General features: G+C 43.4%; 1 protein-coding gene and 1 long non-coding RNA gene across 2 annotated transcripts; both read left to right on the top strand.

Annotated features, from left to right (window-relative positions):
* The first annotated feature begins 30,824 nt into the window (after positions 1–30,824).
* On the top strand, positions 30,825–126,589 carry LOC135546748 (transcriptional coactivator YAP1-like). Its single transcript, XM_064975400.1, has 8 exons — positions 30,825–31,528; positions 33,261–33,490; positions 64,517–64,635; positions 78,587–78,700; positions 100,506–100,684; positions 101,492–101,625; positions 121,464–121,660; positions 126,351–126,589. Exons 1-8 carry the CDS (start codon positions 31,328–31,330, stop codon positions 126,584–126,586), a joined length of 1,410 nt encoding a protein of 469 aa, XP_064831472.1. The 5' UTR covers positions 30,825–31,327; the 3' UTR covers positions 126,587–126,589.
* LOC135546749 (uncharacterized) lies at positions 49,302–50,234 on the top strand. Its single transcript, XR_010456613.1, has 2 exons — positions 49,302–49,810; positions 49,907–50,234. It is a non-coding gene; the product is annotated as an uncharacterized LOC135546749 (long non-coding RNA).
* Positions 126,590–144,179: the final 17,590 nt, after the last annotated feature.

Here is a 144,179-nt window from a genome sequence, read left to right as displayed (position 1 = left end):
AAGCATCCCTTACCGTGGGCAGTAAATATTCAGCCATAAATATCTATTCACAACGTTTGTTTTCAATTAAGAGAGCTCGCAGGTTTTAGTTTACGCCAAGGTTTAGCTAGTAAGAGCAAGATGGAAAGCGAGCAGCAACGTATCTCTACAAGTGTATTCATGTTTGATTGTTGGGATTGTTGTTCTAGTCTGACAATCGGGGTGGGATTTTTATTTTTTTCTTCCTTTTTTCTATGTTTATTGTTTCCTTCCTAAAGAGACACACAGGTCACTTTTGTGCTCAAACCAAAGTTGAAACATTTCCTAATTATCTGCATATGATAGATTTCTATTCAGTTACATATTTGAAACCCAGCCTATGCTTAACCCACTAAAATATGTCACATTCAACGTAAAAGGTCTTAACAGCCCGATTAAAAGGAAAAGTCTATACATACCTTAAGAAATTAAAGGCTGACATTGTGTTTTTACAAGAAACACATCTTACAGCCAGTGAACACAAGAAATTGAAGAGGGACAGGGTAGGACAAATTTTTGCATTCTCTTTTAACTCCAAAGCAAGAGGAACTGCAATTTTGATAAGTAGACATATCCCCTTCTGCGTCAACAACACCATCTCTGATCCCTCTGGCAGGTTTGTTTTGGTGCAGGGGCATATGTTTTCAGAGTCTTGGACCCTATTGAATATTTATGCTCCTAACTTTGATGACCATATGTTTATTCAGAATGTCTTCCTTCAGGTTGCTCAAGCACCACCAGGATGGCTACTGGTTGGAGGAGATTTTTAATTTTTGCTTAGATACAGTTCTTGATAGGTTTTCTGATAAACCCTCACTTCTTACCAAAGCCGGCAAGCTCACCATGTCATTCATGAAAGATCTCAATTTACTAGACATCTGGAGACAGTTGCACCCACAGGATAGGGACTACTCTTTTTATTCACACCCACACAAGACACACACGCATAGATAACTTTTTACTTTAGACACAACTGTTTCATAGAGTGTTAGATGTCGAGTATCTCCCCAGATTGCTTAGTGACCATTCTCCTCTGGTATTATCAATCTCCATTCCTACCAAGGTAAATGGAGCATATAGATGGAGACTAAATCATACACTTCTAAAGCAACCTGAATTTTGTGCATTCATCAAAGAGCAGATCAATATTTTTACATTGACAAACAAACCCTCTGCTCCTGACAGCTTCATTCTTTGGGACACATTGAAAGCCTATCTGAGGGGACAGATTATTTCCTATACTAAAGGGCTGAAGAAAAAAACACGGTGCGGAACTGATTGCCCTTGAATCTGAAATCTCCGAGCTAGAGAAAACCTACCAAAGAGGCCCGACTAAAGATCTATACAGGCTTTTGGTAAATAAACTTAAATATAATATTCTGAACACATATCAAGCTGAGAGGGCCATCACTAAATCAAAACAGCGTTATTATGAGCTTGGAGAGAAAGCTCACAAAGTATTGGCATGGCAACTGAAAGCAGAGGAAAGTAAGAGGACAATTAATGCCATAGAAACTCTTACTAAAGAGATATCCTTCGACCCTACTGAAATTAATAATACTTTCAAGAAATACTATGAAGACCTCTACACTTCCCAATCAAGCGATGATCTATCAGAGATAGACTCCTTTCTCTCCTCTCTCAACCTCCAATGCCTGTCAGGGGAAGACAGCGAGCGCCTGAGTGAACACTTCTCAGTTCCTGAATTGTTGGAGGCCATTAAATCCCTACCTTCTAATAAATCTCCTGGGGAGGATGGCTTCCCTCCAGAGTTCTATAAAGAATTTAGGGAGCTGTTGGTCCCCTACCTTATGGAGGTACCTAAAAAAGCCAGAGAAGACAACTGCTTTCCAGAGTCCTTCTCTCAAGCAGTGATTACTGTGATCAACAAGAAAGGGAAAAACCCGCTAAAGTGCGCCTCCTATAGACCAATCTCTCTCCTTAACACAGATTGTAAACTGGTCACCAATATGCTATCTAAGAGACTGGATTCATGTCTTCCCCTGTTGGTCAACCCAGATCAGACTGGCTTCATAATTAATAGATTGTCCTCCAATAATCTCAGAAGGTTCTTTGATATAATTCACCTTGCTAACAAAAACAAAATACCTAGTGTCGCAATGGGATTACTTCCTCCTCTTTCCCTCTTTATAGGAGGAACAGACAAGGTTGCCCAATTAGCCCCCACCTGTTTGCCCTCGCCATCGAACCGTTGACTGAGGCTATTAGAACGTGCCCTGAAATACATGGCTTTGAGGTGGGCCCCCATACCCATAAATTATCACTCTCTGCGGACGACCTTGTCTTATTTCTAACAAACCCAGAACACTCCCTCTCTCACTTGCAGATCCTACTACAGTGTTATAGTTCTTTCTCTGGATATAAGGTCAATCTTGATAAAAGCGAAATCTTACCGTTGTCTGTCTTTGACCATCATACCATCAAGCACAAGTTTCCTTTCAGATGGTCGCCTATGGGCTTCACATATTTGGGCATAATGGTGGATGGTAATCTGAACAACCTCTATAAACTCAATCTGGCCAGTTTGTTGCAAAAGGTGGAGGTTGACCTTTGTAAATGGATGGACTTACCTCTCACTCTACTGGGTAGAATCAATGTAATTAAAATGAATGTCCTGCCCAGGTTTCTATATCTGTTTCAATCTCTCCCTATCCCTGTTCCCGCAGCATTTTTTTCCTCTCTCGACATGCTGACCAGACGGTTTATCTGGCACGGCAAAACCCCTAGGGTTGGCCTGGATAAACTGACCCTTGATTACAGTCAAGGGGGCTTAAACCTCCCCAATTTTAGAATGTACTACTGGGCTGCACAGTCTAGGTTTCTGGCTCAGAGGTTTGAAAAGGGTCCCTCTCCCTCATGGTTGAACATTGAAAAGCTTGAGGTAAATGATGACACTGGGGCAGATTTGTTTTACAAATGGGACAGAAAATCTATAAAAACCATCACAGACAACCCTTTAATCATACATTCTGTCCTGGCATGGTGCAAACAGCATGAGCTGTTCGGACGAGGGGGATTCCTTTCCCCTAAAACCCCTTTATGGAACAATAGGTTGATCCCTATGTTTTTCCAGAATAGTAACTTTAGACCATGGTCTGATAAGGGGATCACTCTTCTGGAACATTGTTATGAGTTCTTATGTCTTTTGATCAGCTGAAACAGAAATACCACTTGCCTAACAGGGACTTCTTTAGCTACCTACAACTACAAAACTTTATTAGGGTGACTCAAGGGACAATGGAACCTACCTAAGATGTCACCTATTGAACAACTCTGCCACGCAGACCAACCACTGTTCAAGACCATTTCCCATGTATATGATGGTCTTATGTCAGGACTAACACTGCCTGGGCTAGATAAACCCCGACTTAGATGTGAGAAAGATCTGGGTATTGATCTTGATGAGGATCTATGGAGTGACCTATGCAGGGATGGGGTTACATCCACATTGAACTCCAGATACAGACTGATCCAGTTTAATTTCCTCCATCAGCTCTATATCACCCCATCTAGACTGCACAAGTTCAACCCAGATATCTCCTCCCTATGTTTTAGATGTGGCTCAGATGAAGGAACATTCCTCAATTCCACTTGGCAGTGTTCAAAACTACACGGTATCTGGCAGGGGGTATGTGATACCATATCCTCAATTCACGGGGTTGCATTCCCTTTAGACCCGGAGGTCTGTCTACTGGGTAACTTTACTAACACCAATCTTAGGCAAAGCCATACTATAAAGCTAACAGAAATATTGCTAGCGATTGCCAAGAAATGTATTGCCTTGAAATGGAAATTGGATTCCTCCCTGCCAGTTGCAATGTGGCTTTCGGAAGTTAATAGTTGTATCCCTTTGGAGAAAATTACTTACTGCTTGAGGAATAAGTTAAAGACATTTCACAGAATTTGGCAACCTTTTATTGACTATATGGAGAATCTCCCCCCACATCTCATTGATTGAATCTATATATAATCCTCACATAATGTTTCACACGTAATGTATAATATGTAGCCTACGGCAGGTGATCCAATGTCTCGTTATTTTTTATTTTTTTTATTATTTTTTATTATTGTATGTTTGTTTATATAATTATAGTTAGAATTTATTTTTGTTACGTTCGTCTGTTACTGTCACTTTGTCCTATCGTTGTCTAATATCTTTTCACTTTTGTTTTGAATGTTCTTAATTGGAAAATGCAAAAATAAAATATATATAAAAAAAAGAAATAGAGGAAGGACTAAAAACAAACAAAGAATAACTATTGTAAAATAGACTATGAATGTAAAATGTGTATTAAGATGTGTAAATTGAAGGTAGAAGCCAAAGTGTTTATTAGTTTACTTCAATTGGGGGATTGGCGGTAGGGTTTGGGGAATAATAATAAAGGTATATTCTTTTAAAAAGTATGTATGTATATATAGGTATGTGTATATATAGGTATGTGTATGTGTGTGTATGTATGTGTATGTGTATATGTATGTCTATATAGGTATGTGTATATGTATGTGTATGTATATGTGTGTATGTGTATGTATATGTGTGTATGTCTATATATGTATGTGTATGTATGTATATATGTGTATACATATGTCAATATAGGTATGTGTGTATATATATGTGTATACGTATGTCTATATAGGTATGTGTATGTCTATATAGGTATGTATATATGTGTATGTCTATATGTGTATATGTATGTCTATATAGGTATGTGTGTATGTCTATATATGTGTATGTATGTATATATGTGTGTATATATGTCTATATAGGTATCTGTATGTATATACAGTGCCTTGCGAAAGTATTCGGCCCCCTTGAACTTTGCGACCTTTTGCCACATTTCAGGCTTCAAACATAAAGATATAAAATTTTATTTTTTTGTGAAGAATCAACAATAAGTGGGACACAATCATGAAGTGGAACGACATTTATTGGATATTTCAAACGTTTTTAAGAAATCAAAAACTGAAAAATTGGGCGTGCAAAATTATTCAGCCCCCTTAAGTTAATACTTTGTAGCGCCACCTTTTGCTGCGATTACAGCTGTAAGTCGCTTGGGGTATGTCTCTATCAGTTTTGCACATCGAGAGACTGACATTTTTTCCCATTCCTCCTTGCAAAACAGCTCGAGCTCAGTGAGGTTGGATGGAGAGCATTTGTGAACAGCAGTTTTCAGTTCTTTCCACAGATTCTCGATTGGATTCAGGTCTGGACTTTGACTTGGCCATTCTAACACCTGGATATGTTTATTTTTGAACCATTCCATTGTAGATTTTGCTTTATGTTTTGGATCATTGTGTTGTTGGAAGACAAATCTCCGTCCCAGTCTCAGGTCTTTTGCAGACTCCATCAGGTTTTCTTCCAGAATGGTCCTGTATTTGGCTCCATCCATCTTCCCATCAATTTTAACCATCTTCCCTGTCCCTGCTGAAGAAAAGCAGGCCCAAACCATGATGCTGCCACCACCATGTTTGACAGTGGGTATGGTGTGTTCAGGGTGATGAGCTGTGTTGCTTTTACGCCAAACATAACGTTTTGCATTGTTGCCAAAAAGTTCAATTTTGGTTTCATCTGACCAGAGCACCTTCTTCCACATGTTTGGTGTGTCTCCCAGGTGGCTTGTGGCAAACTTTAAACAACACTTTTTATGGATATCTTTAAGAAATGGCTTTCCTCTTGCCACTCTTCCATAAAGGCCAGATTTGTGCAATATACGACTGATTGTTGTCCTATGGACAGAGTCTCCCACCTCAGCTGTAGATCTCTGCAGTTCATCCAAAGTGATCATGGGCCTCTTGGCTGCATCTCTGATCAGTCTTCTCCTTGTATGAGCTGAAAGTTTAGAGGGACGGCCAGGTCTTGGTAGATTTGCAGTGGTCTGATACTCCTTCCATTTCAATAGTATTGCTTGCACAGTGCTCCTTGGGATGTTTAAAACTTGGGAAATCTTTTTGTATCCAAATCCGGCTTTAAACTTCTTCACAACAGTATCTCGGACCTGCCTGGTGTGTTCCTTGTTCTTCATGATGCTCTTTGCACTTTTAACGGACCTCTGAGACTATCACAGTGCAGGTGCATTTATACGGAGACTAGATTACACACAGGTGGATTGTATTTATCATCATTAGTCATTTAGGTCAACATTGGATCATTCAGAGATCCTCACTGAACTTCTGGAGAGAGTTTGCTGCACTGAAAGTAAAGGGGCTGAATAATTTTGCACGCCCAATTTTTCAGTTTTTGATTTGTTAAAAAAGTTTGAAATATCCAATAAATGTCTTTCCACTTCATGATTGTGTCCCACTTGTTGTTGATTCTTCACAAAAAAATACAGTTTTATATCTTAATGTTTGAAGCCTGAAATGTGGCAAAAGGTCGCAAAGTTCAAGGGGGCCGAATACTTTCGCAAGGCACTGTATGTGTATGGCTATATAGGTATGTGTATGTATATATAGGTATGTATATATAGGTATGTATATATAGGTATGTGTATATAGGTATGTGTATTTATATGTCTATATAGGTATGTGTATATATGTGTATACGTATATCTATATAGGTATATATGTGTATACGTATATCTATATAGGTATATATGTGTATACGTATATCTATATAGGTATGTATATATGTGTATGTCTATATAGGTGTGTGTATGTATATAGGTATGTATATATAGGTATTTGTATATAGGTGTGTGTATGTATGTATATATGTGTATGTATTTATAGGTATGTGTATGTATATATGTAACAGTGTCAGATCAGCTGTCTTAACACCGTAACAGTGTCAGATCAGCTGTCTTAACGCCGTAACAGCATCAGATCAGCTGTCTTAACACCGTAACAGTGTCAGATCAGCTGTCTTAACACCGTAACAGTGTCAGATCAGCTGTCTTAACACCGTAACAGTGTCAGATCAGCTGTCTTAACAGTGTCAGATCAGCTGTCTTTAGACCGTAACAGTGTCAGATCAGCTGTCTTAACAGCATCAGATCAGCTGTCTTAACACCGTAACAGTGTCAAATCAGCTGTCCTAACACCGTAACACTGTCAGATCAGCTGTCTTAACACCGTAACAGCGTCAGATTAGCTGTCTTAACAGTGTCAGATTCGCTGTCTTAACACCGTAACAGCATAAGATCAGCTGTCTTAACACCGTAACAGCATCAGATCAGCTGTATTAACACCGTAACAGCATCAGATCAGCTGTATTAACAATGTAACAGCATCAGATCAGCTGTCCTAACACTGTAACAGCATCAGATCAGCTGTGTTAATTAACACCGTAACAGCGTCAGATCAGCTGTCTTAACACCGTAACAGCGTCAGATTAGCTGTCTTAACACCGTAACAGTGTCAGATCAGCTGTATTAACAATGTAACAGCATCAGATCAGCTGTCCTAACACCTTAACAGCATCAGAACAGCTGTGTTAATTAACAGCGTCAGATCAGCTGTCTTAACACCGTAACAGTGTCAGATTAGCTGTCTTAACACCGTAACAGTGTCAGATCAGCTGTATTAACAATGTAACAGCATCAGATCAGCTGTCTTAACGCCGTAACAGCATCAGATCAGCTGTATTAACAATGTAACAGCATCAGATCAGCTGTCCTAACACCGTAACAGCGTCAGATCAGCTGTCTTAACACCGTAACAGCGTCAGATTAGCTGTCTTAACACCGTAACAGCGTCAGATTAGCTGTTTTAACACCGTAACAGTGTCAGATCAGCTGTCTTAACAGTGTCAGATCAGCTGTCTTAACAGTGTCAGATCAGCTGTCTTAACAGCGTCAGATCAGCTGTCTTAAAACCGTAACAGCGTCAGATCAGCTGTCTTAACACCGTCAGATCAGCTGTCTTAACACCGTAACAGCGTCAGATCAGCTGTCTTAACACCGTAACAGTGTCAGATCAGCTGTCTTAACACCGTAACAGCGCCAGATCAGCTTTCTTAACACCGTAACAGCGCCAGATCAGCTGTCTTAACACCGTAACAGCGTCATATGAGCTGGTTTACTTGATTTGTTCGCAGTTTTTTCATTGCAATGAAGCTTAGTTTAGTTTAAACAATCTTAGTTCATCCCACAGGTGGGATACCATCCCTGTCTCAGGTATAGGCTATCTAGGGCCCCTAACTAGAGCTGTTATCCAGGGCCCCAATCTAGAGCTGTTACAGCATTTGTCTAGGGCCACTAACTAGAGCTGTATCTAGGGCTCTTAACTAGAGATTTTATCCAGGACCCCTAGCGCGAGCTGTTACTGCCAGTGTCTAGGACCCCTAACTAGAGCTGTTATTTAGGGCCCCTGAGAGCTGTTATCTAAGGCCCCTAACAAGAGATGTTATATAGGGCCCCGAACTAGAGCTGTTATCTTGGTCCCCTAAACAAGAGCTGTTACTGCCAGTGTCTAGGACCCCTAACTAGATATGTTTTCTAGTGCACCGAACGAGAGAAACTTCCGGCGCCGACAGAGATGGCCGCCTCGCTTCGCGTTCCTAGGAAACTATGCAGTTTTTTGTTTTTTTTACGTGTTATTTCTTACATTAGTACCTCAGGTCATCTTAGGTTTCATTACATACAGCCGAGAAGAACTACTGTATATAAGATCAGCGTCAACTCACCATCAGTACGACCAAGAATATGTTTTTCACGACGCGGATCCTGTGTTCTGCCTTACAAACAGGACAACGGAATGGATCGCATGCAGCGACCCCAAAATCGTGCCACACTTCCTAGCATTCTTCTTGCCAATGTCCAGTCTCTTGACAACAAGGTTGATGAAATCCGAGCAAGGGTAGCATTCCAGAGGGACATTAGAGACTGTAACGTTCTGTGCTTCACGGAAACATGGCTCACTGGAGAGACGCTATCCGATGCGGTGCAGCCAACGGGTTTCTCCACGCATCGCGCCGACAGAAACAAACACCTTTCTGGTAAGAAGAGGGGTGGGGGTGTATGCCTTATGGCTAACGAGGCATGGTGCGATGAAAGAAACATACTGGAACTCAAATCCTTCTGTTCACCTGATTTAGAATTCCTCACAATCAAATGTAGACCGCATTACCTACCAAGAGAATTCTCTTCGATTATAATCACAGCCGTATATATCCCCCCCCAAGCAGACACATTGATGGCTCTGAACGAACTTTATTTAACTCTTTGCAAACTGGAAACCATTTATCCGGAGGCTGCATTCATCGTTGCTGGGGATTTTAACAAGGCTAATCTGAAAACAAGACTCCCTAAATTTTATCAGCATATCGATTGTGCAACCAGGGGCGGAAAAACCTTGGATCACTGTTACTCTAACTTCCGCGACGCATATAAGGCCCTGCCCCGCACCCCTTTCGGAAAAGCTGACCACAACTCCATTTTGCTGATACCTGCCTACAGACAAAAGCTAAAAAAAGAAGCTCCCACGCTGAGGTCTGTCCAACGCTGGTCCGACCAAGCTGACTCCACACTCCAAGACTGCTTCCATCACGTGGACTGGGACATGTTTCGTATCGCGTCAAATAACAACATTGACGAATACGCTGATTCGGTGTGAGAGTTCATTAAGAACGTGCGTTGAAGATGTCGTTCCAATAGCAACGATTAAAACATTCCCTAACCAGAAACCTTGGATTGATGGCAGCATTCGTGTGAAACTGAAAGCGCGAACCACTGCTTTCAATCAGGGCAAGGTGTCTGGTAACATGACTGAATACAAACAATGCAGCTATTCCCTCCGTAAGGCTATCAAACAAGCTAAGCGTCAGTACAGAGACAAAGTAGAATCCCAATTCAACGGCTCAGACACAAGAGGCATGTGGCAGGGTCTACAGTCAATCACGGACTACAGGAAGAAATCCAGCCCAGTCACGGACCAGGATGTCTTGCTCCCAGGCAGACTAAATAACTTTTTTGCCCGCTTTGAGGACAATACAGTGCCACTGACACGGCCTGCAACGGAAAAATGCGGTCTCTCCTTCACTGCAGCCGAGGTGAGTAAAACATTTAAACGTGTTAACCCTCGCAAGGCTGCAGGCCCAGACGGCATCCCCAGCCGCGCCCTCAGAGCATGCGCAGACCAGCTGGCTGGTGTGTTTACGGACATATTCAATCAATCCCTATACCAGTCTGCTGTTCCCACATGCTTCAAGAGGGCCACCATCGTTCCTGTTCCCAAGAAAGCTAAGGTAACTGAGCTAAACGACTACCGCCCCGTAGCACTCACTTCCGTCATCATGAAGTGCTTTGAGAGACTAGTCAAGGACCATATCACCTCTACCCTACCTAACTCCCTAGACCCACTCCAATTTGCTTACCGCTCAAATGAGTCCACAGACGATGCAATCTCAACCACACTGCACACTGCCCTAACCCATCTGGACAAGAGGAATACCTATGTGAGAATGTTGTTCTGCAGCCCGACTACAGCTCGGCATTCAACACCATAGTACCCTCCAAGCTCGTCATCAAGCTCGAGACCCTGGGTCTCGACCCCGCCCTGTGCAACTGGGTACTGGACTTCCTGACGGGCCGCCCCCAGGTGGTGAGGGTAGGTAACAACATCTCCTCCCCTCTGATCCTCAACACTGGGGCCCCACAAGGGTGCGTTCTGAGCCCTCTCCTGTACTCCCTGTTCACCCACGACTGCGTGGCCACGCACGCCTCCAACTCAATCATCAAGTTTGCGGACGACACAACAGTGGTAGGCTTGATTACCAACAACGACGAGACGGCCTACAGGGAGGAGGTGAGGGCCCTCGGAGTGTGGTGTCAGGAAAACAACCTCACACTCAACGTCAACAAAACTAAGGAGATGATTGTGGACTTCAGGAAACAGCAGAGGGAACACCCCCCTATCCACATCGATGGAACAGTAGTGGAGAGAGTAGCAAGTTTTAAGTTCCTCGGCATACACATCACAGACAAACTGAATTGGTCCACTCACACAGACAGCATCGTGAAGAAGGCGCAGCAGCGCCTCTTCAACCTCAGGAGGCTGAAGAAATTTGGCTTGTCACCAAAAGCACTCACAAACTTCTACAGAGGCACAATCGAGAGCATCCTGGCGGGCTGTATCACCGCCTGGTACGGCAACTGCTCCGCCCTCAACCATAAGGCTCTCCAGAGGGTAGTGAGGTCTGCACAACGCATCATCGGGGGCAAACTACCTGCCCTCCAGGACACCTACACCACCCGATGTTACAGGAAGGCCATAAAGATCATCAAGGACATCTACCACCCGAGCCACTGCCTGTTCACCCCGCTATCATCCAGAAGGCGAGGTCAGTACAGGTGCATCAAAGCTGGGACCGAGAGACTGAAAAACAGCTTCTATCTCAAGGCCATCAGACTGTTAAACAGCCACCACTAACATTGAGTGGCTGCTGCCTACACACTGACACTGACTCAACTCCAGCCACTTTAATAATGGGAATTGATGGGAAATGTTGTAAATATATCACTAGCCACTTTAAACAATGCTACCTTATATAATGTTACTTACCCTACATTATTCATCTCATATGCATACCTATATACTGTACTCTATATCATCGACTGCATCCTTATGTAATACATGTATCACTAGCCACTTTAACTATGCCACTTTGTTTACATACTCATCTCACATGTATATACTGTACTCGATACCCTCTACTGTATCTTGCCTATGCTGCTCTGTACCATCACTCATTCATATATCCTTATGTACATATTCTTTATCCCCTTACACTGTGTATAAGACAGTAGATTAGGAATTGTTAGTTAGATTACTTGTTGGTTATTACTGCATTGTCGGAACTAGAAGCACAAGCATTTCGCTACACTCGCATTAACATCTGCTAACCATGTGTATGTGACAAATCAATTTTGATTTGATTTAGTGCACCGAACTTGACCTGTTATCTAGGGCCCCTAACTAGAGCTTTTTCCTAGGGCCCCTATCTAGAGATGTGTTCCAGGACCCCTAATGAGGGATGTTATCTAAGGCCTCGAACTAGAGCTCTTTCTGCCAGTATCTCATGCCCCTTCATAGAGCTGTTATCTAGGTGACTAACTAGAGCTATTATCTAGGTCCCCTAACTAGAGATGTTATCTAGGTCCCCAAACTAGAGCTCTTTCTGCCAGTATCTCGTGCCCCTTCATAGAGCTGTTATCTAGGTGACTAACTAGAGCTGTTATCTAGATCCCCTAACTAGAGATGTCATCTAGGTCCCCGAACTAGAGCTCTTTCTGCAAGTATCTCGTGCCCCTTCATAGAGCTGTTATCTAGGTGACTAACTAGAGCTGTTATCTAGGGCTCAAAACACCAGCTTTTATAAAGGGCCCCTAACTAGAGATTTTATCTTGAGCCCAAATTAGAGCTGTTGTCTTACGACACTAACTAGAGTGGTTATCCAGGGCCCCTAATGAGAGCTGTTATCTAGGTCCCCTAACTTGAACTGTTTATTTAGGGTCAATAACTAGACCTGTTATCTAGGTCCCCGAACTAGAGCTGTTACTGCCAGTTTCTAGGGCCCCGAATTAGAGGTGTTACTGCCAGTGTCTAGGGTCCCTAACTACAGCTGTTATTTAGGGCGCCTAACTAGAGCTGTTATCTTCCCTAACCAGAGATGTTATCTTGGGCACCTAAATATAGATGTTATTTAGGGCCCCTAACTAGAGCTATTATCTAGGGCCTCGAACTACAGTTTTAATTTAGGGCCCCTGAGTAGAGCTGCTACTACCAGTGTCTAGGGCCCCTAACCTAGCTTTTTTTTAGGGCCACTAACTTGACATGTTACCTAGGGTCCCTAAGCTGTTATTTAGGGCCCATAACTAGAGATGTTATCTAGGGCCCCTATCCAGAGCTTTAATTTAGGGGCCTCTAACTAGAGCTGTTACAGCCAGTGTCTAGGGCCCCTAAATAAAGCTTTTATTTAGGGCCCCTAACTAGAAATATTTTCTAGGCTCCCTAACTAGAGCTGTTATCTTGTTCCCCTATCTATAGATGTTATTTAGGGTCACTATCTACAGCTTTATCTAAGGCCCCTAATTAGAGATCTTATCTAAGGCCCCGAATTAGAGATGTTATCCCGGGCCCCTAACTAGAGCTGTTATTCCGGGCCCCTAACTAGAGCTGTTATCCCGGGCCCCTAACTAGAGCTGTTATCCCGGGCCCCTAACTAGAGCTGTTATCCCGGGCCCCTAACTAGAGCTGTTATCCCGGGCCCCTAACTCGAGCTGTTATCCCGGGCCCCTAACTAGAGCTGTTATCCCGGGCTCCTAACTAGAGCTGTTATCCCGGGCCCCTAACTAGAGCTGTTATCCCGGGCCCCTAACTAGAGCTGTTATCCCGGGCCCCTAACTAGAGCTGTTATCCCGGGCCCCTAACTAGAGCTGTTATCCCGGGCCCCTAACTAGAGCTGTTATCCCGGGCCCCTAACTAGAGCTGTAATTTGGGGGCCTCACTAGAGCGGTTATCTAGGGCCCCTAACCAGAGATCTTATCGCCCCGTAGAAATCACTTCCGTCATCATGAAGTGCTTTGAGAGACTAGTCAAGGACCATATCACCTCCACCCTACCTGACACCCTAGACCCACTCCAATTTGCTTACCTCCCAAATAGGTCCACAGAAGATGCAATCTCAACCACACTGCACACTGCCGTAACCCATCTGGACAAGCGGTATACCTATGTGAGAATGCTGTTCATCGACTACAGCTCGGCATTCAACACCATAGTGCCCTCCAAGCTCGTCATCAAGCTCGAGACTCTGGGTCTCGACCCCACCCTGTGCAACTGGGTACTGGACATCCTGACTGGCCGCCCCCAGGTGGTGAGGGTAGGCAACAACATCTCCATCCCGCTGATCCTCAACACTGGGGCCCCACAAGGGTGCGTTCTGAGCCCTCTCCTGTACTCCCTGTTCACCCACGACTGCGTGGCCACGCACGCCTCCAACTCAATCAACATTGAGTGGCTGCTGCCAACACACTGACTCAACTCCAGCCACTTTAATAATGGGAATTGATGGGAAATGATGTAAAATATATCACTAGCCACTTTAAACAATGCTACCTAATATAATGTTTACATACCCTACATTATTCATCTCATATGTATACATATATACTGTACTCTATATCATCTACTGCGTCTTTATGTAATACATGTATCACTAGCCACTTCAACTATGCCACTTTGTTTACATACTCATCTCATATGTATATACTGTACTCGATACCATCTACTGTATCTTGCCTATGCCGCTCTGTACCATCACTCATTCATATATATTTATGTACATATACTTTATCCCCTTACACTTGTGTCTATAAGGTAGTAGTTTTGGAATTGTTAGCTAGATTACTTGTTGGTTAGTTCCAACAATGCAGTAATAGAAGCACAAGCATTTCGCTACATTCGCATTAACATCTTGTCAGGGTTGTCCTGTGGTGAAGTAGAGGAGGACCAAAATGCAGCGTGGTTCGTTAGATAAATCTTTAATGATGAAGAAAACACGAACAAGACAAAACAACAAACGTCGAAAACCGAAACAGCCCTGACTGGTGCAACAAACACAGAGACAGGAACAATCACCCACAAACACACAGTGAAACCCAAGCTACCTAAGTATGATTCTCAATCAGAGACAACTAATGACACCTGCCTCTGAGAACCGTACTAGGCCGAAACATAGAAATACCCCAAAACATAGAAAAACAAACATAGACTACCCACCCAACTCACGCCCTGACCATACTAAATAAATACAAAGGTCAGAACGTGACACATCTGCTAACCATGTGTATGTGACAAATCAAGATCCCTAACTAGAGCTGTTACAGACAGTGTCTAGGCCCCGAACTAGAGCTGTTATTAAGGGCCCCTAATTAGAGCTGTTATTTAGGGCCACTAACTAGAGATGTTATCTAAGTTCCCCAAACTAGAACTGTTATCTAGGGCCCCTATCCAGAGCTTTAATTTAGGGGCCTCTAACTAGAGCTGTTACAGCCAGTGTCTAGGGCCCCTAAATAAAGCTGTTATCTAAGGTCCCTAACTAGAGATGTTATTTAGGGTCACTATCTACAGCTGTTATGTAAGGCCCCTAATTAGAAATGTTATCTAGGGCCCCTAATTAGAAATGTTATCTAGGGCCCCTAACTAGAGCTGTTATCTTGGGCCCCTCACTAGAGATCTTATCTAAGGCCCCTAACTAGAGCTGTTATTTAGGTCCCCTAATTAGAGATTTTATCTAAGGCCCCTAACTAGAACTGTTATCTAGAGCCCAGAGCTTTTATCCAGAGCTTTAATTTAGGGGCCTCTAACTAGAGCTGTTACAGCCAGTGTCTAGGGCCCCTAACTAAAGCTTTTATTTAGGGCCCCTAACTAGAAATATTATGTATGTTTCCTAACTAGAGCTGTTATCTTGTTACCCTAACTAGAGATGTTATTTAGGGTCACTATCTACAGCTGTTATCTAGGGCCCCTAACTAGAGCTGTTACAGACAGTGTCTAGGGTCTCTAACTAGAGCTGTTATTTAGGGCCCCTAATTAGAACTGTTATCTAGTGCCCCTATCCAGAACTTTAATTTAGGGGCCTCTAACTTGAGCTGTTACAGCCAGTGTCTAGGGCCTGTAACTAAAGCTTTTATTTAGGGCCCCTAACTAGAAATATTATCTACGTTCCCTAACTAGAGCTGTTATCTTGTTCCCCTAACTAGAGATGTTATTTAGGGTCACTATCTACAGCTGTTATTTAAGGCCCCTAACTAGAGCTGTTATCTAAGGCCCCTAACTAGAGCTGTTATCTAAGGCCCCTAACTAGAGCTGTTATCTAAGGCCCCTAACTAGAGCTGTTTTCTAGGGCCCCTAACTAGAGGCTGTCTCAGCCTCCGGTAATTATTCTGCAGTAGTTTGTGTCAGTGGGGGGCTCGGGTCAGTTTGTTATATCTGGAGTACTTCTCAGGTCTTATCTGATGTCCTGTGTGAATTTAAGTATGCTCTCTCTAATTCTCTTTCTCTCTTTTTTTCTCTCTCTCGGAGGACCTGAGCCCTAGGACCATGCCTCAGGACTACCTGGCATGATGACTCCTTGCTGTCCCCAGTCCACCTGGCCGTGATACTGCTCCAGTTTCAACTGTTCTGCCTGTGATTATTACTATTTGACCATGCTGGTAATTTATGAACATTTGAACATCTTGGCCATGTTCTGTTATAATCTCCACCCGGCATAGCCAGAAGAGGACTGGCCACCCCTCGTAGCCTGGTTCCTCTCTAGGTTTCTTCCTAGGTTTGTGCCTTTCTAGGGAGTTTTTCCTAGCCACCGTGCTTCTACATCTGCATTGCTTGCTGTTTGGGGTTTTAGGCTGGGTTTCTGTACAGCACTTTGAGATATCAGCTGATGTACGAAGGGCTATTTAAATATATTTGATTTGATGTTATCTAGGGCCCCTAACTAGAGATGTTATCTTAGGCCCCTAACTAGAGATGTTATCTTAGTCCACTAACTAGAGGTCCGTTTCTCCTGGTCACACCTCCACCATCTATACCACTCACTTCCTGACATGTGACTTTGATGCATTGCAGATGTGCAGGGATTTGTATGAGGCAGCCCTGCAGCTAGAAACAATGTTCTTTTCCCCCTCCTCTCTCTCCTTCATTCTTTTATCTACAGAATATCTCACCGCTGTGCGTTTCCACCTCCTCTCTCTCCTTCATTACTTTCTTGAGCAAGCAGTGAGAGGGGCTGTCAACAGTTTGATGTAATATGTTTTGTTGTGAAAACATGTTGGTATTGATGGACTTGTAAGCATAAGCCGATCTTGTCAGCTAAATTAACTAGCCTACAGCCTATGGCATGGAGCATAGCCAGATAACAATAGGACAACTTCTATTCTGTTCTTCTGAAATACGTTATCATATTTATTTAGACCTAAAATTAATAATGGATTTATGGTGGTGGTGTATTCAATTAATTTCTTAGACTTTTTTAAATGTAGATGTTCCAACAATGATCATATGTGTGTTCTGGGTGGCAGACACACTCTACTGGCCCAACAATGTCAACAAGGGGTTAAACAGTAACAACAACCCCCATTCCTTCGTGGTCATTAGAAAAGGGCTGAACTTCATTACTATAAAATGGAAATGCAGTTTCTAAACTATTACTACTAATGTAGAATGTCTAAACAATTTCAACCAATGGATTATTCCTGATTTATAAATTATATCTAAAAACTTTTAGCTTATAACTATAAAATCAGTGATTTATATGTCTTGTAATGAACAGTATTTATATATATGTCAAAAGTCTATAAGTGAAAATTCATCAGCAGTCTATATATGAAGAGTCAGGGCAGTCTATATAGGAAGCGTCAACAGTCTATATAGGAAGCGTCAACAGTCTATATAGGAAGCGTCAACAGTCTATATATGAAGCGTCAACAGTCTATATATGAAGCGTCAACAGTCTATATATGAAGAGTCATCAACAGTCTGTATATGAAGAGTCAGGGCAGTCTATATATGAAGTCATCAACAGTCTATATATGAAGAGTCAGGGCAGTCTATATATGGAGCGCCAACAGTCTGTATATGAAGGGTCATCAACAGTCTGTATATGAAGAGTCATCAACAGTCTGTATATGAAGAGCCATCAACAGTCTGTATATGAAGAGTCATCAACAGTCTGTATATGAAGAGTCATCAACAGTCTGTATATGAAGAGTCATCAACAGTCTGTATATGAAGAGTCATCAACAGTCTGTATATGAAGAGTCATCAACAGTCTGTATATGAAGAGTCATCAACAGTCTGTATATGAAGAGTCATCAACAGTCTGTATATGAAGAGTCATCAACAGTCTATATATATACATATATATTTTTTTTTTCACCTTTATTTAATCAGGTAGGCAAGTTGAGAACAAGTTCTCATTTACAATTGCGACCTGGCCAAGATAAAGCAAAGCAGTTCGACACATACAACGACACAGAGTTACACATGGAGTAAAACAAACATACAGTCAATAATACAGTATAAACAAGTCTATATACGATGTGAGCAAATGAGGTGAGATAAGGGAGGTAAAGGCAAAAAAGGCCATGGTGGCAAAGTAAATACAATATAGCAAGTAAAACACTGGAATGGTAGATTTGTAATGGAAGAATGTGCAAAGTAGAAATAAAAATAATGGGGTGCAAAGGAGCAAAATAAATAAATGAAATACAGTAGGGAAAGAGGTAGTTGTTTGGGCTAAAATATAGGTGGGCTATGTACAGGTGCAGTCATCTGTGAGCTGCTCTGACAGTTGGTGCTTAAAGCTAGTGAGGGAGATAAGTGTTTCCAGTTTCAGTGCTTTTTGTAGTTCGTTCCAGTCATTGGCAGCAGAGAACTGGAAGGAGAGGCGGCCAAAGAAAGAATTGGTTTTGGGGGTGACTAGAGAGATATACCTGCTGGAGCGTGTGCTACAGGTGGGAGATGCTATGGTGACCAGCGAGCTGAGATAAGGGCGGACTTTACCTAGCAGGGTCTTGTAGATGACATGGAGCCAGTGGGTTTGGCGACGAGTATGAAGCGAGGGCCAGCCAACGAGAGCGTACAGGTCGCAATGGTGGGTAGTATATGGTGCTTTGGTGACAAAACGGATTGCACTGTGATAGACTGCATCCAATTTGTTGAGTAGGGTATTGGAGGCTATTTTGTAAATGACATTGCCAAAGTCGAGGATTGGTAGGATGGTCAGTTTTACAAGGGTATGTTTGGCAGCATGAGTGAAGGATGCTTTGTTGCGAAATAGGAAGTCAATTCTAGATTTATCTTTGGATTGGAGATATTTGATATGGGTCTGGAAGGAGAGTTTACAGTCTAACCAGACACCTAAGTATTTGTAGTTGTCCACGTATACTAAATCAGAGCCGTCCAGAGTAGTGATGTTGGAAAGGCGGGTAGGTGCGGGTAGCGATCGGTTGAAGAGCATGCATTTAGTTTTACTTGTATTTAAGAGCAATTGGAGGCCACGGAAGGAGAGTTGTATGGCATTGAAGCTTGCCTGAGGGTTGTTAACACAGTGTCCAATGAAGGGCCAGAAGTATACAGAATGGTGTCGTCTGCGTAGAGGTGAATCAGAGACTCACCAGCAGCAAGAGCGACCTCAATGATGTATACAGAGAAGAGAGTCGGTCCAAGAATTGAACCCTGTGGCACGCCCATAGAGACTGCCAGAGGTCCGGACAGCAGACCCTCCGATTTGACACACTGAACTCTATCAGAGAAGTAGTTGGTGAACCAGGTGAGGCAATCATTTGAGAAACCAAGGCTGTCGAGTCTGCCAATGAGGATGTGGTGATTGACAGAGTCGGAAGCCTTGGCCAGATCAATGAACACGGCTGCACAGTAATGTTTCTTATCGATGGCGGTTAAGATATCGTTTAGGACCTTGAGTGTGGCTGAGGTGCACCCATGACCAGCTCTGAAACCAGATTGCATAGCAGAGAAGGTATGGTGAGATTCAAAATGGTCGGTAAACTGTTGGTTGACTTGACTTTTGAAGACCTTAGAAAAGCATGGTAGGATAGATATAGGTCTGTAGCAGTTTGGGTCAAGAGTGTCCCCCCCTTTGAAGAGGGGGATGACCACAGCTGCTTTCCAATCTTTGGGAATCTCAGACGACACGAAAGAGGTTGAACAGGCTAGTAATAGGGGTGGCAATAATTTCGCAGATAATTTTAGAAAGAAAGGGTCCAGATTGTCAAGCCCGGCTGATTTGTAGGGGTCCAGATTTTGCAGCTCTTTCAGAACATCAGCTAAACGGATTTGGGAGAAGGAGAAATGGGGAAGGCTTGGGCGAGTTGCTGTGGGGGGTGCAGTGCTGTTGACCGGGGTAGGAGTAGCCAGGTGGAAAGCATGGATTTATCAGTGGTGACAGTGTTTCCTATCTTCAGTGCAGTGGGCAGCTGGGAGGAGGTGTTCTTATTCTCCATGGACTTTGCAGTGTCCCAGAACTTTTTTGAGTTAGTGTTGCAGGAAGCAAATTTCTGCTTGAAAAAGCTAGCCTTGGCTTTTCTAACTGCCTGTGTATAATGGTTTCTAGCTTCCCTGAACAGCTGCATATCACGTGGGCTGTTCGATGCTAATGAAGAATGCCATAGGATGTTTTTGTGTTGGTTAAGGGCAGTCAGGTCTGGGGAGAACCAAGGGCTATATCTGTTCTTGGTTCTAAATTTCTTGAATGGGGCATGTTTATTTAAGATGGTTAGGAAGGCATTTAAAAAAAATATCCAGGCATCCTCTACTGACGGGATGAGATCAATATCCTTCCAGGATACCCCGGCCAGGTTGATTAGAAAGGCCTGCTCATTGAAGTGTTTCAGGGAGCGTTTTACAGTGATGCGTGGGAGGTCGTTTGACCGCTGACCCATTACGGATGCAGGCAATGAGGCAGTGATCGCTGAGATCTTGGTTGAAGACAGCAGAGGTGTATTTAGAGGGCAAGTTGGTTAGGATGATATCTATGAGGGTGCCCGTGTTTAAGGCTTTGGGGAGGTACCTGGTAGGTTCATTGATAATTTGTGTGAGATTGAGGGCATCAAGTTTAGATTGTAGGATGGCTGGGGTGTTAAGCATGTTCCATTTTAGGTCGCCTAGCAGCACAAGCTCTGAAGATAGATGGGGGGCAATCAGTTCACTTATGGTGTCCAGAGCACAACTGGGGGCCGAGGGTGGTCTATAGCAGACTGCAACGGTGAGAGACTTGTTTTTAGAGAGGTGGATTTTTAAAAGTAGAAGTTCCAATTGTTTGGGTACAGACCTGGATAGTAGGACAGAACTCTGCAGGCTATCTTTGCAGTAGATTGCAACACCGCCCCCTTTGGCAGTTCTATCTTGTCTGAAAAGGTTGTAGTTTGTAATTAACATTTCAGAATTTTTGGTAGTCTTCCTAAGCCAGGATTCAGACACAGCTAGAACATCCGGGTTGGCAGAGTGTGCTAAAGCAGTGAATAGAACAAACTTAGGGAGGAGGCTTCTAATGTTAACATGCATGAAACCAAGGCTATTGCGGTTACAGAAGTCGTCAAAAGAGAGCGCCTGGGGAATAGGAGTGGAGCTAGGCACTGTAGGGCCTGGATTCACCTCTACATCGCCAGAGGAACATAGGAGGAGTAGAATAAGGGTGCGGCTGAAAGCAATAAGAATTGGTCGTCTAGAACGTCTGGAACAGAGAGTAAAAGGAGGTTTCTGGGGGCGATAAAATAGCATCAATGTATAATGTACAGACCAAGGTATGGTAGGATGTGAATACAGTGGAGGTAAACCTAGATATTGAGTGATGAAGAGAGATATTGTTTCTAGAAATATCATTGAAACCAGGAGATGTCATTGCATGTGTGGGTGGTGCAACTAATGGGTTGGATAAGGTATGGTGAGCAGGACTAGAGGCTCTACAGTGAAATAAGCCAATAAACACTAACCAGAACAGCAATGGACAAGGCATATTGACATTAAGGAGAGGCATGCTTTGTCGAGTGATCAAAAGGGTCCAGAGAGTGGAGAGGTTGGTTGGGTGTCACGGCGATCCAGACAGCCAGCCAGGCCATCGGTAGCAAGCTGGCATAGGATGGACGTCTGTTATTAGCCACCTCTTGCGCTCCGTCAGTAGATTAGTGGGGTTCCGTGTGGTAGAGGGGACCAAATCACACAACAACAACAAAAATAAAAACAATAGATATAGCTAGAGGCCCAAGAAGAAGAAAAAAATAACAATAAAAATACATAAATAAATTGTCCGATTATCTATTCAGATAGCAGCCGATAAGACAGCTAATGGCTAGCAGGCCGCAGATGGGCGCCCAGGCAACGTCGCGACGGAGGAACCAGACGGATAACTCCCTCGGGTAGACAACGTCGGCAGTTCAGCCGTGAAGGCCCGGTGGGGCTCCGCGTAGGCAGCAAAACGGGTCCGGATAGGTGACCGCAGCCTAGGAGTGATTGATGGAACTCCTCAGCTGGCTAGCTCCGGAACAACTGATGTTCGCTCTGGAATCGACCAAAGCTTTAACTAGCTTCTGATTAGCTTCTCGATTAGCTCCTGGCTAGCTTCTGGCTAGTTTCTGGCTAGCTTCTGACCTGGCTTGTGACTAGCTTCTGGATTAGCTCCTGGCTAGCTTCTGGCTAGCTCCTGGCTAGCTTCGGCTAGTTTCTGGCTAGCTTCTTGGAGTTTGGAGCTTCTTGGATGATTACAGATTTGAGGTAAATAATACTTTTTTATACTAATAAATTGGTGAGGCGGGTTGCATGAGAGTGTTTTGAGGATGAGTTTATGGAAAATTTAAATAAAATAAAAAAATGTATGAAAAAAAGTTGTGTGTGTGTGTGTGTGTGTGTGTGTGTGTGTGTGTGTGTGTGTGTGTATATATGGGACACGACATATATATGAAGAGTCATCAACAGTCTATATATAAAGAGTCATCAACAGTGTGCATACAGTATGAAGAGTCATCAACAGTCTGTATATGAAGAGTCATGGCAGTCTATATATAAAGAGTCATCAACAGTGTGCATACAGTATGAAGAGTCATGGCAGTCTATATATAAAGAGTCATCAACAGTGTGCATACAGTATGAAGAGCTATGGCAGTCTATATATAAAGAGTCATCAACAGTGTGCATACAGTATGAAGAGTCATGGCAGTCTATATATAAAGAGTCATCAACAGTGTGCATACAGTATGAAGAGTCATGGCAGTCTATATATAAAGAGTCATCAACAGTGTGCATACAGTATGAAGAGTCATGGCAGTCGATATGTGAAGAGTCATGGCAGTCTATATATGAAGAGTTAAGAACAAAATAAAATAAGTTTCCTATACACAACAAAGTCATTACTTCCTAATATGTGTTGCAAACACCTATTAAGGTGGTTTTGAAAATGTTACACGTTTTCATTATACCTGGTAAACAAATATATTCTGTCAGTGCCTGCAAAACAAAAATATACCTTCATAATCATTCATTCGGCTGGATGTATGGGAAAAGGACCGAAACAGAGGCTCTATGTCCAGATACTGGGTCTTGACAAAATTATTTCTTAATGGAGCGGGGATGCTCATTTGCATAACAATTATGGGAACTGCATGGGATTACTTTTTCTATCAGCACTAGAGAAAGAGAGAGAGCGAGAGAGGGGGAGAGAGAGAGAATAAGCTAAGCAATGTTTAAAAATAGCATAGCCTACATTTGCAACAGTGCAATCTAATTTGAGAGGGGGAGAGAGAGAGAGGGAGAAAGGGAGAGTGAGAGAGAGCAAGAGAGAGAGAGGGAAACAAGAGAGAGAAGAAAGAAGGAAAGAAAGAAAAAGAAAGAGAGAGAATAATTAAAGAGAGCAGAGAGAGAAAGAGGGAGAGAGAGAGCAGAGAGAGAAAGAGGGAGAGAGAGAGCAGAGAGAGAAAGGAACAAACACAGCTCATCACAGCACAGCACTGGCCACTGCTCTAGGGTCAGGCAGAACACTGTCCTTCAGAGAAGTACACCACATGATGCAGTCCACACCATGTATCATTCAGATCATCAGCCTACATATGCAGAGGTAACTTATGTTTGTTCCTTATATAATGACAAACCGGGGCGTAGGTTTAACTACTTTTAATGAACATATACTTCAGCTAGAAAACTCCATGTTTAGCCATGCAAGGCATTCTTCAACCATCCGCCTAGCCCGCATAGCCTGCTGGTTAACGCAGTCTAAATGTTATTAACACATAACAACACAGCAACTTTTGGCAAAGGACACCGAGAACTATCAATGATTGGACAGGTGCACCAGCAACTGCATCTAAAATGCAGACTACTTGGCTCGACAGACCCTTTAAATGAATTAAATGTTAATTCATAAACACACACACACACACGAAACACACCCTAAACACACACATACAAGGGGTTGCAGATTGTATTGTACTTATTTTTAGTTCAACCTTATTGCCTTCTTATGGATTTGTTGACAACTATTCTTTATTTTGTTGTCATTGGTATTATCGCTCCTCTTCCACCCCAGCTGCCAAACGAACTATGATTCAGATGACCATCCTACCCATGACAGATTACGGAGACATAATTTATAGATCGACAGGTAAGGGTGCCTCGAGCGGCTGGATGTTCTTTACCATTCAGTCATCAGATTTTCCACCAATGCTCCTTATAGGACACATCACTGCACTCTATCCTCTTCCGTAAACTGGTCATCAGATACCTACTACAGCCCTCATCCTCCACATACAACACCCGTTCTGCCAGTCAAATTCTGTCACATTCTGTTAAAGGTCCCCAAAGCACACACATCCCTGGGTCTTCCTCTTTTCAGTTCACTGCAGCTAGCGACTGGAACGAACTGCAACAAACACTCAAACTGGACAGTTTTATCTCAATCTCTTCATTCAAAGAATCAATCATGGACAATCTTACTGACAGTTGTGGCTGCTTTGCTTGATGTATTGTTGTCTTTACCTTCTTGCTCTTTGTGCTGTTGTCTGTGCCAAATGATGTTTGTACCATGTCTTGTGCTGCTACCATATTGCGTTGCTACCATGTTGTTGTCATGTTGTGTTGCTACCATGCTGTGTTGCTATGTGTTGCTGCCTTGCTATGTTGTTGTCTTAGGTCTCTTTTTATGTAGTGCATAGAAGGCCAGTATCCCAGAGTCGCCTCTTCTCTGTTGACGTTGAGACTGGTGTTTTGTGGGTACTATTCAATGAAGCTGCCATTTGAGGACTTGTGAGGCATCTGTTTCTCAAACTAGACACTCTAATGAGCATCTCCTCTTGCTCAGTTGTGCACCGGGGCCTCCCACTCCTCTTTCTATTCTGGTTAGAGACAGTGTGTGCTGTTCTGTGAAGGGAGATAGGTTTGGGTCATGCTGATGATTTGGTTCTTCTATCACCAACCAAAGAAGGTCTCCAACAGAACCTTAATATTCTAGAGCAATATTGCCATAATTGGGCCATGGCAGTAAGAAGAAAAGAAATGAACCCAGATGTCAGAAACTCAAATATAAATTCACACTAACCCTAACCCTAGCCCTAGCCCTAACCCTAAACCTAAAACTAACCATAGCCCTAACCCTACCCCTAACCCTTTCCAGTGGTAATGAAAATACAGAAAAAATCATTATAATTTAATGCACTTTAAACCCAAGAGCTGAGCCCAGAAACAAGCCCTCAGTCAGCTGGTGTTGGACCTAACCAACCAACAACCAAACTGACACCAGCACTGCTTCTGAAAAAAATAAAAAAAAATAAACAAAATCATGAACCAATCAAATGACTCATATTTACAAAATTGGAAAAATGAAACAAAATCGCAAAGCCGAATAAATTGCCATCTGGCCCTAAACAGGGAATATGAATTGGCTGATTATCTGTAACGGTTGTCTTCTTCCTCTGAGGAGGAGTAGGAGGAGGACCAAAATGCACCGTGGTATGTATCCATGATGTAATTTAATGGAAAAATGAAGACAAAATACAAAAGAACAAGAGAATCAAAATAAAAACCGAAACAGTCCCAAATGGCGCAAACACTGAAACAGAAAAATAATCACCCACAAATCAAAATTGAAACCAGGTTACCTAAGTATGGTTCTCAATCAGGGACAATGATTGACAGCTGCCTCTGAGAACCATACCAGGTCAAACACAGAATTCCCAAATTATAGAAAGAGGAACATATACTGCCTACCCCAACTCACGCCCTGACCATATGAAAACAAAGACAAAACAAAGGTACTAAGGTCAGAACGTGACATTATCTCTATATGAAGCAGAGACAGATCCAATTACAGGCTGAGTGACCACCACTAACCCTAACCCTAACCTTAAAAGGCCTGTGAGGTTGATGGTATCCTCAATTAAATTATAAAATGTACAGACCACAAATTCCATCTGGCTGTACTTAAACTATTTAACATCATCCTCAGCTCTGGCATCTTCCCCAATATTTGGAACCAAGGACTGATCACCCCAATCCACAAAAGTGGAGACAAATTTGACCCAATAACTACCGTGGGAGATGTGTCAACAGCAACCTTGGGGAAATCCTCTGTATTATAATTAAAAGCAGACTTGTACAATTCCTCAGCAACAAAAATGTACTGAGCAAATGTAAAATTAGATTTTTCCAAATTACCGTAAGACAGACCACATATTCACCCTGCACATCCTAATTGACAAACAAAGGCAAAGTCTTCTCATGTTTGTTGATTTCAAATAAGCTTTCGACTCAATTTGGCATGAATGCAGAATCAAATCAAATCAAATGTATTTATATAGCCCTTCTTACATCAGCTGATATCTCAAAGTGCTGTACAGAAACCCAGCCTAAAATCCCAAACAGCAAGCTTTGCAGGTGTGGAAGCACGGTGGCTTGGAAAAACTCCCTAGAAAGGCCAGAACCGAGGAAGAAACCTAGAGAGGAACCAGGCTATTTTTATTTTATTTTATTTTTTATTTTTTTTTGCCTTTATTTAACCAGGCAAGTCAGTAAAGAACAACTTCTTATTTTCAATGATGGCCTAGGAACAGTGGGTTAACTGCCTGTTCAGGGGCAGAACGACAGATTTGTACCGTGTCATCTCGGGTGTTTGAACTTGCAACCTTTCGGTTACTAGTCCAACGCTCTAACCACTAGGCTACCCTGAGGGGTGGCCTGTCATCTTGACCAGCATGGTCAAATAATAATAATCACAGTAGTTGTTGAGGGTGCAGCAAGTCAGCACCTCAGGAGTAAATGTCAGTTGGCTTTTCATAGCCGATCATTAAGAGTATCTCTTCCGCTCCTGCTGTCTCTAGAGAGTTGAAAACAGCAGGTCTGGGACAGGTAGCACATCCGGTGAACAGGTCAGGGTTCCAAAGCCACAGGCAGAACCGTTGAAACTGGAGCAGCAGCACGGCCAAGTGGACTGGGGACAGCAAGGAGTCATCATGCCAGGTAGTCCTGTAGTCCTGAGGCATGGTCCTATACAAATTGATGGTAAGTGGTGTTGGGGGAAAAACATAGAACATTATAAAATCCATGTACACAAACAACAAGTGTGCGATTAAAATTGGCAAAAAACACACATTGCTTTCCACAGGGCCGTGCAGTGAGACGGGATAACGCATACACTCCAGCCTCTTCAACATATACAGTGCCTTGCGAAAGTATTCGGCCCCCTTGAACTTTGCGACCTTTTGCCACATTTCAGGCTTCAAACATAAAGATATAAAACTGTACTTTTTTGTGAAGAATCAACAACAAGTGGGACACAATCATGAAGTGGAACGACATTTATTGGATATTTCAAACTTTTTTAACAAATCAAAAACTGAAAAATTGGGCATGCAAAATTATTCAGCCCCTTTACTTTCAGTGCAGCAAACTCTCTCCAGAAGTTCAGTGAGGATCTCTGAATGATCCAATGTTGACCTAAATGACTAATGATGATAAATACAATCCACCTGTGTGTAATCAATTCTCCGTATAAATGCACCTGCACTGTGATAGTCTCAGAGGTCCGTTAAAAGCGCAGAGAGCATCATGAAGAACAAGGAACACACCAGGCAGGTCCGAGATACTGTTGTGAAGAAGTTTAAAGCCGGATTTGGATACAAAAAGATTTCCCTAGCTTTAAACATCCCAAGGAGCACTGTGCAAGCAATAATATTGAAATGGAAGGAGTATCAGACCACTGCAAATCTACCAAGACCTGGCCGTCCATCTAAACTTTCAGCTCATACAAGGAGAAAACTGATCAGAGATGCAGCCAAGAGGCCCATGATCACTCTGGATGAACTGCAGAGATCTACAGCTGAGGTGGGAGACTCTGTCCATAGGACAACAATCAGTCGTATATTGCACAAATCTGGCCTTTATGGAAGAGTGGCAAGAAGAAAGCCATTTCTTAAAGATATCCATAAAAAGTGTTGTTTAAAGTTTGCCACAAGCCACCTGGGAGACACACCAAACATGTGGAAGAAGGTGCTCTGGTCAGATGAAACCAAAATTGAACTTTTTGGCAACAATGCAAAACGTTATGTTTGGCGTAAAAGCAACACACCTCATCACCCTGAACACACCATACCCACTGTCAAACAGGTGGTGGCAGCATCATGGTTTGGGCCTGCTTTTCTTCAGCAGGGACAGGGAAGATGGTTAAAATTGATGGGAAGATGGATGGAGCCAAATACAGGACCATTCTGGAATAAAATCTGATGGAGTCTGCAAAAGACCTGAGACTGGGACGGAGATTTGTCTTCCAACAAGACAATGATCCAAAACATAAAGCAAAATCTACAATGGAATGGTTCAAAAATAAACATATCCAGGTGTTAGAATGGCCAAGTCAAAGTCCAGACCTGAATCGAATTGAGAATCTGTAGAAAGAACTGAAAACTGCTGTTCACAAATGCTCTCCATCCAACCTCACTGAGCTTGAGCTGTTTTGCAAGGAGGAATGGGAAAACATTTCAGTCTCTCGATGTGCAAAACTGATAGAGACATACCCCAAGGGACTTACAGCTGTAATCGCAGCAAAAGGTGGCGCTACAAAGTATTAACTTAAGGGGGCTGAATAATTTTGCACGCCCAATTTTTCAGTTTTTGATTTGTTAAAAAAGTTTGAAATATCCAATAAATGTCGTTCCACTTCATGATTGTGTCCCACTTGTTGTTGATTCTTCACAAAAAAACTACAGTTTTATATCTTTATGTTTGAAGCCTGAAATGTGGCAAAAGGTCGCAAAGTCCAAGGGGGCCGAATACTTTCGCAAGGCACTGTATATCAACGAATTGGCGCGGGCACTAGAACAGTCTGCAGCACCCGGCCTTCTAGAATCTGAAGTCAAATGTCTACTGTTTTCTAAAGATCTGGTACTTCTGTCCCCAACCAAAGAGGGCCTATAGCAGCACCTAGATCTTCTGCACAGATTCTGTCAGACCTGGGCCCTGACAGTAAATCTCAGTAAGACAAAAATAATGGTCTTCCAAAAAATGTCCAGTTCCCAGGACCATGACACCATGACATCTAAACACCGTTGCCCGAGAAAACTATATGTTGCACAGAAAACTATACATATCTCGGCCTAAGGTCACTTCCACAAAGCTGTGAACGATCTGAGAGACAAGGCAAGAAGAGCCTTCTATGCCATCAAAAGGAACATAACATTCAACATACCAATTAGGATCTGGCTAAAAATACTTTAATCAGTTATAGAACCCATTGCCCTTCATGGTTGTGAGGTCTGGGGTCCGCTCATCAACCAAGAATTCGCAAAATGGGACAAACACCAAATTGAGACTCCGCATGCAGAATTCTGCAAAAATGTCCTCAGTGTACAACGTAAAACACCAAGTAATGCATGCAGAGCAGAATTAGGCCGATACCCCATAATTATTGAAATACAGAAAAGAGACGTTAAATTCTACAACAACCTAATTTGAAGTGATTCCCAAACCTTCCATAACAAAGCCATCACCTACAGAGAGATGAACCTGGAGAAGAGTCCCCTAAGCAAGCTGGTCCTGGGGGTCTGTTCACAAACAGACCCAACAGAGCCCCAGTACAGCAACACAATTAGATCCAAACAAATCATGAGAAAAACTAAAAGATAATTACTTGACACATTGGAAAGAATTAACAAAAGAACAGAGCAAACTAGAATGCTATTTGGCCCTACACAGAGAGTACACAGTGGCAGAATACCTGACAACTGTGACTGACCCAAACTTAAGGAAAGCTTTGACTATGTACAGACTCAGTGAGCACAGCCTTGCTATTGAGAAAGGCCGCCGTAGGCAGACATGGCTCTCAAGAGAAGACAGGCTGTGTGCACACTGCCCACAAAATGAGGTGGAAACTGAGCTGTACTTCCTAACCTCCTGCCAAATGTATGACCATATTAGAGACACATATTTCCCTCAGATTACACGGATCCACAAAGAATTCAAAAAAACAAACCTGATTTTGACACACTCCCATATCTACTGGGTGAAATACCACAGACCACGGTGTGCCATCACAGCAGCAAGATTTGTGACCTGTTGCCAAAAGAAAAGGTCAACCAGTGAAGAACAAACACCATAGTAAATACAACTCAAATTCGTGTTTATTTATTTTCCCTTTTGTACTTTAACCATTTGTACATCGTTACAACACTGTACATATATATAATATGACATTTTAAATGTCTTTATTATTTTGGAACTTCTGTCAGTGTAATATTTACTATTTTTTTTGTTTACTTCACTTTTGTTTGTGATCTACTTCACTTGCTTTGGCAATGTTAACAAATGTTTTCCATGCCATTAAAGCCCTTAAATTGATATTATTTACTAAGGCATGACTATAGAGTATTCATAATGTATGAAGGCTTAAATAGTTGATTCATCATTTATTAAGGAATAACTATAGTTTATTCATAATTTGTTCATTTATTAAGGCATAACTATAGTTTATTCATAATTTATTAAGGCATAACTATAGTTTATTCATTTCCCAAGACATGACTATAGTTTATTAATCATTTACTAAGGCATAACAATACAAAGACATTTCAATTGCTATAACAATAAAACAGAACAAGTTTCCCGACACAAAAACACTCCAGATTAGTCTCAAATCTAAATCACAGTCGTAAGAATAGTTGATTAAACGTTGCTGTAGAGAAAGTTGTCCCCACTAGAGAAGAGGGATGTGGTCTCTGTAAAGGCTCTCTGTCCCAGTGAATGATCCCAAGCCCTGCCCATTCCGAGGTTCAGATCACATGAGTCAGAGTCGGATGTCCTGCCTGGAGTGTAGAACCAAGTCAGCTTCAACTTTACAACAGTGAGAAGGCAATGATTTACAATGCGCGCTGTCACTCCTGTTTCATGGCAAAATCGGTCAACTCTCGAAAGTTAATCTGTGCAGTTATTTGAGTTTCGCTCAAGATAAGTTTTTAGCTGTTCTCTTTGTGTTTCTTTTTGGAAAAGTTACAGATACAGTTCGGTAGATATGCACGTTGTTATATTCGCTAGTGTGTCTTTCCGAAACAGCAGAAAGAAGAGTACACTTTTCGGAGATTACAATAGTTAGCCCGTAGCCATATTGTTGGGAGAAAATACATTCACAATAATTTAACAACTTCATCGAATTTACTTTTGGAAGAATTTACTTTTGGAAGTTGGATGATTTGAAGTTTCAAGTTTCGTTCTGAAGAAACATTTGCATTGATTTTGGCTCTTTGAATCTTTTATAGACATTTTTTCTCGAGCAAATACGTTTTGTATTGTTTTTGGAATAACCATGGATCCCAGCCAGCACAACCCTCCAGCCGGTCACCAGATAGTCCATGTCCGGGGAGACTCGGAGACTGATCTGGAGGCCCTTTTCAACGCTGTTATGAACCCGAAAAACACAATCGTCCCCGCCTCCGTTCCCATGAGGATGAGAAAGCTACCCGATTCCTTCTTCAAACCGCCTGAGCCAAAGTCCCACTCCAGACAAGTAAGACGTTAGAGACCACCCTCACACACACAACCCACCTACTAGGCCCCCGACACTCTGCTGACTAGTAGAGGAGAACCTTTTGTGTCGTTTTACTCTTACGCACACATGTTACTACTCGGGAGTGTCCTACAACTCCAGACAAAAGCGGGAGGTTTAAAACATATTTAATAGTCGCCAAAGTTCAGGAGCATGTCTTTAACTAATTCAACTGATTGAGAAGTTATCTTCTATTTCCTAAATACAGACCAATCAACAACTGAGCACGGTAACCTTTGAGGGAGTTGTTGATTAACGTTTAAAGTGTTATTACTATAGTAGTGCGTGCTGTGTGCATGGATTACATTATTATACTTTTACAAATAGTTATTTGAAGTTAGTACACAAGTTCTGGTTGCATCAAATTGTAGTTGCAAAAGTGATATGGGTTATTTTATAATAAATCTGTATTTTTTTGTGTTGCCTAAATAAGCTTATTTATATACAGTACCACTATAAAATATACATTATTCATTGTAAGGTTGATTAAAGGTGTAACGTTTGATGTTTGTATATTTGAACAAAATGTCTGTGATCAAAAAATGGACTGCAGGCTTATATTTACTTCAATAGCAACAGATACGTTTGTGTAGAAGTGGATGCTGCCAGCGCGGTTTGTGAAACAATGTAGCGGTTACAAAATCATATGCTGGTTTTTGAATCACTCAATCCTATTCACAATTTCTTCTTTTTCGTTTCTGATCTTTGGTAAAAGAGTTAGCTAACAGTGTGCATTCGCGGTTTCACCTGCAGACATTTTCGGGGAATGGCTGTCGGGACTCCACAGTTGTTTCCCCTGATTCACTGTAGCAGCATGCGGCAGCACCCCTCTCCTCCTATGCCTTTATGAGCAGCACCATCAAACGTCTCCTACTTGTTATTCATGTTTATTCAAGCTCATGACCTAACATGTTTATTCTTATTGCATGGAACAACTGCTTCTTTATTAAACTATTTTCTATGTAGAAAACTTGGCTATAATTCATTAAAATAATGACTTTGAAGTGAGTTGTGAACTACATGTAGTTTAACTATAAATGTAACTACATTTCGCAGTAGCTTGGTGGTAGTTCACTAGTTAATAGCCTTTTTTTTGCCATGGAGTGGTAGAGCTAACTACTGGAACTACAAACCACTTTTTCTTCTCCAAAAATATAAAAAAATATGGTTGAAGTAGGCAGTCATTTCCTTTATTATTTGTCATCAGACCTGCCTAATTCTCACTTTAAACATTCTTGTTGTGTTTAATAGACTACATTATACATTCTGTTAAAATATAACCCCAAAAGTTATCTCTTCTTTTAATTTTTTGTCTGTGACATGTTAGATTTATATATGATAATTTTTCACAAAGTAGTTTGGATGTAGTGGACTACTTTTTCAAAGTAACTATAGTTCAGTAAACTGTATTTTTGTAATTGGCTTTACCCCACTCCCTGTGGATGTCTCAGGGGGAGTTGGGATATGCAAGAAACACATTTCCATTACACACTGTGTGTAACAAGACAATATTAAAGTATATTTATAGTAACTTCTTCCAGTGTGAAGGAACTGGTAGCTTGGTAAACTGTATTCTCCTCTCTCCCCCTCCGGTCCTCTCTTCCTCTCCTCTCTCCCCCTCCTCTCTCACCTCTTCCCCTCCTCTCCCCCCTCCTCATCCCCCTCATCTCCTCTCCTTCCTACCTCCACCCAGGCTAGCACAGATGCAGTTACGGCTGGTGCCCTCGCCCCCCACCATGTGCGTGCCCACTCATCTCCGGCCTCTCTACAGCTAGGGGCAGTGTCACCCCTTTTGGGCATGGTCCCCGCTGGCGCGCCTCCATCAAACCTCCGACAGTCGTCCTATGAGATCCCAGATGACATGCCCCTGCCCCCAGGTTGGGAGGTGGCTCAGACCCCCTCTGGACAGAGATACTTCCTCAAGTAAGTTTAAAAACAACACTTTAATAACACACTATGTAGGCTGCATCCTTTCTGGTTGTATCACCTCCTGGTGCGGCAACTACACTGCCCACAACCACAGGGCTCTCCACTAGTTGGTGTGGTCTGCCCAACGCATCACTGGGAGCACATTGCATTTACATTTACATTTAAGTCATTTAGCAGACGCTCTTATCCAGAGCGACTTACAAATTGGTGAATTCACCTTCTGACATCCAGTGGAACAGCCACTTTACAATAGTGCATCTAAATCATTTAAGGGGGGGTGAGAAGGATTACTTATCCTATCCTAGGTATTCCTTGAAGAGGTGGGGTTTCAGGTGTCTCCGGAAGGTGGTGATTGACTCCGCTGTCCTGGCGTCGTGAGGGAGTTTGTTCCACCATTGGGGGCCAGAGCGGCGAACAGTTTTGACTGGGCTGAGCGGGAACTGTACTTCCTCAGTGGTAGGGAGGCGAGCAGGCCAGAGGTGGATGAACGCAGTGCCCTTGTTTGGGTGTAGGGCCTGATCAGAGCCTGGAGGTACTGCGGTGCCGTTCCCCTCACAGCTCCGTAGGCAAGCACCATGGTCTTGTAGCGGATGCGAGCTTCAACTGGAAGCCAGTGGAGAGAGCGGAGGAGCGGGGTGACGTGAGAGAACTTGGGAAGGTTGAACACCAGACGGGCTGCGGCGTTCTGGATGAGTTGTAGGGGTTTAATGGCACAGGCAGGGAGCCCAGCCAACAGCGAGTTGCAGTAATCCAGACGGGAGATGACAAGTGCCTGGATTAGGACCTGCGCCGCTTCCTGTGTGAGGCAGGGTCTCCGTGATACAGAGAAGAGCAGTCTCAGTTGAATGACTAGTCTTGAAACCAGACTGATTTGGATCAAGAAGGTCATTCTGAGAGAGATAGCGGGAGAGCTGGCCAAGGACGGCACGTTCAAGAGTTTTGGAGAGAAAAGAAAGAAGGGATACTGGTCTGTAGTTGTTGACATCGGAGGGATCGAGTGTAGGTTTTTTCAGAAGGGGTGCAACTCTCGCTCTCTTGAAGACGGAAGGGACGTAGCCAGCGGTCAGGGATGAGTTGATGAGCGAGGTGAGGTAAGGGAGAAGGTCTCCGGAAATGGTCTGGAGAAGAGAGGAGGGGATAGGGTCAAGCGGGCAGGTTGTTGGGCGGCCGGCCGTCACAAGAAGCGAGATTTCATCTGGAGAGAGAGGGAGAAAGAGGTCAGAGCACAGGGTAGGGCAGTGTGAGCAGAACCAGCGGTGTCGTTTGACTTAGCAAACGAGGATCGGATGTCGTCGACCTTCTTTTCAAAATGGTTGACGAAGTCATCTGTAGAGAGGGAGGAGGGGGGGGGAGGAGGATTCAGGAGGGAGGAGAAGGTGGCAAAGAGCTTCCTAGGGTTAGAGGCAGATGCTTGGAATTTAGAGTGGTAGAAAGTGGCTTTAGCAGCAGAGACAGAGGAGGAAAATGTAGAGAGGAGGGAGTGAAAGGATGCCAGGTCCGCAGGGAGGCGAGTTTTCCTCCATTTCCGCTCGGCTGCCCGGAGCTCTGTTCTGTGAGCTCGCAATGAGTCGTCTAGCCACGGAGCGGGAGGGGAGGACCGAGCCGGCCTGGAGGATAGGGGACATAGAGAGTCAAAGGATGCAGAAAGGGAAGAGAGGAGGGTTGAGGAGGCAGAATCAGGAGATAGGTTGGAGAAGGTATGAGCAGAGGGAAGAGATGATAGGATGGAAGAGGAGAGAGTAGCGGGGGAGAGAGAGCGAAGGTTGGGACGGCGCGATACCATCCGAGTAGGGGCAGTGTGGGAAGTGTTGGATGAGAGCGAGAGGGAAAAGGATACAAGGTAGTGGTCGGAGACTTGGAGGGGAGTTGCAATGAGGTTAGTGCCCGCCCTGCAGGACACCCATAGCACCTGATGTCACAGGAAGGCAAAAAGATCATCAAGGACAACAACCACCCAAGCCACTGCCTGTTCACCCTGCTATACATTTACATTTAAGTCATTTAGCAGACGCTCTTATCCAGAGCGACTTACAAATTGGTATCTATCATCCAGAAGGCGAGGTCAGTACAGGTGCATCAAAGCTGGGACCGAGAGACTGATAAACAGCATCTATCTCAAGTCCATCAGACTGTTAATTAGCTATCACGAGCTGGCCTCCACCTGGTTACTCAACCCTGCACCTTAGAGGCTGCTGCCCCATATACATAGACATGGAATCACTGGTCACTTTAATAAAGTTTATATTCTGCTTTGCTTATCTCATATGTATATACTGTATTCTGTTCAACTGTATTTAGTCAATGCCACACCAACATTGCTCGTCATAATATTTACATTTCTTAACTCCATTATTTGACTTTACATTTGTGTGTATTGTTGTGAATTGTTAGATATTACTGCACTGTTGGAGCTAGAAGCACAAGCATTTAGTTAGATACTACTGTACTGTTGGAGCTAGGAACACAAGCATTAAGTTAGATATTACTGTTGGAGCTAGGAACACAATCATTTAGTTAGATATTACTGTTGGAGCTAAGAACACAAGCATTTACTTAGATATTACTGTTGGAGCTAGGAACACAAGCATTTAGTTAGATATTACTGTTGGAGCTAGGAACACCAGCATTTAGTTAGATATTACTGTACTGTTGGAGCTAGGGACACAAGCATTTAGTTAGATATTACTGTACTGTTGGAGCTAGGAACACAAGCATTTAGTTAGATATTACTGTTGGAGCTAGGAACAAAAGCATTTAGTTAGATATTACTGTACTGTTGGAGCTAGAAGCACAAGCATTTAGTTACATACTACTGTACTGTTGGAGCTAGGAACACAAGCATTAAGTTAGATATTACTGTTGGAGCTAGGAACACAAACATTTAGTTAGATATTACTGTACTGTTGGAGCTAGGAACACAAGCATTAAGTTAGATATTACTGTTGGAGCTAGGAACACAAACATTTAGTTAGATATTACTGTACTGTTGGAGCTAGGAACACAAGCATTTAGTTAGATATTACTGTTGGAGCTAGGAACACAAGCATTTAGTTAGATATTACTGTTGGAGCTAGGAACACAAGCATTTAGTTAGATATTACTGTTGGAGCTAGGAACACCAGCATTTAGTTAGATATTACTGTTGGAGCTAGGAACACCAGCATTTAGTTAGATATTACTGTACTGTTGGAGCTAGGGACACAAGCATTTAGTTAGATATTACTGTACTGTTGGAGCTAGGAACACAAGCATTTAGTTAGATATTACTGTTGGAGCTAGGAACACACGTATTTAGTTAGATATTACTGTACTGTTGGAGCTAGGAACACAAGCATTAAGTTAGATATTACTGTACTGTTGGAGCTAGGAACACAAGCATTTAGCTAGATATTACTGCACTGTTGGAGCTAGGAACACAAGCATTTAGTTAGATATTACTTTACTGTTGGAGCTAGGAACACAAACATTAAGTTAGATATTACTGTTGGAGCTAGGAACACAAGCATTTAGTTAGATATTACTGTTGGAGCTAGGAACACAAGCATTTAGTTAGATATTACTGTTGGAGCTAGAAACACAAACATTTAGTTAGATATTACTGTTGGAGCTAGAAACACAAGCACGTAGTTAGATATTACTGTTGGAGCTAGGAACACAAACATTTAGTTAGATATTACTGTACTGTTGGAGCTAGGACACAAGCATCCAGTTAGATATTACTGTACTGTTGGAGCTAGAAGCACAAGCATTTAGTTAGATATTACTGTTGGAGCTGGGAACACAAGCATTTAGTTAGATATTACTGTACTGTTGGAGCTAGGAACACAAGCATTTAGTTAGATATTACTGTTGGAGCTGGGAACACAAGCATTTAGTTAGATATTACTGTACTGTTGGAGCTAGGAACACACGTATTTAGTTAGATATTACTGTACTGTTGGAGCTAGGAACACAAGCATTAAGTTAGATATTACTGTACTGTTGGAGCTAGGAACACAAGCATTTAGCTAGATATTACTGCACTGTTGGAGCTAGGAACACAAGCATTTAGTTAGATATTACTGTACTGTTAGAGCTAGGAACACAAACATTAAGTTAGATATTACTGTTGGAGCTAGGAACACAAGCATTTAGTTAGATATTACTGTTGGAGCTAGGAACACAAGCATTTAGTTAGATATTACTGTTGGAGCTAGAAACACAAACATTTAGTTAGATATTACTGTTGGAGCTAGGAACAAAAGCATTTAGTTAGATATTACTGTACTGTTGGAGCTAGAAGCACAAGCATTTAGTTACATACTACTGTACTGTTGGAGCTAGGAACACAAGCATTAAGTTAGATATTACTGTTGGAGCTAGGAACACAAACATTTAGTTAGATATTACTGTACTGTTGGAGCTAGGAACACAAGCATTAAGTTAGATATTACTGTTGGAGCTAGGAACACAAACATTTAGTTAGATATTACTGTACTGTTGGAGCTAGGAACACAAGCATTTAGTTAGATATTACTGTTGGAGCTAGGAACACAAGCATTTAGTTAGATATTACTGTTGGAGCTAGGAACACAAGCATTTAGTTAGATATTACTGTTGGAGCTAGGAACACCAGCATTTAGTTAGATATTACTGTTGGAGCTAGGAACACCAGCATTTAGTTAGATATTACTGTACTGTTGGAGCTAGGGACACAAGCATTTAGTTAGATATTACTGTACTGTTGGAGCTAGGAACACAAGCATTTAGTTAGATATTACTGTTGGAGCTAGGAACACACGTATTTAGTTAGATATTACTGTACTGTTGGAGCTAGGAACACAAGCATTAAGTTAGATATTACTGTACTGTTGGAGCTAGGAACACAAGCATTTAGCTAGATATTACTGCACTGTTGGAGCTAGGAACACAAGCATTTAGTTAGATATTACTTTACTGTTGGAGCTAGGAACACAAACATTAAGTTAGATATTACTGTTGGAGCTAGGAACACAAGCATTTAGTTAGATATTACTGTTGGAGCTAGGAACACAAGCATTTAGTTAGATATTACTGTTGGAGCTAGAAACACAAACATTTAGTTAGATATTACTGTTGGAGCTAGAAACACAAGCACGTAGTTAGATATTACTGTTGGAGCTAGGAACACAAACATTTAGTTAGATATTACTGTACTGTTGGAGCTAGGACACAAGCATCCAGTTAGATATTACTGTACTGTTGGAGCTAGAAGCACAAGCATTTAGTTAGATATTACTGTTGGAGCTGGGAACACAAGCATTTAGTTAGATATTACTGTACTGTTGGAGCTAGGAACACAATCATTTAGTTAGATATTACTGTTGGAGCTAGGAACACACGTATTTAGTTCGATATTACTGTACTGTTGGAGCTAGGAACACAAGCATTAAGTTAGATATTACTGTACTGTTGGAGCTAGGAACACAAGCATTTAGCTAGATATTACTGCACTGTTGGAGCTAGGAACACAAGCATTTAGTTAGATATTACTGTACTGTTAGAGCTAGGAACACAAACATTAAGTTAGATATTACTGTTGGAGCTAGGAACACAAGCATTTAGTTAGATATTACTGTTGGAGCTAGGAACACAAGCATTTAGTTAGATATTACTGTTGGAGCTAGAAAAACAAACATTTAGTTAGATATTACTGTTGGAGCTAGAAACACAAGCACGTAGTTAGATATTACTGTTGGAGCTAGGACACAAGCATCCAGTTAGATATTACTGTACTGTTGGAGCTAGAAGCACAAGCATTTAGTTAGATATTACTGTTGGAGCTGGGAACACAAGCATTTAGTTAGATATTACTGTTGGAGCTAGGAACACAAGCATTTAGTTAGATACTACTGTTGGAGCTAGGAACACAAGCATTTTGTTAGATACTACTGTTGGAGCTAGGAACACAAGAATTTAGTTAGATACTACTGTTGGAGCTAGGAACACAAGCATTTAGTTAGATACTACTGTTGGAGCTAGGAACACAAGCATTTAGTTAGATATTACTGTTGGAGCTAGGAACACAAGAATTTAGTTAGATATTACTGTTGGAGCTAGGAACACAAGCATTTAGTTAGATATTACTGTTGGAGCTAGGAACACAAGCATTTAGTTAGATATTACTGTACTGTTGGAGCTAGGAACACAAGCATTTAGTTAGATATGACTGTACTGTTGGAGCTAGGAACACAAGGATTTAGTTAGATATTACTGCACTGTTGGAGCTAGGAACACAAGCATTTAGTTAGATATTACTGCACTGTTGGAGCTAGGAACACAAGCATTTTTGTTAGATATTACTGTTGGAGCTAGGAAAACAAGCATTTAGTTAGATATTACTGTTGGAGCTAGGAACACAAGCATTTAGTTAGTTATTACTGTTGGAGCTAGGAACACAAGCATTTTTGTTAGATATTACAGTTGGAGCTAGGAACACAAGCATTTAGTTAGTTATTACTGTTGGAGCTAGGAACACAAGCATTTAGTTAGATATTACTGTTGGAGCTAGGAACACAAGCATTTAGTTAGTTATTACTGTTGGAGCTAGGAACACAAGGATTTAGTTAGATATTACTGTACTGTTGGAGCTAGGAACACAAGCATTTAGTTAGATATTACTGTACTGTTGGAGCTAGGAACACAAGCATTTAGTTAGATATTACTGTTGGAGCTAGGAACACAAGCATTTAGTTAGATGTTACTGTTGGAGCTAGGAACACAAGCATTTAGTTAGTTATTACTGTCTGAGCTAGGAACACAAGCATTTAGTTAGATATTACTGTTGGAGCTAGGAACACAAGCATTTAGTTAGTTATTACTGTTGGAGCTAGGAACACAAGCATTTAGTTAGATATTACTGTTGGAGCTAGGAACACAAGCATTTAGTTAGATATTACTGTTGGAGCTAGGAACACAAGCATTTAGTTAGATATTACTGTACTGTTGGAGCTAGGAACACAAGCATTTAGTTAGATATGACTGTACTGTTGGAGCTAGGAACACAAGGATTTAGTTAGATATTACTGCACTGTTGGAGCTAGGAACACAAGCATTTAGTTAGATATTACTGCACTGTTGGAGCTAGGAACACACGCATTTTTGTTAGATATTACTGTTGGAGCTAGGAAAACAAGCATTTAGTTAGATATTACTGTTGGAGCTAGAAACACAAACATTTAGTTAGATATTACTGTTGGAGCTAGAAACACAAGCACGTAGTTAGATATTACTGTTGGAGCTGGGAACACAAGCATTTAGTTAGATATTACTGTACTGTTGGAGCTAGGAACACAAGCATTTAGTTAGATATTACTGTTGGAGCTAGGAACACACGTATTTAGTTAGATATTACTGTACTGTTGGAGCTAGGAACACAAGCATTAAGTTAGATATTACTGTACTGTTGGAGCTAGGAACACAAGCATTTAGCTAGATATTACTGCACTGTTGGAGCTAGGAACACAAGCATTTAGTTAGATATTACTGTACTGTTAGAGCTAGGAACACAAACATTAAGTTAGATATTACTGTTGGAGCTAGGAACACAAGCATTTAGTTAGATATTACTGTTGGAGCTAGGAACACAAGCATTTAGTTAGATATTACTGTTGGAGCTAGAAACACAAACATTTAGTTAGATATTACTGTTGGAGCTAGGAACAAAAGCATTTAGTTAGATATTACTGTACTGTTGGAGCTAGAAGCACAAGCATTTAGTTACATACTACTGTACTGTTGGAGCTAGGAACACAAGCATTAAGTTAGATATTACTGTTGGAGCTAGGAACACAAACATTTAGTTAGATATTACTGTAATGTTGGAGCTAGGAACACAAGCATTAAGTTAGATATTACTGTTGGAGCTAGGAACACAAACATTTAGTTAGATATTACTGTACTGTTGGAGCTAGGAACACAAGCATTTAGTTAGATATTACTGTTGGAGCTAGGAACACAAGCATTTAGTTAGATATTACTGTTGGAGCTAGGAACACAAGCATTTAGTTAGATATTACTGTTGGAGCTAGGAACACCAGCATTTAGTTAGATATTACTGTTGGAGCTAGGAACACCAGCATTTAGTTAGATATTACTGTACTGTTGGAGCTAGGGACACAAGCATTTAGTTAGATATTACTGTACTGTTGGAGCTAGGAACACAAGCATTTAGTTAGATATTACTGTTGGAGCTAGGAACACACGTATTTAGTTAGATATTACTGTACTGTTGGAGCTAGGAACACAAGCATTAAGTTAGATATTACTGTACTGTTGGAGCTAGGAACACAAGCATTTAGCTAGATATTACTGCACTGTTGGAGCTAGGAACACAAGCATTTAGTTAGATATTACTTTACTGTTGGAGCTAGGAACACAAACATTAAGTTAGATATTACTGTTGGAGCTAGGAACACAAGCATTTAGTTAGATATTACTGTTGGAGCTAGGAACACAAGCATTTAGTTAGATATTACTGTTGGAGCTAGAAACACAAACATTTAGTTAGATATTACTGTTGGAGCTAGAAACACAAGCACGTAGTTAGATATTACTGTTGGAGCTAGGAACACAAACATTTAGTTAGATATTACTGTACTGTTGGAGCTAGGACACAAGCATCCAGTTAGATATTACTGTACTGTTGGAGCTAGAAGCACAAGCATTTAGTTAGATATTACTGTTGGAGCTAGGAACACAAGCATTTAGTTAGATATTACTGTACTGTTGGAGCTAGGAACACAAGCATCCAGTTAGATATTACTGTTGGAGCTAGGAACACACGTATTTAGTTAGATATTACTGTACTGTTGGAGCTAGGGACACAAGCATTTAGTTAGATATTACTGTACTGTTGGAGCTAGGAACACAAGCATTTAGTTAGATATTACTGTACTGTTGGAGCTAGGAACACAAGCATTTAGTTAGATATTACTGTACTGTTAGAGCTAGGAACACAAACATTAAGTTAGATATTACTGTTGGAGCTAGGAACACAAGCATTTAGTTAGATATTACTGTTGGAGCTAGGAACACAAGCATTTAGTTAGATATTACTGTTGGAGCTAGAAACACAAACATTTAGTTAGATATTACTGTTGGAGCTAGAAACACAAGCACGTAGTTAGATATTACTGTTGGAGCTAGGACACAAGCATCCAGTTAGATATTACTGTACTGTTGGAGCTAGAAGCACAAGCATTTAGTTAGATATTACTGTTGGAGCTGGGAACACAAGCATTTAGTTAGATATTACTGTACTGTTGGAGCTAGGAACACAAGCATTTAGTTAGATATTACTGTTGGAGCTAGGAACACAAGCATTTAGTTAGATACTACTGTTGGAGCTAGGAACACAAGCATTTAGTTAGATACTACTGTTGGAGCTAGGAACACAAGCATTTAGTTAGATATTACTGTTGGAGCTAGGAACACAAGAATTTAGTTAGATATTACTGTTGGAGCTAGGAACACAAGCATTTAGTTAGATATTACAGTTGGAGCTAGGAACACAAGCATTTAGTTAGATATTACTGTTGGAGCTAGGAACACAAGCATTTAGTTAGTTATTACTGTTGGAGCTAGGAACACAAGCATTTTTGTTAGATATTACTGTTGGAGCTTGGAACACAAGCATTTTTGTTAGATATTACTGTTGGAGCTAGGAACACAAGCATTTAGTTAGATATTACTGTTGGAGCTAGGAACACAAGCATTTAGTTAGATATTACTGTTGGAGCTAGGAACACAAGCATTTAGTTAGATATTACTGTTGGAGCTAGGAACACAAGCATTTAGTTAGATATTACTGTTGGAGCTAGGAACACAAGCATTTAGTTAGTTATTACTGTTGGAGCTAGGAACACAAGCATTTAGTTAGATATTACTGTACTGTTGGAGCTAGGAACACAAGCATTTAGTTAGATATTACTGTACTGTTGGAGCTAGGAACACAATCATTTAGTTAGATATTACTGTACTGTTGGAGCTAGGAACACAATCATTTAGTTAGATATTACTGTACTGTTGGAGCTAGGAACACAATCATTTAGTTAGATATTACTGTACTGTTGGAGCTAGGAACACAATCATTTAGTTAGATATTACTGTACTGTTGGAGCTAGGAACACAATCATTTAGTTAGATATTACTGTACTGTTGGAGCTAGGAACACAATCATTTAGTTCGATACTACTGTACTGTTGGAGCTAGGAACACAAGCATTTACTTAGATATTACTGTACTGTTGGAGCTAGGAACACAATCATTTAGTTCGATACTACTGTACTGTCGGAGCTAGGAACACTAGCATTTACTTAGATATTACTGTACTGTTGGAGCTAGGAACACAAGCATTTAGTTAGATATTACTGCACCGTTGGAGCTAGGAACACAAGCATCCAGTTAGATATTACTGTACTGTCGGAGCTAGGAACACAAGCATTTAGTTAGATATTACTGTTGGAGCTAGGAACACAAGCATTTAGTTAGTTATTACTGTTGGAGCTAGGAACACAAGCATTTAGTTAGATATTACTGTACTGTTGGAGCTAGGAACACTAGCATTTTTATTAGATATTACTGTTGGAGCTTGGAACACAAGCATTTTTGTTAGATATTACTGTTGGAGCTAGAAACACAAACATTTAGTTAGATATTACTGTTGGAGCTAGGAACACAAGCATTAAGTTAGATATTACTGCACTGTAGGAGCTAGGAACACAAGCATTTAGTTAGATATTACTGCACTGTAGGAGCTAGGAACACAAACATTAAGTTAGATATTACTGTTGGAGCTAGGACACAAGCATTAAGTTAGATATTACTGTTGGAGCTAGGACACAAGCATTAAGTTAGATATTACTGCACTGTAGGAGCTAGGAACACAAGCATTAAGTTAGATATTACTGTTGGAGCTAGGAACACAAGCATTAAGTTAGATATTACTGTTGGAGCTAGGACACAAGCATTAAGTTAGATATTACTGCACTGTAGGAGCTAGGAACACAAGCATTAAGTTAGATGTTACTGTTGGAGCTAGGAACACAAGCATTAAGTTAGATATTACTGTTGGAGCTAGGAACACAAGCATTTTTGTTAGATATTACTGTTGGAGCTAGGAACACAAGCATTTAGTTAGATATTACTGTTGGAGCTAGGAACACAAGCATTTAGTTAGTTATTACTGTTGGAGCTAGGAACACAAGCATTTAGTTAGTTATTACTGATGGAGCTAGGAACACAAGCATTTTTGTTAGATATTACTGTTGGAGCTAGGAACACAAGCATTTTTGTTAGATATTACTGTTGGAGCTAGGAACACAAGCATTTAGTTAGTTATTACTGTTGGAGCTAGGAACACAAGCATTTAGTTAGATATTACTGTACTGTTGGAGCTAGGAACACAAGCATTTAGTTAGATATTACTGTACTGTTGGAGCTAGGAACACAAGCATTTAGTTAGATATTACTGTACTGTTGGAGCTAGGAACACAAGCATTTTGTTCGATATTACTGTTGGAGCTAGGAACACAAGCATTTAGTTAGATATTACTGTTGGAGCTAGGAACACAAGCATTTAGTTAGATATGACTGTACTGTTGGAGCTAGGAACTGTCACGGTTCATGAATCCACTGCCTCTCTCTCTCTCTCTCTCTCTCTCTCTCTCTCTCTCTCTCTCTCTCTCTCCAGTGTTTGTGTGGGCGTGGTTTCCCAATCTCGGCCTGATTGTCTGCGCCAGCTGGAACCACTTATCTTCCCTTTATATGTTCTGTTACCAGTGTTTCTTGTTGTCAGATCGTTGTTTCTTCTCTGAGGTTGTGTCGTGTGTCCGTGCTCTTCTCTTGTGTGGATTATCTGCTGTGCTCCTTCCTACTCATCCGGACACACTCCCCTGGTTTTCTCAGCACGTTATGATCGGAAGATGCACCCGAGTTCCTGGGTCGGATTCCTTCTGAGTACAGTCTGTCTGTCATGTTGCTGCTGTGAACTACATTCATTAAAACCATCGTTGCTTGCATCTTGCATCCGCCTCTGTGTTGTAACAGAACGATCTGACCAGACCATGGATGCAGCGAGTTCAACGAGTCTGACCGAATTCCTTTCCCGCAGTATCACGAGAATGGATCAACAAGAGGAGAACATCTCCAGCACAGGTCGGGCAGTACAAGCCATTTCGACGCAGGTATCCCAGCTGACCCAACAATTGCAACATCAGAGGGGTTCCGCTGCGCCACCTACACCGGCAGTTCAACCCGCCCCGCCAGAGCCGGATTCCCAGCTAGAGCCACGGCTACCGACACCAGAGGGTTATTCAGGTGATCCTGACTATTGCAGAGCCTTTCTTACGAGATGTTCCATGCATTTCTCGTTGCAGCCACGGACCTTCAACCGTGAACAGTCTAAGGTAGCATTCGTACTCACACTGCTATCAGGCAAAGCGTCTCTCTGGGGAACGGCGGTGTGGGCGAACCAGGACCCATGCTGCACCTCTTTCCAGACACTCTCCGAGGAGATGAGAAGGGTCTTCGATCGGGCCGTGGCGGGTAGGGAGACGGCCAGACTACTCGCTGACCTTCGCCAAGGAGACCATTCAGTATCGGAATACTCCATCCAATTCCGCACTCTGGCCGCTGAGTGTCAGTGGAACGAGGAGGCGCAGTGGGACATGTTCCTGCATGGGCTGGAGGACCGGATCCAGAAGGAGATTTATGTTCTGGACCTTCCCAGGAGTTTAAATGGACTAGTGGAACTAGCCCTGAGGGTCGACGCTCGTCTGAGTCGTATTGGCCGCCGAGCATGCCCTAACAGACCGTATAACGACACGGAGGGCTGGCATGCCAGCGTCGGGAACACGGCCAGTTCAGCTTCCGCTCACGAACCCATGCAGCTGGGGAGAGCTCGCCTCTCCCGGGAAGAGAGGGAGAGGCGGAGATCCCAAGGACTCTGTCTCTACTGTGGTAGAGCGGGCCACTTTATCCACTCCTGCCCGGTAAAAGATCAGGCCCGGTAGTAAACATGAGGCTACTATCGGGTGGTGTCACCACAGAGAAGACCTCATCATCTACTCTCCTCCCGGTAAGACTAAGATGGGCCACCCACACGCACGACACCCAAGCCTTACTGGACTCAGGAGCAGAGGGTAATTTCATGGACTTCAAGCTCGCTCACAAACTCCAGATCCCTATCACCTCACTCACGCACAAGATATCCGTCAACGCTCTCAATGGTCAAGAACTCCCCAACATTTCTCACACCACTGAACCTATCACACTCATCACTTCTGGCAATCACACTGAGACACTATCATTCCTACTCATGGACTCACCCCTTGCACCATTAGTTCTCGGCCACCCTTGGCTCACCCAACACAACCCCAGAGTTGACTGGGGTCATAACTCTATATCCATGTGGAGTAACAAGTGTCTTGAGTCCTGTTTAGTGTCTGCTTGTTCGTCTGTGTCTGATTCTGTGTTTCTAGAGGAGGCAGTGGATTTGTCTAACGTGCCCGTTGAATACCTCGACCTGAAGGAGGTGTTCAGTAAGTCCCGTGCTGCTTCCCTTCCTCCGCATCGTCCCTATGACTGTGCAATAGAATTATTGCCAGGTGAGTCTCCGCCTAAAGGCAAGTTATATTCACTTTCTGTTCCTGAGAGGGAGGCTATGGAGAGATACATCTCTGGTTCTCTGGCATCTAAATTCATTCGTCCTTCCTCTTCTCCAGCGGGGGCGGGGTTCTTCTTTGTGGGGAAGAAGGACGGATCTCTGCGTCCTTGCATTGATTACCGTGGGTTGAATAACATCACAGTGAAGAATACCTATCCCTTACCGTTGATGTCCTCCGCCTTTGAAAGGTTACAGGGAGCATCCGTGTTCACTAAGTTGGATTTACGTAATGCATATCATTTGGTTCGCATAAGGGAGGGGGACGAATGGAAGACCGCGTTTAACACCCCCAGAGGGCACTTCGAATATTTGGTCATGCCTTTTGGGCTATCCAACTCCCCAGCGGTTTTCCAGGCACTCGTCAATGACGTGCTGAGAGATATGATTGATCAGTTCATATATGTTTACCTGGATGACATACTGATTTTTTCTTCTTCTCTCCAGGAACACGCTCAACACGTCAGACGAGTGCTTCAGAGGTTGTTGGAGAATGGACTTTTTGTCAAGGCGGAGAAATGCATTTTTCATGCACAATCCGTTCCATTCCTAGGTTACATCGTCTCGACTGAAGGTATTCGCATGGATCCCGACAAGGTTAAGGCTGTGGTGGATTGGCCAAGCCCAGATTCCCGTAAGGCCCTACAGAGGTTTCTGGGATTCGCCCATTTCTACCGGCGTTTCGTTCGCAACTTTAGCCAGATAGTCGCTCCTCTTACCGCCTTAACCTCTCCCAGAGTGACGTTCAGGTGGTCCGATACAGCCGAGGCTGCATTCGCCAAACTCAAGAGCCGCTTTGTTTCGGCTCCTATCCTCATAGCTCCCGATCCCTCGCGTCAGTTCGTGGTGGAGGTGGACGCTTCAGAGGTGGGGGTAGGTGCGGTACTTTCCCAACGTTCCTCTTCTGACGACAAGATGCACCCTTGCGCGTTCCTTTCCCATCGGTTATCACCTGCGGAACGCAACTACGACATTGGCAACAGAGAGTTGTTGGCAGTGAAGTTAGCACTGGAGGAGTGGCGCCATTGGTTAGAGGGTTCGGGGTACCTTTTATAGTTTGGACCGATCACAAGAATTTGGAGTATATCAGAACCGCCAAGCGACTCAACTCCAGGCAGGCGCGGTGGGCACTCTTTTTCGGACGTTTTGACTTCTCTCTCTCGTATCGCCCGGGTTCCAAGAATGTCAAACCCAATTCCCTTTCTCGCATTTTTGACCATTCCGAACGCCCATCCACTCCCGAGTGCATCCTACCCGGGACCCTAGTGGTCTCCACACTCACATGGGAGGTTGAATCGAGGGTCAAAACGGCCTTAGAGGGGGTCACGCCTCCGCCCGGTTGCCCGCCTAATCGGTTGTTTGTGCCGGAGGGGTGTCGGTCCGATGTTATTCGGTGGGGGCACTGCTCCAACGTAGCGTGTCATCCAGGAGTCAGCCGCACTAGCTTTTTGGTTAAGCAACGCTTTTGGTGTCCACTGATGGCTCGTGACATTCACAGTTTTGTCTTGGCCTGCTCGGTTTGTGCCACTGGGAAGACTTCTAATCGACCCCCAGATGGGTTACTCCAACCGCTGTCGGTCCCTTCGAGACCCTGGTCCCACATCGCGCTAGATTTTGTTACCGGCCTCCCGCCCTCCCAGGGCAAGACGGTTGTTTTGACCGTGGTGGACCGGTTCTCGAAGGCGGCTCATTTTCTTCCCTTGCCTAAATTACCATCTGCCAAGGAGACAGCGGTAACTGTCGTGGATCACGTCTTTCGCTTACATGGCCTGCCGATGGACGTAGTTTCTGACCGGGGGCCCCAATTTGTGTCCAAGTTTTGGCAAGAGTTTTGTAGGTTACTGGGAGCGAGTGTCAGCCTGTCTTCAGGGTTTCATCCCCAGAGCAACGGTCAAACGGAGAGGGCCAACCAAGATTTGGAGAGAGTGTTGCGATGTTTGGTTTCTAAGAATCCCTCTTCCTGGAGTCAACAACTCTCTATGGTTGAGTACGCTCACAATTCGTTGCCAGTGGCAGCCACGGGTCTCTCTCCGTTTGAGTGTAGTTTAGGTTACCAGCCACCTATCTTTCCCAGTACGGAGTCCGAGGTCACTGTTCCCTCCGCTCACGCTTTCATCCAGAGGTGCCGTCACGCATGGAGCAGAGCCCGTGAGACTCTTCTCCGGGTGGGGGCGCGCACCAAGGCTAAGGCCGATCGCCACCGGTCGAAGCCTCCGGTATACGTCGTTGGCCAAAGAGTGTGGCTTTCTACTAAGAACATTCCACTCCGATCCGTTTCGAACAAGCTTGCCCCCAAATTTATCGGCCCGTTCAGAGTCACCAGGATCATTAGTCCGGTGGCGGTCCGGCTCAAGCTTCCTCTGGCGTATAGGAGAATTCATCCTACCTTTCATGTGTCTAAAATAAAACCTGTGTTTCAGGCACGCATTAACCCGCCGGTCCCGGTTCCCCCGCCGCCACGACTTGTTGATGGGGAAACCACCTTTTCTGTCAATCGTATTTTGGACTCTAGAAGGAGGGGACGCGGATTCCAGTACCTGGTGGACTGGGAGGGTTACGGCCCGGAGGAGAGAAGTTGGGTACCTGCTAGGGACATTCTGGATCACTCCCTTATCGATGATTTCAATCGACAGGTAAATTTGCCTGGGAACGCCAAGAGGCATTCCTAGGGGGGGGGGTATTGTCACGGTTCATGAATCCACTGCCTCTCTCTCTCTCTCTCTCTCCAGTGTTTGTGTGGGCGTGGTTTCCCAATCTCGGCCTGATTGTCTGCGCCAGCTGGAACCACTTATCTTCCCTTTATATGTTCTGTTACCAGTGTTTCTTGTTGTCAGATCGTTGTTTCTTCTCTGAGGTTGTGTCGTGTGTCCGTGCTCTTCTCTTGTGTGGATTATCTGCTGTGCTCCTTCCTACTCATCCGGACACACTCCCCTGGTTTTCTCAGCACGTTATGATCGGAAGATGCACCCGAGTTCCTGGGTCGGATTCCTTCTGAGTACAGTCTGTCTGTCATGTTGCTGCTGTGAACTACATTCATTAAAACCATCGTTGCTTGCATCTTGCACCCGCCTCTGTGTTGTAACAGGAACACAAGCATTTAGTTAGTTATTACTGTTGGAGCTAGGAACACAAGCATTTAGTTCGATATTACTGCACTGTTGGAGCTAGGAACACAAGCATTTAGTTAGATACTACTGTACTGTTGGAGCTAGGAACACAAGCATTTAGTTAGATATTACTGTTGGAGCTAGGAACACAAGCATTTAGTTAGATACTACTGTACTTTTGGAGCTAGGAACACAAGCATTTAGCTTGATACTACTGTACTGTTGGAGCTGGGAACACAAGCATGTAGTTAGATATTACTGTTGGAGCAAGAAACATAAGCATTTAGTTAGATATTACTGTTGGAGCAAGAAACATAAGCATTTAGTTAGATATTACTGTTGGAGCAAGAAACATAAGAATTTAGTTAGATATTACTTTTGGAGCTAGGAACACACGCATTTAGCTAGATATTACTGCTCTGTTGGAGCTAGGAACACAAACAATTAGTTACATATTACTGTACTGTTGGAGCTAGAAACACAAGCATTTCGCTAGACCCGCAAAACACCAGTCGCAACGTAAACAGTGAAGAGGCGACTCCGGGATGCTGACCTTCTAGGCAGAGGTGCAAAGAAAAAGCCATATCTCAGACTGGCCAATAAAAAGTTTTTTATTTTTATTGGCCAGTCTGAGATATGCAAAAGAACACAGAAGCTAGACAGAAGAACTCTGCCTAGAAGGTCAGCATCCCGGAGTCACCTCTTCACTGTTTACGTTGCGACTGGTGTTTTGCGGGTACTATTTCATGACGCTGCCAGTTGAGGACTTGTGAGACGTCTGGTTCTCAAACTATACACTAATGTACTGGTCCTCTTGCTCAGTTGTGCACCTCCCACTCTTTCTATTCTGGTTAGAGCCAGTTTGCATTGTTTTGTGAAGGGAGTAGTACACAGCGTTGTACAAGATCTTCAGTTTCTTGCCAATTACTCCGCCTTCATTTCTGAGAACAAGAATAGACTGAAGAGTTTCAGAAGAAAGGTCTTTGTTTCTGGCCATTTTGAGCCTGTAATCGAACCCACAAATGCTGATGCTCCAGATACTCAACTAGTCTAAAGAAGGCCAGTTTTATTGCTTCTTTAATCAGGACAACATTTTTCAGCTATGCTAACATAATTGCAAAAAAGGGTTTTCTAATAATCAGTTAGTCCTTTAAAATGATAAACTTGGATTAGCTAACACAACCTGCCATTGGAACACAGGAGTGATGGTTGCTGATAATGGGTCTCTGTACGCCTATGTAGATATTCCGTTAAACAAATCTGCCATTTCCAGCTATAATAGTCATTTACAACATTAACATTGTCTACACTGAAATTCTGACCAATTTTATGCTTTTCTTTCAAAAACAAGGACATTTCTATGTGACCCTAAACTTTAGAATTTTTGTGTAAATGGGGATAGGAATAACATGTCTTTATACATGGGGATAGGAATAACTTGTCTTTATACATAGGGATAGGAATAGCTTGTCTTTATACATGGGGATAGGAATAACATGTCGTTATAAATGGGGATAGGAATAACATGTCGTTTTAAATGGTCAGTCCCCTATCCCCTCACTAGACCAGCCAGTCAGTCAGTCCCCTATCCCCTCACTAGTCCAGCCAGTCAGTCAGTCCCCAGGAAGGGAGGAGCAGGCAAGAAGGGAGGAGCAGGCAGGAAGGGAGGAGCAGGCAGGAAGGGAGCAGCAGGCAGGAAGGTAGTAGAAGGTAGTAGAAGGCAGGAAGGGAGGAGCAGGCAGGCAGGAAGGGAGGAGCAGGCAGGAAGGGAGGAGCAGGCAGGCAGGAAGGGAGGAGCAGGCAGGAAGGGAGGAGAAGGGAGCTGTATTGTGATCCTGTCTCTACTCTATAAAAGCTCAGACACACCTTTAGGATTGTCAAATGTTTGCCTGCCAACAGTACTTTGCACCTCTGAACAGTGTCGGCATTCAACCAATCTTTTTTGTGTTCACACAGCAAAGACCTTGAAGTAGTCAGCTTTGTTAAAATACTCCAAACAAGATGGTGAAAGTAGCATTGATTGGCAGTGTTGACCATGTGTGTTGCTTAGTCATGCTATTTTAAAGAAGGCCTTAGTTGATACTAGCCAGATGGCTACAGCTAGATAACTACCTAGCAAAATGACGAAGAAACGATTTAATTCACTTTCTATAATCCCATACTGCCAGTGCCAGACCATAGACAAATGTTTAGCTAGCTAGCTAACATTACCATATTCACCAGCTAGCACAGCATCCTAGCTAGCTAAGTATGGTGCTCGGCAACTAACACAGGAAGCTGTTTCATGGAAACTAATCCATTGTGATTTAATTATGTCAATACTAGCTACAGTGGTTTGCTAGCTTGGAGGACGTATTTAGTGTTGTGTGCATAGCCTACATTGAATATGAATTGACTCATGACATTTAGCCAAAGACAGTACAGTTTGTTAGATAGGTAGAAACTGATCACACTTGTAGGCAATGTCATGGCGACGTTCGCTAGCTAAGCTAATGCCCGGAAACGGAAATGCCCGCTTTAATGTTTGCTATGTTCCCCAAAACGTTCTTGTGTGTTCTTGAACAGGGGGTCTGTTTGCTACCGTTTGGTGTGGCGAGGTGTGACTTGATGCAATGAGTGACATATTTAAAGGGATTGGCCATGCTGACAGCGTTCCCCAACCCACAACCCAACTCCTCCCAGTTTTTCATCTGGTCATTCATTCCAGAATAAAATAAAGTACTGAACGCATCCCTGATCTAACGGTTGTCTCGCGCTGTTCAATCAAAGGCACTCCTTTGATAAGAAGTTGTTTTGACGAAAACGTGTCAGTTTGTCATCTTCAAGAGGTTGGATTACTAAGATGTTCAACTAGATAATGACTCCAATCTATAGTCGATTGTATTTAACAACTAAGGAAGACCTTTTCCCTTCTCTCATTGACTCCCCAAACCTCGGCCTGGTCCGCCTGGTTCGCCTGGTCCGCCTGGCCCGCTTGGTCCGCTTGGTCTGCCTGGTCCGCCTGGCCCGCTTGGTCCGCCTGGCCCGCTTGGTCAGCCTGGTCCGCTTGGTCTGCTTGATCCGCCTGGTCCGCTTGGTCCGCTTTGACGCGTTCCTAGAAGTCTGGTGATGTTGTGCCTCTGGGCTTAGAAACTCTGTGATTTAACCTTAGATTAGTGGAGAAAATGCCCTCTTTTTCCTTTTTGTTGTCACTCCTGTTGGTTCCCCATGTCGGGGTTCATGCTCTCTGATTGGCTCAAAGTCATTGTGGAGACTCCTGTTTACCAGCAGACTATTTAGATTGGTCACTATGGAGACCTCTGTTTACCAGTAGACTATTTAGATTGGTCATTATGGAGACTCCTGTTTACCAGTAGACTATTTAGATTGGTCACTATGGAGACTTCTGTTTACCAGTAGACTATTTAGATTGGTCATTATGGAGACTTCTGTTTACCAGTAGACTATTTAGATTGGTCACTATGGAGACCTCTGTTTACCAGTAGACTATTTAGATTGGTCATTATGGAGACTCCTGTTTACCAGTAGACTATTTAGATTGGTCACTATGGACACTTCTGTTAACCAGTTGTTGGTAGACTATTTAGATTGGTCACTATGGACACTTCTGTTAACCAGTTGTTGGTAGATTATTTAGATTGGTCATTATGGAGACTCCTGTTTACCACTAGACTATTTAGATTGGTCACTATGGAGACTCCTGTTTACCAGTAGACTATTTAGATTGGTCATTATGGAGACCTCTGTTTACCAGTAGACTATTTAGATTGGTCATTATGGAGACTTCTGTTTACCAGTAGACTATTTAGATTGGTCATTATGGAGACTCCTGTTTACCAGTAGACTATTTAGATTGGTCACTATGGAGACCCCTGTTTACCAGTACACTATATAGATTGGTCATTATGGAGACTGCTGTTTACCAGTAGACTATTTAGATTGGTCACTATGGAGACTCCTATTTACCAGTTGTTGGTAGACTATTTAGATTGGTCATTATGGAGACTCCTGTTTACCACTAGACTATTTAGATTGGTCATTATGGAGACCTCTGTTTACCAGTAGACTATTTAGATTGGTCATTATGGAGACTCCTGTTTACCAGTAGACTATTTAGATTGGTCACTATGGAGACCCCTGTTTACCAGTACACTATATAGATTGGTCATTATGGAGACTGCTGTTTACCAGTAGACTATTTAGATTGGTCACTATGGAGACTCCTATTTACCAGTTGTTGGTAGACTATTTAGATTGGTCACTATGGAGACTCCTAATTACCAGTTGTTGGTAGACTATTTAGATTGGTCACTATGGAGACTCCTATTTACCAGTTGTTGGTAGACTATTTAGATTGGTCACTATGGAGACTCCTATTTACCAGTTGTAGGTAGACTATTTAGATTGGTCATTATGGAGACCTCTGTTTACCAGTAGACTATTTAGATTGGTCATTATGGAGACTGCTGTTTACCAGTAGACTATTTAGATTGGTCACTATGGAGACTCCTATTTACCAGTTGTTGGTAGACTATTTAGATTGGTCATTATGGAGACTCCTGTTTACCAGTTGTAGGTAGACTATTTAGATTGGTCATTATGGAGACTCCTGTTTACCAGTAGACTATTTAGATTGGTCATTATGGAGACTTCTGTTTACCAGTAGACTATTTAGATTGGTCACTATGGAGACTCCTGTTTACCAGTTGTAGGTAGACTATTTAGATTGGTCATTATGGAGACTTCTGTTTACCAGTAGACTATTTAGATTGGTCACTATGGAGACTCCTGTTTACCAGTAGACTATTTAGATTGGTCACTATGGAGACTCCTGTTTACCAGTAGACTATTTAGATTGGTCACTATGGAGACTCCTGTTTACCAGTGGACTATTTAGATTGGTCACTATGGAGACCCCTGTTTACCAGTAGACTATTTAGATTGGTCACTATGGAGACTCCTGTTTACCAGTAGACTATTTAGATTGGTTATTATGGAGACTTCTGTTTACCAGTTGTAGGTAGACTATTTAGATTGGTCATTATGGAGACTTCTGTTTACCAGTAGACTATTTAGATTGGTCATTATGGAGACTTCTGTTTACCAGTAGACTATTTAGATTGGTCATTATGGAGACCTCTGTTTACCAGTAGACTATTTAGATTGGTCATTATGGAGACTCCTGTTTACCAGTAGACTATTTAGATTGGTCACTATGGAGACCCCTGTTTACCAGTACACTATATAGATTGGTCATTATGGAGACTGCTGTTTACCAGTAGACTATTTAGATTGGTCACTATGGAGACTCCTATTTACCAGTTGTTGGTAGACTATTTAGATTGGTCACTATGGAGACTCCTAATTACCAGTTGTTGGTAGACTATTTAGATTGGTCACTATGGAGACTCCTATTTACCAGTTGTTGGTAGACTATTTAGATTGGTCATTATGGAGACTCCTGTTTACCAGTTGTAGGTAGACTATTTAGATTGGTCATTATGGAGACTCCTGTTTACCAGTAGACTATTTAGATTGGTCATTATGGAGACTTCTGTTTACCAGTAGACTATTTAGATTGGTCACTATGGAGACTCCTGTTTACCAGTTGTAGGTAGACTATTTAGATTGGTCATTATGGAGACTTCTGTTTACCAGTAGACTATTTAGATTGGTCACTATGGAGACTCCTGTTTACCAGTAGACTATTTAGATTGGTCACTATGGAGACTCCTGTTTACCAGTAGACTATTTAGATTGGTCACTATGGAGACTCCTGTTTACCAGTGGACTATTTAGATTGGTCACTATGGAGACCCCTGTTTACCAGTAGACTATTTAGATTGGTCACTATGGAGACTCCTGTTTACCAGTAGACTATTTAGATTGGTTATTATGGAGACTTCTGTTTACCAGTTGTAGGTAGACTATTTAGATTGGTCATTATGGAGACTTCTGTTTACCAGTAGACTATTTAGATTGGTCATTATGGAGACTTCTGTTTACCAGTAGACTATTTAGATTGGTCATTATGGAGACTCCTGTTTACCAGTAGACTATTTAGATTGGTCACTATGGACACTTCTGTTAACCAGTTGTTGGTAGACTATTTAGATTGGTCATTATGGAGACTCCTGTTTACCACTAGACTATTTAGATTGGTCACTATGGAGACCTCTGTTTACCAGTAGACTATTTAGATTGGTCATTATGGAGACTCCTGTTTACCAGTAGACTATTTAGATTGGTCACTATGGAGACTCCTATTTACCAGTTGTTGGTAGACTATTTAGATTGGTCATTATGGAGACTCCTGTTTACCAGTTGTAGGTAGACTATTTAGATTGGTCATTATGGAGACTTCTGTTTACCAGTAGACTATTTAGATTGGTCACTATGGAGACTCCAGTTTACCAGTAGACTATTTAGATTGGTCACTATGGAGACTCCTGTCTACCAGTAGACTATTTAGATTGGTTATTATGGAGACTTCTGTTTACCAGTTTTAGGTAGACTATTTAGATTGGTCATTATGGAGACTCCTGTGTACCAGTAGACTATTTAGATTGGTTATTATGGAGACTTCTGTTTACCAGTTGTAGGTAGACTATTTAGATTGGTCATTATGGAGACTTCTGTTTACCAGTAGACTATTTAGATTGGTCACTATGGAGACCCCTGTTTACCAGTAGACTATATAGATTGGTCATTATGGAGACTCCAGTTTACCAGTAGACTATTTAGATTGGTCACTATGGAGACTCCTGTTTACCAGTAGACTATTTAGATTGGTTATTATGGAGACTTCTGTTTACCAGTTGTAGGTAGACTATTTAGATTGGTCACTATGGAGACTGCTGTTTACCAGTTGTAGGTAGACTATTTAGATTGGTCATTATGGAGACTTCTGTTTACCAGTAGACTATTTAGATTGGTCATTATGGAGACTCCTGTTTACCAGTAGACTATTTAGATTGGTCATTATGGAGACCCCTGTTTACCAGTACACTATATAGATTGTACATTATGGAGACTCCTGTTTACCAGTAGACTATATTGATTGGTCATTATGGAGACTCCAGTTTACCAGTAGACTATTTAGATTGGTCACTATGGAGACTCCCGTTTACCAGTAGACTATTTAGATTGGTCATTATGGAGACTCCTGTTTACCAGTAGACTATTTAGATTGGTCATTATGGAGACTCCAGTTTACCAGTAGACTATTTAGATTGGTCACTATGGAGACTCCCGTTTACCAGTAGACTATATAGATTGGTCATTATGGAGACTCCTGTTTACCAGTAGACTATTTAGATTGGTCACTATGGAGACTCCAGTTTACCAGTTGTAGGTAGACTATTTAGATTGGTCACTATGGAGACTGCTGTTTACCAGTTGTAGGTAGACTATTTAGATTGGTCATTATGGAGACTTCTGTTTACCACTAGACTATTTAGATTGGTCATTATGGAGACTCCTGTTTACCAGTAGACTATTTAGATTGGTCATTATGGAGACCCCTGTTTACCAGTACACTATATAGATTGTACATTATGGAGACTCCTGTTTACCAGTAGACTATATTGATTGGTCATTATGGAGACTCCAGTTTACCAGTAGACTATTTAGATTGGTCACTATGGAGACTCCCGTTTACCAGTAGACTATTTAGATTGGTCATTATGGAGACTCCTGTTTACCAGTAGACTATTTAGATTGGTCATTATGGAGACTCCAGTTTACCAGTAGACTATTTAGATAGGTCACTATGGAGACTCCTGTTTACCAGTAGACTATTTAGATTGGTTATTATGGAGACTCCAGTTTACCAGTAGACTATTTAGATTGGTCACTATGGAGACTCCTGTTTACCAGTAGACTATTTAGATTGGTTATTATGGAGACTCCAGTTTACCAGTAGACTATTTAGATTGGTCATTATGGAGACTCCTGTTTACCAGTAGACTATTTAGATTGGTCATTATGGAGACTCCTGTTTACCAGTAGACTATATTGATTGGTCATTATGGAGACTCCAGTTTATCAGTAGACTATTTAGATTGGTCACTATGGAGACTCCCATTTACCAGTAGACTATTTAGATTGGTTATTATGGAGACTTCTGTTTACCAGTTGTAGGTAGACTATTTAGATTGGTCATTATGGAGACTCCTGTTTACCAGTAGACTATATTGATTGGTCATTATGGAGACTCCAGTTTATCAGTAGACTATTTAGATTGGTCACTATGGAGACTCCCATTTACCAGTAGACTATTTAGATTGGTCATTATGGAGACTTCTGTTTACCAGTAGACTATTTAGATTGGTCATTATGGAGACTCCAGTTTACCAGTAGACTATTTAGATTGGTCACTATGGAGACTCCCGTTTACCAGTAGACTATTTAGATTGGTTATTATGGAGACTTCTGTTTACCAGTTGTAGGTAGACTATTTAGATTGGTCACTATGGAGACTCCTGTTTACCAGTTGTAGGTAGACTATTTAGATTGGTCATTATGGAGACTGCTGTTTACCAATAGACTATTTAGATTGGTCATTATGGAGACTTCTGTTTACCAGTAGACTATTTAGATTGGTCATTATGGAGACCCCTGTTTACCAGTACACTATATAGATTGGTCATTATGGAGACCCCTGTTTACCAGTAGACTATATTGATTGGTCATTATGGAGACTCCAGTTTACCAGTAGACTATTTAGATTGGTCACTATGGAGACTCCCATTTACCAGTAGACTATTTAGATTGGTCATTATGGAGACTACTGTTTACCAGTAGACTATTTAGATTGGTCATTATGGAGACTCCTGTTTACCAGTAGACTATTTAGATTGGTCATTATGGAGACTCCAGTTTACCAGTAGACTATTTAGATTGGTCATTATGGAGACTCCAGTTTACCAGTAGACTATTTAGATTGGTCATTATGGAGACTCCCGTTTACCAGTAGACTATTTAGATTGGTCATTATGGAGACTTCTGTTTACCAGTAGACTATATAGATTGGTCATTATGGAGACTCCTGTTTACCAGTAGACTATTTAGATTGGTCATTATGGAGACTCCTGTTTACCAGTAGACTATTTAGATTGGTCATTATGGAGACTCCTGTTTACCAGTTGTAGGTAGACTATTTAGATTGGTCATTATGGAGACTCCTGTTTACCAGTAGACTATTTAGATTGGTCATTATGGAGACTCCTGTTTACCAGTAGACTATTTAGATTGGTCATTATGGAGACTGCTGTTTACCAGTAGACTATTTAGATTGGTCATTATGGAGACTGCTGTTTACCAGTAGACTATTTAGATTGGTCATTATGGAGACTCCTGTTTACCAGTACACTATATAGATTGGTCATTATGGAGACCTCTGTTTACCAGTACACTATATAGATTGGTCATTATGGAGACCCCTGTTTACCAGTAGATCATTTAGATTGGTCATTATGGAGTCTCCTGTTTACCAGTAGACTATTTAGATTGGTCATTATGGAGACTCCAGTTTACCAGTAGACTATTTAGATTGGTCATTATGGAGACTCCAGTTTACCAGTAGACTATTTAGATTGGTCATTATGGAGACTCCTGTTTACCAGTAGACTATTTAGATTGGTCATTATGGAGACTTCTGTTTACCAGTTGTAGGTAGACTATTTAGATTGGTCATTATGGAGACTCCTGTTTACCAGTAGACTATTTAGATTGGTCATTATGGAGACTTCTGTTTACCAGTAGACTATTTAGATTGGTCACTATGGAGACTCCCGTTTACCAGTAGACTATTTAGATTGGTCACTATGGAGACTCCTGTTTACCAGTAGACTATTTAGATTGGTCACTATGGAGACTTCTGTTTACCAGTTGTAGGTAGACTATTTAGATTGGTCATTATGGAGACTCCTGTTTACCAGTAGACTATATAGATTGGTCATTATGGAGACTTCTGTTTACCAGTAGACTATTTAGATTGGTCACTATGGAGACTCCCGTTTACCAGTAGACTATTTAGATTGGTCATTATGGAGACTCCTGTTTACCAGTAGACTATTTAGATTGGTCATTATGGAGACTCCAGTTTACCAGTAGACTATTTAGATTGGTTATTATGGAGACTTCTGTTTACCAGTAGACTATTTAGATTGGTCACTATGGAGACTCCTATTTACCAGTAGACTATTTAGATTGGTTATTATGGAGACTCCTGTTTACCAGTAGACTATTTAGATTGGTCATTATGGAGACTCCTGTTTACCAGTAGACTATTTAGATTGGTCATTATGGAGACTGCTGTTTACCAGTTGTAGGTAGACTATTTAGATTGGTCATTATGGAGACTCCTGTTTACCAGTAGACTATTTAGATTGGTTATTATGGAGACTCCTGTTTACCACTAGACTATTTAGATTGGTCATTATGGAGACTCCTGTTTACCAGTTGTAGGTAGACTATTTAGATTGGTCATTATGGAGACTCCTGTTTACCAGTAGACTATTTAGATTGGTCATTATGGAGACCCCTGTTTACCAGTACACTATATAGATTGGTCATTATGGAGACTGCTGTTTACCAGTAGACTATATTGATTGGTCATTATGGAGACTCCAGTTTACCAGTAGACTATTTAGATTGGTCACTATGGAGACTCCTATTTACCAGTAGACTATTTAGATTGGTCATTATGGAGACCCCTGTTTACCAGTACACTATATAGATTGGTCATTATGGAGACTCCTGTTTACCAGTAGACTATATAGATTGGTCATTATGGAGACTTCTGTTTACCAGTAGACTATTTAGATTGGTCACTATGGAGACTCCCGTTTACCAGTAGACTATTTAGATTGGTTATTATGGAGACTTCTGTTTACCAGTTGTAGGTAGACTATTTAGATTGGTCACTATGGAGACCCCTGTTTACCAGTAGACTATTTAGATTGGTCATTATGGAGACTGCTGTTTACCAGTAGACTATATAGATTGGTCATTATGGAGACCCCTGTTTACCAGTACACTATATAGATTGGTCATTATGGAGACCCCTGTTTACCAGTAGACTATATAGATTGGTCATTATGGAGACTCCAGTTTACCAGTAGACTATTTAGATTGGTCATTATGGAGACTCCTGTTTACCAGTTGTAGGTAGACTATTTAGATTGGTTATTATGGAGACTCCTGTTTACCAGTTGTAGGTAGACTATTTAGATTGGTCACTATGGAGACTCCTGTTTACCAGTAGACTATTTAGATTGGTCATTATGGAGACTGCTGTTTACCAGTAGACTATATAGATTGGTCATTATGGAGACCCCTGTTTACCAGTACACTATATAGATTGGTCATTATGGAGACTGCTGTTTACCAGTAGACTATATTGATTGGTCATTATGGAGACTCCAGTTTACCACTAGACTATTTAGATTGGTCATTATGGAGACCCCTGTTTACCAGTACACTATATAGATTGGTCATTATGGAGACTGCTGTTTACCAGTAGACTATTTAGATTGGTCACTATGGAGACCTCTGTTTACCAGTAGACTATTTAGATTGGTCATTATGGAGACTCCTGTTTACCAGTAGACTATTTAGATTGGTCATTATGGAGACTCCTGTTTTACCAGTAGATTATTTAGATTGGTCATTATGGAGACTCCTGTTTACCAGTAGACTATTTAGATTGGTCACTATGGAGACCCCTGTTTACCAGTACACTATATAGATTGGTCATTATGGAGACTCCTGTTTACCAGTAGACTATTTAGATTGGTCATTATGGAGACTTCTGTTTACCAGTTGTTGGTAGACTATTTAGATTGGTCACTATGGAGACCTCTGTTTACCAGTAGACTATTTAGATTGGTCATTATGGAGACTCCTGTTTACCAGTAGACTATTTAGATTGGTCATTATGGAGACTTCTGTTTACCAGTTGTTGGTAGACTATTTAGATTGGTCATTATGGAGACTCCTGTTTACCAGTAGACTATTTAGATTGGTCATTACGGAGACTACTGTTTACCAGTTGTAGGTATATGTCACGTTCTGACCTTAGTTCTTTGGATTTATCTTTGTTTTTGTATGGTCAAGGCGTGAGTTGGGTGGGTTGTCTATGTTCCATTTTATATGTTGTGTTTGCGTTTGGCCTGGTATGGTTCTCAATCAGAGGCAGGTGTCGTTAGTTGTCTCTGATGGAGAATCACTTAGGTAGCCTTTTCCTACTTGTGTTTCGTGGGTGTTTATTTTCTGTGTCTGTGTTCCACACAGAATTTTTCGGTTGGTTATTTCACGTGTCCTTTATTGTTTTGTTTCAGTGTTCACTTGTTTTAATAAAGAGCATGAACACGTACCACGCTGTGCCTTCGTCCTCTGATCCTTACCACTTTTCCTCGTCAGAGGAAGACAGCCGTTACAGTAGACTATTTGGATTGGTCTTTACGGGAGACTCCTGTTTACCATAAAACATATTAACTGATATAACGGCTACAAAGCATTGGAAAATGACTTTAGGCGCACTAGAGCTCTTTAGATAAATTATCTCAGAGGTGGTTTAAAGTCAACTACATTCAAATGTCGACTTTTGTTATGGATAACCGCATCAAGTGTGTTTTACTCAGTTGGAGCGCTGCGAGACATTTGAAATGGAAGTTACGGAACTCCCTCGCGTGCTTCTGTTATGGGAAAATGTCCACAATTAAGAGGACATTAAATGTGGAGAATCATAGCCAACAGATGATAATGAAGCCTATCACAGCCTAGCCTTTCTAGGCTACAGCAGCGTAACATTTTATACAGTTCAATAAATATGTTGAAATGACGATATAGCTGGCAAACAGATTTAATACATAGCATTTGACTGCGTTTTTAGTTGTGGCCTCGCGCTATCATGGCCTTGTTAATGGCCTTGTTTAGTTAATGTCAAGGCTCAGGATAAGACCCAGATACAGACTGTATTACAGAAGCAGGGGGCAGGCAAACGACAGGTTGAGATTCTCTGTCCAATTTTCAGCACTCAAACTCTCCTGTCAAATTTATCTATAGCACATACAAAATGTATTTACAATTATAAACTGTGTGGTTTGAGCCCTGAATGCTGATTGGTTGAACTCCATGGTATATCAGACTGTGTACCATGGGAATGACAAAAACATGACTTTTTACTATTCTAAATAAATGTGGGGTGGCAGGGTAGCCGAGTGGTTAGAGTGTTGGACTAATAACCAGAAGGTTGTGTTAACTCCTCCCTTGCTGAGATTGTTTTTTTGGCTAGTTTTCAGGCCTTGTGGGTAGGTTTTCAGAGGTCATTGGGCTTGTTTTCAGGCCTTGTGGGTAGGTTTTCAGAGGTCATTGGGCTCGTTTTCAGGCCTTGTGGGAAGGTGTTATTGGGCATTTTTTTTTAGCTGGACCTGGCAACACTGTTGGCCACTGACGAGTATTGAGATTCTACAAGTAGAAATGGTAGGTTTGTTGCTGCCTGGTCAGCACGTAGCAGGAACGACCTCCTACTGTGATAAGTACTTATTGGCAGTCTATCGGCAGGGAGCTTCTCGGTCTGTTTTATGCTTAAGGCAGGGATGTGTAGAGAGAGGTGTGTGGTCTGAATAACTGTCAGCAGAAATGGCCTATTTACAATATCTATTACAGGCAGATGATGTTGAGATGTGTTGCTTTCCACTCTTTGTCTCTTTCTGTCATTGTAGTTTTGTTGTTTGTGGGGTTCCCTCCCTAAAAGGAAACTCTATACAGTAGTTCAGTTTGTGGGGTTCCCTCCCTAAAGGGAAGCTCTATACAGTAGTTCAGTTTGTGGGGTTCCCTCCCTAAAGGGAAGCTCTATACAGTAGTTCAGTTTGTGGGGTTCCCTCCCTAAAGGGAAGCTCTATACAGTAGTTCAGTTTGTGGGGTCCCTCCCTAAAGGGAAGCTCTATACAGTATAATGTGACGTCCAGTGATATGGACCGTCATTTACAGAGATGGCGTCTGGACAATATACTTTTCAGCTTCAAATCAGCCTCACAGTTTTCTCTTTCTCCTAAAATAAGTTGTGGGCCCTGTAGAAGAATCATCAGATATTTTATGCTCTTAATAACTCTACTCTTTTTTGATTCCATTTTTCATGAACGTTTTTAAAAAGTTCATGAAAGTTTCATGACAGTTATTTGTTCATTTTGTTCAGTGATGGACTCTTCTCTTCTCTCTGTGCAGCCATCTGGACCAGTCGACCACCTGGCTGGACCCTCGTAAGGCACTCCTACAGATGAACCAGGCCCCTCCCACCAGCCCTGTACCAGTCCAGCAGCAGAACATCATGAGCCCAGCTAGTGGTCAGGACACACACACACACACGCGCAGTTGTGTTTATGTTGCACTGACAACATAGGGGGTTCTTTTGGAGCATTCAAGGCTTAAATCAAATCAAATCAAATGTATTTATATAGCCCTTCGTACATCAGCTGATATCTCAAAGTGCTGTACAGAAACCCAGCCTAAAACCCCAAACAGCAATCAATGCAGATGTAGAAGCACGGTGGCTAGGAAAGAACATGGCCAAGATGTTCAAATGTTCATAAATGACCAGCATGGTCAAATAATAATAATCACAGGCAGAACAGTTGAAACTGGAGCAGCAGCACAGCCAGGTGGACTGGGGACAGCAAGGAGTCTTCATGCCAGGTTGTCCTGAGGCATGGTCCTAGGGCTCAGGTCCTCCTCCTCCGAGAGAGAAAGAGACAATTAGAGAGAGCATACTTAAATTCACACAGGACACCGGATAGGACAGGAGAAGTACTCCAGATATAACAAACTGACCCTAGCCCCCCGACACATAAACTACTGCAGCATAAATACTGGAGGCTGAAACAGGAGGGGTCAGGAGACACTGTGGCCCCATCCGATGACACCCCCGGACAGGGCCAAACAGGAAGGATATAACCCCACCCACTTTGCCAAAGCACAGCCCCCACACCACTAGAGGGATATCTTCAACCACCAACTTACCATCCTGAGACAAGGCTGAGTATAGCCCACAAAGATCTCCGCCACGGCACAACCCAAGGGGGGGTGCCAACCCAGACAGGAAGATCACATCAGTGACTCAACCCACTCAAGTGACGCACTCCTTCTAGGGACGGTATGAAAGAGCCCTAGTAAGCCAGTGACCCTGCACCTGTAATAGGGTTAGAGGCAGAGGATGCCAGTGGAAAGAGGGGAACCGGCCAGGCAGAGACAACAAGGGCGGATCGTTGCTCCAGAGCCTTTCCGTTCACCTTCACACTCCTGGGCCACACTACACTCAATCATATGACCCACTGAAGAGATGAGTCTTCAGTGAAGACTTAAAGGTTGAGACCTAGTCTGCGTCTCTCACATGGGTAGGCAGACCATTCCATAAAAATGGAGCTCTAGAGGAGAAAGCCTTGCCTCCAGCTGTTTGCTTAGAAATTCTAGGGACAGTAAGGAGGCCTGCGTCTTGTGACCGTAGCGAACATGTAGGTATGTACGGCAGGACCAAATCGGAAAGATGGGTAAGAGCAAGCCCATGTAATGCTTTGTATGTTAGCAGTAAAACCTTGCAATCAGCCCTTGCCTTAACAGGAAGCCAGTGTAGGGAGGCTAGCACTGGAGTAATATGATCAATTTATTTGGTTCTAGTCAGGATTCTAGTAGCCGTATTTAGCACTAACTGAAGTTTATTTAGTGCTTTATCCGGGTAGCCGGAAAGTAGAGAATTGCAGTAGTCTAACCTAGAAGTAACAAAAGCATGGGTGAATTTTTCTGCGTAATTTTTGGACAGAAAGTTTCAGATTTTTGCAATGTTTGGGGCTTCACCGTGTTTCATTGAAATGTACAGATGTTTGTCATCCGCATAGCAGTGAAAGTAACATTATGTTTTCGAATGACATCCCCAAGAGGTAAAATATATAGTGAAAACAATAGTGCTCCTAAAACGGAACCCTGAGGAACACCGAAATGTACAGTTGATTTGTCAGAGGACAAACCATTCACAGAGACAAATTGATATCTTCCCGACAGATAAGATCTAAACCAGGCCAGAACTTGTCTGTGTAGACCAATTTTCCAATCTCTCCAAAAGAATGTGTTGATCAGTGGTATCAAAAGCAGCACTAAGGTCTAGGAGCACAAGGACAGATGCAGAGCCTCGGTCTGACGCCATTAAAATGTCATTTACCACCTTCACAAGTGCCGTCTCAGTGCTATGATGGGGTCTAAAACCAGACTGAAGCATTTCGTATACATTGTTTGTCTTCAGAAAGGCAGTGAGTTGCTGCGCAACAGCTTTTAAATTTTTTTTTGAGAGGAATGGAAGATTAGATAAAGGCTGATAGTTTTTTATATTTTCTGGGTCAAGGTTTGGCTTTTTCAAGAGACTTTATTACTGCCACTTTTAGTGAGTTTGGTACACATCCGGTGGATAGAGAGACGTTTATTATGTTCAACATAGGAGGGCCAAGCACAGGAAGCAGCTCTTTCAGTAGTTTAGTTGGAATAGGTTCCAGTATGCAGCTTGAAGGTTTAGAGGCCATGATTATTTTCATCAATGTGTCAAGTGATATAGTACTAAGTCACTTGAGTGTCTCCCTTGATCCTAGGTCCTGGCAGAGTTGTGCAGACTCAGGACAACTGAGCAATGGAGGAATACACAGATTTAAAGAGGAGTCCGTAATTTACTTTCTAATGATCATGATCTTTTCCTCAAAGAAGTTCATGAATTCATCACTGCTGAAGTGAAAGCCATCTTCTCTTGGGGAATGCTGCTTTTTAGTTAGCTTTGCGACAGTATCAAAAAGAAATGTCGGATTGTTCTTATTATCCTCAATTAAGTTGGAATAATAGGATGATCGAGCAGCAGTAAGGGCTCTTCGGTACTGCACGGTACTGTCTTTCCAAGCTAGTCGGAAGACTTCCAGTTTGGTGTGGGGCCATTTCCGTTCCAATTTTCTGGAAGCTTGCTTCAGAGCTCGGGATTTTCTGTGTACCAGGGAGCTAGTTTCCTATGAGAAATGTTTTTAAGGGTGCAACTGCATCTAGGGTATTGCACAAGGTTTAATTGAGTTCCTCAGTTAGTGGGTAAACTGATTTTTGTCCTCTGATGTCCTTGGGTAGGCAGAGGGAGTCTGGAAGGGCATCAAGGAATCTGTGTTGTCTGTGAATTTATAGCAAAACTTTTGATGCTCCTTGTTTGGGGACTGAGCAGATTATTTGTTGCGATTGCGAACATAATAAAACGGTGGTCCGATAGTCCAGGATTATGAGGAAAAACATTAAGATCCACAACATTTATTCCATGGGACAAAACTAGGTCCAGAGTATGACTGTGGCAGTGTGTGGGTCCAGAGACATGTTGGACAAAACCCACTGAGTCGATGATGGCTCCGAAAGCCTTTTGGAGTGGGTCTGTGGACGTTTCCATGTGAATATTAAAGTCACCAAAAATTAGAATATGATCTGCTATGACTACAAGGTCCGATAGGAATTAAGGGAACTCAGTGAGGAACGCTGTATATGGCCCAGGAGGCCTGTAAACAGTAGCTATAAAAAGTGATTGAGTAGGCTGCATAGATTTCATGACTGGAAGCTCAAAAGACGAACATTTTGTTTTCTTTTTTGTAAATTTAAATTTGCTATCATAAATGTTAGCAACACCTCCGCCTTTGCGGGATGCGCGGGGGATATGGTCACTAGTATAACAAGGAGGTGAGGCCTCATTTAACACAGTAAATTCATCAGGCTTAAGCCATGTTTCAGTCAGGCCAATTACATCAATATTATGTTCAGTGATTAGTTCATTGACTATAACTGCCTTGGTAGTGAGGGATCTAACATACCTTAAGGGAACTTTTTGACAATCACCGTATGGTTAGTGAGAAAGTCCATATTGGAAATGTACGGTCCCTTACTAGACGTCCGAAAACATTTTTAAAATTCGGGGACGGCGTCGGGCCGAGCGGCAGGGCCAGACCTACCGGGAAGTCATCAAATGAACTTTGTCGGACATTCGGTTTTCGTTTTATAAAATAATCAAATTTTGGTCCATTTTTCCGCTATGCCGGAAGATCCCACAAGAGGGCATAAGCAATCATATTGCTATTGGACAAAACATCCCGAATCACGACGGGCCATATCTCGAAAACTGAAAATATTTCGAAGCCGAAACTTGGTGAGCGTAGGTTTGGCATAATGGGCAGATGGCCCCGAACAAGATGGCGTCTAGGCCTCAACGGTTTTTGAGTTATGGCCATATTTCTGGGATTAAAGGTCCAAAATGAAAATAGAGAAATGATTTTTTCACTTCACGTCAAAGTCAAGGAGCCTCCGGTGTCAATAAAAAAAAATCAGCCATTTATCTATCGTCATTTAAGAGAAATCGTACGATGACCAGATTGTGATGTTCAGATATAGGTGTTTTTTTTTTCAACGGTTACAGATCCAGTTGCAGGGTGTTCATACGAATATTTTTAAAGTGTGCTGCGGAGCTCTGCGACATTTCTGTGATTTTCTATGATTTTCTGAAATAACACACACTCACTAAACCCTCCGTAAATAACTCAGTTCTTAACGTAAAGACTTAAAACTCAGGATTCTGTAAAGGCATACCCCAATGAGGATATGAGTTTATTTATAGCTTCCTGTGCCAACAGGAAGTGCCTTAAATGGTGTCATAGTGGCTGTATCCAAGGGTTAAAAAGGTCAGATCTTTTCAAAACTTCATATGTGATTAGGCAACCCTCCTGAACTGTAAAATCACTCATTTCTCCCAACAGATGTCAAAGAAAAGCTCTCACACACACACACAGCAAGGATGGAGTGACAGAGCGCGGTGTTTAAAGACACAGAGAGCAGGCAATGGCATAAACATAATCCCAAGGCCGTGCCGAGTCCAACGAGGCGCCCCGCTTGACCGTAGCTCGCTCGGTCTGAGCGCAGCGACCATGAGAAAAATAGGCCCACAATGAAGCCTGCACCAGTACGTCATTTGATTTTGGGTGACAGCGGCGGAACCGTTAGGTTTAGAAAGACAATTCAACCACAGGAATGTTCCTAAGGTCCTCCTGATCTGTCCAAGCCTATCCTTGACCGTGTGACATTAAGCCTTCACAGTCAAAAGAAGGTGTTTACATAAAAACAGTGTGCATTGACTTCTCTCCCCATAGGAATACATTGCCTGCTCCCCTAAATACAACCTGGAGTCTATATGGGTTATGAATGCTGTATGAACCTGTCTTTGGTACCATTCCATCAGGCCACTATAAGGTCTACCTGTGTCGATTCTAGGCTTCCTGGACCAACCGGAAGTGCTTAAAATCACCCTAAAAGTGTATATCCATACACTGCCTGCAATTTGATGGACATAGTGCATTGAACCCTGTGTAAATCAGTCAATTCTTAACGTAAAGACTTAAAACTCAGGATTCTTTAATAGAATACCCCAATGAGGATGTATGTTGAGTTACAGCTTCCTGTGCCAACCGGAAGTGCCATAATTGGTGTCTCATGGGCTGTTTGGAGGGGTTAAAAAAATCAGATCTTTCCAAAACTTCATATATATGATTAGGCAAACCCCATGAACTGTAAATCAGTCATTTTTCCCATAAAAATTCAAAGGAAAACTAAATCACACAGATTCACAACTTGGATGGAGGGACGTATTGGGATGCGTAGAGACTGACAGTGCCTCCAATAGTTAGCTTTGTTCGAGCTAAAAAAGAACCGTCAGACCTAGAGTTCCGAAACTTTAGAAACCTGTTCTAGACCTCAGGTCGATAGTGCGTGGTGAGTTACGGCGCTCTAGAATGTTCTCGGACCGAGAAACAGCGTCGAACATTTGCAATGACTTCAATTCATTTTGACCATTACGAAAATGGCGACATTTAGAAAAGTCTCAGAGACACAAGACTAGGTGCATTGAAACCGGCTCGGCCCATAGACACGGACCCCAACGTCTCTGTTCGATAGCTCATTCAAGGACCCCGTAGCAAGGCATGGAAAAAAGTGGATTTTCAGCACCAATTAGGCTTTTACTCGGACACCAAATGACCTATCGAGCCGAAACTCGGGATTCGGGGTCGCCTCACATAGGACTACACATAATGTCCGAACTGGCCCCGCAGCTAGAAAGTAACTATGTGTTTTATGTTTTTTTTATGTTTTGTACCGAAGGCGTTGTGAATTTTGGGCCAGCTCTGCAGTATGTGATACTTGGCTCCTAAACGAGTTGGGAAAAGTGGGTTTGGTGTCAGTTTGCATCAGTTTGGTGTCAGAATGATATCAAATTGACTGATGGACGGTGACTTGCAGGTGACTCTTGTCCATTTGCAATATGTTTAAGCGGTGAGGTACCATCACCAAAAGCGACATTCTGAAATCAACCCTAACGAGCAATGGAGAGGTACCAGTATCACTGCCCAGCCATCCTGAGTTCATTGGGCCAGTCAATTTGGCATTCCTGTATGATTTTTATAGCATGACAAATTGGTGATGGTGAATGCCCAGTTAACCATATGGCAAAAGCACAGTGACTTTGCAAAAGTGAGACAACATTTGCAATATGTTTTAACAGTGAGGTACCATCACCAAAAGTGACATTCTGAAATCAACCCAAACGAGCGATGGAGAGGTACCAGAATCACTGCCCAGCCATCCCGAGTTCATCGGTTCAGTCAATTTGGCATTCCTGCATGATTTTTATAGCATGACAAATTGGTGATGGTGAATGCCCAGTTAACCATATGGCAAATGCACAGTGACTTTGCAAAAGTGAGACAACATTTGCAATATGTTTTAACAGTGAGGTACCATCACCAAAAGTGACATTCTGAAATCAACCCAAACGAGCGATGGAGAGGTACCAGAATCACTGCCCAGCCATCCCGAGTTCATCGGTTCAGTCAATTTGGCATTCCTGCATGATTTTTATAGCATGACAAATTGGTGATGGTGAATGCCCAGTTAACCATATGGCAAATGCACAGTGACTTTGCAAAAGTGAGACAACATTTGCAATATGTTTTAACAGTGAGGTACCATCACCAAAAGTGACATTCTGAAATCAACCCAAACGAGCGATGGAAAGGTACCAGAATCACTGCCCAGCCATCCCGAGTTCATCGGTTCAGTCAATTTGGCATTCTTGCATGATTTTTATAGCATGACAAATTGGTGATGGTGACTGCCCAGTTAACCATATGGCAAATGCACAGTGACTTTGCAAAAGTGAGAAAACATAAACAAATGGACATGATGAAATCAACACCACGAGTGATTGAAAGGAACAACAATCACTGCCCGGCCATCCCGAGTTCATCAGGCCAGTCAATTTTGCATTTCTGAAGGATTTTTGAGCATGTCAAATTTCTTATGACATTTGGCCCCCACAAAACATATGCCTTATGCACAAGTAAAAAAACAAAAAACATTATGATAATAAAATATGACTAAAGTATGTTGATACAGTTCTTATACGTGTGTAACTGACACAAAATTCGAAAATGTTTCGAAAAACGATCCAGAAAGCACTTTTTTAGGGGTGTGTGAAGTTTTTTATGAAATTTAGCAATTTTTGACTTTTGACTTCTGACTTCCTATGAAATCATATTGCAGATGGACAAAACACATGCAATAATGCGCAAGTAAAAAAAAAAAAATTATGATAATAAAATTGGACAAAAGTATATTCATACAGTTCTTACACATGTGTAATTGACAAAAAAAGCGAAAGAATTTCGAAAAAACGGTCTAGAAAGCACTTTTTTAAGGGGTGATAAGTTTTTGACAAAAAATCCATTTTTTCAAAATTTGGCTTTTGGATGTTGACTTGGAGTCCAATATCAATATGAAAAACCACGGTGGAGCGCACACGCCACCTGTTGGATTTTTGAAGTGTTACAACTGGCAATAGCCATATGGCATTTGAAGTAAACTTTGCATGAATCAACGCCGATTTGGGTGGTATTGACCAATGTGTACATGGTTTGTACTATGCCAATAATTTGCCATTCATTTTTGTCCACTACGGGGGTGAATTCCCTTACATTAATTAGCCCTATTTTGAGATGTGAGGTATCACCATCTCTTTCAATAATGGCAGGAATGGAGGAGGTCTTTATCCTAGTGAGATTGCTAAGGCGAACACCGCCATGTTTAGTTTTGCCCAACCTAGGTCGAGGCACAGACACGGTCTCAATGGGGATAGCTGAGCTGACTACACTGACTGTGCAAGTGGCAGACTGCACTAAGCTGGCAGTATGGCTAACAGCCTGCTGCCTGGCCTGCACCGTATCTCATTTTGGAGCAAGAGGAGTTCGAGCCTTGTCTATGTTGGTAGATAAGATGAGAGCACCCCTCCAGCTAGGATGGAGTCTGTCACTCCTCAACAGGCTAGGCTTGGTCCTGTTTGTGGGTGAGTCCCAGAAATAGGACCAATTATCTACAAATTCTACCTTTTGGGAGGGGCAGAAAACAGTTTTCAACCAGCAATTGAGTTGTGAGACTCTGCTGTAGAGCTCCTCACTCCCCCGAACTGGGAGGGGGCCAGAGACAATTACTCGATGCCAACACATCTTTCTATCTGATTTACACGCTGAAGCTATGTTGCGCTTGGTGACCTCTGACTGTTTCATCTTAACATGACTCTAGTCAGTGAGCTGTCTCAGTTGGTGTCCTAGTGGAATTTGCCCTAGGTGGGTTGAGAGAGGTAATATGAGACTATTTCTAGGTGGGTTAAGAGAGAGATGGAATGAGACTATTCTTAGGTGGGGTTAGAGAGACATAGAACTAGACTATTCATAGGTGGGTTAAGAGAGAGGTAGAACTAGACTATTCCTAGGTGGGTTAGAGAGAGGTAGAACTAGACTATTCCTAGGTGGGTTAAGAGAGAGGTAGAACTAGACTATTCCTAGGTGGGTTAAGAGAGAGGTAGAACTAGACTATTCCTAGGTGGGTTAAGAGAGAGGTAGAACTAGACTATTCATAGGTGGGGTTAGAGAGAGGTAGAACTAGACTATTCATAGGTGGGGTTAGAGAGAGGTAGAACTAGACTATTCATAGGTGGGGTTAGAGAGAGGTAGAACTAGACTATTCATAGGTGGGGTTAGAGAGAGGTAGAACTAGACTATTCCTAGGTGGGGTTAGAGAGAGGTAGAACTAGACTATTCCTAGGTGGGTTAAGAGAGAGGTAGAACTAGACTATTCCTAGGTGGGGTTAGAGAGAGGTAGAACTAGACTATTCCTAGGTGGGGTTAGAGAGAGGTAGAACTAGACTATTCCTAGGTGGGGTTAGAGAGAGGTAGAACTAGACTATTCATAGGTGGGGTTAGAGAGAGGTAGAACTAGACTATTCATAGGTGGGGTTAGAGAGAGGTAGAACTAGACTATTCCTAGGTGGGTTAAGAGAGAGGTAGAACTAGACTATTCCTAGGTGGGGTTAGAAAGAGGTAGAACTAGACTATTCCTAGGTGGGGTTAGAGAGAGGTAGAACTAGACTATTCATAGGTGGGGTTAGAGAGAGGTAGAACTAGACTATTCATAGGTGGGGTTAGAGAGAGGTAGAACTAGACTATTCATAGGTGGGGTTAGAGAGAGGTAGAACTAGACTATTCCTAGGTGGGGTTAGAGAGAGGTAGAACTAGACTATTCCTAGGTGGGTTAAGAGAGAGGTAGAACTAGACTATTCCTAGGTGGGGTTAGAGAGAGGTAGAACTAGACTATTCCTAGGTGGGGTTAGAGAGAGGTAGAACTAGACTATTCCTAGGTGGGGTTAGAGAGAGGTAGAACTAGACTATTCATAGGTGGGGTTAGAGAGAGGTAGAACTAGACTATTCATAGGTGGGGTTAGAGAGAGGTAGAACTAGACTATTCCTAGGTGGGTTAAGAGAGAGGTAGAACTAGACTATTCCTAGGTGGGGTTAGAAAGAGGTAGAACTAGACTATTCCTAGGTGGGGTTAGAGAGAGGTAGAACTAGACTATTCCTAGGTGGGGTTAGAGAGAGGTAGAACTAGACTATTCCTAGGTGGGTTAAGAGAGAGGTAGAACTAGACTATTCCTAGGTGGGGTTAGAGAGAGGTAGAACTAGACTATTCATAGGTGGGTTAAGAGAGAGGTAGAACTAGACTATTCCTAGGTGGGGTTAGAAAGAGGTAGAACAAGACTAACCCTCTCCAACATGTTTGGTGGGAGTCCATTGATTGGCAGTTCTGTCTCTGTCGTCACTGGCAACCCCACCACTCTACCAACCAGACCTATTGTTTATACTACTGAATAGGTTATGCTGCTTTACTTTAAGACATGAAGGTCACTCAATCAGGACAATTTCAAGAACATTGAAAGTTTATTCAAGTGCAGTCGCATAAACCATCAAGTGCTATGATTAAACTAACTGGTTTAACTGGTTGCCAGTGACGACAGAGACAGAAGTCATCTTAGTGAATCAACTGAGACAGCTCTCTGACGAGAGTCATGTTAGTGAACCAACTGAGACAGCTCACTGACTAGAGTCATGTTAGTGAACCAACTGAGACAGCTCACTGACTAGAGTCATGTTAGTGAACCAACTGAGACAGCTCACTGACTAGAGTCATGTTAGTGAATCAACTGAGACAGCTCACTGACTAGAGTCATGTTAGTGAACCAACTGAGACAGCTCACTGACTAGAGTCATGTTAGTGAACCAACTGAGACAGCTCACTGACTAGAGTCATGTTAGTGAACCAACTGAGACAGCTCCCTGACTAGAGTCATGTTAGTGAACCAACTGAGACAGTACGCTGACTAGAGTCATGTTAGTGAACCAACTGAGACAGCTCCCTGACTAGAGTCATGTTAGTGAACCAACTGAGACAGCTCCCTGACTAGAGTCATGTTAGTGAACCAACTGAGATAGCTCCCTGACTAGAGTCATGTTAGTGAACCAACTCAACTCAAATCAAATTTTATTTTTCACATACACAAGGTTAGCAGATGTTAATGCAAGTGTAGCGAAATGCTTGTGCTTCTAGTTACGACAATGCAGTAATATCCAACGAGTAATCTAACCTAACAATTTCATAACAATTACCTTATGCACACAAGTGTAAAGGAATGAATAAGAAAATGTACATAAAAAACAAATATGAATGAGTGATGGTACAGAACAGCATAGGCAAGATGCAGTGGAGGTATAGAGTACAGTATATACATATGAGATGAGTAATGTAGGGTATGTAAACATTATATAAAGGGGCATTGTTTAAAGTGACTAGTGATACATTTATTACATACATTTTTCCATTATTAAAGTAGCTGGAGTTGAGTCAGTGTGTTGGCAGCAGCTACTCAATGTTATTGGTGGCTGTTTAACAGTCTGATGGCCTTGAGATAGAAGCTGTTTTTCAGTCTCTCGGTCCCTGCTTTGATGCACCTGTACTGACCTCGCCTTCTGGATGATAGCGGGGTGAACAGGCAGTGGCTCGGGTGGTTGTTGTCCTTGATGATATTTTTGGCCTTCCTGTGACATCGGGTGATGTAGGTGTCCTGGAGGGCAGGTAGTTTGCCCCCGGTGATGCGTTGTGCAGACGTCAATACACTCTGGAGAGACGTACGGTTGTGAGCGGAGCAGTTGCCGTACCAGGCGGTGATACAGCCCGCCAGGATGCTGTCGATTGTGCATCTGTAAAAGTTTGTGAGACAAGCCAAATTTCTTCAGCCTCCTGAGGTTGAAGAGGCGCCACGCTGTCTGTGTGGGAGGACCATTTGTTTGTCCGTGATGTGTATGCCGAGGAACTTAAAACTCTCCACCCTCTCCACTACTGTCCCGTCAATGTGGATAGGGGGGTGTTCCCTCTGCTGTTTCCTGAAGTCCACGATCATCTCCTTTGTTTTGTTGACGTTGAGTGTGAGGTTATTTTCCTGACACCACACTCCGAGGGCCCTCACCTCCTCCCTGTAGGCCGTCTCGTCATTGTTGGTAATCAAGCCTACCACTGTAGTGTCATCTGCAAACTTGATGATTGAGTTGGAGGCGTGCATGGCCACACTGTCGTGGGTGAACAGGGAGTACAGGAGAGGGCTGAGAAAGCACCCTTGTTGGGACCCAGTGTTGAGGATCAACTGAGACAGTTCACTGACTAGAGTCATGTTAGTGACCCAACTGAGACAGCTCACTGACTAGAGTCATGTTAGTGAACCAACTGTGACAGCTCACTGACTAGAGTCATGTTGGTGACCCAACTGAGACAGCTCACTGACTAGAGTCATGTTAGTGAACCAACTGAGACAGCTCACTGACTAGAGTCATGTTAGTGAACCAACTGAGACAGCTCACTGACTAGAGTCATGTTAGTGAATCAACTGAGACGGCTCACTGACTAGAGTCATGTTAGTGAACCAACTGAGACAGCTCACTGACTAGAGTCATGTTAGTGAACCAACTGAGACAGTACGCTGACTAGAGTCATGTTAGTGAACCAACTGAGACAGCTCCCTGACTAGAGTCATGTTAGTGAACCAACTGAGACAGTACGCTGACTAGAGTCATGATAGTGAACCAACTGAGACAGCTCCCTGACTAGAGTCATGTTAGTGAACCAACTGAGACAGCTCACTGACAAGAGTCATGTTAGTGAACCAACTGAGACAGTACGCTGACTAGAGTCATGTTAGTGAACCAACTGAGACAGCTCACTGACTAGAGTCATGTTAGTGAACCAACTGAGACAGCTCACTGACTAGAGTAATGTTAGTGAACCAACTGAGACAGTACGCTGACTAGAGTCATGTTAGTGAACCAACTGAGACAGCTCCCTGACTAGAGTCATGTTAGTGAACCAACTGAGACAGCTCACTGACTAGAGTCATGTTAGTGAACCAACTGAGACAGCTCACTGACTAGAGTAATGTTAGTGAACCAACTGAGACAGTACGCTGACTAGAGTCATGTTAGTGAACCAACTGAGACAGCTCCCTGACTAGAGTCATGTTAGTGAACCAACTGAGACAGCTCACTGACTAGAGTCATGTTAGTGAACCAACTGAGACAGCTCACTGACTAGAGTCATGTTAGTGAACCAACTGAGACAGTACGCTGACTAGAGTCATGTTAGTGAACCAACTGAGACAGTACGCTGACTAGCGTCATGTTAGTGACCCAACTGAGACAGCTCACTGACTAGAGTCATGTTAGTGAACCAACTGAGACAGCTCCCTGACTAGAGTCATGTTAGTGAACCAACTGAGACAGCTCACTGACTAGAGTCATGTTAGTGAACCAACTGAGACAGCTCACTGACTAGAGTCATGTTAGTGAACCAACTGAGACAGCTCACTGACTAGAGTCATGTTAGTGAACCAACTGAGACAGCTCCCTGACTAGAGTCATGTTAGTGAACCAACTGAGACAGTACGCTGACTAGAGTCATGTTAGTGAACCAACTGAGACAGCTCACTGACTAGAGTCATGTTAGTGAACCAACTGAGACAGTACGCTGACTAGAGTCATGTTAGTGAACCAACTGAGACAGTACGCTGACTAGCGTCATGTTAGTGACCCAACTGAGACAGCTCACTGACTAGAGTCATGTTAGTGAACCAACTGAGACAGCTCCCTGACTAGAGTCATGTTAGTGAACCAACTGAGACAGCTCACTGACTAGAGTCATGTTAGTGAACCAACTGAGACAGCTCACTGACTAGAGTCATGTTAGTGAACCAACTGAGACAGCTCACTGACTAGAGTCATGTTAGTGAACCAACTGAGACAGCTCCCTGACTAGAGTCATGTTAGTGAACCAACTGAGACAGTACGCTGACTAGAGTCATGTTAGTGAACCAACTGAGACAGCTCACTGACTAGAGTCATGTTAGTGAACCAACTGAGACAGCTCCCCGACTAGAGTCATGTTAGTGAACCAACTGAGACGGCTCAAATCGAATAATCTGTATATTAATTTAAAATCTGTGACTATATTCATTCAATAACGGTTGTTATTTGAGCTTCTAATCATCTCTTTTTGGTCTGATGGTGACATATTGTTTGGACCCCTTATTGGCTGCTCATAGTTAGGTTTTGAACAGATGTTGAACACAACCATCCAGATGACTTTCTGTCTTTATTGGTATGTTTCCTGAAACTAGTTGTTGCGGATCTATTCAGTATCACTCTGTGATTCATCCCTCCTTCTGTTTCCACACGCTGCACAGACAGTATGCCTTAGCAGAATCACCACATACACCCTGCCTGCCCCACCGCAGCCTAATCTCCCTGTGTATGTGCCTGTCTCTCCCAGGTCCTCTCCCTGACGGCTGGGAACAGGCCGGCACCTCTGAGGGAGAGATCTACTACATCAACCACAAGAACAAAACCACCTCCTGGCTCGACCCACGCCTCGAGCCGTGCTACAGTGAGATAACACACACCTCTCAGTTCTGTCATGTTCACCTCTCAGCCTGTCATGTTCACCTCTCAGCCTGTCATGTTCACCTCTCAGCCTGTCATGTTCACCTCTCAGCCTGTCATGTTCACCTCTCAGCCTGTCATGTTCACCGCTCAGCCTGTCATGTTCACCTCTCAGTTATGTCATGTTCACCTCTCAGCCTGTCATGCTCACCTCTCAGCCTGTCATGTTCACCTCTCAGCCTGTCATGTTCACCTCTCAGCCTGTCATGTTCACCTCTCAGCCTGTCATGTTCACCTCTCAGCCTGTCATGTTCACCTCTCAGCCTGTCATGTTCACCTCTCAGCCTGTCATGTTCACCTCTCAGTTATGTCATGTTCACCTCTCAGCCTGTCATGTTCACCTCTCAGCCTGTCATGTTCACCTCTCAGCCTGTCATGTTCACCTCTCAGCCTGTCATGTTCACCTCTCAGCCTGTCATGCTCACCTCTCAGCCTGTCATGTTCACCTCTCAGCCTGTCATGTTCACCTCTCAGCCTGTCATGTTCACCTCTCAGCCTGTCATGTTCACCTCTCAGCCTGTCATGTTCACCTCTCAGCCTGTCATGTTCACCTCTCAGCCTGTCATGTTCACCTCTCAGCCTGTCATGTTCACCTCTCAGCCTGTCATGTTCAGCCTGTCATCAGCCTGTCATGTTCACCTCTCAGCCTGTCATGCTCACCTCTCAGCCTGTCATGTTCACCTCTCAGCCTGTCATGTTCACCTCTCAGCCTGTCATGTTCACCTCTCAGCCTGTCATGTTCACCTCTCAGCCTGTCATGTTCACCTCTCAGCCTGTCATGTTCACCTCTCAGCCTGTCATGTTCACCTCTCAGCCTGTCATGTTCACCTCTCAGCCTGTCATGTTCACCTCTCAGCCTGTCATGTTCACCTCTCAGCCTGTCATGTTCACCTCTCAGCCTGTCATGTTCACCTCTCAGCCTGTCATGTTCACCTCTCAGCCTGTCATGTTCACCTCTCAGCCTGTCATGTTCACCTCTCAGCCTGTCATGTTCACCTCTCAGTTATGACATGCTCACCTCTCAGCCTGTCATGTTCACCTCTCAGCCTGTCATGTTCACCGCTCAGCCTGTCATGTTCACCTCTCAGCCTGTCATGTTCACCTCTCAGCCTGTCATGTTCACCTCTCTGCCTGTCATGTTCACCTCTCAGCCTGTCATGTTCACCGCTCAGCCTGTCATGTTCACCTCTCAGCCTGTCATGTTCACCTCTCAGCCTGTCATGTTCACCTCTCAGCCTGTCATGTTCACCTCTCAGCCTGTCATGTTCACCTCTCAGCCTGTCATGTTCACCTCTCAGCCTGTCATGTTCACCTCTCAGCCTGTCATGTTCACCTCTCAGCCTGTCATGTTCACCTCTCAGTTATGTCATGTTCACCTCTCAGCCTGTCATGTTCACCTCTCAGCCTGTCATGTTCACCTCTCAGCCTGTCATGTTCACCTCTCAGCCTGTCATGTTCACCTCTCAGCCTGTCATGTTCACCTCTCAGCCTGCCATGCTCACCTCTCAGCCTGTCATGTTCACCTCTCAGCCTGTCATGTTCACCTCTCAGCCTGTCATGTTCACCTCTCAGCCTGTCATGTTCACCTCTCAGTTATGTCATGTTCACCTCTCAGCCTGTCATGCTCACCTCTCAGCCTGTCATGTTCACCTCTCAGCCTGTCATGTTCACCTCTCAGCCTGTCATGTTCACCTCTCAGCCTGTCATGTTCACCTCTCAGCCTGTCATGTTCACCGCTCAGCCTGTCATGTTCACCTCTCAGCCTGTCATGTTCACCTCTCAGTTATGTCATGTTCACCTCTCAGCCTGTCATGTTCACCTCTCAGCCTGTCATGTTCACCTCTCAGCCTGTCATGTTCACCTCTCAGCCTGTCATGTTCACCTCTCAGCCTGTCATGTTCACCTCTCAGCCTGTCATGTTCACCTCTCAGCCTGTCATGCCTGTCATGTTCACCTGTTCACCTCTCAGCCTGTCATGTTCACCTCTCAGCCTGTCATGTTCACCTCTCAGCCTGTCATGTTCACCTCTCAGTTATGTCATGTTCACCTCTCAGCCTGTCATGTTCACCGCTCAGCCTGTCATGCTCACCTCTCAGCCTGTCATGCTCACCGCTCAGCCTGTCATGTTCACCTCTCAGCCTGTCATGTTCACCTCTCAGCCTGTCATGTTCACCTCTCAGCCTGTCATGTTCACCGCTCAGCCTGTCATGCTCACCTCTCAGCCTGTCATGCTCACCGCTCAGCCTGTCATGTTCACCTCTCAGCCTGTCATGTTCACCTCTCAGCCTGTCATGTTCACCTCTCAGCCTGTCATGTTCACCTCTCAGCCTGTCATGTTCACCTCTCAGCCTGTCATGTTCACCTCTCAGCCTGTCATGTTCACCTCTCAGCCTGTCATGGTCACCTCTCAGCCTGTCATGTTCACCTCTCAGTTATGTCATGTTCACCTCTCAGCCTGTCATGTTCACCTCTCAGTTATGTCATGTTCACCTCTCAGCCTGTCATGTTCACCTCTCAGCCTGTCATGTTCACCTCTCAGTTATGTCATGTTCACCTCTCAGCCTGTCATGTTCACCTCTCAGCCTGTCATGTTCACCTCTCAGCCTGTCATGTTCACCTCTCAGCCTGTCATGTTCACCTCTCAGCCTGTCATGTTCACCTCTCAGCCTGTCATGTTCACCTCTCAGCCTGTCATGTTCACCTCTCAGCCTGTCATGTTCACCTCTCAGCCTGTCATGTTCACCTCTCAGCCTGTCATGTTCACCTCTCAGCCTGTCATGTTCACCTCTCAGCCTGTCATGTTCACCTCTCAGCCTGTCATGTTCACCTCTCAGTTATGTCATGTTCAGCCTGTCATGTTCACCTCTCAGCCTGTCATGTTCACCTCTCAGCCTGTCATGTTCACCTCTCAGCCTGTCATGTTCACCTCTCAGCCTGTCATGTTCACCTCTCAGCCTGTCATGTTCACCTCTCAGCCTGTCATGTTCACCTCTCAGCCTGTCATGTTCACCTCTCAGCCTGTCATGTTCACCTCTCAGCCTGTCATGTTCACCTCTCAGCCTGTCATGTTCACCTCTCAGCCTGTCATGTTCACCTCTCAGCCTGTCATGTTCACCTCTCAGCCTGTCACCTCTCAGCCTGTCATGTTCACCTCTCAGCCTGTCATGTTCACCTCTCAGCCTGTCATGTTCACCTCTCAGCCTGTCATGTTCACCCTCTCAGCCTGTCATGTTCACCTCTCAGCCTGTCATGTTCACCTCTCAGCCTGTCATGTTCACCTCTCAGCCTGTCATGTTCACCTCTCAGCCTGTCATGTTCACCTCTCAGCCTGTCATGTTCACCTCTCAGCCTGTCATGTTCACCTCTCAGCCTGTCATGTTCACCTCTCAGCCTGTCATGTTCACCTCTCAGCCTGTCATGTTCACCTCTCAGCCTGTCATGTTCACCTCTCAGCCTGTCATGTTCACCTCTCAGTTATGTCATGTTCACCTCTCAGCCTGTCATGTTCACCTCTCAGCCTGTCATGTTCACCTCTCAGCCTGTCATGTTCACCTCTCAGCCTGTCATGTTCACCTCTCAGTTATGTCATGTTCACCTCTCAGCCTGTCATGTTCACCTCTCAGTTATGTCATGTTCACCTCTCAGCCTGTCATGTTCACCTCTCAGCCTGTCATGTTCACCTCTCAGCCTGTCATGTTCACCTCTCAGCCTGTCATGTTCACCTCTCAGTTATGTCATGTTCACCTCTCAGCCTGTCATGTTCACCTCTCAGCCTGTCATGTTCACCTCTCAGCCTGTCATGTTCACCTCTCAGCCTGTCATGTTCACCTCTCAGCCTGTCATGTTCACCTCTCAGCCTGTCATGTTCACCTCTCAGCCTGTCATATTCACCTCTCAGTTATGTCATGTTCACCTCTCAGCCTGTCATGTTCACCTCTGTCATGCCTGTCATGTTCACCTCTCAGTTATGTCATGTTCACCTCTCAGCCTGTCATGTTCATGTTCCTCTCAGCCTGTCATGTTCACCTCTCAGCCTGTCATGTTCACCTCTCAGCCTGTCATGTTCACCTCTCAGCCTGTCATGTTCACCTCTCAGCCTGTCATGTTCACCTCTCAGCCTGTCATGTTCACCTCTCAGCCTGTCATGTTCACCTCTCAGTTATGTCATGTTCACCTCTCAGCCTGTCATGTTCACCTCTCAGCCTGTCATGTTCACCTCTCAGCCTGTCATGTTCACCTCTCAGCCTGTCATGTTCACCTCTCAGCCTGTCATGTTCACCTCTCAGCCTGTCATGTTCACCTCTCAGCCTGTCATGTTCACCTCTCAGCCTGTCATGTTCACCTCTCAGTTATGTCATGTTCACCTCTCAGCCTGTCATGCTCACCTCTCAGCCTGTCATGTTCACCTCTCAGCCTGTCATGTTCACCTCTCAGCCTGTCATGTTCACCTCTCAGCCTGTCATGTTCACCTCTCAGCCTGTCATGTTCACCTCTCAGCCTGTCATGTTCACCGCTCAGCCTGTCATGTTCACCTCTCAGCCTGTCATGTTCACCTCTCTGCCTGTCATGTTCACCTCTCAGCCTGTCATGCACCTCTCAGCCTGTCATGCTCACCTCTCAGCCTGTCATGTTCACCTCTCAGCCTGTCATGTTCACCTCTCAGCCTGTCATGTTCACCTCTCAGCCTGTCATGTTCACCTCTCAGCCTGTCATGTTCACCTCTCAGCCTGTCATGTTCACCTCTCAGCCTGTCATGTTCACCTCTCAGCCTGTCATGTTCACCTCTCAGCCTGTCATGTTCACCTCTCAGCCTGTCATGTTCACCTCTCAGCCTGTCATGTTCACCTCTCAGCCTGTCATGTTCACCTCTCAGCCTGTCATGTTCACCTCTCAGCCTGTCATGTCCTCTCAGCCTGTCATGTTCACCTCTCAGTTATGTCATGTTCTGCCTCATGTTCACCTCTCAGTTATGTCATGTTCACCTCTCAGCCTGTCATGTTCACCTCTCAGCCTGTCATGTTCACCTCTCAGTTATGTCATGTTCTGTCATGTTCACCTCTCAGCCTGTCATGTTCACCTCTCAGCCTGTCATGTTCACCTCTCAGCCTGTCATGTTCACCTCTCAGCCTGTCATGTTCACCTGTCAGCCTGTCATGTTCACCTCTCAGCCTGTCATGTTCACCTCTCAGCCTGTCATGTTCACCTCTCAGCCTGTCATGTTCACCTCTCAGCCTGTCATGTTCACCTCTCAGCCTGTCATGTTCACCTCTCAGCCTGTCATGTTCACCTCTCAGCCTGTCATGTTCACCTCTCAGCCTGTCATGTTCACCTCTCAGCCTGTCATGTTCACCTCTCAGCCTGTCATGTTCACCTCTCAGCCTGTCATGTTCACCTCTCAGCCTGTCATGTTCACCTCTCAGCCTGTCATGTTCACCTCTCAGCCTGTCATGTTCACCTCTCAGCCTGCCTGTCATGTTCACCTCTCAGCCTGTCATGTTCACCTCTCAGCCTGTCATGTTCACCTCTCAGCCTGTCATGTTCACCTCTCAGCCTTCATGTCATGTTCACCTCTCAGCCTGTCATGTTCACCTCTCAGCCTGTCATGTTCACCTCTCAGCCTGTCATGTTCACCTCTCAGCCTGTCATGTTCACCTCTCAGCCTGTCATGCTTCACCTCTCAGCCTGTCATGTTCACCTCTCAGCCTGTCATGTTCACCTCTCAGCCTGTCATGTTCACCTCTCAGCCTGTCATGTTCACCTCTCAGTTCACCTGTCATGTTCACCTCTCAGCCTGTCATGTTCACCTCTCAGCCTGTCATGTTCACCTCTCAGCCTGTCATGTTCACCTCTCAGCCTGTCATGTTCACCTCTCAGCCTGTCATGTTCACCTCTCAGCCTGTCATGTTCACCTCTCAGCCTGTCATGTTCACCTCTCAGCCTGTCATGTTCACCTCTCAGCCTGTCATGTTCACCTCTCAGCCTGTCATGTTCACCTCTCAGCCTGTCATGTTCACCTCTCAGCCTGTCATGTTCACCTCTCAGCCTGTCATGTTCACCTCTCAGCCTGTCATGTTCACCTCTCAGCCTGTCATGTTCACCTCTCAGCCTGTCATGTTCACCTCTCAGCCTGTCATGTTCACCTCTCAGCCTGTCATGTTCACCTCTCAGCCTGTCATGTTCACCTCTCAGCCTGTCATGTTCACCTCTCAGCCTGTCATGTTCACCTCTCAGCCTGTCATGTTCACCTCTGTCATGTTCACCTCTCATGCCTGTCATGTCTCAGCCTGTCATGTTCACCTCTCAGCCTGTCATGTTCACCTCTCAGCCTGTCATGTTCACCTCTCAGCCTGTCATGTTCACCTCTCAGCCTGTCATGTTCACCTCTCAGCATGTTCACCTCTCAGCCTGTCATGTTCACCTCTCAGCCTGTCATGTTCACCTCTCAGCCTGTCATGTTCACCTCTCAGCCTGTCATGTTCACCTCTCAGCCTGTCATGTTCACCTCTCAGCCTGTCATGTTCACCTCTCAGCCTGTCATGTTCACCTCTCAGCCTGTCATGTTCACCTCTCATGCCTGTCATGTCATCACCTCTCAGCCTGTCATGTTCACCTCTCAGCCTGTCATGTTCACCTCTCAGCCTGTCATGTTCACCTCTCAGCCTGTCATGTTCACCTCTCAGCCTGTCATGTTCACCTCTCAGCCTGTCATGTTCACCTCTCAGCCTGTCATGTTCACCTCTCAGCCTGTCATGTTCACCTCTCAGTTATGTCATGTTCACCTCTCAGCCTGTCATGTTCACCTCTCAGCCTGTCATGTTCACCTCTCAGCCTGTCATGTTCACCTCTCAGCCTGTCATGTTCACCTCTCAGCCTCACCTCTCAGTCATGTTCACCTCTCAGCCTGTCATGTTCACCTCTCAGCCTGTCATGTTCACCTCTCAGCCTGTCATGTTCACCTCTCAGCCTCTCAGCCTGTCATGTTCACCTCTCAGCCTGTCATGTTCACCTCTCAGCCTGTCATGTTCACCTCTCAGCCTGTCATGTTCACCTCTCAGCCTGTCATGTTCACCTCTCAGCCTGTCATGTTCACCTCTCAGCCTGTCATGTTCACCGCTCAGCCTGTCATGTTCACCTCTCAGCCTGTCATGTTCACCTGTCATGTTATCAGTGTCATGTTCACCTCTCAGCCTGTCATGTTCACCTCTCAGCCTGTCATGTTCACCTCAGCCTGTCATGTTCACCTCTCAGCCTGTCATGTTCACCTCTCAGCCTGCCTGTCATGTTCACCTCTCAGCCTGTCATGTTCACCTCTCAGCCTGTCATGTTCACCTCTCAGCCTGTCATGCTCACCTCTCAGCCTGTCATGTTCACCTCTCAGCCTGTCATGTTCACCTCTCAGCCTGTCATGTTCACCTCTCAGTTCTGTCATGTTCACCTCTCAGCCTGTCATGTTCACCTCTCAGCCTGTCATGTTCACCTCTCAGCCTGTCATGTTCACCTCTCAGTTATGTCATGTTCACCTCTCAGCCTGTCATGTTCACCTCTCAGCCTGTCATGTTCACCTCTCAGCCTGTCATGTTCACCTCTCAGCCTGTCATGTTCACCTCTCAGTTATGTCATGCTCACCTCTCAGCCTGTCATGTTCACCTCTCAGCCTGTCATGTTCACCTCTCAGCCTGTCATGTTCACCTCTCAGCCTGTCATGTTCACCTCTCAGCCTGTCATGTTCACCTCTCAGCCTGTCATGTTCACCTCTCAGCCTGTCATGTTCACCTCTCAGCCTGTCATGTAACACTTTACAGTGACATGGGTCATATTTCTGGGTTAAACTCTGGTAACGACTCTTTATTACCATGTTGTCACATGTCAATTTAGTCATTCCTTTGCAGTTGAATCAAATCAAATCAAACTGTATTTGTCACATGCGCCGAATACAACAGGTGTAGTAGACCTTACAGTGAAATGCCGAATGCAACAGGTGTAGTAGACATCACAGTGAAATGCTGAATACAACAGGTGTAGGTAGACCTTACAGTGAAATGCTGAATACAACAGGTGTAGTAGACCTCACAGTGAAATGATGAATACAACAGGTGTGGTAGACCTTACAGTGAAATGCTGAATACAACAGGTGTAGTGGACCTTACAGTGAAATGCTGAATACAACTGGTGTAGTAGACCTTACAGTGAAATGCTGAATACAACAGGTGTAGTAGACCTCACAGTGAAATGCTGAATACAACAGGTGTAGTAGACCTCACAGTGAAATGCTGAATACAACAGGTGTAGTAGAACTTACAGTGAAATGCTGAATACAACAGGTGTAGTAGACCTTACAGTGAAATGCTGAATACAACAGGTGTAGTAGACCTCACAGTGAAATGCTGAATACAACAGGTGTAGTAGAACTTACAGTGAAATGCTGAATACAACAGGTGTAGTAGAACTTACAGTGAAATGCTGAATACAACAGGTGTAGTAGACCTGACAGTGAAATGCTGAATACAACAGGTGTAGTAGACCTTACAGTGAAATTCTGAATACAACAGGTGTAGTAGACCTTACAGTGAAATGCTGAATACAACAGGCGTAGTAGACCTCACAGTGAAATGCTGAATACAACAGGTGTAGTAGACCTTACAGTGAAATGCTGAATACAACAGGTGTAGTAGACCTTACAGTGAAATGCTGAATACAACAGGTGTAGTAGATCTTACAGTGAAATGCTGAATACAACAGGTGTAGGTAGACCTTACAGTGAAATGCTGAATACAACAGGTGTAGTAGACATTACAGGGCCTTCCTCTGACACCACCTGGTATAGAGGTCCTGGATGGCAGGAAGCTTGGCCCCAGTAATGTACTGGGCCGTTTGCACTACCCTCTGAAGTGCCTTACGGTCGGAGGCCGAGCAGTTGCCATACCAGGGGGTGATGCACCGGGCAGGATGCTCTCGATGGTGCAACTGTAGAACTTTTTGAGGATCTGGGTCCCATGCCAAAACCTCTCCTGAGGGGGAAAATGCGTTGTTGTGCCCTCTTCTTGGTAATAGAGTTTAGTTGTTTTTTAGGGTTGCCCGTAGTTCATGCTGGACTCATGAGTAAACTCACTTTAAGTCAATATCCAGTGACGAGTCAGACTATGCCATCTTTCTAATCCCTTTTCAACATCTTCTCTGGGTTCACTGCTACTACAGGACTTTACAGAGTCTGGGGGAAGAAAGGTAGTGTAACGGCTTTCTTGGTGTGAAGGAGAGTCGGACCAAAATGCGGCGTGGCTATTGAGATTCATGTTTTAATAAAACAACTAAAACACAAACACTACAAAACAAGAAACGTGCAAAAACCAAATCTGGTGCCTCAAACACAAAGACAGGAACAATCACCCACCAAAACCCAACACCAAACAGGCTACCTAAATATGGTTCCCAATCAGAGACAATGACTAATACCTGCCTCTGATTGAGAACCATATCAGGCCAAACATAGAACTAGACAAACTAGACATGAAACATAGAATGCCCACTCATATCACACCCTGACCAAACAAAACATAGAAACATACAAAGCAAATTATGGTCAGGGTGTGACAGTACCCCCCCCCCCCCAAGGTGCGGACTCTGACCGCAAAACCTGAACCTATTGGGGAGGGTCTGGGTGGGCATCTGTCCGCGGTGGCGGCTCTGGTGCTGGACGTGGCCCCCACTTCACCATAGATTTAGTCCCCCACCTTGTCCGCTTCCGTGGTCTCCGAACCACAGCGACCCTACTTGATGACCCCACTGGACAGAGGGGCAGCTCGGGGCAGAGGGGCAGCTCAGGGCAGAGGGGCAGCTCGGGGCAGAGGAAGCCCAGCACTGAGAGGAAGCCCAGCACTGAGAGGAAGCCCAGCACTGAGAGGAAGCCCAGCACTGAGAGGAAGCCCAGCCAGGTAGTTGAATCCTGCAGATCCTGGCTGGCTGGCAGATCTGGAAGAGTCTGGCTGACTGGCAGATCTGGAAGAGTCTGGTTGACTGGCAGATCTGGAAGAGTCTGGTTGACTGGCAGATCTGGAAGAGTCTGGTTGACTGGCAGATCTGGAAGTGTCTGGCTGACTGGCAGATCTGGAAGAGTCTGGCTGACTGGCAGATCTGGAAGAGTCTGGCTGACTGGCAGATCTGGAAGAGTCTGGCTGACTGGCAGATCTGGAAGAGTCTGGCTGACTGGCAGATCTGGAAGAGTCTGGCTGATCTGGAAGGGTCTGGCTGACTGGCAGATCTGGAAGAGTCTGGCTGACTGGCAGATCTGGAAGAGTCTGGCTGACTGGCAGATCTGGAAGAGTCTGGCTGACTGGCAGATCTGGAAGAGTCTGGCTGACTGGCAGATCTGGAAGAGTCTGGCTGACTGGCAGATCTGGAAGAGTCTGGCTGACTGACGGATCTGGCTGCTCCATGTAGATTGACAGCTCTGGCGGCTTCTTGCAGACTGGCTGCTCCATGCAGACTGGCAGCACCTTGCAGACTGACAGCACCTTGCAGACTGACAGCACCTTGCAGACTGACAGCACCTTGCAGACTGACAGCTCCCTGCAGACTGACAGCTCCGGCTGCTCCATGCAGACTGGCAGCTCTGGCAGCGCTAAACAGGCGGGAGACTCCAGCTGCGCAGGAGAGGAAAAAGGCTCCGACAGCGTTGAACAGGCGGGAGACTCCAGCAGCGCAGGAGAGGAGGAAGGCTCCGGCAGCACTGGAGAGGCGAGGCGCACTGTAGGCTTGATGCATGGTGCTGGCACTGGTGGTACTGGGCCGAGGACACACACAGGAAGCCTGGTGCGGGGAGCTGCCACCGGAGGGCTGGGTGTGGAGGTGGTACTGGGGAGACCGGACCGTGCAGGCGCATTGGAGCTCTTGAGCACCGGGCCTGCCCAACCTTACCTGTTTGAATACTCCCGGTCGCTCTGCCAGTGCGGCAAGGTGGAAAAGCCCGTGCTATGCAGGCGAACCGGGGACACCGAGCGTAAGGCTGGTGCCATGTAAGCTGGCCCAAGGAGACGCACTGGGGACCAGATGCGTAGAGCCGGCTTCATGGCATTTGGCTCGACGCTCAATCTAGCCTGGCTGGAATAGAACGCACCGGGCTATGCACCCGCACTGGAGACACCGTGCGCACCACAGCATACCACGGTGCCTGCCCGGTCTCTCTAGCCCCCCGGTAAGCACAGGGAGTTTGCGCAGGTCTCCTACCTGGCGTAGCCATACTCCATGTTAGACCCCCCAATAAATTTTTGGGGCTTCCAACCGTGCTGCCTCTTCAAACCAGCGCCTCTCCGCTTTCACCGCCTCCAGTTCTTCCTTGGGACGGCGATATTCTCCAGGCTGTGCCCAGGGTCCTTTTCCGTCCAATATCTCCTCCCAAGTCCAGAAGTCCTGTTATCGCTGCTCCTGTGGCTCCTGCCTGTTGACACGCTGCTTGGTCCGTTTGTGGTGGGTGATTCTGTAACGGGTTTCTTCCAACTCCTCCTCTGATGAAGAGGTGGAACAAGGATCGGACCAAAATGCAGCGTGGTTCGTTAGATACATTTTTAATGATGAAGAAAACACGAACAATACAAAACAACAAACGTCGAAAACCGAAACAGCCCTGACTGGTGCAACAAACACAGAGACAGGAACAATCACCCACAAACACACAGTGAAACCCAGGCTACCTAAATATGGTTCCCAATCAGAGACAACGATAATCACCTGACTGATTGAGAACCGCCTCAGGCAGCCATAGACTAATCTATACACATTTACATTACATTTACATTTAAGTCATTTAGCAGACGCTCTTATCCAGAGCAACTTACAAATTGGTGAATTCACCTTCTGACATCCAGTGGAACAGCCACTTTACAATAGTGCATCTAAATCATTAAGGGGGGGTGGTGAGAAGGATTACTTATCCTATCCTAGGTATTCCTTGAAGAGGTGGGGTTTCAGGTGTCTCCGGAAGGTGGTGATTGACTCCGCTGTCCTGGCGTCGTGAGGGAGTTTGTTCCACCATTGGGGGCCAGAGCAGCGAACAGTTTTGACTGGGCTGAGCGGGAACTGTACTTCCTCAATGGTAGGGAGGCGAGCAGGCCAGAGGTGGATGAACGCAGTGCCCTTGCTTGGGTGTAGGGCCTGATCAGAGCCTGGAGGTACTGCGGTGCCGTTCCCCTCACAGCTCCGTAGGCAAGCACCATGGTCTTGTAGCGGATGCGAGCTTCAACTGGAAGCCAGTGGAGAGAGCGGAGGAGCGGGGTGACGTGAGAGAACTTGGGAAGGTTGAACACCAGACGGGCTGCGGCGTTCTGGATGAGTTGTAGGGGTTTAATGGCACAGGCAGGGAGCCCAGCCAACAGCGAGTTGCAGTAATCCAGACGGGAGATGACAAGTGCCTGGATTAGGACCTGCGCCGCTTCCTGTGTGAGGCAGGGTCGTACTCTGCGGATGTTGTAGAGCATGAACCTACAGGAACGGGCCACCGCCATGATGTTGGTTGAGAACGACAGGGTGTTGTCCAGGATCACGCCAAGGTTCTTAGCGCTCTGGGAGGAGGACACAATGGAGTTGTCAACCGTGATGGCGAGATCATGGAACGGGCAGTCCTTCCCCGGGAGGAAGAGCAGCTCCGTCTTGCCGAGGTTCAGCTTGAGGTGGTGATCCGTCATCCACACTGATATGTCTGCCAGACATGCAGAGATGCGATTCGCCACCTGGTCATCAGAAGGGGGAAAGGAGAAGATTAATTGTGTGTCGTCTGCATAGCAATGATAGGAGAGACCATGTGAGGTTATGACAGAGCCAAGTGACTTGGTGTATAGCGAGAATAGGAGAGGGCCTAGAACAGAGCCCTGGGGGACACCAGTGGTGAGAGCGCGTGGCGAGGAGACAGATTCTCGCCACGCCACCTGGTAGGAGCGACCTGTCAGGTAGGACGCAATCCAAGCGTGGGCCGCGCCGGAGATGCCCAACTCGGACAGGGTGGAGAGGAGGATCTGATGGTTCACAGTATCGAAGGCAGCCGATAGGTCTAGAAGGATGAAAGCAGAGGAGAGAGAGTTAGCTTTAGCAGTGCGGAGCGCCTCCGTGATACAGAGAAGAGCAGTCTCAGTTGAATGACTAGTCTTGAAACCTGACTGATTTGGATCAAGAAGGTCATTCTGAGAGAGATAGCGGGAGAGCTGGCCAAGGACGGCACGTTCAAGAGTTTTGGAGAGAAAAGAAAGAAGGGATACTGGTCTGTAGTTGTTGACATCGGAGGGATCGAGTGTAGGTTTTTTCAGAAGGGGTGCAACTCTCGCTCTCTTGAAGACGGAAGGGACGTAGCCAGCGGTCAGGGATGAGTTTATGAGCGAGGTGAGGTAAGGGAGAAGGTCCCCGGAAATGGTCTGGAGAAGAGAGGAGGGGATAGGGTCAAGCGGGCAGGTTGTTGGGCGGCCGGCCGTCACAAGAAGCGAGATTTCATCTGGAGAGAGAGGGGAGAAAGAGGTCAGAGCACAGGGTAGGGCAGTGTGAGCAGAACCAGCGGTGTCGTTTGACTTAGCAAACGAGGATCGGATGTCGTCGACCTTCTTTTCAAAATGGTTGACGAAGTCATCTGCAGAGAGGGAGGAGGGGGAGGGGGAGGAGGATTCAGGAGGGAGGAGAAGGTGGCAAAGAGCTTCCTAGGGTTAGAGGCAGATGCTTGGAATTTAGAGTGGTAGAAAGTGGCTTTAGCAGCAGAGACAGAGGAGGAAAATGTAGAGAGGAGGGAGTGAAAGGATGCCAGGTCCGCAGGGAGGCGAGTTTTCCTCCATTTCCGCTCGGCTGCCCGGAGCTCTGTTCTGTGAGCTCGCAATGAGTCATCGAGCCACGGAGCGGGAGGGGAGGACCGAGCCGGCCTGGAGGATAGGGGACATAGAGAGTCAAAGGATGCAGAAAGGGAAGAGAGGAGGGTTGAGGAGGCAGAATCAGGAGAAAGGTTGGAGAAGGTATGAGCAGAGGGAAGAGATGATAGGATGGAAGAGGAGAGAGTAGCGGGGGAGAGAGAGCGAAGGTTGGGACGGCGCGATACCATCCGAGTAGGGGCAGTGTGGGAAGTGTTGGATGAGAGCGAGAGGGAAAAGGATACAAGGTAGTGGTCGGAGACTTGGAGGGGAGTTGCAATGAGGTTAGTGGAAGAACAGCATCTAGTAAAGATGAGGTCGAGCGTATTGCCTGCCTTGTGAGTAGGGGGGAAGGTGAGAGGGTGAGGTCAAAAGAGGAGAGGAGTGGAAAGAAGGAGGCAGAGAGGAATGAGTCAAAGGTAGACGTGGGGAGGTTAAAGTCGCCCAGGACTGTGAGAGGTGAGCCGTCCTCAGGAAAGGAGCTTATCAAGGCATCAAGCTCATTGATGAACTCTCCGAGGGAACCTGGAGGGCGATAAATGATAAGGATGTTAAGCTTGAAAGGGCTGGTAACTGTGACAGCATGGAATTCAAAGGAGGCGATAGATAGATGGGTAAGGGGAGAGAGAGAGAATGACCACTTGGGAGAGATGAGGATCCCGGTGCCACCACCCCGCTGACCAGAAGCTCTCGGGGTGTGCGAGAACACGTGGGCGGACGAAGAGAGAGCAGTAGGAGTAGCAGTGTTATCTGTGGTGATCCATGTTTCCGTCAGTGCCAGGAAGTCGAGGGACTGGAGGGAGGCATAGGCTGAGATGAACTCTGCCTTGTTGGCCGCAGATCGGCAGTTCCAGAGGCTACCGGAGACCAGGAACTCCACGTGGGTCGTGCGCGCTGGGACCACCAGATTAGGGTGGCCGCGGCCACGCGGTGTGGAGCGTTTGTATGGTCTGTGCAGAGAGGAGAGAACAGGGATAGATAGACACATAGTTGACAGGGTACAGAAGAGGCTACGCTAATGCAAAGGAGATTGGAATGACAAGTGGACTACACGTCTCGAATGTTCAGAAAGTTAAGCTTACGTAGCAAGAATCTTATTGACTAAAATGATTGAAATGATACAGTACTGCTGGAGTAGGCTAGCTGGTAGTGGCTGCGATGTTGACACTGCACTAATCAAGTCGTTCCGTCGAGTGTAATAGTTTCTACAGTGCTGCTGTTCGGGGGCTAGCTGGCTAGCTAGCAGGTTGATTGCGTTACGTTACCTTAAAAAGAACGACAACACCCCACACAACCCCAAGACGAAACACACTACAAATAAACCCATGTCACACCCTGGCCTGACTCTATAAAGGAAGATAACATAATAAATATAGACCAGGGCGTGACAGGTAGCAGCAATAACAACAACACGTTTTACAGGAGATCCATTTTCAAGTCATTCCCAAGTGATTCCATATAGTTAATCCTGTTCGGAGTGGTTTGGGCAACACACACAGCTAACCCTATAGTCCAGAACTCGGACCTTGGCTAAGTCTTGGTGTTAGGACTAGCCGTTAGCCATTTTAGTATTTCAGCAACAGCTGAGTTTGCCGTTAGCTAATCCTTTGGACTGTTCATTTGAGAGGTCAGTAGTGCTGCTGAAGCCATTGGTGGGCTGGCGTTGGACTGGTGATCTGGTGAAAGGTTCCTGTGTGTGTGTATTTACCTGGTGTGTATGTACCTGTGTGTGTGTGTATTATTATTTTTTTAAATTTAATTTAACCTTTATTTAACCAGGCAAGTCAGTTAAGAACACATTCTTATTTTCAATGACGGCCTGGGAACAATGGGTTAACTGCCTGTTCAGTGGCAGAACGACAGATTCGTACCTTGTCAGCTCGGGGGTTTGAACTCGCAACCTTCCGGTTACTAGTCCAACGCTCTAACCACTAGGCTACCCTGCCGCCCCAATGTACCTGGTGTATATGTACCTGGTGTGTATGCACCTGGTGTGTATGTACCTGGTGTGTATGTACCTGGTGTTTGTGTACCTGGTGTGTATGTACCTGGTGTATATGTACCTACTGTTTGTGTACCTGGTGTGTATGTACCTGGTGTATATGTACCTGGTGTATATGTACCTGGTGTATATGTACCTGGTGTATATGTACCTGGTGTGTATGTACCTGGTGTTTGTGTACCTGGTGTGTGTGTGTACCTGGTGTATATGTGCCTGTGTGTATATGTACCTGGTGTATATGTGCCCGTGTGTATATGTACCTGGTGTATATGTGCCTGGTGTGTATGTACCTGGTGTTTGTGTACCTGGTGTATATGCACCTGGTGTATATGCACCTGGTGTGTGTGTACCTGGTGTTTGTGTACCTGGTGTGTATGTACCTGGTGTATATGTACCTGGTGTATATGTACCTGGTGTGTATGTACCTGGTGTTTGTGTACCTGGTGTGTATGTACCTGGTGTATATGTACCTGTGTGTATGTACCTGGTGTGTATGTACCTGGTGTGTATGTACCTGGTGTGTATGCACCTGGTGTGTGTGTACCTGGTGTGTATGTACATGGTGTTTGTGTACCTGGTATATATGTACCTGTGTGTATGCACCTGGTGTGTGTGTACCTGGTGTGTATGTACATGGTGTTTGTGTACCTGGTGTATATGTACCTGTGTGTATATGCACCTGTGTGTATATGTGCCTGGTGTATATGTGTCTGTTGTATATGTGCCTGGTGTATATGTGCCGTGTGTATATGTACCTGTTATGTATGTGCCTGGTGTATATGTGCCGTGTGTATATGTACCTGGTATGTATGTGCCTGGGGTATATGTGCCTGGTGTGTATGTGCCTGGTGTATATGTACCCGTGTGTATATGTACCTGGTGTATATGTACCTGGTGTGTATGTACCTGGTGTGTATGTACCTGGTGTGTATATGTGCATGTGTGTATATGTACCTGGTGTGTATGTGCCTGGTGTATATGTGTCTGTGTGTATATGTGCCTGTGTGTATATGTACCTGGTGTGTATGTACCTGGTGTATATATGCCTGGTGTATATGTACCTGGTGTATATGTACCTGGTGTGTATGTACCTGTGTGTATATGTGCCTGGTGTGTATGTACCTGTGTGTATATGTGCCTGTGTGTATATGTGCCTGGTGTATATGTGCCTGGTGTATATGTACCTGGTGTGTATGTATCTGGTGTATATGTACCTGGTGTGTATGTACCTGGTGTGTATGTGCCTGGTGTGTATGTACCTGTGTGTATATGTGCCTGGTGTATATGTACCTGGTGTATATGTACCTGGTGTGTATGTACCTGGTGTGTATGTGCCTGTGTGTATATGTACCTGGTGTGTATGTACCTGGTGTGTATGTACCTGGTTTGTATGTACCTGGTGTGTATGTACCTGGTGTGTATGTACCTGTGTGTGTATGTACCTGTGTGTATATGTACCTGTTGTATATGTGCCTGGTGTATATGTGCCGTGTGTATATGTGCCTGGTGTATATGTGCCTGTGTGTATATGTACCTGTGTGTATATGTACCTGGTGTATATGTACCTGGTGTGTATGTACCTGGTGTATATGTACCTGGTGTGTATGTATCTGGTGTATATGTGCCTGTGTGTATATGTGCCTGGTGTATATGTACCTGGTGTGTATGTACCTGGTGTGTATATGTGCCTGGTGTATATGTGCCTGGTGTATATGTACCTGGTGTGTATGTACCTGGTGTGTATGTATCTGGTGTGTATGTATCTGGTGTGTATGTGCCTGTGTGTATAACTGCCTGTGTGTATATGTGCCTGGTGTATATGTACCTGGTGTATATGTACCTGGTGTGTATGTACCTGGTGTATATGTACCTGGTGTATATGTACCTGGTGTGTATGTATCTGGTGTGTATGTGCCTGTGTGTATAAGTGCCTGTGTGTATATGTGCCTGGTGTGTATGTATCTGGTGTGTATGTGCCTGTGTGTATATGTACCTGGTGTGTATGTGCCTGGTGTATATGTGCCTGTGTGTATATGTACCTGGTGTGTATGTACCTGGTGTGTATGTATCTGGTGTGTATGTGCCTGTGTGTATAAGTGCCTGTGTGTATATGTACCTGGTGTGTATGTACCTGGTGTGTATGTATCTGGTGTGTATGTGCCTGTGTGTATAAGTGCCTGTGTGTGTATGTGCCTGGTGTGTATGTATCTGGTGTGTATGTGCCTGTGTGTATAAGTGCCTGTGTGTATATGTACCTGGTGTGTATGTACCTGGTGTGTATGTATCTGGTGTGTATGTGCCTGTGTGTATGTATCTGGTGTGTATGTGCCTGTGTGTATAAGTGCCTGTGTGTATATGTATCTGGTGTATATGTGCCTGGTGTGTATGTACCTGGTGTATATGTGCCTGGTGTATATGTGCCGTGTGTATATGTACCTGGTGTGTATGTACCCGGTGTATATGTGCCTGGTGTGTATGTACCTGGTGTATATGTGCCTGGTGTGTATGTATCTGGTGTATATGTACCTGGTGTATATGTGCCGTGTGTGTATGTATCTGGTGTATATGTGCCTGTTTGTATATGTACCTGGTGTGTATGTATCTGGTGTATATGTACCTGGTGTATATGTACCTGGTGTATATGTACCTGGTGTGTATGTATCTGGTGTATATGTGCCTGGTGTGTATGTGCCTGGTGTGTATGTACATGTGTGTATATGTACCTGGTGTATATGTACCTGGTGTGTATGTACCTGGTGTGTATGTACCTGGTGTGTATATGTGCATGTGTGTATATGTGCCTGGTGTGTATGTACCTGGTGTGTATGTACCTGGTGTGTATATGTGCATGTGTGTATATGTGCCTGGTGTGTATGTGCCTGGTGTGTATGTACCTGTGTGTATATGTACCTGGTGTATATGTACCTGGTGTGTATGTACCTGGTGTGTATGTACCTGGTGTGTATATGTGCATGTGTGTATATGTGCCTGGTGTGTATGTATCTGGTGTATATGTACCTGGTGTATATGTACCTGGTGTATATGTGCCTGTGTGTATATGTACCTGGTGTGTATGTACCTGTGTGTATATGTGCCTGTGTGTATATGTGCCTGGTGTGTATGTGCCTGGTGTATATGTGCCTGGTGTGTATGTACCTGGTGTATATGTACCTGGTGTATATGTACCTGGTGTGTATGTACCTGTGTGTATATGTACCTGGTGTATATGTGCCTGTGTGTATATGTGCCTGGTGTATATGTACCTGGTGTGTATGTACCTGGTGTGTATATGTGCCTGGTGTATATGTCACTGGTGTGTATGTGACTGTGTGTATATGTACCTGGTGTATATGTACCTGGTGTGTATGTACCTGGTGTATATGTACCTGGTGTATATGTACCTGGTGTGTATGTACCTGGTGTATATGTACCTGGTGTATATGTGCCTGTGTGTATATGTACCTGGTGTATATGTACCTGGTGTGTATGTACCTGGTGTGTATGCACCTGGTGTGTATGTATCTGGTGTATATGTACCTGGTGTATATGTGCCTGTGTGTATATGTGCCTGGTGTATATGTGCCTGGTGTATATGTGCCTGGTGTATATGTACTGGGTGTATATCCCTAACCCTTTCTATCACATGTCCCTAACCCTTTCTATCACATGTTCCTAACCCTTTCTATCACATGTTCCTAACCCTTTCTATCACATGTTCCTAACCCTTTCTATCACATGTTCCTAACCCTTTCTATCACACGTTCCTAACCCTTTCTTTCACATGTTCCTAACCTTTTATATCACATGTTCCTAACCCTTTCTATCACATGTAGTTGTCTTTCTTTTTTCTTATCTCAAACCAGGAATTGCAACACCCTGGACATGCAACACCCTGGCAATAACCTCCCTGTTAAATTGACAGCAGACAAATATTGACCTAACTTTCAAAGAACAGAAAGCTGCAGATCATTTTAATAGTTCTCAGCTGGCACACCCTTCCTAGAGTGTGTGTTTGTGTGCGTGTCTGTGTGCATGTGTGTCCTTATGAGTAATTCACACTGCAACAATGTAGTAGACTAACAGAGCCTGCCTGTCAGTCTGTCTGTCTGTCTGCCTGCCTGCCTGTCAGTCTGTCTGTCTGCGATTCAGAAAGAGGAGGCAATTCACTGTTTGATTGATGTGTGGTGGAAGACTTGTGATCTTTTCTGGAAAGACTTTGGGATGCGTTGTGGAAGACTTGTGATCTGTTCTGGAAAGACTTTGGGATGCGTTGTGGAAGACTTGTGATCTGTACTGGAAAGACTTTGGGATGTATTGTGGAAGACTTGTGATCTGTTCTGGAAAGACTTTGGGATGCGTTGTGGAAGACTTGTGATCTGTTCTGGAAAGACTTTGGGATGCGTTGTGGAAGACTTGTGATCTGTTCTGGAAAGACTTTGATTGATGCATTGTGGAAGACTTGTGATCTGTTCTGGAAAGACTTTGGGATGTGTTGTGGAAGACTTGTGATCTGTTCTGGAAAGACTTTGGGATGCGTTGTGGAAGACTTGTGATCTGTTCTGGAAAGACTTTGATTGATGCATTGTGGAAGACTTGTGATCTGTTCTGGAAAGACTTTGGGATGTGTTGTGGAAGACTTGTGATCTGTTCTGGAACGACTTTGAGATGCGTTGTGGAAGACTTGTGATCTGTTCTGGAAAGACTTTGATTGATGCGTTGTGGAAGACGTGATCTGTTCTGGAAAGACTTTGATTGATGCGTTGTGGAAGACTTGTGATCTGTTCTGGAAAGACTTTGGGATGCGTTGTGGAAGACTTGTGATCTGTTCTGGAAAGACTTTGATTGATGCGTTGTGGAATGCCTTTTTAAATTAACATTTTAATATATTTGTATATATATTTTTATACATTTGTTTTCTTTATTTCTTATTATTTGTTTTTGTAGTTTTATTTATTTGTATTTATTTTTTATGTTGTGGAAGACTTGTGTTGCGTTGTGTTGGGGCTTCTTTCCCTCTCACTGGCTCAACACTAGAACACAAAGGCTTGAATTGGCAAATGGCACCCTATTCCCTATAAAGTGCACTACTTTTCACCGTGGTGCATAGGCATGTGGGACACACCTAAACACAGACAGACAGACAGACAGACAGACAGACAGACAGACAGACAGACAGACAGACAGACAGACAGACAGACAGACAGACACCATTACTGCAAAAGAGAGTCTAATGCACAAGATGTAAGAGTTTCACTTTGATTGTAACTTGGTTGTAGGAATGAATGGTAGTGTGTTGAGAATGGTCATGGCTGACTGTAGCATACATAATACAAATACATCATATACACAGTACACCGTATACACAGTACACCAAATACACAGTACATCAAATACACCTAATACACATTACACCAATTACACAGTACATCAAGTACACCTAATACACAGTACATCATATACACAGTACACCGTATACACATTACACCAATTACACAGTACATCAAATACACCTAATACACATAACACCAATTACACAGTACATCAAATACACCTATACACATTACACCAATTACACAGTACATCAAATACACCTAATACACAGTATATCATATACACAGTACACCATATACACTACACCAAATGCACAGTACACCAAATACACATAATACACATTACATCAAATACACAGTACATCATATACACAGTCAACAGTATACACAGTACACCAAATACACCGAATACACAGTACACCAAATACACCAAATACACAGTACACCAAATACACAGTACATCAAATACACAGTACACCAACAATGCTGGATGATTTGTGTGTTGTAAAATCTGATAATTAACCTCACCCCTCTCTCCCTCTGGAGGCCTGAACCAGCAGCGTATCACCCAGAGTGCTCCTGGTAAGCAGGGGAGCCAGCTGCCTTCCAGCCCCCAAAGTGGAGGAGTCATGGGGTGCAGCAACCAGATAAAGCTCCAGCAGCTGCAGATGGAGAAGGAGAGGTTGAGACTGAAACACCAGGAGCTGCTCCGCACCAGACCACAGGTCAGCAGAAATCCATATAAACTAACCTGAATCCCAACTCAGATCCATGTCTATATAAACTAACCTGAATCCCAACTCAGATCCATGTCTATATAAACTAACTTGTCCCACCACACTTTATCCCAGCTCCACTACACAGTATATATCTCTCTCTCTCTCTCTGTCTGTCTCTCTCTCTCTCTCTCTGTCTCTCTGTCTCTCTGTCTCTCTCTTTCTCTCTCCCTCTCTCTCTGTCTCTCCCTGTCTCTCGGTCTGTCTCTCTCTCTCCTCTTACTCATGTGGAAGGATCACGTAGCTGTGTGATGTCTGTATGTTTAGTCCTAGATTTAACTTGATATACAGTGGATATAACGCAAATTAACTCAGACAGACGGACAGACAGACAGCTAAAAAGAGGGTGAAGGAGAGACTAACATGTGTAATGTCTATATGATCTACTAACATGTGTAATGTATATATGCTCCTCTAACATGTGTAATGTCTATATGCTCCGCTAACATGTGTAATGTCTATATGCTCCGCTAACATGTGTAATGTCTATATGCTCCACTAACATGTGTAATGTCTATATGCTCCACTAACATGTGTAATGTCTATATGCTCCACTAACATGTGTAATGTCTATATGCTCCACTAACATGTGTAATGTCTGTATGCTCCACTAACATGTGTAATGTCTATATGCTCCACTAACATGTGTAATGTCTATATGCTCCACTAACATGTGTAATGTCTATATGCTCCACTAACATGTGTAATGCCTATATGCTCCACTAACATGTATAATGTGTATGTTGTGTGTTGAAGGAGCTTGCTCTGCGGAACCAACTGCCCACCAGTATGGAGCAGGATGGGGGAACCCTTAACCCCGTGTCGTCCCCTGGTATGGGCCAGGATGCCAGAATCATGACCACCAACAGCAATGACCCATTCCTCAACAGGTTCGCCTACCTCTTTGTCTGGAACTTATTTGTTGTCTTAGGCCAGAATTCTGATCGTGCTTTATCTGCAATGCACCTTGAAAAAGGCAATGCTCCCGCGTTCACAGAAACCACATTCACCATAAACACTGCATATGTCGGCCCAATCGGATGGCACCTTTAAATGGCAGTGTCCAAATCCGCAGTCGAATCCTGGCTTGAGTTTAGCTAAATCTGTGTCCAGGAAACCAGCTCTGAGTGTTCTAGATTGGCTAGACTATACCAATATATTTTACCCTTACCTGGATCAACTGCCTTGTTCAGGTGCAGAATGACAGATGTTTACTTTGTCAGCTCAGGGATTCGATCCAGCAACCTTGCGGTTACTAGTCCAACACTCTAACCAGTAGGCTACCTGCTGCCCCAACACAGAGCTGGGAAAAGTGACTCATGATTTGTGAATTAGTGTTTGAAGTATTCGTTACTTCAGAAAGCATTCAACCCCCTTGACTTATTCCCTGTTCAACATGGATTACATATCCGTTTTCTCACCCATCTACACACAATGACAATAACGATAACATGTTTTTAGAAATGTTTGGGAAAAAAATCTAAATTAAATACAGACATATCTCATTTACATAGGTATTCACACCCCTTTGTCAACACTTTGGCAGTGATAACAGATGAGTCTTTCTCTATAAGAGGTTTCCACACATTTGCCCATTATTCTTAAAAACAATATTCAAGCTCTGTCAAGTTGGTTGTTGATCATTACTAGACAGCCATTTTCAGTCCTTGCTGTAGATTTTCAGGTAGATTTAAGTCAAAACTAGCTTGGCCACTCAGGAACATTCACTGTCTTCTTGCTAAGCAACTCCAGTGTAGATTTAGCCTTGTGTTTTAGGTTATTGCTGAAAGGTGAATTCATCTCCCACTGTCTGTTTGTTTTTACCCTGAAAAACTCCCTTAACGTCCTTAACGATTACAGGCATACCCATAGCATAGCCACAACTATGCTTGAAATAATGCAGAGTGGTACTCAGTAATGTGTTGTATTGGATTTGACCCAAACATAACAGTTAACAGCATTAAAGACGAAGTAAATTGCTTTACCAGTATTACTTTAGAGCCTTGTCACAAACAGATGCATGTTTTGGAATATGTTTTATTTTGTAAACCCTAACCCTAACCCCCTAACCCAAACCCCCTAACCCAAACCTAACCCTAACCCCCTAACCCTAACCCCCTAACCCTAACCCAAACCTAACCCAAACCTAACCCTAACCCCCTAACCCAAACCTAACCCTAACCCCCTTACCCTAACCCAAACCTAACCCTAACCCCCTAACCCTAACCCCCTAACCCTAACCCAAACCTAACCCTACCCCCCTAACCCTAACCCCCTAACCCTAACCCCCTAACCCTAACCCCCTAACCCAAACCTAACCCTAACCCCCTAACCCCCTAACCCTAACCCCCTAACCCTAACCCCTAACCCAAACCTAACCCTAACCCCCTAACCCTAACCCAAACCTAAACCTAACCCCCTAACCCTAACCCCCTAACCCCCTAACCCCCTAACCCTAACCCCCTAACCCCCTAACCCAAACCTAACCCCCTAACCCCCTAACCCAAACCTAACCCTAACCCCCTAACCCTAACCCCCTAACCCTAACCCAAACCTAACCCTAACCCCCTAACCCAACCCCAACCCTACCTTCTTTTCACGTGCGTTCTGAAAGTATTCAGACCCCTTCACTGTTCCACATTGTGTTACATTACAGCCTTATTCTAACATGGATTCAATAAATACAAATCCTCAGCAGTGTATACACAGATGTTTACAAATGTATAAAAAATAAACAGAAATACCTTATTTACATAAGTATTCAGACCCTTTGCTATAAGACTCGAAATTGAGCTCAGGTGCATCCTGTTTCTATTGATCATCCTTGAGATGTTTCTACAACATGATTTGGGTCCACCTGTGGTAAATTTAATTGATTCGACTTGATTTGGAAAGGCACAACTGGAAAGACACACCTGGAAAGACACACCCGGAAAGGCACACATGTCTATATAAGGTCCCACAGTTGACAGTGCATATCAGAGCAAAAACCAAGAGGTTGTAATGTGAATAAAGGGAAAAAGGCTATTTTTGAACATAGGGTGAGACATTCTTACTAATCTGGTAGAGAACCAGTTTGGATTTAATTATCTTTTTTTAGCTAGAGGTTTTTAGTGAGAGGTCTAATGTGTTAATATTGAAACATTTCTGCCCTCTGAATTCATATTTGTTACATAAATAGGCCTGTTGAATGTTGTCTGGCTTGCCATTCCAAATAAAATTGATTATTTTTTTACTCATATAATTTCAAAGCAGGTTGTTAGGTGCAGGCAAAACCATAAGCAAATAGATGAACTGGGATATGACTAAAGAGTTAATCAGGGTAAACTGGGATATGACTAAAGAGTTAATCAGTGTAAACTGGGATATGGCTAGAGTTAATCAGGGTAAACTGGGATATGACTAAAGAGTTAATCAGGGTAAACTGGGATATGACTAAAGAGTTAATCAGGGTAAACTGGGATATGGCTAGAGTTAATCAGGGTAAACTGGGATATGACTAAAGAGTTAATCAGGGTAAACTGGGATATGGCTAGAGTTAATCAGGGTAAACTGGGATATGACTAAAGAGTTAATCAGGGTAAACTGGGATATGACTAAAGAGTTAATCAGGGTAAACTGGGATATGACTAAAGAGTTAATCAGGGTAAACTGGGATATGACTAAAGAGTTAATCAGGGTAAACTGGGATATGGCTAGAGTTAATCAGGGTAAACTGGGATATGGCTAGAGTTAATCAGGGTAAACTGGGATATGGCTAGAGTTAATCAGGGTAAACTGGGATATGGCTAGAGTTAATCAGGGTAAACTGGGATATGGCTAGAGTTAATCAGGGTAAACTGGGATATGGCTAGAGTTAATCAGGGTAAACTGGGATATGGCTAGAGTTAATCAGGGTAAACTGGGATATGGCTAGAGTTAATCAGGGTAAACTGGGCTATGGCTAGAGTTTATCAGGGTAAACTGGGATATGGCTAGAGTTAATCAGGGTAAACTGGGATATGACTAAAGAGTTAATCAGGGTAAACTGGGATATGGCTAGAGTTAATCAGGGTAAACTGGGATATGACTAAAGAGTTAATCAGGGTAAACTGGGCTATGGCTAGAGTTAATCAGGGTAAACTGGGATATGACTAAAGAGTTAATTAGGGTAAACTGGGATATGGCTAGAGTTAATCAGGGTAAACTGGGATATGGCTAAAGAGTTAATCAGGCTGAGTTTTCCACAAATAGACAGGTATTGTTATTTCCATGGTAGCAAAATCATGTGTAGACGCAGGGCGTTAGGAAGCAGGTGCAGTTGTAGAGTTCAGTGTAAATGTACCCATAATGATACAAAACCAAGAGAAGCATCTAGACATGATGGGAAATGACAGAGTGCAAAATATATATATATATATTAGGGGGCGTAATCAGGGAAGTGATAAGGTCCAGGTGTGCCTAATAATGAAGGATTGCCAGGTGTGCTTAACAATGAAGGGTTGCCAGGTGTGCCTAATAATGAAGGGTTGCCAGGTTAGTGTAGGGATGGGTTGCCAGGTGTGCCTAATAATGAAGGGTTGCCAGGTGTGCCTAATAATGAAGGGTTGCCAGGTGTGTGTTGGGAAGGGTTGCCAGGTGTGCCTAATAATGAAGGGTTGCCAGGTGTGTGTAGGGATGGGTTGCCAGGTGTGCCTAATAATGAAGGGTTGCCAGGTGTGCCTAATAATGAAGGGTTGCCAGGTGTGTGTAGGGAGGGGTTGCCAGGACCTGTGGTTAGAAGACTGGCGCCGGAGAGGTGGAGTGGGAGTAGACGTGGCAATATGGACTCTTTTGACCTAAATTGCTTTTGTTTTAGAGATGAGTATTGCATTACATGGCCTCTAAAGGCACAGTTAAAAGTGTCCCATACAATAAGGGTATCTGCTGTACATATGTTATGTTGTAAAAATTCATTTATAAATTGTTTTTAACCAGGAGAGAAGAATTTATCATCCAATAGGCTTTGATACAATTTTTGATATCCTCATGTACGTGAACATTCTGTAAGAGTAATGTCCCCTCAAACTTTTGCTGCCAGTGAGAATGACATAAGAAAGGAGTCAAGACGACGAGCTTGATTGATTCTCCTCCATGTAAATCTCACTAGGTCAGGGTATTAAACCCCCTCCATGTATATCTCACAAGGTCAGGATATTAAACCTCCTCCATGTATATCTCACTAGGTCAGTATATTAAACCTCCTCCATGTATATCTCACTAGGTCATGATATTAAACCTCCTCCATGTATATCTCACTAGGTCAGGATATTAAACCTCCTCCATGTATATCTCACTAGGTCAGGATATTAAACCTCCATGTATATCTCACTAGGTCAGGATATTAAACCTCCATGTATATCTCACTAGGTCAGGATATTAAACCTCCATGTATATCTCACTTGGTCAGGATATTAAACCTCCATGTATATCTCACTAGGTCAGGATATTAAACCTCCATGTATATCTCACTAGGTCAGGATATTAAACCTCCTCCATGTATATCTCACTAGGTCAGGATATTAAACCTCCCATGTATATCTCACTAGGTCAGGATATTAAACCTCCTCCATGTATATCTCACTAGGTCAGGATATTAAACCTCCTCCATGTATATCTCACTAGGTCAGGATATTAAACCTCCTCCATGTATATCTCACTAGGTCAGGATATTAAACCTCCATGTATATCTCACTAGGTCAGGATATTAAACCTCCTCCATGTATATCTCACTAGGTCAGGATATTAAACCTCCATGTATATCTCCCTAGGGCAGGATATTAAACCTCCTCCATGTATATATCCCTAGGGCAGGGTTTCTTAGCCTCTATATATCCACTAGTTCCAATATATCCATGATATTCGTGATTTCCTTTAGAGCCTGAGGGGATAGTTTGTAGTGTGATTTCCTTCAGAGCCTGAGGGTGATAGTTTGTAGTGTGATTTCCTTAAGAGCCTGAGGGTGATAGTTTGTAGTGTGATTTCCTTAAGAGCCAGAGGGTGATAGTTTGTAGTGTGATTTCCTTAAGAGCCTGAGGGTGATAGTTTGTAGTGTGATTTCCTTCAGAGCCTGAGGGTGATAGTTTGTAGTGTGATTTCCTTAAGAGCCTGAGGGTGATAGTTTGTAGTGTGATTTCCTTCAGAGCCTGAGGGTGATAGTTTGTAGTGTGATTTCCTTAAGAGCCTGAGGGGGATAGTTTGTAGTGTGATTTCCTTCAGAGCCTGAGGGTGATAGTTTGTAGTGTGATTTCCTTTACGGTGCTTTGAGGTATTTAAGTCGCTCTGGATAAGAGCGTCTGCTAAATGACTTAAATGTAAATGTAAATTTAAAACCTAGCTCCAACAGTAATATCAGCTAAATGCCTATGTTTCTAGCTCCAACAGTACTGTAATATCTAACTAAATGCTTGTGTCCCTAGCTCCAACAGTAATATCTAACTAAATGCTTGTGTTCCTAACTCTAACACTGCAGTAATATCTAACTAAATGCTTGTGTTTCTAGCTCCAACAGTACAGTAGTATCTAACTAAATGCTTGTGTTTCTAGCTCCAACAGTACAGTAGTATCTAACTAAATGCTTGTGTTCCTAGCTCCAACAGTAATATCTAACTAAATGCTTGTGTTCCTAACTCCAACACTGCAGTAATATCTAACTAAATGCTTGTGTTTCTAGCTCCAACAGTACAGTAGTATCTAACTAAATGCTTGTGTTCCGAGCTCCAACAGTGCGGTAGTATCTAACTAAATTATTGTGTTCCTCGCTCCAACAGTACAGTAGTATCTAACTAAATGCTTGTGTTCCAAGCTCCAACAGTAAAACTTCCGGCGCCGACAGAGATGGCCTCCTCGCTTCGCGTTCCTAGGAAACTATGCAGTTTTTTTTTTGTACATTAGTACCCCAGGTCATCTTAGGTTTCATTACATACAGTCGAGAAGAACTACTGAATATAAGATCAGCGTCAACTCACCATCAGTACGACCAAGAATATGACTTTCGCGAAGCGGATCCTGTGTTCTGCCTTTCAACCAGGGCAACGGAATGGATCCCAGCCGGCGACCCAAAAAAACGACTTCGTAAAAGAGGGAAACGAGGTCTTCTGGTCAGACTACGTAGACGGGCACATCGTGCCCCACTTCCTAGCATTCTTCTCGCCAATGTCCAGTCTCTTGACAACAAGGTTGATGAAATCCGAGCAAGGGTAGCATTCCAGAGGGATATCAGAGACTGTAACATTCTTTGCTTCACGGAAACATGGCTCACTGGAGAGACGCTTTCGGTGGCGGTGCAGCCAGCGGGTTTCTCCACGCATCGCGCCGACAGAAACAAACACCTTTCTGGTAAGAAGAGGGGCGGGGGCGTATGCCTTATGGCCTGATTTAGAATTCCTCACAATCAAATGCAGACCGCATTATCTACCAAGAGAATTCTCTTCGATTATAATCACAGCCGTATATATTCCCCCCCAAGCAGACACATCGATGGCTCTGAACGAACTTTATTTGACTCTTTGCAAACTGGAATCCATACATCCTGAGGCTGCATTCATTGTAGCTGGGGATTTTAACAAGGCTAATCTGAAAACAAGACTCCCTAAAATGTATCAGCATATCGATTGCGCCACCAGGGCTGGCAAAACCTTGGATCACTGTTATTCTAACTTCCGCGACGCATATAAGGCCCTGCCCCGCCCCCCTTTCGGAAAAGCTGACCACAACTCCATTTTGCTGATCCCTGCCTACAGACAGAAACTGAAACCCACGCTGAGGTCTGTCCAACGCTGGTCCGACCAAGCTGATTCCACACTCCAAGACTGCTTCCATCACGTGGACTGGGATATGTTTCGTATTGCGTCAGGCAACAACATTGACGAATACGCTGATTCGGTGTGCGAGTTCATTAGAACGTGCGTTGAAGATGTCGTTCCCATAGCAACGATTAAAACATTCCCAAACCAGAAACCGTGGATTGATGGCAGCATTCGCGTGAAACTGAAAGCGCAAACCACTGCTTTTAATCAGGGCAAGGTGACTGATAATATGACCGAATACAAACAGTGCAGCTATTCCCTCCGTAAGGCTATCAAACAAGCTAACTTTTTTGCCCGCTTTGAGGACAATACAGTGCCACTGACACGGCCTGCAACGGAAACATGCGGTCTCTCCTTCACTGCAGCCGAGGTGAGTAAAACATTTAAACGTGTTATCCATTTACATTACATTTAAGTCATTTAGCAGACGCTCTTATCCAGAGCGACTTACAAATTGGTGAATTCACCTTCTGACATCCAGTGGAACAGCCACTTTAGTAGTGCATCTCAATCATTTAAGGGGGGGGGGGGTGAGAAGGATTACTTATCCTATCCTAGGTATTCCTTGAAGAGGTGGGGTTTCAGGTGTCTCCAGAAGGTGGTGACGTCGTGAGGGAGTTTGTTCCACCATTGGGGGGCCAGAGCAGCGAACAGTTTTGACTGGGCTGAGCGGGAACTGTACTTCCTCAGTGGTAGGGAGGCGAGCAGGCCAGAGGTGGATGAACGCAGTGCCCTTGCTTGGGTGTAGGGCCTGATCAGAGCCTGGAGGTACTGCGGTGCCGTTCCCCTCACAGCTCCGTAGGCAAGCACCATGGTCTTGTAGCGGATGCGAGCTTCAACTGGAAGCCAGTGGAGAGAGCGGAGGAGCGGGGTGACGTGAGAGAACTTGGGAAGGTTGAACACCAGACGGGCTGCGGCGTTCTGGATGAGTTGTAGGGGTTTAATGGCACAGGCAGGGAGCCCAGCCAACAGCGAGTTGCAGTAATCCATACGGGAGATGACAAGTGCCTGGATTAGGACCTGCGCCGCTTCCTGAGTGAGGCAGGGTCGTACTCTGCGGATGTTGTAGAGCATGAACCTACAGGAACGGGCCACCGCCATGATGTTGGTTGAGAACGACAGGGTGTTGTCCAGGATCACGCCAAGGTTCTTAGCGCTCTGGGAGGAGGACACAATGGAGTTGTCAACCGTGATGGCGAGATCATGGAACGGGCAGTCCTTCCCCGGGAGGAAGAGCAGCTCCGTCTTGCCGAGGTTCAGCTTGAGGTGGTGATCCGTCATCCACACTGATATGTCTGCCAGACATGCAGAGATGCGATTCGCCACCTGGTCATCAGAAGGGGGAAAGGAGAAGATTAATTGTGTGTCGTCTGCATAGCAATGATAGGAGAGACCATGTGAGGTTATGACAGAGCCAAGTGACTTGGTGTATAGCGAGAGTAGGAGAGGGCCTAGAACAGAGCCCTGGGGACACCAGTGGTGAGAGCGCGTGGCGAGGAGACAGATTCTCGCCACGCCACCTGGTAGGAGCGACCTGTCAGGTAGGACGCAATCCAAGCGTGGGCCGCGCCGGAGATGCCCAACTCGGAGAGGGTGGAGAGGAGGATCTGATGGTTCACAGTATCGAAGGCAGCCGATAGGTCTAGAAGGATGAGAGCAGAGGAGAGAGAGTTAGCTTTAGCAGTGCGGAGCGCCTCCGTGATACAGAGAAGAGCAGTCTCAGTTGAATGACTAGTCTTGAAACCTGACTGATTTGGATCAAGAAGGTCATTCTGAGAGAGATAGCGGGAGAGCTGGCCAAGGACGGCACGTTCAAGAGTTTTGGAGAGAAAAGAAAGAAGGGATACTGGTCTGTAGTTGTTGACATCGGAGGGATCGAGTGTAGGTTTTTTCAGAAGGGGTGCAACTCTTGCTCTCTTGAAGACGGAAGGGACGTAGCCAGCGGTCAGGGATGAGTTGATGAGCGAGGTGAGGTAAGGGAGAAGGTCTCCGGAAATGGTCTGGAGAAGAGAGGAGAGGATAGGGTCAAGCGGGCAGGTTGTTGGGCGGCCGGCCGTCACAAGAAGCGAGATTTCATCTGGAGAGAGAGGGGAGAAAGAGGTCAGAGCACAGGGTAGGGCAGTGTGAGCAGAACCAGCGGTGTCGTTTGACTTAGCAAACGAGGATCGGATGTCGTCGACCTTCTTTTCAAAATGGTTGACGAAGTCATCTGCAGAGAGGGAGGAGGGGGGGAGGGGAGGATTCAGGAGGGAGGAGAAGGTGGCAAAGAGCTTCCTAGGGTTAGAGGCAGATGCTTGGAATTTAGAGTGGTAGAAAGTGGCTTTAGCAGCAGAGACAGAGGAGGAAAATGTAGAGAGTAGGGAGTGAAAGGATGCCAGGTCCGCAGGGAGGCGAGTTTTCCTCCATTTCCGCTCGGCTGCCCGGAGCTCTGTTCTGTGAGCTCGCAATGAGTCGTCGAGCCACGGAGCGGGAGGGGAGGACCGAGCCGGCCTGGAGGATAGGGGACATAGAGAGTCAAAGGATGCAGAAAGGGAAGAGAGGAGGGTTGAGGAGGCAGAATCAGGAGATAGGTTGGAGAAGGTATGAGCAGAGGGAAGAGATGATAGGATGGAAGAGGAGAGAGTAGCGGGGGAGAGAGAGCGAAGGTTGGGACGGCGCGATACCATCCGAGTAGGGGCAGTGTGGGAAGTGTTGGATGAGAGCGAGAGGGAAAAGGATACAAGGTAGTGGTCGGAGACTTGGAGGGGAGTTGCAATGAGGTTAGTGGAAGAACAGCATCTAGTAAAGATGAGGTCGAGCGTATTGCCTGCCTTGTGAGTAGGGGGGGAAGGTGAGAGGGTGAGGTCAAACGAGGAGAGGAGTGGAAAGAAGGAGGCAGAGAGGAATGAGTCAAAGGTAGACGTGTGGAGGTTAAAGTCGCCCAGGACTGTGAGAGGAAAGCCGTCCTCAGGAAAGGATCTTATCAAGGCATCAAGCTCATTGATGAACTCTCCGAGGGAACCTGGAGGGCGATAAATGATAAGGATGTTAAGCTTGAAAGGGCTGGTAACTGTGACAGCATGGAATTCAAAGGAGGCGATAGACAGATGGGTAAGGGGAGAAAGAGAGAATGACCACTTGGCAGAGATGATTCCACCCCGCTGACCAGAATCCCTCGCAAGGCTGCAGGCCCAGACGGCATCCCCAGCCGCGCCCTCAGAGCATGCGCAGACCAGCTGGCTGGTGTGTTTACGGACATATTCAATCAATCCCTATACCAGTCTGCTGTTCCCACATGCTTCAAGAGGGCCACCATTGTTCCTGTTCCCAAGAAAGCTAAGGTAACTGAGCTAAACGACTACCGCCCTGTAGCACTCACTTCCGTCATCATGAAGTGCTTTGAGAGACTAGTCAAGGACCATATCACCTCCACCCTACCTGACACCCTAGACCCACTCCAATTTGCATACTGCCCAAATAGGTCCACAGACGACGCAATCTCAACCACACTGCACACTGCCCTAACCCATCTGGACAAGAGGAATACCTATGTGAGAATGCTGTTCATCGACTACAGCTCGGTATTTAACACCATAGTACCCTCCAAGCTCATCATCAAGCTCGAGACACTGGGTCTCGACCCCGCCCTGTGCAACTGGGTACTGGACTTCCTGACGGGCCACCCCCAGGTGGTGAGGGTAGGCAACAACATCTCCACTCCGCTGATCCTCAACACTGGGGCCCCACAAGGGTGCGTTCTGAGCCCTCTCCTGTACTCCCTGTTCACCCACGACTGCGAGGCAACGGACCCATCCAACTCAATCATCAAGTTTGCGGACGACACAACAATGGTAGGCTTGATTACCAACAACGACGAGACGGCCTACAGGGAGGAGGTGAGGGCCCTCGGAGTGTGGTGTCAGGACAATAACCTCACACTCAACGTCAACAAAACTAAGGAGATGATTGTGGACTTCAGGAAACAGCAGAGGGAACACCCCCCTATCCACATCAATGGAACAGTAGTGGAGAGGGTAGTAAGTTTTAAGTTCCTCGGCATTCACATCACAGACAAACTGAATTGGTCCACTCACACAGACAGCATCGTGAAGAAGGAGCAGCAGCGCCTCTTCAACCTCAGGAGGCTGAAGAAATTTGGCTTGTCACCAAAAGCACTCACAAACTTCTACAGATTCACAATCGAGAGCATCCTGGAGGGCTGTATCACCGCCTGGTACGGCAACTGCTCCGCCTACAACCGTAAGGCTCTCCAGAGGGTAGTGAGGTCTGCACAACGTATCACCAGGGGCAAACTACCTGCCCTCCAGGACACCTACACCACCCGATGTTACAGGAAGGCCATAGAGATCATCAAGGACAACACCCACCCGAGCCACTGCCTGTTCACCCCGCTATCATCCAGAAGGCGAGGTCAGTACAGGTGCATCAAAGCTGGGGCCGAGAGACTGAAAAACAGCTTCTATCTCAAGGCCATCAGACTGTTAAACAGCAATCACTAACATTGAGTGGCTGCTGCCAACACACTGACTCAACTCCAGCCACTTCAATAATGGGAATTGATGGGAAAGGATGTAAAATATATCACTAGCCACTTCTTGAAACTCCCCATCCCGGATCCGGGTTTGTGACTAAAGCCTCAGGCTCATTAGCATAACGCAACGTTAACGATTTCTGAAAATCGCAAATAAAATGAAAATAATGCGTCTGCTCTCAAGCTTAGCCTTTTCTTAACAACACTGTCATCTCAGATTTTCAAAATATGCTTTTGAACCATAGAAATTGACTAATTTGTGTAAGAGTATGCAAAGCTAGCATAGCATTTTGAGTAGCATTTAGCACGCAACATTTTCACAAAAACCAGATAACCAAATAAATAAAATCATTTACCTTTGAAGAGCTTCTGATGTTTTCAATGAGGAGACTCTCAGTTACATACCAAATGCGCAGTTTTTCCTGAAAGCGTCTGTGTGTAGGAGAAATCGTTCCGTTTTCTACATTGCGTCTGGCTACCGAAACGAACCGAAAATTCAGTCACCTACAACGTAAAACTTTTTCCGGATTAACTACATAATATCGACCGAAACATGGCAAACGTTGTTTGGAATCAATCCTCAAGGTGTTTTTTCACCAATCTCTTCATTGATATGCAGTTCGTGGAAGCTTGCTTTCCTCTCTGTATCGCATGGAAAAATACTGGCAGGTGACTTTTGCGCACCAATTTCGGCGCAGGACACCGGGCGGACACCTGGTAAATGTGGTCTCTTATGGTCAATCTTCCAATGATCTGCCTACAAATACGTCACAATGCTGCAGACACCTTGGGGAAACGACAGAAAGGGCAGGCTCATTCCTCTCGCATTCACAGCCATATAAGGAGACAATGGAAAACAGAGCCTCAAAAATCCTTGTCATTTCCTGGATGCCATCTCATCTTGGTTTTGCCTGAAGCTCACGTTCTAGGGCACACACAGAGAATATCTTGGTACTTCTGGACACGTCAGAGTGTTTTTTTCGAATGGTATCAATTATATGCATAGTCGAGCATCTTTTTGTGACAAAATATCTTGTTTAAAACGGGAACGTTTTTCATCCAAAAATGAAATAGCGCCCCCATAGATGTAAGAGGTTAAACAATGCTACCTAATATAATGTTTACATACCCTACATTATTCATCTCATAGGTATACGTAAATACTGTACTCTATCATCTACTGCATCCGTATGTAATACATGTATCACTAGCCAATTTAACTATGCCACTTTGTTTACATACTCATCTCATATGTATATACTGTACTCGATACCATCTACTGTATCTTGCCTATGCTGCTCTGCACCATCACTCATTCATATATCTTTATGTACATATTCTTTATCCCCTTACACTATGTATAAGAAATTAGTTTTGGAATTGTTAGTTAGATTACTTGTTGGTTATTACTGCATTGTCGGAACTGGATGCACAAGCATTTCGCTACACTCGCATTAACATCTGCTAACCATGTGTATGTGACAAATACAATTTGATTTGATTTATTTGATTTGATTTTGATTTAACATCTAACTAAATGCCTGTGTTTCTAGCTCCAACAGTACTGTAATATTTAACTAAATGCTTGTGTTCCTTGTTCCAACAGTGCAGTAGTATCTAACTAAATGCTTGTGTTTCTCGCTCCAACAGTACAGTAGTATCTAACTAAATGCCTGTGTTTCTAGCTCCAACAGTGCAGTAGTATCTAACTAAATGCTTGTGTTTCTCGCTCCAACAGTACAGTAGTATCTAACTAAATGACTGTTTCTAGTTCCAACAGTGCAGTAGTATCTAACTAAATGCCTGTGTTTCTAGCTCCAACAGTGCAGTAGTATCTAACCTAATGCTTGTGTTCCTAGCTCCAACAGTGCAGTAGTATATAACTAATTGCCTGTGTTTCTAGCTCCAACAGTGCAGTAGTATCTAACTAAATGCTTGTGTTCCTAGCTCCAACAGTGCAGTAGTATATAACTAATTGCCTGTGTTTCTAGCTCCAACAGTGCAGTAGTATCTAACTAATTGCCTGTGTTTCTAGCTCCAACAGTGCAGTAGTATCTAACTAAATGCCTGTGTTTCTAGCTCCAACAGTGCAGTAGTATCTAACTAAATGCCTGTGTTTCTAGCTCCAACAGTACTGTAATATCTAACTAAATTATTGTGTTCCTCGTTCCAACAGTGAAGTAGTATCTAACTAAATGCTTGTGTTTCTCGCTCCAACAGTGCAGTAGTATCTAACAAATTACAACAATATAAACAAATCTAAAAGTAAAATGAATGGAATATTTAAATATTAGGAGGAGCAATGTTGGTGTGGCATTGACTAAATACAGTCAAACAGAAGACAGTATTTACATATGAGATGAGCAAAGCAGCATATAAACATTATTAAAGTGGCCAGTGATTCCATGTCTATGTATATAGGGCAGCAGCCTCTAAGGTGCAGGGTTGAGAGTGACTAGTGTTCCATTATTAAAGTGACCAGTGATTCCATGTCTATGCATATAGGGCAGCAGCCTCTAAGGTGCAGGGTTGAGAGTGACTAGTGTTCCATTATTAAAGTGACCAGTGATTCCATGTCTATGTATATAGGGCAGCAGCCTCTAAGGTGCAGAGTTGAGAGTGACTAGTGTTCCATTATTAAAGTGACCAGTGATTCCATGTCTATGTATATAGGGCAGCAGCCTCTAAGGTGCAGGGTTGAGAGTGACTAGTGTTCCATTATTAAAGTGACCAGTGATTCCATGTCTATGTATATAGGGCAGCAGCCTCTAAGGTGCAGGGTTGAGTAACCAGGTGGAGGCCAGCTCGTGATGGCTATTTAACAGTCTGATGGACTTGAGATAGATGCTGTTTATCAGTCTCTCGGTCCCAGCTTTGATGCACCTGTACTGACCTCGCCTTATGGATGATAGCAGGGTGAACAGGCAGTGGCTCGGGTGGTTGATATCGTTGATGATCTTTTTGGCCTTCCTGTGACATCAGGTGCTATAGGTGTCCTGGAGAGCATGCAGTGTACCATGATGATTGGGTGTCTATATAGCTGTACCATAGTGTTTGCATTGCTATTAAGTAAACCTCAAATTGTTCTCCACTAATCCACCCGCTAAAACCTCCACCTTCCCGTTGGGTTGTCGTCCCAGTGACTGGCAGACCACCAATTTCCAGCTGGATCCCAGGTCGTCCCAGTGACTGGCAGTCCATCCCTGTCCAGCTGGATCCCAGGTCGTCCCAGTGACTGGCAGACCACCAATTTCCAGCTGGATCCCAGGTTGTCCCAGTGACTGGCAGACCACCCCTTTCCAGCTGGATCCCAGGTCGTCCCAGTGACTGGCAGACCATCCCTTTCCAGCTGGATCCCAGGTCGTCCCAGTGACTGGCAGTCCATCCCTGTCCAGCTGGATCCCAGGTCGTCACAGTGACTGGCAGACCATCCCTGTCCAGCTGGATCCCAGGTCGTCCCAGTGACTGGCAGACCATCCTGTCCAGCTGGATCCCAGGTCATCCCAGTGACTGGCAGACCATCCCTGTCCAGCTGGATCCCAAGTCGTCCCAGTGACTGGCAGACCATCCTGTCCAGCTGGATCCCAGGTTGTCCCAGTGACTGGCAGACGATCCCTGTCCAGCTGGATCCCAGGTCGTCACAGTGACTGTCAGACCATCCCTGTCCAGCTGGATCCCAGGTCATCCCAGTGACTGGCAGACCACCCCTGTCCACCTGGATCCCAGGTCGTCCCAGTGACTGGCAGACCACCACTGTCCACCTGGATCCCAGGTCGTCCCAGTGACTGGCAGACCACCCTGTCCAGCTGGATCCCTGGCGTCTGAGTGATTGGGACCCATCCTTTATAATGAGCTCCCAGTGCCATCCACATAACAGAAGCACATTAACTGCCACAAGCATTTCCAGCGCCCTCACCTCCATTGTATTGTATATAGTTATTCAAAAGTATATATAAACAAATATTGTATATCTTAATTTATTTCCACAATTAATGAATAATATGCGCAATAATTTTGCCAGTTCATGCGAAGGATTGTTACCTATAACCAGGATTGGTATTACAAAAATTAAATTATTAGCAAGCATTCACAATTATTATTGTGATTCATCCTATATTTATCCCTAACATCATTACCTCATAGCAAAATATGTTGGAAACACACACACACACACACACACACACACACACACACACACACACACACACACACACACACACACACACACACACACACACACACACACACACACACACACATTTCCCCACAAAAAACCACAAGCTCAGATGTTCAACAGATGTTCCATCCCCAAGCCTCAAGAGATAAATTGGTTGAAAAGTCATGCAAAATTGAGCAAGAATGTGGAGATTTGATTAACCAATATGAAGTCGTAGGTGATGGAGATCAGATACACCCCATTCCCCTGAAACACAGACACGCTGGTCCCCCGTTGTGACCATTTCCCCAAGCATCTCTGCAGTCAGACCTTTTAATGATTTTGTGCCACCGGGGCCACAATAGCTTGCCCCTTCTCTGATTGTCCGAGTGTGAACCTCTCCCCATGGGTTACTGCAGCTAGTGTTGCCAGCACTGCCACTGCCTGGGTGGGGCCCCCCCACCAGAATCCCCACCGGCTCGGTACAAGGTCGTCAAGGTTCTCATTAGCAGCTTTGAGAATTTCCTTGTATATTATGCTCTCCCATCAGGGGGCTCTGGCTTTGTAGAACCAACCCTGTCAGGCAGGCTCAGAACCACCAACCCTGTCAGGCAGGCTCAGAACCACTGTTGGACCAACCCTGTCAGGCATGCTCAGAACCACTGTTGGACCAACCCTGTCAGGCAGGCTCAGAACCACCAACCCTGCCAGGCAGGCTCAGAACCACCAACCCTGTCGGGCAGGCTCAGAACCACTGTCGGACCAACCCTGTCAGGCAGGTTCAGAACCACTGTTGGACCAACCCTGTCAGGCAGGCTCAGAACCACCAACCCTGTCAGGCAGGCTCAGAATCACCAACCCTGTCAGGCAGGCTCAGAACCTCTGTCGGACCAACCCTGTCAGGCAGGCTCAGAACCACTGTTGGACCAACCCTGTCAGGCATGCTCAGAACCACTGTTGGACCAACCCTGTCAGGCAGGCTCAGAACCACCAACCCTGCCAGGCAGGCTCAGAACCACCAACCCTGTCGGGCAGGCTCAGAACCACTGTCAGGGCAGGCTCAGAACCACCAACCCTGTCAACCTCGGACCAACCCTGTCAGGCAGGTTCAGAACCACTGTTGGACCAACCCTGTCAGGCAGGCTCAGAACCACCAACCCTGTCAGGCAGGCTCAGAACCACCAACCCTGTCAGGCAGGCTCATAACCACTAACCCTGTCAGGCAGGCTCAGAACCTCTGTCGGACCAACCCTGTCAGGCAGGTTCAGAACCACTGTCGGACCAACCCTGTCAGGCAGGTTCAGAACCACTGTCGGACCAACCCTGTCAGGCAGGCTCAGAACCACTGTCGGACCAACCCTGTCAGGCAGGCTCAGAACCACTGTCGGACCAACCCTGTCAGGCAGGCTCAGAACCACTGTCGGACCAACCCTGTCAGGCAGGCTCAGAATCTTGAGAGGGCGGTGAGGCTTTATCAGGTCTCTGACTGCATTCATCTTTCTGTCCTGGCTGCATATAGGCTACTTACAGCAGGCCTATAATACAGATAAGAACGTCTGCTGAGTGTGTGGGTCCATCAGGTGGGTGTCTTGGGTATATGGTTGGAGACCGCTCCATCATGATAGGACAATAAATAAATAAACTATATTTATAATCTATTTTAAAATGCATATCCCATATCTGCACAAAATTGAAAGCTCTCTCTTTTACAACTCCTGCTCACAGACACACAAGGGCTCTGGGATTTGCAACAATTTTCCTTTTTTGCTCACTTAACTCCAGAATTTTCCAAACACAAAAACACACACCCCACCTTCTGTCACAATACACCCACACATACCCACATACTATGTCCTCTGTTTGCTGTGTTTTATCCGAACCATGTTGATTTCTACCTCATTTCAGGCTTTTGTGTTTCAGTTCCTTATATTTGAAGAGGTGTTATTTCAATAATGATCTTTTCTTCCAATGCTGTCTTTTATCGATTTATAAATACGTTGAATAGAAAGTTGAATACTAATTATTTTACAACATTCACTATCTTGAATGTATTTCTTTATCCTGGCAGCAGAGTGTGCAATTTATAGAAGGTTTAACATAACCTAATGTGACTAGCCTCTGGAACCTCTAATTAAAGAGGACCAGGAACAACTCTGGGCTCTGGAGCCTCTACATATAGAGGAGCAGGTACAACCCGGGGCTCTAGAGCCTATACTTAAAGAGCAGGAACTACCCTGGGCTCTAGAGCCTCTACTTAAAGAGCAGGAACAACCCTGGACTCTAGAGCTCCTACTTAAAGAGCAGGAACTACCCTGGGCTCTCGAGCCTCTACTTAAAGAGCAGGTACAACCCTGGGCTCGAGAGCCTCTACTTAAAGCATTGCTTGCTGTTTGGGGTTTTAGGCTGGGTTTCTGTACAGCACTTTGAGATATCAGCTGATGTACGAAGGGCTATATAAATAAATTTGATTTGATTTGATTTGATTTAAAGAGCAGGAACAACCCTGGGCTCTAGAGCCTCTACTTAAAGCGCAGGAACAACCCTGGGCTCTAGTGCCTCTACTTAAAGAGCAGGAACAACCCTGGACTCTAGAGCTCCTACTTAAAGAGCAGGAACTACCCTGGGCTCTAGAGTCTCTACTTAAAGAGCAGGTACAACCCTGGGCTTGAGAGCCTCTACTTACAGAGCAGGAACAACCCTGGGCTCTAGAGCCTCTACTTAAAGAGCAGGAACAACCCTGGACTCCAGAGCCTCTACTTAAAGAGCAGGTACAACCCTGGGCTCTAGAGCCTCTACTTAAAGAGCAGGAACTACCCTGGGCTCTAGAGCCTCTACTTAAAGAGCAGGAACAACCCTGGACTCTAGAGCTCCTACTTAAAGAGCAGGAACTACCCTGGGCTCTCGAGCCTCTACTTAAAGAGCAGGTACAACCCTGGGCTCGAGAGCCTCTGCTTAAAGAGCAGGAACAACCCTGGACTCTAGAGCTCCTACTTAAAGAGCAGGAACTACCCTGGGCTCTAGTGCCTCTACTTAAAGAGCAGGAACAACCCTGGACTCTAGAGCTCCTACTTAAAGAGCAGGAACTACCCTGGGCTCTAGAGCCTCTACTTAAAGAGCAGGAACAACCCTGGACTCTAGAGCTCCTACTTAAAGAGCAGGAACTACCCTGGGCTCTAGAGTCTCTACTTAAAGAGCAGGTACAACCCTGGGCTTGAGAGCCTCTACTTACAGAGCAGGAACAACCCTGGGCTCTAGAGCCTCTACTTAAAGAGCAGGAACAACCCTGGACTCCAGAGCCTCTACTTAAAGAGCAGGTACAACCCTGGGCTCTAGAGCCTCTACTTAAAGAGCAGGAACTACCCTGGGCTCTAGAGTCTCTACTTAAAGAGCAGGAACAACCCTGGGCTCTAGAGCCTCCACTAAAGGAGCAGGAAAAACTATTGGATCTAAAGCCTCTACATAGTAAGGAGCAGGTAAAACCCTGGGTTCTAGAGCCTATACTTAAAGCGCAGGAACTACCCTGGGCTCCAGAGCCTCTACTTAAAGAGCAGGAACTACCCTGGGCTCTAGAGTCTCTACTTAAAGAGCATGAACTACCCTGGGCTCTAGAGACTCTACTTAAAGATCAGGTACAACCCTGGGCTCTAGAGCCTATACTTAAAGAGCAGGAACTACCCTGGGCTCTCGAGCCTCTACTTAAAGAGCAGGTATAACCCTGGGCTCGAGAGCCTATACTGAAAGAGCAGGAACAACCCTGGACTCCAGAGCCTCTACTGAAAGAGCAGGAACAACCCTGGACTCCAGAGCGTCTACTTAAAGAGCAGGTACAACCCTGGGCTCTAGAGCCTTTACTTAAAGGGCAGGTACCCCCCTTGGCTCATTAGCCTATACTTAACGAGCAGGAACAACCCTGGGCTCTAGAGCCTCTATTTGGATGTTCCTTACAGCCAGCGAATGAGGGCACGGCTGAATACACAGCCAGCCAATGAGAGCGATGTGGAATAGGCAGTCAGCCAATGAGAGCCAGGCTGACTAGACAGCCAACCAATAGCAAACAGCCCGTGTGAATGTGTGATTCGGGTCCCTCCCCTTCCCCGGCTCAATGCCCCCTCCCCCTCTCTCAGCAGATTTTATTATAGAAATGACTGTAAGGTTTAACAGTAATTACATGATAAAATAATAATATTTGATGTGTTCTGTCTCTTGTCTCCACAGTGGGACCTACCACTCCAGGGATGAGAGCACAGACAGCGGTCTGAGTATGAGCAGCTACAGTGTCCCCCGTACCCCCGACGACTTCCTCAACAGTGTGGACAGTGTCCCCCGTACCCCCGACGACTTCCTCAACAGTGCGGACAGTGTCCCCCGAACCCCTGATGACTTTCTCAACGGTGTGGACGAGATGGACACAGGTGAGACATACTAGCTCCAGTTAGCAGCATTGACCTGATGTTCAGATGGTCTGGTATCAGTCAGTATGTCTGATGATGTGATTAACTCACAGTGTTGTCAATACACTTCCAGTATCAGTGGTTTGTCAATAAGTTATTCAATGGACTGGGCTGTTATTTAGTCAGGATCATTATGGGACAATACTAGGACATTACATCATAATACACTAGAACAACATCATAATACATTATTACAACATTATAATGCATTATAACAACATCATAATACATTATAACAACATCATAATACATTATAACATAATAAATAACATCATAACACATTACAACATCATAATACATTATAACAACATCATAATACATTATAACAACATCATAATACATTATAACAACATCATAATACATTATAACAACATCATAATACATTATAACGACATCATAATACATTATAACATAATACATTATTACAACATCATAATACATTATAACAACATCATAATACATTATAACAACATCATAATACATTATAACAACATCATAATACATTATAACAACATCATAATACATTATAACATAATAAATAACGTCATAACACATTACAACATCATAATACATTATAACAACATCATAATACATTATAACAACATCATAATACATTATAACAACATCATAATACATTATAACAACATCATAATACATTATAACAACATCATAATACATTATAACATAATAAATAACATCATAACACATTATTACAACATCATAATACATTATAACATAATACATTATAACAACATCATAATACATTATAACAACATCATAATACATTATAACAACATCATAATACATTATAACAACATCATAATACATTATAACATAATAAATAACATCATAACACATTATTACAACATCATAATACATTATTACAACATCATAATACATTATAACAACATCATAATAAATGATTACAACATCATAATGCATTATAACGACATCATAATACATTATAACGACATCATAATACATTATAACATAATACATCATAATACATTATAACATAATACATTATAACAACATCATAATACATTATAACGTCATCATAATACATTATTACAACATCATAATACATTATAACAACATCATAATACATTATTATAACATCATACATTATAACAACATCATAATACATTATAACAACATCATAATACATTATTACAACATCATAATACATTAATACAACATCATACATTATAACATAATACATTTTAACAACATCATAATACATCATAATACATTATAACAACATCATAATACATTATAACAACATCATAATACATTATAACATAATACATCATAATACATTATTACAGAAGGTGAATTCACCAATTTGTAAGTCGCTCTGGATAAGAGCGTCTGCTAAATGACTTAAATGTAAATGTAAATGTACAACATCATAATACATTATAACATAATACATTATTACAACATCATAATACATTATAACAACATCATAATACATTATAACATAATACATTATTACAACATCATAATACATTATAACATAATACATTATTACAACATCATAATACATTATAACAACATCATAATACATTATAACAACATCATAATACATTATGACAACATCATAATACATTAATACAACATCATACATTATAACATAATACATTATAACAACATCATAATACATCATAATACATTATAACAACATCATAATACATTATAACAACATCATAATACATTAAAACAACATCATAATACATTATAACGACATCATAATGCATTATAACGACATCATAATGCATTATAACGTCATCATAATGCATTATAACGACATCATAATACATTATAATGACATCATAATGCATTATAACGACATCATAATACATTATAACATAATGCATTATAACGACATCATAATACATTATTACAACATCATAATACATTATAACATCATAATACATTATAACAACATCATAATACATTATAACAACATCGTAATACATTATAACAACATCATAATACATTATAACAACATAATAATACATAACATAATAAATAACAACATCATACATTATAACATAATACATTATAACAACATCATAATACATCATAATACATTAATACAACATAATACATTATAACAACATCATAATACATTATAACAACATCATAATACATAACATAATAAATAACAACATCATACATTATAACATAATACATTATAACAACATCATAACAACATCATAATACATTATAACAACATCATAATACATTATTACAACATCATAATACATTATTACATAATACATTATAATACATTATAACATAATACATCATATTACATTATAACAACATCATAATACATTATAACAACATCATAATACATTATAACAACATCATAATACATTATAACAACATCATAATACATTATAACAACATCATAATACATTATAACATAATACATCATAATACATTATGACAACATCATAATACATTAATACAACATCATACATTATAACATAATACATTATAACAACATCATAATACATCATAATACATTATAACAACATCATAATACATTATAACAACATCGTAATACATTATAACAACATCATAATACATTATAACAACATCATAATGCATTATAACGACATCATAATGCATTATAACGTCATCATAATGCATTATAACGACATCATAATACATTATAACGGCATCATAATGCATTATAACGACATCATAATACATTATAACATAATGCATTATAACGACATCATAATACATTATTACAACATCATAATACATTATAACAACATCATAATACATTATAACAACATCATAATACATTATAACAACATCATACATTATAACATAATACATTATAACAACATCATAATACATTATAACAACATCATAATACATTATAACAACATCATAATACATTATAACAACATCATAATACATTATTACAACATCATAATACATTATTACAACATCATAATACATTATAACATAATACATTATAATACATTATAACAACATCATAATACATTATAACATAAAACATCATAATACATTATAACAACATCATAATACATTATAACAACATCATAATGCATTATAACGACATCATAATACATTATAACAACATCATAATACATTATAACATAATACATCATAATACATTATTACAACATCATAATACATTATAACAACATCATAATACATTATAACAACATCATAATACATTATAACATAATACATTATTACAACATCATAATACATTATAACAACATCATAATACATTATAACATAATACATTATAACAACATCATAATACATTATAACATAATACATCATAATACATTATTACATCATAATACATTATTACAACATCATAATACATTATTACAACATCATAATACATTATAACATAATACATTATAATACATTATAACAACATCATAATACATTATAACATAATACATCATAATACATTATAACAACATCATAATACATTATAACAACATCATAATACATTATAACAACATCATAATACATTATAACAACATCATAATACATTATAACATAATACATCATAATACATTATTACAACATTATAATACATTATAACATAATACATCATAATACATTATTACAACATCATAATACATTATAACATAATACATCATAATACATTATTACAACATCATAATACATTATAACAACATCATAATACATTATAACAACATCATAATACATTATAACATAATACATTATTACAACATCATAATACATTATAACAACATCATAATACATTATAACATAATACATCATAATACATTATTACAACATCATAATACATTATAACAACATCATAATACATTATAACAACATCATAATACATTATAACATAATACATTAACAACATCATAATACATTATAACAACATCATAATACATTATAACATAATACATTATAACAACATCATAATACATTATAACAACATCATAATACATTATAACATAATACATTATAATACATTATTACAACATCATAATACATTATAACAACATCATAATACATTATAACAACATCATAATACATCATAACGACATCATAATGCATTATAACGACATCATAATACATTATTACAACATCATAATACATTATAACAACATCATAATACATTATAACGACATCATAATACATTATAACAACATCATAATACATTATAACATCATACATTATAACAACATCATAATACATTATTACAACATCATAATACATTATTACAACATCATAATACATTATAACAACATCATAATACATTATAACAACATCATAATACATTATAACATCATACATTATAACAACATCATAATACATTATAACGACATCATACTACATTATAACATAATAAATTATTACAACATCATAATACATTATTGCAACATCATAAAACATTATTGCAACATCATAAAACATAACATAATACATTATTACAACATCATAATACATTCTAACAACATCATACTACATTAGTACAACATCATAATGCATTATAACAACATCATAATACATTATAACAACATCATAATACATTATAACAACATCATAATGCTTCATAACTTTACATAACACCTCCATGTGGTTGTTTTGTCATAATCAGGGGACTCCCTGCCGGTCTCCATGGGAACACAGCCCAGTCGTTTCCCTGACTACCTGGACGTCATCCCGGGGACAGATGTAGACCTTGGCACGCTGGAGAACAAGAGCATGGCCGTGGAGGGGGAAGAGCTAATGCCTAGTCTCCAGGAAGCCTTGAGCTCCGACATCCTAAACGACATGGAGTCAGTTCTGGCAGCCACCAAGATGGACAAGGAGAACTTCCTCACATGGTTATAGACCAAGCCAGACCTGGGTCTGCTCACTGATAAGCTATAGTATACAACATCGGTTTACAAACTTTTTTTTGCTTCTTGACCCACCAGTTGAGGTGGGTGTTTAGTCATGACCCACCACACGATTTGAGCAGTGGAACAACATGCTCTGACCCGCAGGTATATAGAGAGAGGAGAGGAGCCTGGGATGAGCTCCTATGGGCTCTATAGGAGAGACACTGCTCTTCACTCCTATAGTCCACACGTTTACCTGCTGCCTCGTCAAACTCTCAGACCAGTGATCGATGTGTAGTTGCCTTGATTAAAACAATCATATTTTCCTCCTTCCTGGATATGAATGATATCTGGCATCAGGCAGGATACATGCTAACATGGCCGACTGAGGCACTGCTATTCTGTTGTTTCTATATCTTTCTTTTTGTTGTCTGTGTCTTCAAGGCTGGCCTGTGAACACACAATTTATTCAAAGGTCCCCGAATCTTTTCACATGGCTGGCATTCTCAATCTGTCCATCATCTTTACCTGGTGCTTGTTTGTTTCTCTACCACACCTTTACGTCTTGAGTGTCTTACCTGCTGGCCGGCCGGCAAGGCAGGGGGCTTGCTGCTCTCCTTATCCCCCAAACCCACACCTGATCTGGGCGGCTGCCTGCCTCTACTCCTCTCACCTCGGCCCTAGGCTTCCTGACAATAGCATTCAAGCATTGTATTATCCTGCATTTTTTTATTTTAATTCATGTATTTTACATTGTTATTTTAAATAGTTTTTGTTTTTAATGATGAGCCTGAGAAAACCCAAAATGATATATCTGAAGTTGTGAAAAGAACTGTATTGATTTGGAAGGTCAGTTTAGGTACGTTAGGTTAGGGCTTCGCCCCAAATGGCACATATTCCTGACATAGCACACTACTATGACCCCTGGTAGTAGTGCACTAGATCAGGTATAGGGTGCTATTTGGGACATAACCTAGGTTACACAAGCTGGAGTCCCAGTTAGGACATGTTAGCTCTGTGTGGTGGTGATGGAGGATGGGCTGTTGCCTGGAGCCTGGGCCGGGGACCTTGTATACTATACTATACTCAGTGGTGGAAAAAGGACCCAATTGTCATACTTGAGTAAAAAGTAAAGATACCTTAATTTTACTAGGCAAGTCAGTTAAGTACAAATTCTTATTTTCAATGACAGCCTTTGAACAGTGGGTTAACTGCCTGTTCAGGGGCAGAATGACAGATTTGTACCTTGTCAGCTTGGGGGTTTGAACTTGCAACCTTTTGGTTACTAGTCCAACGCTCAAACCACTATGCTACCCTGCAACCCCCAAATAATAAAAAATGTCTCAAATAAAAGTGAAAGTCACCCAGTAAAATACTACTTGAGTAAAAGTCTAAAAGTGTTTGTTTTAAATCAACTTTCGTATCAAAAGTAAAAGTATAAATCACTTAAAATTCCTTACATTAAACAAACAAACCAGACCTCACCATTTTCAGAGGCAAATCAAATCAAATCAGTAGGAATGACCAGGGATGTTCTCTTGATAAGTTTGTGAATTAGACTATTTTCCTGTCCTGCTAAGAATTCAACATGTAAGGAGTGCTTTTGGGTGTAAGGGAAAATGTATGGATTAAAAATGACATTATTTTATTTAGGAATGTAGTGAAGTAAAAGTATAAGTTGTCAAAAAAGTAAATAATAAAGTACAGATACCCCAAAAAACGACTTAAGTAGTACTTTAAAGTATTTTTACTGAAGTACTTTACACCACTGACTATACTATACAATATGATACATACATACTGCTGCTTGGCTGTGCAAGCATGTTTATATGTTTTTGTCAAATCAAGTACCTTCAGTTGTATTTTTGAGAGAAGAAGAGCAAGAAAATCTACACCAAGTAATAATACTTGTGTCCATGAAGTTGTATTATTGCCAAACAAATACTCTCCTCTACTTACGTTAATGTCCAATAATCAACAGTATATTTCTGTTTTTATAAAAACGTGTTATTATTATGGGACTTCAGTAACACTTCACTTGACACCCAGCGTCATGACACGATCATAACCATGTTATAATATGTCTTAACAGCTGACATAACTTGTTATTACCTGTCATAACACTATCATGACCCATATATTTACACCTGTTGTGACATATTGTGTTATTTTATGGCTGGCTATGAACCCTATATGCTGTAAGTTTGTTGTTGTTGTTGTAATGAATTGTGAACAGTCTTCATATTTTAAATAACTTGTAGAAAATACACTTTATAACACTGTCAAGAAGCATTATGACCATCATAATCAGATAGGCTTTTCACGTACACCCCCTTATTTCAGTCATTAGTCAAAAAGATGGTGTCTTGTCCTGCTCCTGTCCTCCTGTGTCTCGTCTTGTCCTGTCCTCCTGTGTCTCGTCTTGTCCTGTCCTCCTGTGTCTTGTCTTGTCCTCCTGTGTCTTGTCCTGCTCCTGTCCTCCTGTGTCTCGTCTTGTCCTGTCCTCCTGTGTCTTGTCCTGCTCCTGTCCTCCTGTGTCTTGTCCTGCTCCTGTCCTCCTGTGTCTTGTCCTGCTCCTGTCCTCCTGTGTCTTGTCCTGCTCCTGTCCTCCTGTGTCTCGTCTTGTCCTGTCCTCCTGTGTCTTGTCCTGCTCCTGTCCTCCTGTGTCTCGTCTTGTCCTGTCCTCCTGTGTCTTGTCCTGCTCCTGTCCTCCTGTGTCTTGTCCTGCTCCTGTCCTCCTGTGTCTTGTCCTGCTCCTGTCCTCCTGTGTCTTGTCCTGCTCCTGTCCTCCTGTGTCTTGTCCTGCTCCTGTCCTCCTGTGTCTTGTCTTGTCCTGCTCCTGTCCTCCTGTGTCTTGTCTTGTCCTGTCCTCCTGTGTCTTGTCTTGTCCTGTCCTCCTGTGTCTCGTTTTGTCCTGTCCTCCTGTCTCGTCCTGCTCCTGTCCTCCTGTGTCTTGTCCTGCTCCTGTCCTCCTGTGTCTTGTCCTGCTCCTGTCCTCCTGTGTCTTGTCCTGCTCCTGTCCTCCTGTGTCTTGTCTTGTCCTGTCCTCCTGTGTCTCGTCTTGTCCTGCTCCTGTCCTCCTGTGTCTTGTCTTGTCCTGCTCCTGTCCTCCTGTGTCTCGTCTTGTCCTGTCCTCCTGTGTCTTGTCTTGTCCTGCTCCTGTCCTCCTGTGTCTTGTCTTGTCCTGTCCTCCTGTGTCTTGTCTTGTCCTGTCCTCCTGTGTCTTGTCCTGTCCTCCTGTGTCTTGTCCTGCTCCTGTCCTCCTGTGTCTTGTCCTGCTCCTGTCCTCCTGTGTCTTGTCTTGTCCTGTCCTCCTGTGTCTCGTCTTGTCCTGCTCCTGTCCTCCTGTGTCTTGTCTTGTCCTGCTCCTGTCCTCCTGTGTCTCATCTTGTCCTGTCCTCCTGTGTCTTGTCTTGTCCTGCTCCTGTCCTCCTGTGTCTTGTCTTGTCCTGTCCTCCTGTGTCTTGTCTTGTCCTGCTCCTGTCCTCCTGTGTCTTGTCCTGCTCCTGTCCTCCTGTGTCTTGTCCTGTCCTCCTGTGTCTTGTCCTGCTCCTGTCCTCCTGTGTCTTGTCCTGCTCCTGTCCTCCTGTGTCTTGTCCTGCTCCTGTCCTCCTGTGTCTTGTCCTGCTCCTGTCCTCCTGTGTCTTGTCCTGCTCCTGTCCTCCTGTGTCTCGTCTTGTCCTGTCCTCCTGTGTCTTGTCCTGCTCCTGTCCTCCTGTGTCTCGTCTTGTCCTGTCCTCCTGTGTCTTGTCCTGCTCCTGTCCTCCTGTGTCTTGTCCTGCTCCTGTCCTCCTGTGTCTCGTCTTGTCCTACTCCTGTCCTCCTGTGTCTTGTCCTGCTCCTGTCCTCCTGTGTCTTGTCTTGTCCTGTCCTCCTGTGTCTTGTCTTGTCCTGTCCTCCTGTGTCTCGTCCTGCTCCTGTCCTCCTGTGTCTTGTCCTTCTCCTGTCCTCCTGTGTCTTGTCCTGCTCCTGTCCTCCTGTGTCTTGTCCTGCTCCTGTCCTCCTGTGTCTTGTCTTGTCCTGTCCTCCTGTGTCTTGTCTTGTCCTGCTCCTGTCCTCCTGTGTCTCGTCTTGTCCTGTCCTCCTGTGTCTTGTCTTGTCCTGCTCCTGTCCTCCTGTGTCTTGTCCTGCTCCTGTCCTCCTGTGTCTTGTCTTGTCCTGTCCTCCTGTGTCTTGTCCTGCTCCTGTCCTCCTGTGTCTTGTCCTGCTCCTGTCCTCCTGTGTCTTGTCTTGTCCTGTCCTCCTGTGTCTTGTCTTGTCCTACTCCTGTCCTCCTGTGTCTTGTCCTACTCCTGTCCTCCTGTGTCTCGTCTTGTCCTGTCCTCCTGTGTCTCGTCTTGTCCTGTCCTCCTGTGTCTCGTCTTGTCCTGTCCTCCTGTGTCTTGTCCTGCTCCTGTCCTCCTGTGTCTTGTCCTGCTCCTGTCCTCCTGTGTCTTGTCCTGCTCCTGTCCTCCTGTGTCTTGTCTTGTCCTGCTCCTGTCCTCCTGTGTCTTGTCCTGCTCCTGTCCTCCTGTGTCTTGTCTTGTCCTGTCCTCCTGTGTCTTGTCTTGTCCTGCTCCTGTCCTCCTGTGTCTTGTCTTGTCCTGCTCCTGTCCTCCTGTGTCTTGTCCTGCTCCTGTCCTCCTGTCTCTTGTCCTGCTCCTGTCCTCCTGTGTCTTGTCCTGCTCCTGTCCTCCTGTGTCTTGTCCTGCTCCTGTCCTCCTGTCTCTTGTCCTGCTCCTGTCCTCCTGTGTCTTGTCCTGCTCCTGTCCTCCTGTCTCTTGTCCTGCTCCTGTCCTCCTGTGTCTTGTCTTGTCCTGCTCCTGAAATCTGCTCTTGCATTTGCCCCAAGCACTGGGGGGCCACGAGGACGGGGGGGACGGGGTGCATGAGTGACATCAATGTGTGCACAATTACAATGATAATTTAATATGGTCAATTTCAGAACATTTTAAATGATATAAACATACTGTTGACAAGTAGGCTATGGTGTAACGTGTAATGGAATGTTTTGCCTTGTGTGCTAGGTTTTGTGAGATTTTTATTCTTATGTATGTGTCATAACCAGCCCTAAAATAACTACCGTGGTAGGTTTTGGGGTTTTGACACTCTTATTTTTTAAACCTTTATTTAACTAGGCAAATCAGTTAAGAACAAATGTTTATTTTCAATGACTGCCTAGGAACAGTGGGAAAACTGCCTGTTCAGGGTTACTAGTCCAACGCTCCAACCACGAGGCTACCCTGCCGGCCATGTATGTAGATGTATGTAGATGTATGTAGATGTATGTAGATGTGTCATGTATGTATGTATATGTCATAACCAGCCATAAAATAACACAATATGTCACAACAGGTGTAAATATATGTTTCATGACTGTTAAGACCATATTATGACAGGTTATGACAATTTATGTCAGTTGACATTACATTACATGTTTTGATGCTTGGTGTCATGTAAAGTGTTACAGGGATATCTTATTTGTTTTATCCTTTAATCATCTTCTAAGTTAATTAGGTCATTATTTTGTGATGTATTGTAGATCAAACTGCTTTTTAGTTTTTACTTTATCGTGATGTTTTATAGGTAGATTGATACATTTTAACCGGGTCACCTTTCAGCACATCACTGCAACAGATCCAACTGACATGGGGCTTTTCAGAACCAAAACCAGAATCCGTTACAATTTCCCTCTTTCACCAGGTCATAATATCTGGTTGGCAGATTCGTTATGATTTTATCAGGGTTAGGGTTATTGTATCCTTATCAATCACACTCAGCTTTCATTCTTTCCCTATTACCTGAGGATATTCTTAATCAATAACCCTCCCCCCAAAAAATGAACAGTTTGAAGAAAACAAGAAAACCAAAGGCACTTTGGATCAATAAGAACTGGTTTGATGTTGTGTCCCACATGGCACCCTATTCCCTACATTGTTCACTACTCAATACATGTCAAAAGTAGTGCACCTTTGAGGGAATAGGGTGTGATTTAGGAGGCAGTGATTGTCTCCATGTCTGAAAGGCAGTCTATGGACTTACTGCCCTCGTACAGACCTGCTGTTTTGTGCTGTGCTGAAACAGATGGTGGTAAGGTCATGTTTTAGCTGGCTAGAAAAGCATTTTTGTGAGGTTCCAGCCGGGGCTTGATTTGATCAATGGTAAATGTGAGTTACAGCATGGGGACTCCAGTTGGTGTACAGTTAGGATTTCTCCTCATCAACAAAAACAACAAAAATCAATCAGCTATGATTTTACTAAAGTCAGGAATTGTTGTGATGAGTTAATTATTTTATATTTTTTTAAACATTTCCTAATAATTCTTCTTCCAAATGATACTGAATCTGCCTTCACGGTTGACAAAAATGATGAAAATGATGTGTTATTATCACCCGCTATCTGTCTAACTACACATGTATAAGTGACTTCGTGTTTGAGGTAACAGAGATTTCTGAGTAGTCATAGAGGCAAAATGCCATCTCTAGACATGGTGGCCATTTTGATTGACTAACCCTGTGAGGATGCTAGGAGTTCTAGAATAGAACAAACATGTACGTGATTTTTTTTTCTATTTTATTTTACATTTTTGTTATGAGTTTGTTTCCATTGTTCCAGAACAAGAGAACACTACAGCAACATTATGTTATTGCTATATTTCTTCCTTTATGATCAGAATTGCTGCTTTCTCAGATGTTTAAATGTTGATGACACTTGGGGCTCTATTCAATCTGTATCGCGGTAATTGAGCATCACAGCGTGATTGAAATTTAAAGGCAATGCCTTCACGTTAGCAGAGACTGCATTGACGGTAAAAGCTGCAAATGTCGGCTCAATAGGAAATTACCTTTACATTTCTAGTGCGGTATGTGTAACACTTCAGCGATCCAGACTGAATAGAGCCCTAACACATTATCCAGACTGAATAGAGCCCTAACACATTATCCAGACTGAATAGAGCCCTAACACATTATCCAGACTGAATAGAGCCCTAACACAATATCCAGACTGAATAGAGCCCTAACACATTATCCAGACTGAATAGAGCCCTAACACATTATACAGATTGAATAGAGCCCTAACACATTATCCAGGTTGAATAGAGCCCTAACACATTATCCAGGTTGAATAGAGCCCTAACACATTATCCAGGTTGAATAGAGCCCTAACACATTATCCAGGCTGAATAGAGCCCTAACACATTATCCAGGTTGAATAGAGCCCTAACACATTATCCAGACTGAATAGAGCCCTAACACATTATCCAGGTTGAATAGAGCCCTAACACATTATCCAGGCTGAATAGAGCCCTAACACATTATCCAGGCTGAATAGAGCCCTAACACATTATCCAGGCTGAATAGAGCCCTAACACATTATCCAGGCTGAATAGAGCCCTAACACATTATTCACCCATAACGCCGCTCAGTTCCTTTAATGATCTATCAACCTGTCTACCGTACTGAATAGAGCCCTACACATTATCCAGACTGAATAGAGCCCTAACACATTATTCACTCATAACGCCGCTCAGTTCCTTTAATGATCTATCAGCCTGTCTACCGTACTGAATAGAGCCCTACACATTATCCAGACTGAATAGAGCCCTACACATTTTCCAGGTTCAATAGAGCCCTAACACATTATCCAGGTTGAATAGAGCCCTAACACATTATCCAGGCTGAATAGAGCCCTAACACATTATCCAGGTTGAATAGAGCCCTAACACATTATACAGATTTAATAGAGCCCTAACACATTATCCAGGTTGAATAGAGCCCTAACACATTATCCAGGCTGAATAGAGCCCTAACACATTATCCAGGCTGAATAGAGCCCTAACACATTATTCACCCATAACGCCGCTCAGTTCCTTTAATGATCTATCAGCCTGTCTACCGTACTGAATAGAGCCCTACACATTATCCAGACTGAATAGAGCCCTACACATTTTCCAGGTTGAATAGAGCCCTAACACATTATCCAGGTTGAATAGAGCCCTAACACATTATCCAGACTGAATAGAGCCCTAACACATTATCCAGGTTGAATAGAGCCCTAACACATTATCCAGGCTGAATAGAGCCCTAACACATTATCCAGACTGAATAGAGCCCTAACACATTATACAGATTTAATAGAGCCCTAACACATTATCCAGGTTGAATAGAGCCCTAACACATTATCCAGGCTGAATAGAGCCCTAACACATTATCCAGGTTGAATAGAGCCCTAACACATTATCCAGACTGAATAGAGCCCTAACACATTATACAGATTGAATAGAGCCCTAACACATTATCCAGGTTGAATAGAGCCCTAACACATTATCCAGACTGAATAGAGCCCTAACACATTATCCAGACTGAATAGAGCCCTAACACATTATCCAGGCTGAATAGAGCCCTAACACATTATCCAGGTTGAATAGAGCCCTAACACATTATCCAGACTGAATAGAGCCCTAACACATTATCCAGGCTGAATAGAGCCCTAACACATTATCCAGACTGAATAGAGCCCTAACACATTATTCACTCATAACGCCGCTCAGTTCCTTTAATGATCTATCAGCCTGTCTACCGTAGAGGAAGGACATTTGGACTGATGATATATTGCTAGCTACACTAAAAAGCCAAGATACCAAATTGGCAGTATTTAACTTTTTACAGAACAAATGTTTTACATTGTTACCATGTACATTTTGATTGTGGATTTTGTTTTCAGTCATTTCCATTCAGTTGATTGATTATCTGATTATCATGTATAGCACTGATGGTGGCTGTTGGATGGATGTGTTAAACAGTGAGAGAGACAGAACAATGCAACTAAAGTGACTTTTCTTGTCATCGTTGGTGGTCCGCTACTCTACCGTGCTTGTATTGCACATATACAGAATGTTGGCAGAAATGATTTATTTGTCACATAAGTGTGACTTTGTCCATAGCTAGTTTGTGAAATTGTCAGACTAAATCAAATCAAAGTGTATTTGTCACATGCACCGAATACAACAGGTGTAGACCTTACAGTGAAATGCTGAATACAACAGGTGTAGTAGACCTCACAGTGAAATGCTGAATACAACAGGTGTAGTAGACCTTACAGTGAAATGCTGAATACAACAGGTGTAGTAGACCTTACAGTGAAATGCTGAATACAACAGGTGTAGTAGACCTTACAGTGAAATGCTGAATACAACAGGTGTAGGTAGACCTTACAGTGAAATGCTGAATACAACAGGTGTAGTAGACCTTACAGTGAAATGCTGAATACAACAGGTGTACCTGACAGTGAAATGCTGTAAGTAAAGAAATCAAACAGTAAAAATACAGGCTATATAAAGTAGTGAGGCTATATAAAGTAGTGAGGCTATAAAAGTAGTGAGGCTATAAAAGTAGAGAGGCTACATACAGACACCAGTTAGACTGATTGAGGTGACTATAGTTAACTGTTGACTGTCTTTGGAGCAGGACTAACCACTGTCAGACAACAGTTAACTGTTGACTGTCTTTGGAGCAGGACTAACCACTGTCAGACAACAGTTAACTGTTGACTGTCTTTGGAGCAGGACTAACCACTGTCAGACAACAGTTAACTGTTGACTGTCTTTGGAGCAGGACTAACCACTGTCAGACAACAGTTAACTGTTGACTGTCTTTGGAGCAGGACTAACCACTGTCAGACAACAGTTAACTGTTGACTGTCTTTGGAGCAGGACTAACCACTCACGTTTAAATGATTGGTATTTAGACATTATCGAAATGCACACAACACAAATGAGACTATACTCAGTAACTGTGATCATGTTATAGATATTATTTGCATGTATTTTATCTTTATCTCCTTCTATAATACTTTGAATTGGAATAAAGTATATACCTTCTGGTAATTATGTCTGGAGTTATTTTCCTTCCTATGATCAGATAGAGGTTCTACTCACACACGGACACACACACCCATTAACTCATAACTGTCATCAATTCTGTAGGAGAGATACGCCCTGACCTTAGATATCTCTGTTTTCATTATATTTTGGTTAGGTCAGGGTGTGACTCGGGTTGGTACACTAGTTTTATATTGTCTAGGGTTTTTGTATTTTTCTATGTTGGCCTGATATGGTTCTCAATCAGAGACAGCTGTTTATCGTTGTATCTAATTGGGGATCATATTTAGGTAGCCATTTTCCCTTTTTTGTTGGTGGGATCTTGTCTATATGTAGTTACCTGTTCAGCACTAGTTTGTGTAGATTCACGGTTCGTTTTGTTATTTTGTTGGTTTATTCAGTGTTCATTCTGTTAATAAAAAGAATGTACGCATACCACGCTGCGCCTTGGTCCGATCCTTATAACGAACGTAACAGAAGATCCCACCAAAAATCGACCAAGCAGCGTGTTCAGGAGGAATGGACCTGGGAGGAGATCCTGGATGGAGCAGGACCCTGGACGCAGGCTGGGGAGTAATGCCGTCCTAATGAGGAGATAGAGGCAGTGAAAGCTGAACGGCAATATTACGAGGAGTTGTACCAACGAGACAAGCACGAGAGGCAGCCCCATAACATTCTTTGAGGGAGGCACACGGAGAGATTGGCTGAGTCAGGTTGGGGACCTGAGCCAACTCCTCGTGCTTACCGTGGGACCGTGTGACTGGTCAGACACCGTGTTACGCAGTGATGCGCACGGTGTCTCCAGTTCGCATTCACAGCCTGGTGCGCTCTATTCCAGCTCCTCGCATTTGTCGGGCTAGAATGGGCATCCAGCCAGGAAGGAGGGTGCCGACTCAGAGCTCCTAGTCTCCAATACACCTCTTTGGACCAGGATATCCTGCGTCGGCTCTGCATACTGTGTCTCCGGTGTGTCTGCACAGCCCAGTGCACAGCCCTGTGCCAGCGCCCCACACTTGCCGGGCTCAAGTGAGCATCCAACCAGGACGTATTGTGCCAGCTCTACGCTCCAGATCTCCAGTGCGCATCCACAGTCCAGTACGTCCTCTGCCTCCTCCCCGCACTCGCCCTGAGGTGCGTGTCTTAAGCCCGATGCCACCTGTACCGGTCCCACTCACCAGGCCTCCATTGCCCCTCCACAGTCCAGTGCTTCTGGCGACAGTTCCCAGTCCGGAACCTCCAACGACGGGTCACAGTCCGGAACCTCCAACGACGGCCCACAGTCTGGAACCTCCACCGACGTTCCACAGTCCGGAACCTCCAACGAGGGCCCACAGTCCGGAACCTCCACCGACGGTCCACAGTCTGGAACCTCCACCGACGGTCCACAGTCTGGAACCTCCACCGACGGTCCACAGTCCAGAACCACCAGCTACGGTCCCCAGTCCGGGGTCTCCGGCGACGGTCCCCAGTCCGGGGTCTCCAGCGACGGTCCCCAGTCCGGGGTCTCCAGCGACGGTCTCCAGTCCGGAGTCTCCAGCGACGGTCTCCAGTCCGGAGTCTCCAGCGACGGTCCCCAGTCCGGGGTCTCCAGCGACGGTTCCCAGTCCGGGGTCTCCAGCTATGGTCTCCAGTCCGGGGCCTCCGGCGACGATCCGCAGTCCGGGGTCTCCAGCGATGGTCTCCAGTCTTTACCAGTATAATACCTTTCTTTATCGGTATGATACATCTCTTTACCAGTATAATACCTCTCTATACCAGTATCTCTTTACCAGTAAAGAGACAGGGCCCTGATAGACCATTACAGATGTAGCCTGAGAGAGGACGTCCACAGGGAGCTGGCCTGTCGGGACACTACACTTAGCCTGGATCGACTGATAGACCTGTCGATCCGGTTGGAGCGGAGCGGAATTATGATGTGGGGGATAGGGAGTTGTTGGCTATGGTTAAGGCCCTGAAGGTGTGGAGACACTGGCTTGAGGGGGCTAGGAGACTGAATCCTCGTCAGGCAAGGTGGGCCATGTTTTTCACCAGATTTCATTTCACTATCTCGTATAGACCAGGTTCCCTCAACACCAAGGCCGACGCGCTGTCAAGACTCTATGACACTGAGGACAGGTCCATCGGTCCTACTCCCATCATTCCGGCAGCTAAGCTGGTGGCACCAGTAGTATGGGATGTGGACGCGGACATCGAGCGGGCGCTAAGGGAGGAACCTGCGCCTCCACAGTGTCCGGAGGGTCGTAGGTACGTGCCGCTGGCTGTTCGTGATCAATTGATTCGATGGGCTCATTGTCTACCCTCGTCGGGTCACCCAGGTATTTTTAGGACAGTGCGAGGTCTTCAGAGGAAGTACTGGTGGCCCACTTTGAGGAGGGATGTGCGATTCTATGTCTCCTCCTGTTCGGTGTGCGCCCAGAGTAAGGCTCCTAGACACCTGCCACGAGGTAAATTACAACCTCTTCCCGTTCCACAACGGCCGTGGACCCATCTATCGGTGGATTTTCTTACTGACCTTTCCCCCTCTCAGGGTAACACAACGATCCTGGTCGTTGTGGATCGGTTCTCTAAGTCCTGCTGTCTTATCCCATTGCCCGGTCTCCCTACGGCCCTACAGACTGCGGAAGCTCTTTTCACCCATGTCTTCCGGCACTACGGGGTGCCCGAGGATATAGTTTCTGATCGGGGCCCCAGTTTATCTCCCGTCTTTGGAGGGCATTTATGGAACGTCTGGGGGTCATGGTCAGCCTGACCTCAGGGTATCACCCGGAGAGTAATGGGCAGGTGGAGAGAGTGAACCAGGAGGTGGGTAGGTTTCTGCGGTCGTATTGCCAGGACCGGCCAGGGGAGTGGGCGAGATATATTCCCTGGGCAGAAATAGCCCAGAACTCACTAAGCCACTCCTCTACCAACATGTCACCATTTGAGTGCGTGTTGGGGTACCAGCCAGTCCTGGCACCGTGGCATCAGAGCCAGACTGAGGTTCCTGCGGTGGAGGAGTGGGTGCAGCACTCTAAGGAGACCTGGAGGGCTGTCCAAGAGTCATTATGCCAAGTGAGTGTAAGGCAGAAGAAGAGCGCTGACCATCACCGCAGTGAGGCCCCCGTGTTTGCACCTGGGGACCGGGTCTGGCTCTCGACCCGAAACCTGCCCCTCCGCTTGCCCTGCCGGAAGCTGGGTCCGCAGTGTATAGGGCCATTTAAAGTCATGAGGAGAATAAACAAGGTTTGTTATCGATTATTACTTCCTTTGTATTATCGTATTAACCCCTCATGTGTCTCTTCTCAGGCCAGTGGTAGCTGGTCCCATGCAGGAAGGTGAGGTTCCGGAAGTTCCTCCGCCCCCTCTGGACATTGAGGGGTCCCCGGCGTACAAGATACGAGCTATTCTGGGCTCGAGACGCCGGGTGAGGGGCTTGCAGTACCTCGTTGACTGGGAGGGGTACGGTCCAGAGGAGAGTTGCTGGGTTCTGGTGAGGGATATTCTAGATCCATCTATGCTGAGAGAGTTCCATCGCCTCCGACCGGATCGCCCAGCGCCTCGGCCCCCGGGTCGTCCCCGAGGCCAGCGTCGGCGCGCTGTGGGAGCTGCGCGTCAGGGGGGGTGGTACTGTCACGAATATTACCGAAGGTGACTCCCCTTCTTGTTCGGGTGGCGCTCGGCGGTCGTCGTCGCCGGTCTACTAGCTATCACCGATCCGTTGTTCGGTGTTCCTTTGGTTTTGTCTGATTGGTATCACCTGTTTCTTGTTTGGTTGTTAGGGTAGTGTTATATATAGTTTGTTCAGCCCGCTTCTGTTTTGTGCGGGCTTGTTCGTCTGTTCTTTGTTTGAGTGTATTTTGTTTGTATTTTGGGTTTCGCGCTGTCCGTTAATATTTCTGATCATTTGTTTTCCTACTTTTGTTCATGTTATTTTTCCGGGATATTAAAGCGTGTTTTTTCCCACATCTTTTGCCCTCTGCGCCTGACTCCACACCTCCTCACTCATTTACCGTAACATTTACCAGTATAATACATCTGTTTACCAGTATAATACATCTCTTTACCAGTATCTCTTTACCAGTATAATACATCTCTTTACCAGTATAATACATCTCTTTACCAGTATAATACATCTCTTTACCAGTATAATACATCTCTTTACCAGTATAATACATCTGTTTACCAGTATAATACATCTCTTTACCAGTATAATACATCTCTTTACCAGTATCTCTTTACCAGTATAATACATCTCTTTACCAGTATCTCTTTACCAGTATAATACCTCTCTTTACCAGTATAATACATCTCTTTACCAGTATAATACATCTCTTTACCAGTATAATACATCTCTTTACCAGTATAATACATCTCTTTACCAGTATCTCTTTACCAGTATGATACATCTCTTTACCAGTATAATACATCTCTTTACCAGTATAATACATCTCTTTACCAGTATCTCTTTACCAGTATGATACCTCTCTTTACCAGTATAATACATCTCTTTACCAGTATAATACATCTCTTTACCAGTATAATACATCTCTTTACCAGTATAATACATCTCTTTACCAGTATGATACATCTCTTTACCAGTATAATACATCTCTTTACCAGTATAATACCTCTCTTTACCAGTATAAACATCTCTTTACCAGTATCTCTTTACCAGTATAATACATCTCTTTACCAGTATAAAACCTCTCTTTACCAGTATAATACATCTCTTTACCAGTATGATACATCTCTTTACCAGTATAATACCTCTCTTTACCAGTATAATACATCTCGTTACCAGTATAATACATCTATTTACCAGTATCTCTTTACCAGTATAATACATCTCTTTACCAGTATAATACGTCTCTTTACCAGTATAATACATCTATTTACCAGTATCTCTTTACCAGTATAATACATCTCTTTACCAGTATAATACCTCTCTATACCAGTATAATACATCTCTTTACCAGTATAATACATCTCTTTACCAGTATAATACATCTCTTTACCAGTATCTCTTTACCAGTATAATACATCTCTTTACCAGTATAATACATCTCTTTACCAGTATAATACATCTCTTTACCAGTATAATACATCTCTTTACCAGTATAATACATCTCTATACCAGTATAATATATCTCTTTACCATTATAATACATCTCTTACCAGTATAATACATCTCTTTACCAGTATAATACATCTCTTTACCAGTATGATACATCTCTTTACCAGTATAATACATCTCTTTACCAGTATAATACATCTCTTTACCAGTATAATACATCTCTTTACCAGTATAATACATCTCTTTACCAGTATAATACATCTCTTTACCAGTATGATACATCTCTTTACCAGTATAATACATCTCTTTACCAGTATAATACATCTCTTTACCAGTATAATACATCTCTTTACCAGTATAATACATCTCTTACCAGTATAATACATCTCTTTACCAGTATAATACATCTATTTACCAGTATCTCTTTACCAGTATAATACATCTCTTTACCAGTATAATACCTCTCTATACCAGTATAATACATCTCTTTACCAGTATAATACATCTCTTACCAGTATAATACATCTCTTTACCAGTATAATACATCTCTTTACCAGTATCTCTTTACCAGTATAATACATCTCTTTACCAGTATAATACCTCTCTATACCAGTATAATACATCTCTATACCAGTATGATACATCTCTTTACCAGTATAATACATCTCTTTACCAGTATCTCTGTACCAGTATAATACATCTCTTTACCAGTATAATACCTCTCTATACCAGTATAATACATCTCTTTACCAGTATAATACATCTCTTACCAGTATAATACATCTCTTTACCAGTATAATACATCTCTTTACCAGTATCTCTTTACCAGTATAATACATCTCTTTACCAGTATAATACCTCTCTATACCAGTATAATACCTCTCTATACCAGTATAATACATCTCTTTACCAGTATAATACATCTCTTTACCAGTATCTCTTTACCAGTATTATACATCTCTTTACCAGCATAATACATCTCTTTACCAGTATAATACCTCTCTTTACCAGTATAATACATCTCCAGTTACCAGTATAATACATCTATTTACCAGTATCTCTTTACCAGTATAATACATCTCTTTACCAGTATAATACGTCTCTTTACCAGTATAATACATCTATTTACCAGTATCTCTTTACCAGTATAATACATCTCTTTACCAGTATAATACCTCTCTATACCAGTATAATACATCTCTTTACCAGTATAATACATCTCTTTACCAGTATAATAGATCTCTTTACCAGTATCTCTTTACCAGTATAATACATCTCTTTACCAGTATAATACATCTCTTTACCAGTATAATACATCTCTTTACCAGTATAATACATCTCTTTACCAGTATAATACATCTCTATACCAGTATAATATATCTCTTTACCATTATAATACATCTCTTACCAGTATAATACATCTCTTTACCAGTATAATACATCTCTTTACCAGTATGATACATCTCTTTACCAGTATAATACATCTCTTTACCAGTATAATACATCTCTTTACCAGTATAATACATCTCTTTACCAGTATAATACATCTCTTTACCAGTATAATACATCTCTTTACCAGTATAATACATCTCTTTACCAGTATAATACATCTCTTTACCAGTATAATACATCTCTTTACCAGTATAATACATCTCTTTACCAGTATAATACATCTCTTTACCAGTATAATACATCTCTTACCAGTATAATACATCTATTTACCAGTATCTCTTTACCAGTATAATACATCTCTTTACCAGTATAATACCTCTCTATACCAGTATAATACATCTCTTTACCAGTATAATACATCTCTTACCAGTATAATACATCTCTTTACCAGTATAATACATCTCTTTACCAGTATCTCTTTACCAGTATAATACATCTCTTTACCAGTATAATACCTCTCTATACCAGTATAATACATCTCTATACCAGTATGATACATCTCTTTACCAGTATAATACATCTCTTTACCAGTATCTCTTTACCAGTATAATACATCTCTTTACCAGTATAATACCTCTCTATACCAGTATAATACATCTCTTTACCAGTATAATACATCTCTTACCAGTATAATACATCTCTTTACCAGTATAATACATCTCTTTACCAGTATCTCTTTACCAGTATAATACATCTCTTTACCAGTATAATACCTCTCTATACCAGTATAATACCTCTCTATACCAGTATAATACATCTCTTTACCAGTATAATACATCTCTTTACCAGTATCTCTTTACCAGTATTATACATCTCTTTACCAGCATAATACATCTCTTTACCAGTATAATACCTCTCTTTACCAGTATAATACATCTCGTTACCAGTATAATACATCTATTTACCAGTATCTCTTTACCAGTATAATACATCTCTTTACCAGTATAATACATCTCTTTACCAGTATAATACATCTATTTACCAGTATCTCTTTACCAGTATCTCTTTACCAGTATAATACATCTCTTTACCAGTATAATACATCTCTTTACCAGTATCTCTTTACCAGTATAATACATCTCTATACCAGTATAATACATCTCTTTACCAGTATAATACATCTCTTTACCAGTATAATACATCTCTTTACCAGTATAATACATCTCTATACCAGTATAATATATCTCTTTACCAGTATAATACATCTCTTACCAGTATAATACATCTCTATACCAGTAT

The sequence above is a fragment of the Oncorhynchus masou genome, chromosome 9 (assembly GCF_036934945.1).
Source record: "Oncorhynchus masou masou isolate Uvic2021 chromosome 9, UVic_Omas_1.1, whole genome shotgun sequence".
Classification (NCBI taxonomy): Eukaryota; Metazoa; Chordata; class Actinopteri; order Salmoniformes; family Salmonidae; genus Oncorhynchus; species Oncorhynchus masou.
Note: the sequence above shows the minus strand (reverse complement) of the source record. Positions and strands in the feature narration are given on the sequence as shown.

Bases quoted from the DNA above. Each gene is read 5' to 3' on its own strand.
- LOC135546748 (XM_064975400.1), top strand. From the start codon at position 31,328: ATGGATCCCAGCCAGCACAACCCTCCAGCCGGTCACCAGATAGTCCAT. The intron at 64,636-78,586 runs GTCAGGACACAC...TGTCTCTCCCAG, and splicing joins CATCATGAGCCCAGCTAGTG to GTCCTCTCCCTGACGGCTGG. The intron at 121,661-126,350 runs GTGAGACATACT...TGTCATAATCAG, and splicing joins TGTGGACGAGATGGACACAG to GGGACTCCCTGCCGGTCTCC.